At 46.3% G+C, this 144179-nt stretch overlaps 1 protein-coding gene and 1 long non-coding RNA gene across 2 annotated transcripts in view; both read right to left on the bottom strand.

The window, feature by feature from the left end:
* Positions 1-4034, bottom strand: part of LOC144180401 (uncharacterized) — a 4811-nt gene extending 777 nt beyond the window's left edge. Inside the window, exons 1-2 of the long non-coding RNA XR_013324401.1 lie at positions 3812-4034; positions 1314-1398 (exon numbers count right to left, since the gene is read on the bottom strand). This is a non-coding gene — a long non-coding RNA (uncharacterized LOC144180401). The remainder of the gene's footprint in view (positions 1-1313; positions 1399-3811) is intronic.
* A 62571-nt stretch (positions 4035-66605) lies between these two features.
* On the bottom strand, positions 66606-129493 carry LOC144179792 (neprilysin-1-like). The gene is made up of 8 exons (XM_077708228.1): positions 129484-129493; positions 129261-129380; positions 94056-94340; positions 93020-93220; positions 81886-82115; positions 73249-73392; positions 68111-68439; positions 66606-66726 (listed from the first exon to the last, which is right to left on the bottom strand). The coding sequence occupies exons 1-8, from the start codon at positions 129491-129493 to the stop codon at positions 66606-66608; spliced, it is 1440 nt and encodes a 479-aa protein (XP_077564354.1).
* Between the last annotated feature and the right edge of the window lie 14686 nt (positions 129494-144179).

Genomic DNA, 144179 nt, shown 5'->3' with positions numbered 1-144179 from the left:
GACACAGGAACAGAAATAAAAAACAACCCTAGAAAAACGTGGTGGATAGCACACTTGCACCCATCATTGCACGTGTGCCACGTGGTCACTCATCCCAACAGATGTACAGTGCACGGAGTGACCCCCACGCAGCGAAAGCTGGGCGTGGTCGCTCTGTACTTTGTGAAAATACAAGCTACTAGAAAGATTTGACAGATAGCACAAACAGTGCAGGTGCGCCAACTTTGCACCATGGCATGAATTTTTCAACGCACAACAGAAAACGCACCGGTATGTCAGTGACACCGTGGAGGAGAAATTCGAAGACAAACCAGGACATCAGCGACAGTGAAAGGGTTAAAGTGGTCGAATACAGCAAATTTAATTTCAGGGTTTATGCTTAAGAGCAATGAGGAAAGCTACCGCAGTAACTTGAGCTGACTACTCTGTAACGTGCACTCAAATGCTAAAAACACAAGCATTTTTGCATATGTTTGGACACAGAGCATTCATACTGTTCGGAAATAATGCAGGTTTTTTCTACTATAAACATCATAATATTGCCCCCAACCACGCCATTTGATTTGTTTACAAAATGTTTTGTTACAAGCACCTGGCCACACCCTGCAATCTTATCCTTTTTTAAGGGAACCGTCTTTTTCCCCTTTTTCCTTTGTATGCTGCACCAGCAGTCCTGTTTGATATGGAAAGGGTGTTGCTTTGCGATCCCTATCCTAGCTTTTCCTGTTTTTTATTGAAAATGTTCTCGATCTAAATGAATGAGTGCAAATGGCCAGTACGATGGCCAGTGAGACTCATTACACTACATGAAACACAGTGGCAAAAAGGCACGCAATACACCCTTTTCACTGCTAGGCACAAGTTGCATCTAGGGCATTGAAGTGAATTCACCTAAATTCTATTTCTGGGTGCATGGAATTGTTTCACTCATGTAATGTAATCCATAATATGACTTTTGAGTAGAAGTCTAAAGATCTAGTTCATCTGTAATAGGCGGTAGAAGAAAAATCCCCACACACTGTCTGTGGGCACCACGCAACTACCACAGTGAACAAGGGTGACAAAGTCGTTATTAATTGATTCATGGAGCAAGGACGCAGCCCTGATGCGACAAAAAAAAATAAGAAAGGTACCAGGAAGTTTCTCACCCTCATCGGTTCCTTATTTTTTGCCCCATCTCTGCAATGTTCTTATGTCTTAATATCACTAAGGTACCACAAGAATGCCACAATGGTTTTCTATGTTTTCATGTTCTCTCAGCCTTCAAAATCGAGATTTTCATGCATTTCACAGCCGTAATGAACTCAACTTACAGGTCGTGCAGGATAGATAGAAACAGGAGGCAGCCAATTCTTCTGGTAGCTCACAACGTACATCCTCCATGTCAAACACCTGGCCCTGTAAAAAATGGAAGTTCAAGTAGTAAACAAGCCGTAAATATGCGGTATAATTTACGGCTTGTTTGTAGGTGCAAAAAAGGCACCTTCAGTTCTTTCAAGCTAAAAAATAAGTACAGTGCTCACTGATTGAAACGCAACACTGCGAGCGTGTGGCCGCCAATACATGCAGCGCCGTCCATGGACGCCGCTGTCGCTGACAGCGCAACGCTGTCGCTGCGGGGAACCACTTCCCCGCTTATTGGCAACCGGAAGCAGCAAGCTTATGGTCAAAACACTCTCATCCTCGTGGTATACCACAATGCAACACCTAGCTTCCACGGGCGTCCACTGGCGGCGCTGCATGTAGCGCAGGCCACGCGCTTGCAGTGTCGCATTTCAATCCGTGAGCACTGTACATACATGACAATCCTTACAAGGCTTTCAGCCATACTTTAAAGGAACAGAAGCATCCTTACACTGAATTAATGTTAAACTAAGCCTATTAAATATCCCTAGGTGGTAGAAATCTGTGGCCCCAGATTTCCACTGTGCAAGCATATTCTCTGGTCCAGAGGGTGCGAAACGTGGTTACGGCTTTTAAAGGAGCCATGAAGAGAAAACACAAGTTTGGTTCATTCAAAGGATTCCGTTGCTAGAATCATGCTGACACCATTTTTAACATAAACTCCACTCAAATAAGCTACAAATTAGGAACAAAGGAAATGGCCATGCGACCCACTAGCTCATTTCCCGCAACAGAACCTATGTCATACCAGCCAGCTCTGCAGTTAGCGGAGGGCGGCAACAGCAAACGCGAAATAGGCAGAGGCTATAAGCTTGCCGAACGAACTATTTGCGCTTAAATGTAGGGCACATTCTTTTTACAGTAGTAAGAATGGTGGGACCAACAGTAAAGGTTAGGAAAGCACACGTAAGCATAGAAGTACCGATGCGTACTGCTGTTGGTACTGCGCGCACTATGCTTGGTTTAGCTGCACAGGACTGCGGGGCTTTGGGGTTGTCTCGGACAACAATGGCCGATTGACACAAGCAACGGTGTCTTACATGACCATATTTGTGGAGCGAGCACTATGTTTCACGAAACGATTATTTTCTCGCTGAACAAAAACAAGCCACGTTTAAATACGGTAAAAACAAAACAAAAGCAGAAAGCGGCTTGCCACGGTATGGTGGCACCATCTCGGTTAACTAACGGTAAAGAACGTTTCCCAATCGGCTACAGAGCGGTCGGTTCCTGTGATGTCATTGCAGACCCTGAAAATGCACGATTTAGCGGGAAAACCAAAATTTTAGCTTCAATTAATGAATTTCTCAGTGAATAAAGCATCGTTTGCATTTGGACAAGTGCTGGGGGCACCATACCACACGAAATCTTTCGAATAACACAAACTTGTATTTTGTCTTCATGGCGCCATTAAAATTCTCTCTGAGGCACATGGTGAACGTCTCAGCGTGCCAATACCTCCAAGGGGTAGGCAAGTTGAAATGCTGACGAAACGAAAAAAACAGGATGGCGAAGGAGCACGGTGGCAAGCCCACGCCCTGTTTAATCTTTTTCGCACCGTGATTGTATCCCCATCACATGCATATTTGTAAGAATCAACACGTTTAACCCATGCTCAACATGTTACGGTCAACACAATTTATGCAAGCCAGCTACAAATAATGTCACACCACACAAGAATTTCTGTCTGATCATGACGATGCTGGATGAGCTTAGGAAGGTGGAAAAATTTCTTGCATTAAAACAGTGAAAGCTGCCCTGTGACTGCACCAGCAATGCAGGCTGGAACAGCATGTTTTCAAGCTGCGACGTCTAAACAATTATCTGGTCAAATGTTCACTGCCTAAAGACCTTGTGCATGTGGTACTACTTATAAAGTTGCTAGCAATGCTTAAATGTTGAAAATTCAACGTATATGCAACTCTTACGTATTATAACTACAAATGTAATGCAGCCTCCTTGCATTTCTTTACCCGTAAACGAAAACTACCCGTTAGAACAATGCTAAGCTGCCTACGTCCTGTAAAAAAATATACTGTGGGTCAACTGCCTCCTAAAAAAAAAAATCGGGGAGTGGGCGTTTTGTTTTGCAACCATTAACGCAGTTTTCTTTTCTTTTTTTTTATGCAACAAGCTTTAGCGTCGAATCCACCAAAGCCAAGCGGCGGCCGCTGGGCCGTCAGCATATTTTCGTTGCCGGCAATGGCAAGGGGGTCGATCACTCACACAGCATACTGGCCGCCGCTCCTGGAAGCTCATTATGACCGCGCCGACGCAGCCGGTAATTTACAATAAAAGAAGCGCGGCGAGCCGAACACCAAGGAATATACCCAACACGTTTAACAACACAGCACTGCGGCAACGCGTAATAAAATTTTAACATGCACCACGATAAACAATCACTTACGGCAGAACACGCAGCATTTTTCACACGTCGCGTCGACGGACTGGAACTTGCAGTAGAGACTCTTGATTCACGTAGGCACGCACAACTTGTCAGGTATTTTGTCAAATGGCGACCTCGATGTGCGTTTGCTACAGCAGCGCAGTACGGCGACGACACAGACGCTTTGCCAGCACTCACGATGTTTCAGGTGGCACAAGAGCACTAACACGTAATATTACGGCAGGAGGAGGAGGAGGAGGAAGAAACTTTATTTGCACCAGTCAAAGGCACAGAGTAAGCTCAGTGCCCCCCCCCCCCCATCAGTCGGCCGGGATCCCTTGGGACACGGCGGCTTCTAAGGCGAGACCGATGACTTTTCGCTGAGTGCTTGAGGCCAGGCTGAGTAGCAGGACCTCCCAGGATGCAGTATTTCTATGAGGTTTGTTGTAAGAACGTAGCAATTCACGTAACACCAGCAAATCGAAAACAAACCACCAAAACCACGCACAACGAACCAGCCACGTCTTTTCTTGCGCACCTATAACAATGACTGCATATATGCTAGCCTAGACTAGACTTATTACTACAGTTTGCTATCTAGCAGTCATAGAGTTTTAGCAGTTACTTTCTTCCTTCATCATCACCCCTGAAGCAAACTAGGCAGACGCCATTATAGTATTTTGTTAAAGTTGATAATAGCAAACATATATATAATGGCAGTATATTTTCTTGATGCGAGCAACGTCTTTTGTTGTCGTAAGTTGTTGCTACTCAAAAGCGAATAAAAATGGATTAACAAACGAAGTTATTATCATCGTCATCTACATCTAGATTGACTGTTTTGTGTTTTGTTCAGCGTCCAAGCATTCACCATTCACTGTTTGTGGGCTTTTCACAAACAGAACGGCCGTATAAAAAAATTATTCCCCGCAGACATACGCAAACACACGCGCACACGCACACACACACACACACACACACACACACACACACACACACACACACACACACGCGCGCGCGCGAGCGCGCGAGCGAGCACACACACACACACGCACGCGCACGCACTCACGCACGCACGCACACAAAAGCACCGTGCGTCAAATCCACGCAGGCAAACAATTCACTCAAATGGAGGCTTAGCAAGACTATGTGAGCTCAAGTATTTAGACCTAGGTTTACGACCCGGCCGTGCAGTGTTTTGGTGGCTTGTAGGTTAAGTACTCGCCTACTAATTGAAAGGGCGGTGGTCTAAAAACCTGCTCAGGGACCTTTGTTTTTTTTTTTTTTAACCGTGTTTTAATTGAAGGTTTTCTGCCTTAGGTTATATTTTGACATTGTTGTTGCTCTTGTTGCTCTCGTCTGGCTGTGTCTCTTTTTTTTCTGTCGCAATATATTTCTACCGCAAGCTCTGCCCCAAAAAAACAGTACATCGCTTCAGCATTTAGTTGCAAGGATAAGCCATTTTACAACGACCCTGAAGGAAAACACAGACTAGGACAATCGGAAGGCACTTTTTAGGTTGTTTTTGTTTTCATTGCTTCGTTTTCTATTCGGCTTTTTGTGTACTTTTTGTGGTCTGTATATTCTTCTCCCTCCCACTTTTTTTTCGTAATGGGAGGGACGAGGCACTTTGAACAGCCTCGTTCAATATGTATCCTTCTTACGCCACTGTTTCATACAAACGTACCAGTTGGTAATATTAATTCTGCGAATTTATCAGACCTTACTAGCACGAAATAACGTATACAGTGCTGCAGAATTTCCACAAACCATCGGCATTGTTTCTTACCATCTCTAGCCAAGCCAAAAAACTTAACCTTTCGAGTATAATTAAGGCTTACATGTTCGACTTTATGTTCACTTGAGGAAGCACAATCTTCAGAAAAAGAATGTAAGGCAACAAATAGTTATCCTTCCTCCCAGTGTCCTAGAGGCAACACAAAAGACATAAGTCAGTCTTTTGACTTCATTTTGCCTTCAGTACATACATAAGCAACAGCATTACGGCACACAGAAGAATTAAGACAGCAAATTCAAGTTCTATCTTACAGCCTTTGTCCTAGAGGCAACACAGGGGAAACAGGCCAAAGTCTTTTGACTTCATTTTGCCTTGAGTACACACATGGGCAATAGCATTGCGGAACTCAGAAAGAGAAGAAAGCAAGTCATTTTTAAAGTTTTATACCTCTCATCCGAAATAAAATCTTCGTATAGAAATTTAAACTTTGTCTTTACCATAGTACATATAAAGGTAAAACATCATGGCTGTTTATCCGGCAGTCTATAAAAAGTACACAGCCTGCTTATGTCCTAGAGGTATGTCGCAAAATTCATGTCCCTCCTTGACGGGTTTTCTTGCCGCTCGCCATTTCTTGCCGCTCGCCGAGAGGAGCCGGACCGCGAAGCGAAGGAATGTTCTCGCCGCCATTGTCGCACCCGGGTCGGCTGGCCATGTGTTTCGGGGAGAGAGTTGGGCGAGAGTGCCGCGGCCTACTGAAGGCTGCGCCCCGGGAATTCTTCGAAGACGCGCGGCCCGGTGGACTGTGTGCGTGGTGCAGCGCGGGGTTTCCGGGGAGAATGGGCTGAGAACTGGTGGTGGCCGGACGTACGGCCGGGACGCGGCGTCGGCCTTGAGGGCTGTGCTGGGGAGGCCGAGCGACGACGGCGGTGAACTTCGGGCCCCCGAAGATTCCTCAAGGAGGCGACAGTGCGCGGCCGGAGTTCACCCAAATTGCGTCGCTGATCAGCGGCGCCCCACCACAGACGACCGACAGCCTCCGTCACCCCGGCGAGACCATCAGCCGGACCGCAGCTAAGATGTTCTCCCCTTCTCCACCTTTCCTCGGACTCTTCCTATTCATCTTCTGTGTTGTACTATTTCCCTAAGCGGACTGCACGGGCTTATCCGCCTCCTTCAGTGCACCACGCTGTATGTGTTTCTAGCGGGCCTATTGTTAGTAGTTGGGGGAAGCCTCCAACCCCGCCTATTGTATACTCTACTGTCCCCTTCATTTACTGTCATCTTCTCCTCGGGCTCGTAACGGCGTGTACCTTTTCTTTCATTGTGATTAATGTAATTCGTGTCGGTGTCTTGGCAGCTCTGACCCCAACGGGGTGTCAACTGCAGTGTGTATTAACTCGTCAACCCTCCTGTCTGTCTGTTTTGAATTTCCCGTGAATGTTAAGTAAATGCCCGTTGTTTTGAAACTGTTTTCCCGTGCCCCGTCTCGTGCCTCACGCCAGCGGCCAATCAGGCGTGGACCTATCGCCGGTTAGCAGGTCCGAACCACATTCTCGAATTCGCACGTAAGGGGGAGTTGTTTGTCGCTCCTCCCGTCCGAGACATCGGCCACTAAATTATTACCTCGCTCAATTCTGTGACAAGGTAACACAAAGGAAAAGTCAAAAGAAAGGCCACACAGTCAACATGCAGGAGACACAAAGTAAACAGAAAGGAAAAGCTCATTTTCATAAGGGGTTAATGACTCGTCGCTCAGAAGGAGAGACGCGATAAGACTTTTGCCGTATGGGCCGTGCTCTTCCAGTGTTAATTAAATGGTGGGTCCGTGTGTTCGGTACAGAAGAACGTTGATGTTGGCGGGCGAAATCAAACACACTTGAGTACCGCGTAAGCACTTGTACCAATGCGCGACGTTTTTCTGGGCCAAGGGATCCATTTACCATGCTCTCCAACTTGGAAGTGTTCACCGGGCAATTGTGAGAAGGGGAATCCAAGGTTTCTGTCAAAACCGCCACTGAAGAAGACGCAAATTCGGAGAATTTGGCAAGCTTCAGGCCACGGGGAAGCACGGCGGGCTCAGAAGAGTAGTTAACTGTCCACAATGCGGTGTATCCTTGGACAACTGAAACAACTGACCGTGGCACCAGAATGTCTTTTTTGGCACAATTCAGAGGAACTGGTTCGACCAATGCTTCAAAGCCGTCCACGTCAACTCCGGGGCAAACAACAGAAACAAATGCCGCTACCTCGCTGTTATGATTGTGTCAGCCAATACCCAGAAGGCATGGTTATCGGAAAAAGAGCCTTCCACAAGGGCAGGTAGCATGGTCCCATCCACGTAAATTTCTCCATTGCGACAGTCAACAGTGGCCCCGCACTGCTTTAAGAAATCCAGACCCAAAATAACATCGTGCGTAGATCGCGGAAGCACTGCAAATTCCGCTCTGAACGTGTGGCCACCAAACGAAACATTCACTGCGCAAACCCCAAGAGGGCACAGGCACTCACCACCAATACCCCGAAAAGTCACCATTCGGTCCCATGTAAACATAACTTTACGGCCAAGGCGGGCTTTTAAAGCTAAACTCATGGCAGACACTGTTGCTCCGGTATCAATCAAAGCCATGGTTCTGGTGTCATCTACCAATACTTCAACTGTGTTCTTTAGCATAGATACAGGCGAAGGTAGTTCCAATTGAGACTGTCCGGTAAGAGGCATACTACGGGATGATTGTGCTGCGGCCTCACCTCCATTGGCCGCGCCGGCTAGTTATCCGGCGGTGGCGACCGACGCCGGAAAGGTGAGGGTGAACGCCGCTGTCGTGTGCTGAGAGGTGTTATACACCGGTCAGATGCAGGCGAATCACGACGAGGCGGTGGCTGTTCCATAGGGCGCAGATACTGTGGCAGGGAAGTGTCGTAGCGGCCATTCCGAGTGTTGGGGCGGTTCCACATGGGCGGTTGCTCGTACCGTGGTGCTTGACGGCGACGGCGGCAGAAGCGAGAAATGTGTCCCTCCATACCACAATTGTAGCAGGTAGGGCCACGCTCACGGCGGTCAGGGAAGTATTCCTCGTACACGTCGTCAGAACAAGATTCTTCAAACGTTGGACGCCGAGGACGCTGGTAATACGTTGTACGTTGGGAACGCTGAGACAACCGTTCAACGTCGCGACTGTTGCGTGCTGACTGGTGGACATCAGAGCGCTGCGGACTGTGAGTGCGAGTCATAAAGCTCACATCGTGGAATGGAACACTCGACGGAGAAAGTGTGTTGGCCTGGACGTCCTGTAGGATGTAGCTGTCCCGGATGCGTACGCTGTCGGTATACTGCCGGGACTCTTGTTGTCGTAGCAGTTCCTCGCGGACAATGCGTCGTATCATTTCAGCAAAGTCGGCAGGCGGTTGCAGGTCAATGCTTGCCACAGTCGTAACATTAGCCAAACGGCCGAACTTAGGTGTAATGCGACGCTTCTTCAACGCCTCGAACGTGCGAATATGCTGGACAACGTCTGACGCCGATTCCAACTTTTCACGTCCTATTAAAAAGTTGTAGACGTCTTCAGCGATCCCTTTTAATAAGTGACCCACTTTATCATCTTCAGACATTTGCGGGTCGACGAGTCTGCAGAGCTTTAAGATCTCTTCGATGTAGGTGGTGCACGTCTCGCCTGGGACTTGGGCGCGATGGAGCAACGTCTGTTCAGCCAGCTTCTTCTTTCCGACGGAGTCGCCAAAGCGGGATGAAATTTCTTCGACGAAACGGTGCCAGGTTGTGAACTTGCTTTCATTATTATCAAACCAGGTCAGGGCAGTCTCATCTAGCGAGAACACGACGTTCGCGAGTTGTGCAGCGGAATCCCAGCGGTTGTATCGGCTCACCCGTCGATAATGCCTCAGCCATTCCTCAACGTCTTCATCGGCATTCCCCGTGAACATTCGGGGCTCTCGCGGGGGATGCCAGCCAGGCGTGGGGGCCGGCACAGTGTTCCCACCTTGAGGCATCGTAGGAGACAATGGTGGCAGACCCGCGACACGTCGGCTACGGCGAAAATCCTGGAGGTCCGGCGTGGCGTACCCCGCACCTTCACCAAACTGTTACGAGATGGATTTATTTACAGTGAGGTTGGACGGTGTAGGACTAGCGTAGATGGTAGAGCGGTCCGTGAATGATGGGGCCAAGCCGGAGTCAACCTCGTTCTCTTCTTTCTCCAACTCCGGTGATGATGCTGGCATGGTCGCAGCCCCTGGCGTGTAATATTGGCGTAACAATATTAATATTGTATTAGAATGTTCAGGAACACTAGTGCTATGCATGGGTGCCTATCAAAGAGCGCGCGGCATTGCGGACTTTCAGGGTGGAGTGAGGCACCGTGCGTTCGGAAAAGGGTATAAGACACTGGAAAGAGGCAGCATCCTAGAGACGACTATAAAGTGTGACTGTAACCTTGCGCCCTGCGTAGATGGCTATGCGTAGCTGTGTAACACTCAATATTGGAAAGCCAGCTTACAAAGCTCAAGCTTACAACCATTCCCCTAAAGCCGGCGTCACCTCGAAACAGAACCGCGTTGCCAAAACAAGTTTTCAGGGGCCAAATAGCCGCTTTATATTGAAATATGGTGGGCCTAGTACCTCCACACTTTCATGTGTTACTATGGAAGTCATATCCTAGGTACTGAATCCCGTGTAAAGCATTTACACCCCAGCGAAAATCTGGTGGTGAGAGACATGCAAACGTTTTGCTGTAAAGAGAACGCCCCAATATTTATCAGCAGTAGTAAATGAGGCATGGTAAACCTAACCCAAAAAACAGGCCGGTGGGAAATCATTGAAGGGGAGCCAGCCGCAATTCTTTATCTCCCTATCGGAAAAACAAGCGGCGCTCGAGCTTCGCTTCCAGCGTTTGCCTGATTACGAGACCTCCTAAGCCTGATACGCCGTACGCGGATACGCGTGGATCCGGCGTGCGCACGAGCGCAACGCTCGAACACGCCAGAGACCACGCCGTCTTCAGCGGATAGCGTGGCCGATGCTCGCGCTAGACTTTTTTCTTTTATAGCCGTGTAATTACAAACACCCGCGTTACTGTTAATAGTAAATACAAAAGTCCTTCCTTCATGGAAATTTAAGTAGCACCAGAAAATTTAGGCAGACTCATTTGGGCTCTTTTAAGCTGACTTCGCCATGCTAACTGCGTCGTTCCATCATTGCGTTCCGTCAATAATGCTCAATCGGTTCATGCAAGCAAATTTATTCTCCTGTATGCTATCATATATTCTCCCGGATGTCATCATTGGAAGGGTATTCTCGACATCTGACTAATCAGATAACGCGCTCCTGCCAGGTCGGCTGTAAAAGTCGTCAGATAAGCCTGTGAGCACTGCCTAAAATTGTAGCAGTCAGTAACGGAGGCGTACGCAGTGGATTACCGCTCTCCACGTCACCGCCGGCGCTCAGATGCGATGCGCTTTTGCCCCAACTTTGGAGCTTGCCTGGCTCATGCCTGTATCGTAACAACCGTGTTTGCACCAAGCCAAGGGTTTTCTTGTTCGGGGCTCGTCCCACTTCGCTCAAGCAGTCGGTCCTTATGGCAATAGTACGCCAACAACTCGCGAGCGGGTCAGTGTCAGTCTGTGCACGTTCTGCAAGCTGTTGAGGATCTTGTAGCGTGACCAGGACGGCGTTCGTTGATCCAGAGTTGGGGCAAACATTGGGGCCACGTAAGGCGAAGAAAGAAGCTTTATGTACAGATATTTACATTGCGTTTGACTGAGTGAACAGGGTTCTGCGCTCCTGCGCTCCTGCGCTCCTGCGCTCGAGATTAAATTACCAGGTTGGGTCCACCCCCTTTTCCCCTTTCTCTCGGCTGACGTCAGGACGCACGAATCCGTGGCACTGAAACTCAGGTCCACACACTCACAAAGAGAAGGTACTTTCCCTCTCACAGGTCAGTCGGTTGGTTTCGGTGGTGCAACAGCGGCGTCTTGAACCACAACAAAGCGGCCCCACGATGCTGGGCTCGCAGCTGAAGATTGCCGCTGGAGGAGCAACAAAGCACACCATTGTTCATCTCTGCCTGTACCATTCTCGCTCATGGTGCAAAATTACCTGCCAAAAGGTCGACATCTTTTCATTGGCTAAAAATGGGCTCTCCTCGTGAATCAACGTATATGGGCAAGGGCGCTGTGATTGCTATGGAGCAGTTGCTGGTTCTATTTCAATTCAATTCATTTTATTTTCTAGATAGATCTAGATGAATTCCAGGGCAAAAAAGCTGCTATTCACAGCTTTACTGAGGCCCAGTCAATATTCAATATTGCTTAAGTCGTCAGAGTGCACTGATGTATAGTTTGCGTCTTTGTGGCAACTAGACTCGTGGGTCATGAAGAAGCCAGCTGACCTCAGCACTCTGACACAGCCTGTGAAAGAATGCACAACAGACCGTACTATTTTTGAAGTAGGTTCACAATGTGTGGGATGGGCTTCAGACGTCTTGACTCGTGCCTTCCACATAACGCTAGAGAACAAAAAAGCAACATTGTTTGTTTGTACATACTGTTTTCTTTTTGGTGTCTGAAAATATGGCTCTTCAAGGGTTTGCATTTTCTGAAAACCACAGTGCGTGAAGTAATGGGACAAAGCATAATCCTGAGTACACTACTGCGAAACACAAAATGTTCAAAGCAGGCGAGACACGCAGGAAAGGTTTCTCTACACCAGCTGCAGCTTTTCCTCCTGCATTGCTATCTGAAAATGACATTATCATTAAAATGTAAAAATCACTACAGCGATAATTCTTCTGTATCTGTTTAGTGCATCAGCACTTTTCACACCTTAGAGACATTTAGCTGCGTAGTTACACTTTTGGCGCACGTGTACCCGTATGACCTGTACCTTTGTTAAAACAGAAATGCGCTGCGCTTATTCCGATAGAGAACTACGCCTTCAACGATTGAATGAGATTCCTAATATCAGAACTGGCAGCTTGACTCCCGCAAAAGATGTGCGAGTAAAACTTATTAAAGAAGCAACAGCCAATACTCGCCGCAGCCTTGTAAGCAAGCTTCTCAAAGCACTTTACACTGTAATCAGGACTGCCGAACATGTATGCAGCTCTCGGACAGTTTTACTGGACTGCGGACATACCCCAGAAAACTACGCAACAATTATTACCAGCGTAGGATTGAAATTGACGCCAATTACAACTTACGGCTGCCTAAAACCACCAACCAACACGAGATGCTCTCCCGTGCCAGATGCACTAAGCCCCATCAGCATGTTTTACAGTACAGCTTGTCAGGTCATTTCAGATTTTATTCGCCCTACCAAGCCTTGCCGCCGATAACTCGTGTGAGCGTGCAAAGCTCGTAAATATCGCGCTTGCAGCACACGCGTCGAGGGGAAAGTTTTAACCCTTAAAGTAAAGAAAGGAAAGCCAACTCACCTTCTCGAAAAGCACGACGTGTGTCTTGGAGCGACGTTTCAGTCACCGCGTCGCACAATTTGCAAGACATGGCTTAGTATTCGTGGAGAACGAAATCAGTTTCAACCAAGGCGTTGGTTCAATGCGCCCCGCGGCGCAGTACTTCAAAGCAAGCAATGAAATGACGCTTACCTACTGTCACGCTATCTGTCCATCGAGTGATCACTGCGAACGTGCGAAAGATATCAAGAAAACGCCGCAAACGCGCCGCGAACAAACACTTCTGCCGCCCACACCCATGCCAGAGCAAAAACAACACATCTCGTGTGCGATGCGATGGATGAATGCGGTGCCGTGTGCACAAAGAGCTCTAAAGAGCAACCAGTGACGATGTGCGGGAACCAGCACCACCGCGATTGCAGGCCACGTTCCAATTTTGTTTCAGCGACGCGTTGTAGACAAATCACACTGACGCCAACCATGTATTCCATTATTTCATTTATGTTTTGCTTTTAATGCCCGGCTGCTACAGGTTGTGTTATATGCGTCCGAAGACAAGCGCATGTTCTACTCTTTCTTTTGTCGCACGGGTTATCTCATTTGATACGGAGAATCTTTGCATGACTGCAGGTTACACAATTACGCCCTGCTAACATCTTATCTCAGTTAATCCAGATTCAACTCATTTTTCCTCACACTTTTTCTCGAATTACGGAAACTCGCTTCATTTTCTAAAATACGAAAACTGTTTACGTTTTTATATGGACAATCTCTACGTTTGTGCATGGTCCGAAGAATTAAACTCAAACAGGCGCTTACTTCCGCACCTGCACGCAAGAGATTTGATGAAAACATTCAGAAAATACCGTAACCGAAGGCAGTGCACCTGGTTTGGTGCTGTGCTCTTGTAAAGCAACCACTTTTATTTAGGACAAGCCGTTGCATACGACAGCCGGACGTTGAGGCTAGCCGAAGAGTACTATACTATAACCAAGCAGATGAGCCTGGGTCTAGTACGGTCCGTTCAAAGTTCGACCATATTTGCACGGTCCTCATTTCACTGTTGTAACAGTACACCACTTCACTGTTACAACAGTTCATTGTTTACCAATTAAGGCTTTCATTCGCCGGATTTCTTTATCTGACTGGGATGCCGCTTCCACTGCAGGAATATAATATTCTAAAGGCGAATCTTAAATGCCTCCTCTTAAGCGAAACAATTATTGTGACTGCCAAGTATCGTCTTCATGTTCCTACAGGGTGTGTCTTCATCATAACATCATTCTAAATCTTTTCTGGCATGCCATCATCATCATCGTGATTGGTGCTGTTCTCGCTGGGGCTCCGCTCACCGAATGTGTCATCCGCCAAGCTTCCTTGCATGCCTCTCAATATATGTATAAAAACGCTTGTAATACGATAAAGGCCGCGTTATTTAACCCGGTAAAATCTCAACCTAAACGCAGTACGGATTCCCGCACAAACCGTTATTCTGAGATTCGTCCGAGCGGGCAGCTATGCATATTTGAAAATTGAACGCAACACTGTACGAGGATTTCCTTGTCTAGAAAGAACTACGTGCTTTTCACAAATGACTACAAACACGGCTGCTTACCTGAAGAGCGGTAAAAGCTATCTGAGGCCGCGTGAGCACTCCGATGCGAACGTATACTGGGAAGCCGTAGTGCATGGACAGCTCCACCATGCGTTCAGCGACGCTGAACTTCAGTGGGACTGCCAGGTCGGATATATCGAGGCCGACCTTACGGGTGAACGCCTTTATTATGGACACCTGCAAGCACGAAAAAGTGCGCCCTGCTTCAGTGACCTAACGTAGCGAACGCTGGTGGTAACAGCGAAGCTGCTTGGCGTCCCCTAATGACAAGGCTAACATTCGTAGAGCTTCTGAAAGACCGCGGATTGATTCCGTTGTACCAATTCCATTGTGCTGTGTTCCACTGCTCACGCCCCACACTGGAACCTTTTTTTTACTTTTCAACTTTGAACACTGGCCTGAGGGGGCAGTGCGAGCTCTCTGTATATTTTGAGGTCAAACCATTTTTTCAAGGGGTATGTTTCATTTGCTATCGCAAAAATGGAGCAGGTATGCATTTTTTAATTAACAAAAAATTGGGGCAGCCTCGTACTACTGGCGCGAAGACTGCGCAGATAGCGAAACTGGCGGCTTAACCTAGCTTCTGCTTGGTTCAGCTAAGTTAATGCGTGGTTATGCTTCGAGACTAGGTCAAGTTTTGTGCGTGGTGTCGTCGTTTGTATCCCAAAGAACAATCGACACTAGGTCACTGAAGAATGTATAATGTACGCCTGCCTACCGTCCTTGCGGTGAAGCTCCATGAGTACTGGAGAGCGCAACGGGATGACCGTTGGTTCAAAAGTTTAGAAATCGTTCGGTGGCCACCGTTCCGCTTCTGTAGACTTGCGTGTGTGACGCTAATTAGGAAATTGAATAATGCTTTCGTTTATCATCCTTTTGGCTTCTTTCATTTTGGAATTACATTTTTTCTTTGAATCTTCAAAACTGCTCCATTCGCCGCAGTAAGCTCTAGAGCCAACGATCCCACGACACGTTTCCAAAGCCCTGCTGGTAGGAGTTGGGTCGTGCCTCTGACATGTGGTGAAACGAGCACCGTCCGACCACGACGCGGTAAAACTACCGTGAAGCGATGCCGGCACGCGCGATGACGCCATTCCTCAGTCAGGTTTTCCTATGCACATTCGCCGGCCCAGTTACCAGCGTGAACTCCATGGCTGTTGAAAATGCATTTCGGTGTGGTGGCACCGAAGAGCTTTCTTACTGACGTACAAAGTATTTGCAGCCGTATACCGCACGTTGACTCCCTCCGGATCCTCAGCCTCACCTACCTTATGCGGGCAGGTCTGCACCGACTCTGCCGATATAGAACAATCATATCACTCAATTTGCCCATCTTTTTCGCCATGGCGCCAACCAAAATGTTCGACTGAACAAACATCAGTGGCTCCGCATCATCGATGCTGTTATGCCACGTATACTATATACATTTCCGTATTTGCAACCCTCGCGGACTTTACCGCATCGCTGTGGGCCCTCGGGCGATAAAGCACTGTCACACAGTGGGCGCTCCGCCCTGGTAGCAGAGCTAACCTCACCTCATTGGCCCGTTTGAACGATTCCCGAACCCCAATCTCGCCGGGACGCGAACGCGCGCCCTGCACGGTGTCCGTTCGGGGAGATGCTTCCAGCACGCCGAAGGCGTTGGCCGAAGGTATGTGACGCTTTCTTTACCAGCCGGCTGCAACTCTGTTGCGCCGGCGAAAGCCCACCAGCCCTTCCGGCTGCGGCCCGTGCCTAAGGCTGCTCCTATTGCCCCTACGCTTGCATATAGTAAGGCCGTACCTACCACTCGACGATCACGCCGTGCGGTACGCGCCTGTGACCGAATGGGCCCCGTCTGCCTCGCTGCTGCGAGCCGACCTGGCCAGCATGGCGATGCGCGCGCGCACAACGCGTACCCCGGAATTTGCCCTGACCGAAGAGCCTACTGGCTTTGCGCCGACGACGCGCACACTTGCGCGTGGCGCCCCATCGCCTCTTTCACCTCAAGGGAAGTGCGTACTTGTACGGTAAATTATGTACCCCGGATGTTAATGTAACATAAACGTCTTCCCTCCATACGCTGGACATATTCCTTTGTCGCCCCTTTCTCCACCTGCCCAACAGATGCGCTGTTGATTTGGCGCGACGGCATTTCAGTATCGTGAGCGTGCTCAACTAGCTCGAACCCACGGGGGTTCCTAGCAGTGTGCATGAATGCCTGCCTTGTGCAATGCTAGGGTTATGCATATTGTGAGGTAGAGAGACCACAATACATACATACATACATACATACATACATACATACATACATACATACATACATACATACATACATACATACATACATACATAGATACATACATACATGCATGCATGCATACATACATACCAACATTTCCTACGCTCTCTGCGGCACAGCGTTCATGCTTCTATAACGTGATCTGTGGAGCGTATTTTGTGTATTTTTACTTTAGGTCCTGTCAGCAACGGGCCAAACGCCTCTGTGGACCATTGCCTTGGAGCCGCTCTTTTTTATATGAGGGGTTACTCTGTTTTGGGCCACCATAGAGAAAGTTTCTCAGCCCATTCGATTTCTCATGTAAGCAGGACAGAGTGCTTTTTCCTGTACCATCGCTGTTCTACTCGACACGCATTAAACAAGTTGGCATCGGTTCTTCATTGTCGGAGCGCAGAACAACTGCCATGGAAGCCGCTCGCCACTAGGCTACCACGGAATGACGGAAGTCGGTACTAGGACATTTTCACCCATGTAACAACGACAGAGCTCTTTAAGAGGGTGTTTTCTCTTGTTTTCACGAGGGTGTAAGGGTGCTACTTATAGTCAATTAACCTTTTAAAGGGCGCTTTTTTGTGTCCTTGCTCGGGTGTTATGGACAATGACGATTTCCCTTAAAAAGACCATAAAGGCTGGAAACTATTTGGCCTGTGTCGGTGGATTATGGTGCCGAGAATCTAAATACGTTATTCTGGCAACAATCAACTGTTTAAATAATACAGAGAATGCAAAAAAATGCGACAACAGGTGACGACGGCCGTATGCTCTTCGCTACTATGGTTTGTGAAATCACAAAGTAGTGAACAACGAGAAGTTATTGCAGTAGCATTCATAAATGTTTTTGTATTCAATTCAAAATCATCCATAAAAGGTTATTGCAAAGCATCCACGAACAAAAATTTCTGAAGTGGTTGAGCACGTGAAAAAATTTAGGTCCAACCTTCCGTGAGCTGATCTTGGTTAAAAAAATACATGTTACAGCTTTTATGCATCGCGAGACAGTCTGGTTCCCATGCTGCTTCCTCCGCGCTTCAGCCACCTATCGTGGTTTCGGTTTCGTTTTGGAAAGGCGTTGGTACGCAAATAGCGAAGTCACTAACCTATCACGGGGAACGCGTGAGCTTCTGCCAGTGATATGAAAGTAGCAAAAGGAAGATGCACTGCAGGTGGTTAAAGCGACCTCTGAGCTTTGTATCTTCCGTTTACCTCTCGCGGATGTTGCTATGCTATCAGTAAAGCATTACCGCGCCCGGTTCGAACCTTATCAGCCCTAAAAGATCCAGGGTAATTACTGCAGTGGTTATCCGACCACCCCGACCTTGCGCTATTCCCGTCGCCCCGAACCGCTGTTGATAAATCTTAAATGGTGCGTCGCGTGGCTCTACCATATTTATGTTTGGTACCAGGCGACCAGGTCCAACCTTCACCACGGGGACTACTCGGCACGGGTGCCGGAGAGAGAGTTGTTTCACGCTATGTTCGAGTAGGAAAGCAAAATAAGGCATGGTTGCGATCACCAGACGAAGCCCCGCGCCTGAGCGACGCCCTACCGGGCGACCGCGATTTCAGGATATTTGAAACGGTACTTCTCGCTTCTGAAGGGACTTTGCTCGCGGTCCGCTTGATGGGGTTTTGGTGTCCGATGTATGCAGGGGCGCCCTGGCTGCTTGAGAATTAAAAACATTTCTGTTTCCCTCCGCGCCAAATAATAAAAGTGCAAGCCAGTCCCCTCGGCCTGGAAAACGTTATCAAGACTCCAGGGTGGGCCATAGCTTGGAGACGTAAACGAGACCATTTTCAGTGTAAGTGCGTGTAGCGCCGCCTAGCGCTAACCGTTTGCACCCTGGTCTGCACCGGCGCCTCTCTCCTACGTTGTGACGCGATAACAACATCACGAAACGGAAGAGAGAAATTCCAGCTTTATTTAGTGCTCGGAAAACAACGCATCGTTGCTCGTCAAAAAAAAGCGGACGCAGATACGCAACGTATGATCTTCCGGTTAAAACAGAAATTTATTCTGCCTTTAGTGTTCCTCTAAACCATCCCTTGTTTCATTCTATAATATTTTTAATTGGAGACCTCCTTGCCTATTCGCCCCGCCTGGCCGGTTTCCTGTACAAGCAGTGGGCGTATATTGTTTGACAGGGTAGAAAAACATACCTCAGACCGGTTCGAGTGTGCAAGATCCACGCATGTGCGGAACAAGCCGGCTGCCTTCTGTGACGCGTCCTGACCTGTAGGCGGCACATCGATGCTGTACAGTGAGGCCATGCTGATGTTCATCAGGAAGGTCTCGAGCTGGACGATGGACGAGAAGCATAGAAATTGTTTCCAGGGGCTGTATTCCAGTATAAACTAGAGTAATTGACTAGTGTAACTCACGCCTATTGACACCATTAGGGCAGTGTGTCGAACCGAAAAAATTCCGGATCGGTTGCGCTTAGGGTTTAGCTGGATGCAGTCAATTCCGGTTCAGTTACGATTCAACGAAATCACGTACCCATCCCTCCGCGATCGGTTCCATGTGTTGAAAAATCAGATAAGTAAAAAATGTGTATGTTTAAAGCAGCTATAAAAAGGAAATACTAGGAAGAAAATAAAAGTACCGATAGTGCTTAAAAGTACCGATAGTACTTAAAAGTACCGATAGTACCGAAAAGTACTGATAGTGCAGTGGTGAAATTTTAAATACAACTACAAATTTGGCCAGACACAAGGAAAGATAGGGTAGTTAGCACCCTGACCTTGTGTCATCCCATACACTTGTTTTCACGAGAGAGGAGACAAAAGTGTCTAGTCGATATTGGAAGCGAAGTTCATAAAAAACTCTTTTTGCACACGGAATTACATATCTGAAGTTCGTTTGCTGGCAAAAACATGCTCTTTTTAAATAAATGAAATCATAAACTGAGCTCGAATCATAGGCGAGTTTAATGAATCTTGCGAAAGTCGAAACTTTTACCTCTGAAGGCATGAACTATTGCTGCCATCCCAGCAAACCTTTTTCTGAAGAGATTTCGCATACTCTTAAAGGAGCTACTGTATTTTTTTCTCTGTTCGTAGGAGAACCTATTTCCACAGAAAATGACAGAATTGCCGAATTGTTGGGTCTCGTTTTTCTGCTCCTAAAGATGGTATAATATTAGGTATAATTTTGTATGCTTCGTGCCAATATTACTTGATTAAGAAAAAATATTTCAATTTGAAGAGTATATTTTAATGCAGATAAGACTGAAATTTTGCTAAAAATGGAAAACCAATATAGAGAAAGTCCGTTTTGGACTTTCTCTATACGAAGCACGCAATATGACGTTGTTATATGTATTGCGGTAACAAACTATAGTTGTTTGTACCAAACTTCTGACGTCAACGTAAGAAGAGAAATGGACGGTACGACCTTGCCCGCTCTAAGTATCATGCGAAGCTAACGATTGTGTTTGGCAGGACGGCACTGTCCGTGCTTTAGAGAGAGAGAGAAAAAAAACTTCTTTATTTGGCAGAGCCTTGAAGTGAGGGTACGTTTAATAACGTAAAACATAGGGGAAAGGAAAAGAGGTCCAGAAAGAAACCTGCCACTAGCTTTTGCGCGTCTTCGACGGCTGAAGGCAGCAAAAGTAGGGGAGAGTGAGTAGAAACTTTTGACCACTTGTGAATATCGGCACGGAGACGTTTTCATTTTTCGTCTGCATCAGAAAAGCGCCCGGTGGGGGGCGGGTAAGAACATGCATTTTGAACCACTCTTGTGGGGAACACTTCTCATGCATTTATGTTTCCCTGGTGTGCTACCTTTTATAAGCAAATTATGATATGCAACAAGGAGGCGCAGTTAGGGTGGGAGCCTTCGCCGTTGCGCACTGCAGTAATCTTGCGGCCTGATTGATCTTATATAGTCGCGCCGAACAGAAGGCAAAGTAGATGTTTTATGTCCCTTGCTGAACGCCGGAAGTGCCTTGCACTCAGCTTGCGCGACCAGCAGCAACATGGCAATGCAACAGGGGTGTGCATACCTTCCCTTATATTCCGGCCACGCATAGACCGTTGGAAATGTTGATTGCTTTGCAGGAGGAAAATTGCGTGAGAAGCTACGACGTTGATGTTTTCGTGAAAGCGAAAAGCGCCGAATGATATTGACCACGTATTGACCACGACAAAGGATTGTCGAACCGTTTTTTCATGGACCTCAACCATTATTTTAGAGGCGAAGCCCCTCAGGGGCTGTGGCTGTTGGCGTTTCCCGTTGTCGTCGTAATCGTCGTCTAATGTAGTCACCGTACTAACACGCAGGACACTGGTTCACGCCTAACGCTGGAGCTTCGTAGCGCATACTAAAAAAGATCGGACACTCGTTTACGCCTCGCTCTGGAGAGCTACGTGTTTCAAAGACAAGAGACTTTTACAGCAAAGCTGTATACCTGTTTCCCCCAACTATTTCATCTCCATTGGGAAAAACGCCAAGGAGCCAAGAATACACTTATGCACTGCATTCTTCAGTCCTCGGCAGGTTTTTGTTAGTGGAGATGGCCCAGGATTTTTTTTCAGTCGAGTTACCGTTCAGTTGATCAATTATGGGATTTAATGCGCCGACGCTTCACAGGCGAGGAGGCATGCCATAGTGGAGGACTCCGGATTAAGTTTGACCACCTGGGAATCTAACGCGTGCCGAAATCTCGAAAAGACGGGCGTTCTCGTTTTTCGCCAGTTCCCGGTCGGGTTCAGCGGGCTCCAGAAATGACAGTTCAGGTTCAATTCACGAAAAAATTCCATTTAGGTTACGGTTTTAGGTTCGCTTTCAAATCTACACCCTGCCTTTAAGGGAGAGAGAGGGAACGACAAGCGCGTATTATCTGAAAAGACTATCTAGAACTTCGTCCTTGCCGGTCCAAGGTGGTGGGTCTCCTCAGTCCTGGAAACCTCTTGCGGTGGGTGCCGTCTTCGCATGATTCACCAGATTCTTCTGGTTCTCCATTACTCGTCCACGAACGGTGCCTCAGACTTTCCAGCAATGTCTTGTTGACCGGTTGTATGGGCACTTGAGTTATCTTGTGGTTCGGCTGTCACTGCTGTTCTCGAGGCTTCGCCACTTATCGCCCTTTTTCTGATTTTGTTATTCTTTGATTTTTCAAAATACTGTTCCATCAATTACCGCCATTTAGGCTAGTTTAGCGATTTCAGGTGGACCTTCCGCCAAAAGCGCATTTTTGTGGTAATGTAGGGCATTCAACTGTACGCCACTTTTCGCTATTTTTCTATTTTTCTTATTGCTTGTTTTATAAAACTGCTGTTCGACCATTTATGTCCATTCCTGGTAATAGCAATTACAAGTGGAACTTCCGCCAAATCTGCCTTTTTGTGGAAATGCAGGGCGTTACACGGTTCGGCCCTTTTCCCTACTCTTTGTTCGGATTGTTGGGTTTTTCAAAATTCGGTTCGACCAATTATCTCCATTTCCGTTGTTAAGCTGTTACAGGTGGAACTTCATCCAAATCTGAATTTTTGTGTAAATTCAGGGCGTTACACGGTTCGGCTCTTTTCGCTATTTTTTTTCAGATTGTAGGGTTTTTCAAAATTCGGTTGGACAAAAGAGTTTCATACAAACAAATACAGAGGGAAATCTGGCGCCACTGTCTAGGGGAGCCGCGCTTCAACGAGCGTGCCATCATGTACCCGGCAGGTACGTTCCGCCTGTCCTTGGCATGGCTCATGAACAGGCTGAAACGTTGGCTATAGCTGCAAAAAGCAACAATGTTAACGTAGATGGTTCATGAAATTTGTTTGGTTATTATCATATGGCACCTCCAAAATGTCAGTAGTTTTTTAGAAGCTTAATGTACGATGAACAAAAAATATGTTACTCTTTTTGTTGATTTTGGCTTTGAGAAGAAAAAGAAGCCGTATAACTAGCTAAGTTAAGCAGGCGAGGAAATGGCGCCGCCCACGGCAGCCCGAGACTGCAGCGACAGATTTTCCTCTAGTATATATTAGTATGAAACTGTATGGGTTGGACCAATTATCTCAATTTCCATTGTTAAGAGATTACAGGTGGAACTTAAGCCAAGTCTGCATTTTTGGGGAAGTACGGGCGTTACATGGTTTGCCACTTCTCGCTTGTTTGTCAATATTTCTTATTTTTTATTATTTTTTGGTTTTTTTTTAATCTTTTCGACCAATTATCTCCATTACCCCTATTATAACGACAACACGGGGAACTTCCGCAAAATCTGCAGTCTTGTTAAACGCAGGGCATCACACTATTCAGCACTTTTCGCTATATTTTTATTTTGTTGGGTTTTTCAGAATTCTGTTCCACAAACTATATCCTTTTCCGCTATTATAACGATTACAGCTGGAGCTTCGCCAGATCTGCGTTTTTGTGGAAATGGTTATACGGTTCTCAGCGTTCGCATTTTTTCAACATTTATTTTTTGTTTTGTTTTTTAAAATTCTGTTTGAGGAATTATCTCCATTTGCATCCGGGTTTTGTGGAAATGCAGGGCGTTGGACGGCTCGCCACATTTTGCTATTTTCGTTTTTCTTATTTTTTTGGCTTTTCAAAATTCTGTACGACGAATCATTTCTATTTCCGCTTTTATAACGATTGCGGGTGAAACAAGTGAAAGTGAGACAAGTGAAATGAACTAAACCACACCCTTTATTACTCCAAAAAGATATTTTTTGCTAAAGTGAAATCAATTCACGACTCATCAATGGTGGTTGAGTTTTATTGCTAAAGCGCATGAGTGGAGACACCTTTTTTAGAAAGTGAAAGGAAGCTCAAACTCGGTGTTACGCGGTCTCTTTTCTCCTCCGCCTTTTCCGCCGGCCCCGGAGGCAACGAGTTCGGTGGCACAGACGGAGGATAAGGGACATGACATGCATTGGTGTAAGGTTCCATTAATTTTTACTAACGCTTAGCGCATACGCAAGAAGCACACACGAGTGCTACACGCGCCGTGGACGGAGTGCGCAGCGGCGTGAGAGGTTACGTGAAGCTATCACATCGCATTCAGCGAGAATGCAGGGGATAAACCCGCCGATGTGCTCGGTGAGTGCACCGTCTGCCTCTGCATTTAGCGCGGGCTCGTAGCCCAATTGGAAAGAAGGAACGGTCGTACCCCACGCAGCTGCGTTCGGGACGCCGCCCCCGCGAATTCCAGGTAACGACTGGCAGAATTTCTGGTTTCACTTTTTCTGGAGCCACGTGTGTGAATTCAAGTGACGTCGCTTGGGCAATTGTTGTGGGTGTCGTTTAAAGCTTTGCTTTCTAACCACCTTCACAGCGTGGATTGGAGCCAATTCTTTTTAGTTACCTATACATCACAAGCGTGGACACTCAGTGGCTAGGAAACACTAGAATGATAAGAATGAAATATAAAAAAACAGCGCAGAAACAAAGACAGTCAAGGCAGCCAAAAACGCAGAAAAACAGATATAACCAACTAAGTGCAAAGAAAGAACTGACAATTAAACATGGTTAGAAATGTGCAGTGAAGATAAATTGGACAGCAGAAAGGAAATATTATATGATATTTGTAAGGACAGTACTTTAAAATGAGGATAGATCCGGTCACTTGAGAACTGAGAACTCTGTGGGGAGGTATGCACAATCTGACCGGTATATATTCGTGGTATGCGAAAATGACCGGTATATATTCGTGGTATGCGTGGTATATTCGTGATATGCGGAACATAGTACGTGTTCGAATGCGAGTGTATCCATTTAAAGCTATATGAGGGAAATTTTTGGCTTTCCGAAGCCCTAGGAATAAGGGTAGCACAGAGGGAGTAAATGTTTAGGCGGCCGCGCTGCCTAACAGCAAACTAGAATGCTGGTGAAGAAGAACAGACAGGAAGTGAATATTGCCTTGTACAGGTACAAGATGTAACAGAAAAATTTAGTTTCAGCCTGTCGTAAGAGCAGCACTAGAATTAAACCAAGAGAACTGCATGGATACATTATATTTTGGTTGTATGACAAGTCATCACCCAGTTGCAAATGAGATCTCTTTAACAATAATGATCAAATCCATCATCACCATCAGCAGCAGCATCACCAAGGAACTGGCCAAGTGGATGAAAAGGCTAAAAACTATACACAGACAGCGTAAGCTACGCATAGAGAATATCACGAAGCAAGCGCAAGAATATGCGCAAAATTTTACGCAACAGACGTGGAACGTTTTGTGAAAGACTCAAAGGCACCTTGAGTACGTCAGAAACATTGTCCTTTAGAGTATAATTGACTCGAAGAATACAAAAAGGGCCGCAAATCACTCCTACGCCGAAATGCCTAAAGATTCCCTGGGAAGCATGCCGACATTCTCGAAGCACTCCGGCAAACCAAGGGTCAACAGATTCTGCAATAACACGAATCATGGTTACAAGGGTATGCACCCGAAATATTGGACACAGACATCACACCAGAAGACGTTATTTTCCTCCATAATATCCATAAAAACAGCGTACAGGAGACAATGGCATCACGTACACCAAGCTCAGAAACCTAGAAGACAACCAATGTCGTTGCCCTTACTGGATACCTAAACGACGAACTATGGCTTAAAGATTTGATCCTAAAAGAATGCAAGCATTCCAAAATAGTCCTCCTCCCCAATACAGGGTAACCATGGAGTATAGGAAATCTGAGTTCGTTTTCAGTGACAACATGTTTGGGGAAAATGTATGAACGAGTTATAACAAATGGGCTAATCAACTACACAGAGGACAGCCACATTTTTCCGGAAGGTACGATTGCCTTAGTTCAGATGTAAAATTCATACACAGGATGATTCATCCAAATCAAAATATCCATATCCAACCCTAGACCCAAACGCCCCAGGTGTAAACATCCTTGAGTTGAATCTAGAAGGAGCATTCGACAACGTCACTCAGTCAGCAATACTAGAAGGCCTTGCCACATGGATTGTGGGAGGAGAAATTTCCACTTCGTTATAGCCTTCCTCAGGAAGAGAACGGCTACTGTTGGCTGGAAGATTTGAGAACCCAGCATTGCACGCGAGTGAACCTAGGAACTCCGAAACGCTCCATCATCTCCCCCTTTACGCTGCAGCATCATAATGATGAAGATAGCGCGCAAGCTCTCTGAACTACCCAACATAGGACACATATCTATTCTCAAAACATCACGATATGGACGGACACGGGCTCACTTCAAAGCGAAACTACGCACCTCCGGAGCACCGTTCATTCGGTAACGAAACTCGCATAGAAAAACGACCCCAAAGGTGCACCTGAAAAACCTGAAAGGATAAAAGTACACTGAACAAGCAAAACAGCAGAGAAAACTCGGATTCGGCTCACCGCAGGCACGGAACCAGCAGTCGACAAACTCCACATACGCACACTTGGTTGGAATGGTAATCCAACGTAACAACCGAGGAGACGAAACAATACCCGTAATATAGAAAACTACGCTCCTGCTGGCTAAAATTACTCGCCGCCTCACGGAAAAACATAATGGCGTGAAGTAAGAAGACGCAATACGACTGGGGAAAGTATTGATTGTGAGGCGGATAGACTACAGGCTTCTTCATTTCTATTTTAAGAAATCGGATGAAGAAGTCGGCATCCTTATCCGAACCACTGACAAGGTGGCTATAAATCTCCCACGTTTCACGGCAAATAAGATATTGCAAAAGTGGGGATTTACAACTCCATCGCCGAAATCAGAAATTCCACTCTGCCGGCCCAAAATGAACGCTTGAAAAAAACTAAAAACGCAGTACCCATATTACGGCCTGCACATGACCTGCCGGAGCGGAAGATCCTAGAGAGGGAGCACGGCCGCACCCCTGAACAAAGGGGTCGCATCAAATTCCTACTTCTCCCGAAAGACCTGCGCCCCATTATACACAATGAAACACGAAAATCACGGGTCAACTTTCTTCGCTGAAAGTTCAGCCACCATGAAAATGTGTATGTCGATGCAGCCAACTACGCTGACGCAACCATCGTCTCGGTGGTAACTACCAAGCAAGGTGAAATACTCAGACGGCCTCACTGAGAAAAACACCCGGATAAACCACGCTGAAATCGGAGCCCTACTACTTACCATACCGGTTGTGAGAAATAGCACGCAAGCTTGAACATTATAACAGACTCCCAAGATGCAATACGACTCATCGCAGCAGGGAAAATTGAAGAAAACACTACGGAACATACTTCCCGATCAACCTGAGGACACCTACAACATCCCGTGGACCCCTGGTCATGAAGGTCTAGAAGAAAACGAGGCAGCGAACTCGGCGGTGTGAGGTCTCTCCTACTACACTACAAAGCAGATCTCCCCACGCTTCTTCAGACCAGAAACACGCAGAGAGACACTCCTCGTGTCTCGACAGTCAAAAACGTTCTACCCACCTCCCAGCACACAACTTACGGTCCAGGAGGCATATCTCATGCGGAAAATGCTCATCCACCAATCCAGGTGGGCGAAGAACCTGTTTCACAAGCACGAGGAATTGACGGAAGACTGCGAGGAGTCCGCATAAACTGCAACGCTTTTTCATGCAGGTTGGGCATGCCCACGGATTTAAGGGGTCAGACCAAGGCCCCAACCGTTCCCCATAACCTGCCCCGCTTGAGTCATAGAAAGCCACCCTGTGACCAGCGACCAGCTAGACCTGCTAGAGCGAGCCAAGTCATAACCCATCGCTACCGGAGCTCTGGACCTAATGCTCTACTTTTGACCCAACTTTTCTCCACGACCCTCTCCCTGGCCGTCCCCGATTTTTTCATGAATAAGTATTCATTCACAACCTGCGCCCAGATGCAAAGGGGTAACTTGTTATTATCATCACCAGTACGTGGCTTGTACCCACAGGGGAACTGAATGTCGCGTTGGTGTTGCCAGGGAATCATGCAGCGGCGCTTCCTTATTGGCGCATTCTTGTCTCCGATGATCTAATAACCCTGACAGAGGAGCACTTTCAATGGGTATTGAGTCAATCCATTTCAAGCGCTATCCGGATCGGGTGCTGCGACTAGCCTACTGTCAATCACGATCGAGCCCCATCCGCTAGAACTTAATCGTTGTTTTCCAAGCACGACTGAGGTTTTCAAGCGGAATCAGTAGGGGACGGTGATATTCATGTCCCAGCCGAGTAATGTACTAGAATGTAATATATTTAAATAACGCTTCATACTGTATCAAAACATTTGACTCAGAAATGTGCAATAATACTTGTGTAGTTAAGTATATGTATTTTCACAAAATTATAGTTACGCACTCAACACCTCGGGCAATCAAACAAATAAAAATCAAAACGAAATTAAAACCAACAATGAAAGCAAATTTCGCATTGCACGGCTTCCGACGGCAGTATAGAGTACGGCAGTTTTCGCTAGTTCTTCCTGCAGTACTGTCGCTGTGAGGGCGAATATGAAGAGTGTACCCGGGGTAAGGCAGCTGTCCTCGCAAAAGAAGGGCTGACGCACAAACAGAACCCATTTACCAACAACCACGCTACAACGAATGGCCTCTGCAAGGCAAGCGAATTCGGCTGATACCGACTATACACGGCTTCGCAGGGTTGCCCCACGTCAGCCGAAAATTACCTTTTTTTTGACGCCACCTGGCATACGTGAGTGCAATTTTTTAGTCAGGATACAAACATGCCGCGTAGCAGAGACGACGCATCGAATGCGTCGGAACAGTCAATTTCGCTTCTCTTCTATCTCAATTGGAAGTACCCGTGCTAACAGGGATATCATAACCTGTCTCGTAGAAGCGCCACTTATTTCCTCTTTTTCTTTAGCTTGGACGCATACCCACAGAGGAGGGTAATACGATTCTGTGGGTGCCACGCAGGCTTTTGACCACCCCCTGAAACAACGCATGGCGTACTCTCTTCACGATCCATCAACTACCAAAGCCAATGAATTCCATTCAACAAAATTACCCTCTGATCCCTCGTTTATACAACGCGCAATGCGCACTCATCGCCTGGTTTAGGAGGTGTCCCTGCGGCGAAGTCCACAATACAACCAGGTTGCTACGCTCACCGGATAGCGCTCTCGCTTGGTAAGCCTTTGACTCTGGGGTACTAACTCACGATGGTAGCCCAGTGGGTAAGACGACCGACTCTAACTCCATTGATCTATCAGACACAGGTTCGAACACTGACGGAGCCGGTGATTTTTTTAAGTGCGAATGCACTTCTTAAGCGACCCTGAATCACGCGTCCACCGCCGTCCGTCCGTCCGCACCACATACCCACTTAGGGCGATTGGCCAAGAAGAGTTCCTAATTTCATTACCACATACCCACTTAGGGCGATTGGCCAAGAATCGGGCGTGAGAAGGGCTAATGCACCCGCTTAAAGGAGTACTGACACGAAATTTCAAAGCTGAGATCCGCTCTAGCAATCAAGTACAACGACAACACAAATAGGTATCTGTGCATGGCACATACCCACGTGGGGGATTGGCCAGGAATCGGGCATGAGAAGGGCTAATGCACCCGCTTAAAGGAGTACTGACACATTACCGAACCGCGCAAATTCAACTCCTGCATTCGCACTTTCACATTCTTCCCCTCGGGGAAATGCGGTGAAATTTTTTAACGTACGCCGGGATAACCCTACCCTACGGTGGCTTTGACACCTGCATCTGACAAACTGAAGCAGCTGTACGAATCAAACGCGTGAAACAGTGCTCAGAAGAGCAATGCCTCATGCCAGTACAGAATGTTGTCGGGCTACTTGGAGCTTCATCTTTAAAGTAGAGAAACTTCGCGTAAATAGCAGGGCTAAAACGAAGATGACAGCACGGGCGCCCGTCCTGTCTCCGTCTTGTCTCCTTAGTCTTAGCCCTGTCTTTACCCCTCAGTTTTTGTACTTAAAGACGCCTCAACTCGTCAATCATTGCGGCAGATTGCGCACTAATTTATGCCATGGGATGCCGGGCGTCCCAATCATATAATAGCGGCTTGATGTGTATCACGAGAATTTCAGGAAATACAGCGCCTAAAAAATTACGGCCTTCCAGACTACCGATTCTACAAGTACAGCTACCGCTAATCATCATCGTTAGCCTGGTCGTGTCCACTGCAGGACGAATGCCTGTCCCAAAGATCTCCAACCATGTTTATCGAGTGCTAGCTGAGTCCATCCTTTTTCGCCAAGCTCATTCTTTCATCGAGTACTTCGTAAGCCCCTATTGCGTTTACGGCTTATTGGGAGCCACGCCGTTAAACGGATAGTTCACTTTTCCCTCATACGCTTGAAGTGTCCCGCCCATGCCCAATTTCTTCGCTTAATTTGAGCTACAGTGTCCTCCACTCGAGTCCTCCAGACACCTACCGCTACTATAGAATGTAATGCACCACCCATTTTAAAAGCACACTGAAGTTATTGCAAACATTGTGGAATTACTCCTGCAACTTGAATTCTAGAGTCCTAGGCCATGTTTTGACCACTCTGGGTGCGTTTACGCCAATTTATTTAGGAAAAGAATTGAATAGAAAGGGCTGTCCTCTTCTCTGAATTCTCCTGGCCAATTTTCTATGGTGTTTCATGTGACGATTAGTCGAGCGGGCTCGGCTTGACTGGGCGGCTTGCCGACCTTTCGACAAATTCAGTTTGCGGGCCTCCGGCTGGTCGTCGTAATTCGTTCGCTCATTTAACACTAAGTCACGAAAGGTTTGTCCCCGCAAGGATGTGGCTTTCACGTGTTAGTTTGCGGACGGTACCAAGCTTAATAAAATTGTTCGTCATGGCCGCTGCAGACAAGCGCACATGCGACGCTTCGCTGACTTGGCATCACTGCAGCTGTAACCTGCATATGCCCGTGTGACTGGTACGCTGGTAGAACATCTAACGTCAATTATAGACGGGAGAGGAGCACTAGAAGGTAATTTCAGTAATAATGAAATAAAATCAACTTAAGAATTTATTGTAAAGCGTAAACGAAGATATGCGAAGCACTTTTTGCGCTTGGTCAACTAGCACTGCGGTAAGCACCTCGACCAGACATTTGCTATCGCCGCTAATACCCAAGGAACGCAGTCGTTAGTGATAAGATATTTGTGTGGACACGGGGAACGTTTATTGCACAAGCTTCATTCAAGAAATGCTTATCTGTGCTTCTCGGAATGCAGAAACCAAAAAAACTGTGCTTGATCCCTCTTTCATAGGAATCGGCAAAACACGAAAGTGAAAGGTGCCTACACAGGAGCGGTTGAATGTTAAAAGCACCTCCTTTATGTGCGAAGTGTTCGCGAGCCTGACACCGCGAAACGAAGTAACGCCGGTAGGCAAGAAACAAAAGATAGCCGGTTTACTCCGAGACAACAAAAACAAAAATTACATGCACAGAACCAGCAGCTTGAAACACAACGGTCATGGGAACAACGCCAGCCAAGAGGATGCTTCAGTTCACACGCGCTTCCCGTACACGAAGACGGTGGCATCGAGATGCCAACTGTCGACGTTCATCAGCGTGATGCGCTACTTCGCTTCGCCTCTCCTAGACGGCAGCACCATCTGAATGAGTCATAGGGAAGGACATAAGGCGCGTTCGTAGAGCTGCTCACGTCTCTGCTTATATAGTGCAGTGGGTAGAGCTCCACGAACTTCCCGTTGCGGTGAGAGGGCTTAAATCCGGGCGCCACTGCTTCAATGACACCTTTCCTGGTGGCGTCACTTCCGTGACGGAAATGATGTCCGTGAGATTTTAGTGTACCCGGGCATAAAACACTTTCATGTTAAAATAAGAAGCCTATACATCATCCGCTTCATCTTTTCTCTCTGGCAACTGTGGTAGTATGGCCGAGTGGTCTAAAGACGTGGGTAGATTGCGTCGGCGTGAACAGGTTCGAACCCCTAATGAACTTTGGTTTCTTTTCTTCTGGAGTTGATATTTTAAACAGGTAACGCTTTCTACACTGCAATCGCCATTTTGAACTGTTACCCTCTGCTCCAAGAGAGAGTGGGCAGGCTACGTGAAACTGCCGTGCTGACGAGATCACGTTTGCTTTGTGTTAACATAAGCATCGAAAGGTTGTGGGCAGACTGCCGAATCAGCAACTGTCCGCCTGGTGCGCGCACGACTTTTACGACACAGGGACAGTCCAAGCATGCTCAGAAAAGTGGGGTGAAGCGCTTCGAATTTAAGTGTTTTCGATGACGCGGAGGGCATCAGCGCCTGCGTACGGCTCCGCTAAGCGGCGCTGGCAGCCTTATCAGACGCAATCAACAGCCAACAACATGCCAGAAGCGCGGTGCTACGATTCATGAGGCATCGAGGGTGACCAACCAACAGTAACATCGGACGCGAAGCAAGTTTTTGCATGAAACCGAAACCAAAACTACTTTTCACTCTATTTTATCATTGTCCAATCATATCGCAATTCGAGTACGCGTCATTTGGTTGTAGCTTTAGCGGACGCCGCAGACTGCACATAGTATTAATGTGTACCACACTTTTCCGAGCAACCCCATAGCCAGGACCGTGCAACGCCCTGCATTTCCATAAAAATGCAGATATCGTGGTAGTCCAACTTGTGATTGCTCTAATGGCATAAATTGAGACAACTGGTTGCACAAAATTTAAAATAATAAAGAATAAGAAAAGTGCAAAATATTACGAAAAAAGGTGAAGCGTGTAATGCCCTGCATTTCCGAAGTAATGCAGATTTAGCGAAAGTTCCACCTGTAATCGGTATAATATCGTAAACGGAGACCATAGGTTGAACGAAATTTGGACATTCTAAAAAGTAGAAAAGTATCGTAAACGGAGATCATTGGTTAAACGAAATTATGACAATGCAAAAAATAAGAAAAATACAAATCAATTACGATAACTGGCTATTCGTGTAACGCCCTTCATTTTGACAATATTTCAGATTTTGGGAAAGTTCCAGATGTAATCAATAGAACAGCGTTAATAGAGATAATTGGTCGGACAAAATTTTGAAAAACTAAAAAATATCAAAATTATAAAAAATGTGGGAAATGGCGCAACGTATAACGCATGGCATTTCCACCATAATGCAGTTTTCGCAAAAGTTTCACTTGTAATCGTTGTAATAGCGTAAACGGAGATAATTGGCTGAACGAAAATTAGAAAAATGAGCAAAATAAGAAAAATGTAAAATAATTCCGGAAACTGGCGAACCATGTAACGCCCTGCTTCCCACAATAATGCAGATTTCGGGAAACTTTCAAATGTAACCTTTATAATACTGCTAATGAAGATAACTGGTGCGACGACCCTTTGAAAAACTAAAAAAGGAAAAAAATCATAAAAATACGGGAAATGGTAAAACTTATAACCCATGGCATTCCCTCAATAATGCCCATTTCGTGAAAGTTTCACCTGTAATCATTTAAATAGCGTAAATCAAGATAATTGGTCGAATGAAATTTTTGAACACTGAAAAATTAAGAAAAATATAAAATAATTACAGAAACTAGGGAACGGCGTAACGCCCTCCATTCCCACAATAATTCAGATTTCGGGAAACTTTCAAATGTAAGCTTTATAATAACGTAAATTGTGATAACTGGTCCCTTTCGAAATTTTGAGAAACTTAAAATAAGAAAAATAAAAAATTTCGGATAATGGAAAAGCGTATACTGCACGGCATTTCCACAATAATACAGATTTCGCGATAGCTCCCCCTACAATCATTGTATTTGCGTAAATAGGATGATTGATCGAAAGAAATTTCGAAACACATAAAAATAACAATATAAAAATTACGGCACATTGCGAACCGCGTGACGGCCAGCATTTCCACAGTAATGCAGATTTCGCAAAAGGTCCAAGTGTAATCGTTGTAAAAGTGTAAATAAAGATGATTGAATGGAACAAAGTTTGAATGGAACAAAACTTTGAAAATATAAAAAGTAAAAAAATATAAGCAATTACGAAAAATGTCAAACCGTATAACACCCTGCATTTCCACAATAATGCAGATTTTGCTACGGTTCCACCTCTGATCGTTATAACAGCGCAAATGGAGATAATTTTTCGTCCGACAGGATTTTTAAAAACCAAAAATATGAGTGTAAAAAACTGGGACTCAAGACAAGCGGCATAAGATAGCTACTCATTGGTAGGCAATTCTCGGAATTTCTGCAGAATTTTTGCTATTGTTTCAGGCTTTATAAGCGAAATAATACTTTATCCACCGGAAAAACGATGATGATGATCATCAGCCCATTCAGGTGCAGTGCAGGATGAAGGCCTAACCCAATGACCACCAACGCCTTCGGTAGTGCACTGCTGGAGTCCACAGTTTGCCACCGAATATCTTTATTCATCCCTCCAATCGTTTTATTGGCCTCCCCCTTTTTCTAGACGCATCTCTCGGTATCCACTCTCTCACCCTTATTGTCCACCGGTTGTCGGTTCGTCTTACTACATTGCCAGCCAAGGCCGATACCTTTCCTTTATTTAAACTATAATATCTTGTACTCTAGGTTGTTCTCTGACCAAGATAGCTCGTTTCTGTCCCTGAGTGTTATTTATAAAACTATGCGTTCTATGACCCGAAGAACTTGAGCCGACCTAAGTTTGCTTTGTAGTTGTTTACCAAGGCGCCAAGTTTCCGCTCCGTGAAAAACGAAGAAAAATTTCCTTATTTGAGCGTCTACACGATTCAAACACAAACGGAAGTTTGGTAGATTAACCTCAGTGTTCCTTTAATACAATGTATACTGAGCATACGCGTTCCACTAAATTTCAGCTATCTTTGTTTCTGAACACTGCTCAAGACTGGAATGACTTTCCTGCTGAAACCACCATGATCATCGATCAGCGATATACTAGGCACACCACTGCAGTACCCCTATGATGTTTCGCAACATCATAGGGGCATGCCGTATGCCGTATGTGCATCCTACGTATGTACATATGCCGTATGTACATCCTCCCCTTATGCGCTTCCCAAATGCGGTGCCTTCGAGAATAAATAAATAAATATATAAATAAATAAATAAATAAATAAATAAATAAATACTCACTCCTCGCGCAACACTCTCGCCAGAAACTTTGTAAGTGGAGCACACGTAGTTGAAGAAGTCCTCGCATGGGTCGAATGAAGAATTGAGCGCCGTCTTAAACAGGTCTCGGATTACCAGGCAGTCGGTCGAGACACTGGTGTCGCAACCAGAAAGTCGACTGGCGTCACGGGACTGAGTAATGGACCCGGATACCGTGGTCATAGGTGGACTGGTCAGATTTGGGGCGGTGAATGATGCACCTGAGGAAGTGTTCACGGGAGGAAGTGTCGTCTGGGTGGCCTGGGTGTACGAATTAAGTTTCCAATCCAGATTAGATACACTCCATCGGCAAAAGGTTGTTTAAATAAACAAACAAGGGGCAACAAAATAGTTCTCGTCAACTCGGTCATCAAAGAGATAAGCAGCGTTTCAGATTTTTCTCCTATAACTTTCATTAAAACATTTGGTCTCTGCACAAATATATTGGCCTGTACAAACAAGATAGTGTCTACGCGACCAGATTTGTACAGTGCTTTGTGAGTTGATTCAAAGTTTGAATGGAACTTACGAAAGGATCGCAGTGCTTAAATGTACCTTAAACTAATTTCCCAACTTGTAACAGGGTGGAGAAAAATACAGATCACGCATGCTTTTCTAATTTCATGGCCGAGGGGCAGCCGAGGTCAACTGGTGCCAAGTCACTCCAAGATCAATATATGATACCTTTTATATAATATATTGGTGGCGTGTATGTAAAGCGGTCAAACGTGAATAAAACTACGCCCACCTCCCCTCGCGGGAACCCTGGTGTGATGCGACGCTGAAGGGGGTTCCATTACGGCAAGAGAGCAAGCGCAAGCGCAAGCGCGGACGACCGTCGACTGAGAGACCGGCCGGAGCGCGGCACTCCACTTCTATGCGCAGCGCGCCCGAAGGAGAGGAGACCGCGGAGAGAGAGAGAGTACTGCACATGCGCACAGTGCGCAGGCGCGCGCAGCGTGACCGCAGATGTTGGGAGAGAGTGTTGGCTATCGGAGAGAGGAGAGGAGGCGAGCGGAGGAGAGACGCAGCTGTGCGGACGCGGACGACGGACGCACGCAGGACAGGGCCGCCGGCAAGAGATGCTCCTCTCAGCATCGCATCTAATATATAGGTGTGTAAATTCCTAATCGAAGACATGAGGATAGCAAAATATGCCTCAAAATGGCAATGGTACATTGTTACGGCAGTAATTAAATTCCAGCTATGCCTTCTGGTCTTCCTAGTGGTAGTGGCAGTCGTAGCGCATATGTGGGAAACATTTGTATAACCATCGATAGTTACTAGAACTTTGGTTACTCACAGTATGATGTGAGTGGTGTTACGAATCGGCCAACGCCGCCGTATTTTCCCGCATCAGCCTCCACGTGTTTTCTCGCATCAGCCTCCACGTATTTTCCCGCATCAGCCTCCACGTGTTTTCTCGCATCAGCCTCCACGTGTTTTCTCGCATCAGCCTCCACGTATTTTCCCGCATCAGCCTCCACGTGTTTTCTCGCATCAGCCTCCACGTGCGAAGCCACCGCGTTCGCCACTGCCGTCAGGCGCCAGCGTGGCGGTGAGTTACGCCTCGACATGCCCGGCTCAGACGTTTCGCTATCGGCGCGATCAACATTCGATAGCGCCGCCCCGGCACCTTTCAAGGACACTCTCTCCCCTCTCTCGGACTCCACGTGCGCCGAGGTTATGAATGACTCACGAACTGTGGAAAGAGCATTGTGTGTGTCTGTGATGTTCGTGGCGTGTGGCTACTTGTTCGCGTTTTACCATTGTTGCTTTTGAGTATAAATAGAAGCAGCCCCAAACGCTAAAAATCATTCCTGTCTGAGCAGTGAATCCATGCGGTCGCTCTGCTCGAGTCCTGTATTTGTAACCTGGCCCGTCGGGGCATTGTATGTTTCTTTGGCTTCGGCTCACCTCTCGCTATGAAGTAAACAGTTACGTTGGCCTATCAGCTCTGGACATCTTCCCGGTTGCGGCTCGGCCCGCCCGGTTGCAACAGTGGGCATTTCAGAATAGTACGACTCCGAGGTAGATAAAGTGAAACCCCTTTTTTTCATAACTTCACCAGCTGAAATGATTAGCAACGTATTGAAACCATGGCTGTTACCGTACTTATAAATCAGACAGCCCTGCGACGCAACTGTCACTCCTGTCTCGTCATCCCACCACTCGCGCACTTTCCTTTCCTTACCGTGATTCAAAGCAGGAATATAATAGAGTTTTGCTCAATCCTTTTGAAGACTATACTCCTTCTTGAGGTACTTAAACGCAGAAATTTTGGTCTGTCTGTCTGTGACTCACTTCAGCCACCCGGCCAAAGAGAAACAAAAGCTGCGCAATAGTCCTACATCGAAGTCCGGTGTTAGGGTTCATACTTTTCAAAACTGTTGAACAAGAACAAGACATTAAGAAAACATAAGGCAGCAAATCAATGCGTAAGTGATATTTGCAATGTTCCTTTATAAATTTACGGATGCTAGGTTTTTGCGATCTCAAATGAAATACTACCTCAACGGCAGAAAGCCTTTGCCGGCTGTTGCCAGCGCTTCCTCCTGATGGCATTTAAGAACTCAAACGGCAATAGCAATGAAAGGCTCCACTAGATGCGATCCACATACCGCTTGGAACGCTCGTGGAGTAGGGCAACATGGTTCTATAAACGTTGTAGTAGGGTGCCTCAATTCACGCGCGTCTCCGCGGTACCGCAGCGCTAGCATCGAGACACCCGACTTGGAGCAGTGGAACGCGGTAAACAGGGTTACCAGATGTCCCAACCAGAAACCGCTCAGTCGTCATGTCAAACTCGCCCAATTCTCGCCCACCATATAAAAATCCAGGAAAATTTGGACAAGTCGCCCAAATTTTTGAAAATACACTAAAAAGTTCATTTAGGCTCAAACTTTTCAGGAATGAACGAAAGTCATCTCATAGTTACGTAACGGGAAGCGATCCAGAAAATTCAAACACCTGGGCTATGCGGCACGCCGTAGCGGAGGGCTCATAAGCGCGTACAAAAAAATAGCCGCAGCTGGATCGGACTCACCTTCACCATGACACTTTAGAAAACACAGTATACACGAGAGGGCAAAAATGGCGTTCCGGCAAAAATCAAAAACAGCATAGGTCATGGTAAGTACATCACTCAGAGACACCACTTGGTCCATACAGCACAAAATGCTTGAAGCGGGAAGAAAACTCTTCACTTGGTTCAAAACTTTTACAATATTCTGCGGTTCTTGCCTAAGCAAACTTAACATGAAAAATACTATCCTACTGTTTTGTCTGGCGTACGGTTTCTCAGGTAACTTTTTGTCAAAGACACTAGACTGAAAACACGTTCCACGGTGGGATTTGATATCGGCAAAGAAAAAGAGGGAGAGGGTCAGCTCTGAGAGAAGAGGGAACATCAAATTTTCTGCCCTGTTTCTGTCACTTTTTCCTGAGCTAAACAGGCCGACATTGAGCAGCTTCGCGTGGGCCCTGGAGAGCAGTTCTGCGCATGCGTGAGGAGCAGTGACGTCACACGGGGCGCAGAACGCTGCTCTTTGGCCGACGTCTTTCACACACACCCCACGCGCCCAGCGTCTTCGTCGACCTCCGTTCCGCACGTAGTGGCCCGGTCCACTTGATGATCATGCGAGGGGTGGCCGTGTGTGGAACCAATGGCTCGTCAGTCGCAGCATCGCAGCAACACCGGCGCGCGCCTGTGGAACCAGCTTAGCTCTGGGGCGATTGGTGACGCTGGGCCGGAGCCACTAGATAAATTTGCATGTGTTACATAATGCGTATACCGTGCGCGTGTCATTGAAGCAGCAGTAAGTATGATAATCAAGCTAATCCTAGACAACCAGGAAAGCTAAGAATAAGCAGCTGAACCTTACCTCATGCTACGTGTATCGTGGCATAGCCGAGGTAAGCCACTGCTAATTCCTATTTCCAGAATTTCATCACGCCTATGTCCGACAGGCTATCAACATTTCATAGCAAATGGTGATATTCAGACTCGAGCGCAGGAATAGATGCTGACTCTACAAAACTTTCAAACGACCAACGAAAGGTGTCCAAAGAATGTCTTGTAATTGTTTTGGAGTCCAGCAGGCACAGATTGCTTGAAATCTCCAGATTCCTTGGCAGTCGCTTTAACAAACATCTGACACAGTCAACGAGAAATCGGCGGCACCTCTCCGAGAGTGGAGTTTTGTCGTCCTAATTGAGAGATGACAGCTTGCTGCAATTGCTACAGAAATACAGCGAGGGCATCGCACGTGCTTTGGGATGCTGAAATGACCCGCACAAAATAACTCAGTCAACAAAGCCAGCGTCGTGAAATAGGCTTCATGCGTACACCACCGAGATGCTGTTGTGAGATTATAATTCCCAGTTGCAGTGATCCAAGATATCAACGCGGAATCGATGCACCGAATATCTGTACGGGACGCCACAAACGCGATCAGACATCTCGCTTGTGCTTGAAATATTGCCTGAATTTGATGCCCGTGCCAAAACCTAAAACTCGCCCAAAACTCGCCCAACCGCAGAAAATTTTTTTTTCTAGCCAGAGAAGAGAAAGCAGCCTACTTTAGCGCTTTATCGACAAATCTGGTAACCCGGGCGGTAAATGGTAAATTTAAATTGACTTGAACAAACCTCTAGCGTGTTATCTTGGGAGGAACTAGACGGGAGAGCAGGCGGCGAGTATAGCTAATTGTGTATGATTTCACGGGGAACTACCTAGTTTTGACAAGTAATGAGTAACTAGACGTGTTCTACCTATTTTTATAAGGACACACCCGGGCATCGCAGGGTATGCTAGCGCTAGTGCTCAGATAACTATCTATTATATACTGAAGCAGCCCCTGGTGCTTGCCGCGTATTTTGCAAAAGGACACGTACTTTGGTGTTGATTGAGGTATACAGAGAGTAGGTGAGGACGATTCCACCTATCGCACCGGGAATCAGTCCAAAGATCCACGCTATAATGATCACGATGAACCTCACGCGCCTCTCCCTGTGCCGTGAAATGGCTGTGGCAGGTGGGGGTTCTGTGCGACCCGTGGCGGCCTGCGAAAAAGAAAACCGCTTAAGCCTGTGATAATAGGTCCTTTCAAAGACCTAAAGGCCTCGGACACAAGTGTCCACCGAGCAGCGCATTCACTTCGTATTAGGCACACTTGTAAGTCATCGTGCAACTGTTACCTGAAGATACAAGAGGCATTAAAGGTATCCCATCCTTCTATCTTTGCCTTGACCACCCCCCGAGATATCATTCTCTCATTCCTAAGAGGTGAGCATATCTAATGTCATTGTAAGGACGGGGGGGGGGGTAAATAAACGAATTGGCATACCACTTTTCACGCCACACCCAGGAGGGACGAATATGCTAGCTTTTTGCACCGATAAAATTCTTCGCAATGCCGAGATGCCAAATAGTTGTCTCTTGTAACGTCCGTGTGGTGCCCACTGTCCTCTCGAAATGCATTGCGATATGCTCGCGAGTTCTATCACTCACACAAAATACGATATTCGCGAAACAAGAGAATCTCATACAGGTCCAATAAATGTTTGGGAAGTGCCTAGCGCAGATCTTACAGTATTGGAAGTGAGGGAGGACTGCGGCCTATTTCCTTCCTTTGAAGTGATTCTCTGTACCATGACACTAAAAAAAAAGCATTTACGGTATTGCCGATGGCACCTGCTTACAGCGAATTCTGCCGGAGAGAGGTTTTTTTGTAAGTTTTGGATGCGTGGATTTACGCGACATAGACGTGATTTGCAAACAAAATTAGGTTCCTCATGCACTGGGGTGGCAGACGAGATAGCATTTCTATGTCACGGGATCTGGAATTTCCCCTGAGATCATAATGGCCTTACTAAAGATAACAGCTCAGGCTAAGTCTCAAAAACACCGACTAGAAACTCGAGATTAAGGAAATAACATGTCGGGACCACTGTGCTAACAAAATAGCGTTCATCGAGGGAACTCAGACTTTACGCAGACACGCGCTCCAGTTTCACGGCACTTTTTAATGAAGAAAATATTCAAAGTCGCAACATTTTAGTACATCGAAATAAAAAAGTACCTGGGTATTGCTTGGCTGTGGGTCAGTCAACGTTCCGGGCTGACTGTAGGGAGCATTTCCAGCAGTAGAGGTACCGTACGTCTGCGTTTGGTTAAACGTCCGTGTTATCGTAAATATTCAGTAGAGTCTCCACAAGTGTATTTGGCCCACAATACTCCCATCCCTTTGCTCCTCTTTGTCCAGAACCATGGTATCAGCAGAACCATGAAAAGTTACGGGGGCACCTGTAGCGCTCCGTTTACGCTGTCGGATTGCGTGGATATCACTCCTCGTTGAATCGTGCAAGCATATATCTATTGGTGGTTATGTTGACGACACTGAAAATGAGCATTTGGGAATAGACATGAACTTCAGACGGCTGCTGTCATCGCCACGGGTTCAGGGGTTTGTATGCGGGTACGTGGACGCCACAGTGAAATAAAAGTTGGTGAAACAGCCGTAGGTGAGTTTCTGGCGACTGCTATGTGCATGTTGGTCTTGGAGATAATCTGAGATGCAGATCAAGACAAACCTCAAAGCTGACACAGAGGAGTCGCACGGATGTTCCGAAAGAAATACCAGCGAGGGTGCCACAACTTCTGGTAAACGACGCAGAAGAGAGGGACAATTAAAACAATAATGCGAAGAAGCGGTGGGGCGCCAACCACTATTGGCTTGTATGCTCCTACCATGAGTCCTTCGCGGATCTTGATACGAAGCCACGTGTAAATCGTGGACTCACTAGGTTGTCGGCTTGTAACGGCTGTGGCTACCGTCCGCGGACATTGTGGGTGGCTGTTAGCCATCGCACGCTATGGGGATTTTGATTTTGGATTTCGGGCCAAATACATCCAGTAGGAGTTTTGATGAACGCTTTAGCAGTCAAAGTTAATTTAGTCGACAGCACCCGGCTCTGGGGATCTGAGCTTTATCGCGCAATGAGGCACGTAACTGCAAGTGATACTCTTACATTAATAATACGCGACGTGAGTTGGCCTCCAAAGAGGAGCTCACAAAGAAACAAGATAACCCAAGCACACAGGCCTCAGTTCAAATCGCCTGTAATGGCGCCGTACGAAAACAAACGAAAGAAAGCAAATAAATGCAAATCCGACGTAGCTTTCGAGGTGTGAATAAATATTTCTACGCTTTCGCCTTGAAAGAACGCAAGCAGACTTAAGTGCCCCGAGGATTTTTTTTATTACTGATTTCTTGGATCCTCGTTTGAATACCATTGCGAAATAAATCGAACCAATAATAAAATTAGCATTCAGTGAAATAGACAGGGAAGGGAAGCAGAACCCATCTTTTCTCCTAGAATGTTACATATCCTAGCACCTATCAGCTGTGCTGTTCACCGTTCTGGCCACGATTACAGAGGACCTTCCGTTATGAAGAAACATTGCCCGTTGGTCACAACTACCTTTAATGCACCGCGCCAGACACAAACCACTCCGTCCGAGATCAGAACGAAGGTACGCGGTGCTAACCAGAGAGTATATTCTTTAAACTGGAATGCGATTTTTAAAAAAGATAGGATGTGCAGAAATGACAGCACATTCGGCAGCGTGTTATACAAGTTTGTTACAATGCTAAGCAATGTTGACGTCAAACCCCATTCAATCAGTTGGAGCAGGGGTTTCTGTACCGGCTAGGTGTTGTGATGTCACATGATATTCGGTAACATGCGGTAGGACATCTTTACTTTCCATAAATTCAATAAAGCTTACTTTACAGCCCATTCGTTAGCATGGAGACCGAGTTTCTACACGGGTAATGTTGACCGCACAGCACATTGGGTATAACCTAGCTGTTACTTGAACGCAAGAGCCCTGACGATAAGAGGGTAGGGAGCTAGTTTTTTAACATGACCCTAAAGTATTTAAGTACCCCTCAGCTGCAAGTTAGCATCAAGAATTTTGTTGACAAAAATACGTTGTACGAAATTGTAAAAAACATCCCCACGAAGAACGATTCCCAGTATGGGTGCGCCTATGAGCGATAGCACCTATCTCGCATGAGTAATGTAGTGTAACTATTGACCCAAGCAACTGGTAACGAACAGCCTGTCCAATTCTTCAGCGGCATCTTCTGTACGTTTTGTCACATATCTGTCAGTCCGGCATTAACTGAGAATGAAATAACAACATTTTTATGGACGTCTATTTTTAGTTTAAATAATGCTACTGCTGCCAATTATGTACAGGAGGGGACTTAATATTCCGGACCACGGGAGCGCGTGGCAAAAACCACCGATGCGCACTCTGGAGGCCTGGCACCTGTTGTAGAGACCGGCACGGCACGCATGCGCGTGCTTTTGTACTCGCGGGCACTTTGAGATTCTCGCTTCCTACAGTGGTGCTGCGATGGTCACTGAAGCACCGTAGAGCGACGCCTTTGTAGTATTTCTTTCATCCCGACAGAACATTTGCGGCCTATTATGACGATTGCGCCGGCTTTCTCGCAAGTGCTCCTCGAGTCCTGATAAATGTTTGCGGGGATTGTATTGTTTGGTGTGTTTCTTTTTGTTCTTTATTTTGTATGCACGATGAGACTAGCGGCTTGCAAACAGCGTCGTCAAATGAACCGTGTGTGAAGTACAATCACAGGGTGCTGCTGCGCTATCGACAACAAAATGGCAGCAAAATGAATCACGAATTCGCAAGATGAATCACGAGATAAATCATTCAGTTAATTATGCATACTACTCGACCACTGAACTTGTATTTCAGCTTACTTTCCGCTGTCGATAAAGCAGGCAATTTTCAAGTATATTAAAACAAATTATCTAGGTTTCGTTTTTTGCTGTTTACTTCCTTACTTAAAAATGATCCGAAGACACACTCATTTATTTGTCGGTTCGCCCTGCACATCAGCATTCGTCTACATGTCACCTCGGGTTCAATCGCAGAACGCAGAAAGACCCGCTGGTGTGTGCCAAATAAATAAGGGATGCCCTAAGCGGATAATCTAAGGCGTTTTTTTATTGGAACCCGAGGGGGCATTTTGAAAAATACCGAAGGACGGAGCGAACAGAAAATATACAGGGGTATACTTCTTTGGAACAATTGTAAGGAAAGAACTATACAAGAAAAAAAAATTGCGCCCACCTCCCCGCGAGGGGAACCCTGTGTAGATGCGACGCATCGTGGGGTTCACTCGGTGTTTCCGTTGGATTGATTCTGAAATCGCGTGAAACTTGTGGGGAACTGGTATGATTATTATATTTTATGATTATTATTATGTTTTATTGGCCAATCTTGTTCAATCTCTCTAAGTGGTATGCTTGGGGCTTCGCTGTCGCAACGACCTTTACTCCACCATTGTTGCTGTAAGTGGGAGCTTCTTTTTTTTTATTGCAAGTGTTAATCATTGCCCCATCATGCGTTGTATCAGTAGCATCTTGACGTAGTTTGAATGAGTCAAGGATATAAGGCGCGTTCCTAGCATTTCATTCTGTCTCGGTTTTGTGGCGCAGTGGGAAGAGCACCGTGTACCTCGCGTTCCGCCCACAGGGTCGTGGGATCGAAACTGGGCGCCGCTAACTATTTTTTTATATTGTAGGGGGAGGGGTGTGGACGGACAACAACGCCGTATGGAGGAACAAGGGGAGTGAATGAGATGCAGTCGCATCTAAAACTTCTTTTACAAACCTTGCAAAACGCCTACCTTAGGGGTAGCGGAAAGCGTTCTGAAAGAAAAGTTCAGTGGTCAAGTAGCATACAACATAAAGACAATGAATGACGGCTCGATATTCATCTGGCCGACCTTTCGTTGTCAACAGCAGGGCACCCTGTGACTCTGTTTCATACACGCTTCATTCGGCGACGCTGTTCGGAAGCCGCTGGTTTCATGCTGTAAAAACGATAAAGCAAAAAAAAAAATCAAACAAAACATTCCGCGTAAGTATTTATCAGGACGAGGCGAGCAATACCGCCAAAACCGGCGCATCGCCACATTAGGCTGCAACTGTGTCATCGGGATGAAAGGAAGCCACAAAGGCGTCGCTATGCGGTGCTTCAGTGACCATCGCAGCCCCGCTGCAGGAAGCGAGAAAATCACCGTGCCTTCGAGTAAAAAAGGAGGCGTCTCGACAACAGGCGCCGGGCCTCCAGAGCGCGCATCAGTGGCTTTTGCCACGCGCTCGCGTCGTCCGGCATATTTATTGTCTGCTTCGAATATGGCTCATGTTTTCTTTTTTAAGTGTGAATACACTTTATAAGTGACCCCAAACCATCCACCGCCGGCGTCGGCGGCGTCCGCAGTGCTCCTCTATAAAGAAAAACAGCATCCGGCGCCAGGTTTCGATCCGCGGACTTTGCGGCCGCAGCGCGACGCTCTACCGATCAAGCCACGGACGCGACGGTGATATCAGTGTTGACGCGCCTTATATCTTTAACGCATTCAAACTACGTCGTCAGCGGCGTGCGTTGGCGACTCAGCGGCGTTATAGCGGCTTGATAACTGCGTGGTGTACACGTGATACTACAAACCCGATGGAAGAGATGGAAGAGAAGGCGGCGAGGCGGTGGGCTGCGGGGGCCGAGCGCAAGCGCCGCAAGCGGGCCGACAACCGTGCATTCGCACTTTCACATTCTCCCCCTCGGGGAAATGCGGGGGAATTTTCTGAACCATACTGATATGTATGATGCGCACCAGCAGCTTCAGAAGTATGGAACACTTTTACACACACACCCACGCATACACACACACAGTGGGAAAAGCACGTTCTACGTGTCCCGCGGTGGTCGAGGGGCGGCGCTAGTTGACCGGCCTGTGAGCAGTCCTAAATATAAATCCCCTCTCTAAAGTCGAGAGGGAAGCCGTGACGGAATAGCACAATTGGTGGTGCACCGCACGCGTTATGTGGAGGTTGTGGGTTGCAGTCCCGCTTCCAGAAAACTGGCGGATTTTTCTCGACTTGTATTTTCAATTATTTATACCTGTGTCAAAAAAAGAAGCGCAATCATACCCAATTCGGCCTTATAAAAACATTGGCAAAGCGCCAAAGAAGGACTGCAACATTGATGTGTGTTTACTGAATCTCTTGTCCCGTACGTGTATATATATATATATATATATATATATATATAAAGGATTTGGAAAGACAGACAGAAAGTTAAAAAAATGCCCACCGGGTGGGATGCGACCCCACGACCTCCACAATACGCGTCTGGTAGGATGACCACTACACTGCCGGCAGGGCTATTTTACCCTCTACTTTCTGGGGTATTTATGTTAAGGTATTTTTGTTTCCTGCGCTTAGGGGTAGTAGCCAGCATTACTCGGAGTACTCGGGATGAAGGGGACCCTCTTTTTAACCCCCGGGCCGTGACTCTAGTGTCTACGAGATGTCGAGAGTGGTCGACCAGCGTTGAAACCTCCTAAGCTCCCCATGGCACCAAGACCGCCAGAACAGAGGCCCTCGCTATGCAGGTAGCGAATAACAATAAGAAATGAGGGGCTCGTTGGATTAAGACAGAAAAAAAGGGTTGGCAGTCAAGAAAACCTCGGAAAGCAAACGGTAGAATGTCGTAGGTCATGGAAACAGATAAAAGGTTTGGAAAGACAGAAAGTGGAGAAAAAATGGCCGGCGGGTGGGATCCGACACCACGACCTACCACAATCTCCCCTTTCCTGTCCGAGGTTTTCTTGAAAATACTTGAAAATTGTATACGACAGATCTATAGGAGCTCTCGAAGGCTACTACAATACCACCGGGAGGAAGGTAACCTGCCACCGGAAAGGAATAACACAGAAATGGTACTCTTCCGAAACCGGGCAAAACATTGTAAATAATCAACACCAGGCCAATATCGTAAACCTCCTGTGTAGGTAAGGTAATGAAATATGTAGTCTTGTATAGACTGCGGAAATAAAGGGAGAGTAATGGTCTATTCCCTACCACAACATAATGTTTCAGGCAAAAGTTATCAACACAGGACATTTTACTGCAAATAAAGGAACAGGTTTTAGATGCAGCATCTTGTTTAAATAGAACGGTAATCATGGCCCTTGATTTAAAAAGCGTTTTCGACAATACCGCGCACCAAACAGTTTTATCGATCTTAACTACCTAAACTGCGACGTTAGAATATTTACCTATCTGCGTTCTTTCTTAGAGTACAGGACGGCCACGGTAGTAATTGGGTAAATACGCACACGAACACACGAAGCACCGAATAAAGGTACACCACACGGCTCGGTGATATCTTCAATGCTCTTCAACGTAGCAATTCACAAGCTTTTAGAAACACTAAACAAACTCCCCAGTATCTAACTCGCCATATACGCCAATAGTATAAACATACGGACAACCATGAGGTCAGACGGAGAAAAGGAAGCAGCCACACAAACAGCAGCAACTGTCGTGCAAATGCATGCCTCCCAGAGTTAACTACAATTCTCAGTGGAAAAATCAGAGTTACTCGAAATCCTAAAAAGAACCCAGGGAAAAACATATGCACCACCCACTTCGATTGCAATCAACCTAGACGGGAAAGCTATCCCAATAGTAGACACTAAACAGGACTGGGGCTGAGGGTACAGCAGTACAATGTGCGCAACCGCCTTAAACCATTTAATGGAATGAATAGAAAAACACTTCGAATGATTAACCGAGTAACGAACAGATGGAACGGGAAGAGAAGGGGACATTGTAAAAATTGTCAATGCTCTCATAATTAGACGAGTAGCATGCTGAGCCTCATTTCTGTGTTTGACAGCCAGTAACATCACATAGAAAGGCAAACAAAACGGTGCTAGGATTACCCCAATGGACGTCGACACCGAAATTATATGAACTGGGAATCAGCAGTACAGTTGAAGAAATACCCGAGGCACATAAAATGGGCCAGTTTGAAGGTTAAAAACATACTGCAGGTGTAAACCCAAAAGCGACTGGGCTACCGAACACATGACACCATGCACCCACGAGATTCCTGATTGCATATCCAGGACACTGAAAGTAGCACCCATTCCTAAAAACATGAACCCGACACTCCACCACTGCAGAAGGTTACACATATGCCGCAATATCGAAATGTACGCGAATTCACCGTACACGTGATACATAGATGGTTACAATACGAATATGGGTGACATAGCCGCCATAGCGCGCAACCCAATACTGCAACGTACCAGAACTGCTAGCATACGGACGTCCCCTCTCAAAACAGAAGAAGCGGCAATCGCTCTATCATTTCAGGTAAACAGTATTCACGAATGCGCATTGCTTCTGACTCCCACAATACCTGCATGCAATGGGCGAGAGGGCTCATTGGCAAAAGAGCCCACAGAACAGCGGTCGGCTACAAATCAAATAATCTAATCGAAGTCGTATAGCCCCCTGGCCGCGAAAATCTAGATGGCAAATGAACAGACACATGCCTGGGAACGTGCCTCCGCGCTTCCCTTCCCCAAGCTGACAGTTCCCAAGCAGAGTTCCCTCTTCCTGTTATGCCCGTATATACGTAAATTATAAGATACTACAAAGCTACCCTAATTAAATTATCACATCCTCATTCCAAGCTGCAAAGACAGGATAAAACAGCCCTCCACTGAATCCAAAGGAAAACCTTTCCCCACCTCTCCCGACTGCACAAACTTTATCCAGCCCAATACCCCAAGCTGTGCCCCAGGTGCAAGCAAGTGGCCACCCTTTATCATACCACACCGGGGTGCCACAAAATTCACAAACACCCTCTAAAAGGAGAGCAGTGGGGTGAGGCACTGTCTAGCATCGACTACCACGAGCAGTGCCGAATGATGGCCACAGCAGCCACCGGCGCCCTGGAGACTGGAGCGCTGGATTACGGGCACCCACCACGTCGCAATACCCAATGAACATAATAAATTTATTTCTTCCGGTCCGCTTTTTGGCGCAGAGAAATACTACGAAAAGCCCTTTGTTTGGGACGATTTGAAAGGACTTGCAATTGAAGTTTCGGGTTACATCAATGCCAGATCTGCGTGGGAAAGGTCAGTTTTTGTGCTCTTGGAAGAGGGCCAGCGGAGGACATGTTATGCAGCTCTGCTAGTCTATAGCATAGAAGCGAGAACAAAGGCGACATTACATAGAGATGCATCTGTAATTAAAAAAGGTATGAATTTGATAGTTTGAACCCCATGAAGCTATATAATGATGATAATTTCATACATGTAGCAAACTAAACCCTCCTTGGTCTTGACTGCGCCAAATTATCCGCGCTTTACCACGTTTTTTGAGCTCCACCATGGCTCGCGAACTGAGTAAACATTCTGCATGAAGTTTTCAGACTTCATGTAAGTCGTGTTAGGACATTCCCAGTTTACTTTTCAAATACTGTTGCCGATTTCATATATCCATCCTGTATTGTCAAACTGCCCCGGGCCGTGAATGGCGCCCATTTTTGTTGTTGGGTCATGATGTCTAATGCTGATCTATATATCTAGTTTTCTTTCCTATTCTACTTACGCTTAGCGCGTAATTTTTATGTGCACCTTTCCCGCATTACCTGTTCACACGATACAACTAGTACTCATGCCTTTCTTATCCTCCCTTACTCAATGCCAGACCCAAGGGCTTGTAAGATTGTACTTGTAAATACATAAAATTAATTTTACGGTGTGTACCGTGGTGGTAGATCTTCCTTCAGTCGTCGTCCGGGTGGCGGTCGACGTCGACATCCCTCTGCCTGTCGTGCTGTAAAACTGCATTGAATAATCAAAGAAAAACATATGTTCATCAACACAACAGCAGCGACCGCTTATTTAGGGAGGCAAATTGGGGTTATGCGTTCTCGTTTGTGGAATTTCATATCTTTTCAACCAGCCCTCCATCTGCTGAGACTTGTTTTAGAAAAGAGGGAAGAAACGCAATATATAGTTGTCTTAACAACCAGCCGACTACAAGCTGCAATTATTTATATAAAAAGAACCCCAGCGATCGCCATACTTCCTAATGCGAAATTTGTGCGCAGCGCCAACTGCCATCTTCTCGGTCACGCAGCATATCGCCTGCACCACAGGAACGGAATCAGCGAATGCACGGCGGCGCGCACTATTCTGCCGTTATATGGTACAGCGCCACCGCAGCCGTTTTTGCAAGTCGTGTTTGATGTTCCCGCGCAAATGTCACGTGGTTCAGATAAGCCGCAAATGGAGGAGGAATCTGGCGAAAGTGTGACGAAGAAGGCGCTTCACGATGGCGACGCATGGTGGAAGTGTGAGGGGGAGAGAGTGAGAGAGATGTCACCGCAAATGGAGGAGGAAACTGGCGAAAGTGTGAGGAAGAGGGTGCTTCACGATGGCGATGCATGGCGAAAGTGTGAGGGGGAGAGAGTGAGAGAGATGCGGGCCTCCTTTACTCTCACACTTTGCCAGTATCTGCTTAATATTCTTCCTTCGGTGCCTCGTTCGTTTGCCCGGTTACCTGGGTATTGACGCCGCCACCACCAAAGCACGGTACCGGGCACCACCAAAGTGCTGCGCACCAAAATTTTAGTGCCCATCCGCGCTTCGAAGGATGGCCAGCGAAGCTGTTTGGCTAATGTTGGAGTAGTCTGACCGGCTAATTGTCATATAACTTGTTTCGAGGTAGTTCCTCAAGAGCAAAAGTTACAGCCGTTTTTCCTAGGGGAACATCTATTAAACTCCCTCCGAAGGTGGGCATGTATTGACAGGAGGGAGAAGTTCTTTGACGTTTATTGCATCCCTGTGAACTAATTTTGACAAGTTTAATGAAACTCAGCGTAAGGATATGACGTCTTAGCGGCTAATATTTATATACTTTTCCGCAATAATTTAGATAACACAAGAATTAGACCGATTTTCTGTAGGCTTATGTCCTCCGTTCATGGATATACTTGCCTGTGCAACACCGACTCCACGAAGCCAGCTTACGAAACCCAATCCCACACCCTTTGCCTACCGTCTCCTTGACCTCAAAACGCAAATGCATTGCTCAGAAGCTGCACCGAATTCTCGGCACACGGGCGTTTTCGGTTTTCTCTACTTCAGAAAAACTGTCGCCTCAGCCGGGATTGAACCCATATCCACACAGTCGCCTTATAATGCGTAGCATTATTTGACGAGTGCCCCCACAGCCAGGATGGTGTAACGCCCTGCATTTCCACAAAAATGCAAATATCGCGGAAGTTCCAACTGTAATGGCTATAATGGCGTCAATAGGGATAACTTGTCCAACAAAATTTTACAAAATTCAAAAATATGAAAACTGTAAAAAAAATTACGAAAATGGCGAAACGTGCGACGCCCTGCATTTGCCCAATAATGCAGATTTCGCGAAGGTTCCACCTGTAACTGGTACAATAGCGCAAATTGAGATAATTGGCCGAACTATATCTTGAGAAACTAAAAAAAGGAAAAATATAAAATAATTACAAAAAACGCACTGCATTTCCACAATGATGCATATTTCAGGAACGTTCCAAGTGTAATTGTTATAATAACGTAAATGGAGATACTTGGGTGAAAAAACTTTTGAAAAACTAAAAAATTCAAAAAATAATAATGAATTACGGAAAATATCAAAATGTATAACGCGTGGCATTTCCACAAAAATGCAGATATCTTTAAAGTTTCACCTGTAATCGCTACAATAGCGTTAATGAAGATCATTGGTGGAACGCAATTTTGAAAAACTAAAAGAATAAGCAAAATATAAAATACGAAAACTGCCCAACCGTGTAACACCCTGCATTTCCACAACCATCAAGATTTCGGGAAGTACAAAACACGCAAAGTAAATAATAACGTAAATGGACATAATTGTTCGGACAAAACATTGAAAATTAAACAATCAAAAAATGTTCAGAAATTACGTAAAATGTCAGAAAGTACAGTGCATGGCATTTCCACAATAAAGCAGGTAACGCGAACCTGTATAATACCGTAAACAGAGAGAATTGTTAGAACGATTTTCAAAAACTCGACAAGAAAGAAAAACTTAAGTAATTACGAAAAGTGCCCATCCCTGTAACGCCCTGCATTTCCCCAATAATGCCCATTTGGGGAAAGTTCCAAGTGCAATCGTTATAATAATGTAAATGGAAATTGGTGGACTGGTCAAGCTGCCTGTGAGCAGCTTTTTTCCCGTCGCCATCCCGTCTACCGTGTATAATTGCAAATAAATATGATTTCATTTGAATTGTCCGAACGAAATTTTGAAAAACTAAACAATAAGCACAATAGTAAAAATTGCGGGAAATGTCGAAACGTATAACGCATGGAATTTCCACAAAATGCAGATTTTCCGAAATTTCAACTGTAATTGCCGCAATAACATAAATGCAGATAATTGGCCGAACGAAATTCTGAAAAACTAAATATTAAGAAAGGTATAAAATATTCCCGGAAAGTGGCGAACCGTGCACCACTCTGAATTCTCGCAATATTGCAGATTCGGGAAATTTCCACCTGTAGTCTTTGTAATAGCGTAAATGAGAATAATTGGTCAAACGAACTTCTGAAAAAATCATAAATAACAAAAATAGGAAAAAATACGGAAAATTGCAAGCCGTGTAGGTACCACAATAATGCAGATTTTGTGGAAGTTACACCTATAATCGCGATATTACCGTAAATTATGTATTTGGTAGAAAAAAACTTTGAAGCAATAATAAATAGGAAAAATATAAAAAATACGGTAAATGGCTAATCGTCCAAAGGTCTGCATTTCCACAATAATGAAGGCTTTCCAAAAGGTGCAAATGTAGTCGCCATACAGCGTAGATGGAGATAATTGGGGAAACTAAAATTTGAAAAGCTAAAAAATAGGAAAAATATTAAGCAATTACCGAAAATGGCAATGCGTATAAAGCCCTGCATTTTCACAATAATGCAGATTTCGCCCTGCATTTTCAGAGTAATGCAGATTTTGCGAATGTTCCTCCTCGAATGGTTATAATAGCGTAAATGGAAAGAATTGGTTGAACAGGATTTAGAAAAACCAAAAACTTATGTAAAAACTCACACTCAAGAAAAATTGTATAAGAATGCTACGCATTAGTAAACAGATCTCTCAATTTCTGCAGAATTTTTTCACCAACACTGACGGAGATAGCGTTAAAGTACCGTATTCTCGACTAGAAATCTTGTCGCTATTTTTAGTGTGTCTTGATGTAGCCAAAGGTTTAGGCCGATAGCACGAATATCATAATTTAAACTCTGTTCATTGCAAGTTCAATAAAAAAAATTCGGCGATTCCATGCATCGGTGGAAATCCCCGTAACGGGAAGATTTCATCTTCGCATGCATAAATTAAAATGAGCTGTCGTGCGGCGATTTTAAAAGTACTTGCGCTTGACGTATTTGCTGATTTTTGTTAACGGTGAGTAGTGGCGATTACACGAAGAAAGAGGACACGAAGTCAGAAACATTCTACGCTCGATACTCCGGCTCCAAGTAACAAATTGCGAAAGACGCATAAACTGAGGACTACGAAGCCGCCTCCCCCTGCCTCACCCCCCCCCCCCCCCCCCCTGCAGGATGGCTGCTACGCCGGCCGACTCCTTGGTGGCAGTAGTATGAGGCCAGGGTTACCTTGAGTAACTTCCCCACGCACGTCTTACTCCAATCTCACGAGTACCTTTCGGTGCTCGATGGACGCGATACGCGAAGGCCCGTTCAGTCTACTCTGTTGTAAGATTAAAGCAAGCGCTTCTCCCAGCCAAAAAGGCAGCAGCAGCAGCAGCAAACAAACAGCAGCAGAAGCAGCCAGCGTAAAAGAAGGAATGGGCCAAACAAAACTTCATGTTAATGCGAATGTAAGAGCCCATCTGATGCTCGAGCTAGTGAATGAATTCATGGAGGCTAACGCCGATAATGTCGTGACTGCAAGTTCTTGACACTCGTTACGCCGGCGCCAAAATAACGCGGCATGCGCGTCAGTGCATTGCTTACTTAAGATTGCGCAACCCACTGCCCCCAAGGATGCTGTCCGTCTGTCGCCGCCATGGTTGGGCCCGCAAGAGTGGTTTCGGAGAATGTCTGCTACCGTGGGGGCGAACCGTGGTAATGGCGACCGGTCTACCCAAACTTCTTCATCTAATCATTATATTTTCGTTGTTCCTTCTTCACTGAAGGCACATATACACGTGGCGGATTGGCCAAGAAACGAGTTTGCTTTTCGGGTCTAACACACCTACCTCACATCCCTATAAAGTCAGCCTGTAGAATTGAATTGGGCAAACGGCCACATATTTGCCCGCTTGAATTGCATAATAATTAAAGATTGATTTTATTTAAATGAGAATAGGCGAAAAACAAATTTTCGAACGAGTTAACACGACAAGCGTCAGAGATATACGCGTGAATTGCCGCACCTCGGCCATTTACGCGTATTCCGGTGATCGGCAGCCACAGAACGCTGCACTAAACACTGACTTTGCCTTCCGTAGCTGACGCTTCCTTCGAGTGACCAGTGCTGTGCGTGTCCGGGACAAAAGTTGAGGCGGTGGTGCTACCGGCACTACCGCTGCGCATTCCTGGGCGTGGTTGCCATCGAGTGACAGCACAAGAATCAACGGCGCTATTCGGATCCAGCTGCCCAGACCACGTGGAGAAACGTCATCTTCTCACACGGCGCCCTGCTATAAAAGGCCCGCCACGGACTGGATCGCTGGAATTTGCAGCCACAGAACGCTGCACTAAAGACTGCCCTTGCCTTTCGTAGGTGTGTGTGTTCCATTAGTATTGTTAAGGTTCTATTGGTCTTCTGCCGGAAACCCCACATGTGCATTGTCTGGTGTGCTGTTGTGTAATCCTTAAGGGGAGTCATTGTGTAATCTTGAAGCCATTTTGTAATCCTTTGTGTAATCTGAAGGGAAGTCACAGGCTGATGTCGTTGTTTTCTGTTTAGGGTGTGTCTTCGTGTCAGTTTGGTACTCGTGTTGTTTTGTCATGCATGACTTTTGGTTTGTTGCGGTGATGTGACAATCAACCCCCGGCCCTGGCAAACTGGGCATAATGATTAGTTCCCTGAAGGATGTACCAACGTCACGTGATGCCTTCCAAAAAAGAAATGACATATCTACAGGAATCACAGATCTAAAAAGTGTGATTGAAAGGTTGAGGAAAGTTGGCTTGCACTGAGTAAAAATGGCGACACCAAAACCACCATGCGAGGCTCATTTATTGAAATGTTTTTTTTTTTATTTCGAAAGTTTGCTCTGCGGCATAATAGATGTAGGCGCTTACAGAAACACGACACAAGTTAGTTTCGTGTATAAAGTTGAGGAGTTGTGGAGACACGGTCCATGCACCCAGCGTTGGAGGTCAGGAGGGCGGCGTGGGTGGAGACCGGTTGCACGAAGGTGCCGCAGGCGAACTTTATGCAATCCCGGACAGGCCCAGAACACGTGCTGCACCTTCACGTCCCCAATGGCAGTGGCACAGAATGGACAGGTGGATCCGTATGGGCCGCGGTATTCCGATGGCCAGGAGGCAGTCACGGACGGCGTAAAGGCCAACCCAACGGCTATAGTCCCCGCAGCGTAACCTCCTCTCGGCGAGTTAAGTCGCCAGGGAGATTTGAACCACACGGTGGTATGAGTGCTCGAGTGGTGCGCCGAAGATTTTCTTTTTGTCGTTCCAGGTGCCCGCGAGCGTCTTCGGGGAAAGGTAGTAGTGGCCGCACGATGGTACTCGGGCGGCTAGCTGATTCTGCCTCCGTATTGCCAGGCACAAATGAAAGGGGCACCCATTTGATGCGTATCCGCAGCACCGTGCTTCTTGCCAAGCGATGAATGGCATCTGAGAAGGACGTCGATTGTGCCACGTGACGAATGTCATGTATGGCTTGCGTTGAGTCAGTCCGGATGATTATTCGGGAGTATGGCCCCGCCCTGACAACCGGTAGTAATAAGGCCAGTGCATGATGTATCGCAGCTAATTCCGTAAGATATACGGGTGCCAGTGGATTGGCTGCATATGAACAGGTTTGGTCAACCTCCACTAGCTGGGGACAAACCAGTGCGGTGTGTACTATGCCATTTTTAGCGCTGGCATCTACATACGCAATGACTGCGTTTGTGTCTGTACAATCAAGACCAGAGAGCTTTGCCGTGGCCTTGCGAGGGACTGGGCGACGGAGACGACCGATGGGTTAATTTTCTGTTTGCTGTACTCGCTGCCAAGGAGGGAGGTCCGACTCTTTCACGGTTGTATCTGCTACAACAAAGCCCATGTAACGGACTAGTGCAGCAGTTGCACCGATGTTAGAGAGCTTACAGGCGCGGGCAGGACGGCGTTGCTGTACCAGCTCATCGACAGTGTTGAGCTGGGCCTCGGCCGGCAGAGTTGATACCGGGGTCATTCGGGGCACACCAGTAACAGCCCGCATGGCATCTCGGTTCATTTCTTCGAGGCGATCCCAGTCGCCCATCGTGAGATGGTGGAATTGGGGCTGATACACGAGTCGGGGTGTTAAGACAGACTGCACAAGGAGGCGAGCAATGCTAGTTCGCGACCCGCCAGCCTTCGTTGCTATTCGGCGTATCAGGTGGATTGGGCGTGCAGCACTTTCATTTGTCCCCTTCACCCATGGAGCCGCAGATCCTGACAAGGCAACGTCGATACCAAGCACCCGTAGACGTAAAACTTCTTGTAGTGGTTGCTGATCAATAAACAGCCGGAAAGGCCGGTTCCCAAGGCGGCGGCGCCCGTTGTTATTAGCCACTATGATAAATGCCGTTTTTTCTTTTGAAAGTTGAAATTTCAAGCCCTACCTTGGTGCACCAGGAGTTGGTTGTGTTTAACGCCGTTTTTAGTGCTCTTTCTTGTACATCAATGTCAGGGTGCAGGGTGCAGGGTGTACATCAATGTCAGGGTGTACAATAATGACATCGGCGTACATATGTACTTTGCATTCGTGTTAAATTGCGCCAAGTAGACAGACGAAAGGACACTAACGGACAGGGACGAGGCGCAAACTTGCAACTGTTTATTTAAAAAGACGACAGAAACGGGGGACACCGAAATATACACACATGGGCGGCACTTTTCGGTTGGCCAGTAAATCCGATAAAACCTATACTGACATAAATGCCGTTTTTTCTATTGAAAGTTGAAAGTTCAAGCCCTACCTTGGTGCACCAGGAGTTGGTTGTGTTTAACGCCGTTTGTAGTGCTCCTTCTTGTACATCAATGTCAGGGTGCACAGAGTATACAGTAATGACATCGGCGTACCTTATGTACGTTGCGTTCGTGTTAAATTGCGCTAAGTAGACAGACGAAAGGACACTAACGGACAGGGACGAGGCGCAAACTTGCAACTATTTATTTAAAAAGGCGACAGAAACGGGTGACACCGAAATCCCACACATGGGCGGCACTTTTGGGTTGGGCAGTAAATCCGATAAAACCTAAAACCGATAAAATCTAAAACCAAAACATGAAGGTGCAGAAACATATCTACTCAGCCAACAACAATGCTCGAGAACACTGGCAGGAAAATGTGGGAGTGATTGCTTGCCGTATCCTATCTTTCTTATCATGGTCTTATCTTCTTTTCTCTCTGAATGGATCTTCGCTTGTCACCAGTAAGCAGTATTGACGGAGCGCAAACGAAGATTCATTGAGAGAGAGCCACCATGACAAGAAAGATAGGATAGGACAAGCAAGTGCGTAATAGGTTTTTTGTGCATGCCCTGAAAACAACGCTAGTATGAAAGGAAGAGTATGAAAATAGACATATCAGTTTTTTTTTCGTTAGATGAAAGGACATCTCCCCGCTACAAAGGGGACACCAATAGCAATCATCATCATCTGGGAAGGAGTTACGTAGCAGGGAAGGCAGAAGACTTTGCCTTTCGACGACATTTCCAGGGAAGGAAGCAGAAACACGGCCAATTTTTTGACAGACCGGCACGAAAAATTCCCCCGCATTTCCCCGAGGGGGAGAATGTGAAAGTGCGAATGCACGGTTGTCGGCCCGCTTGCGGCGCTTGCGCTCGGCCCCCGCAGCCCACCGCCTCGCCGCCTTCTCTTCCATCTCTTCCATCGGGTTTGTAGTATCACGTGTACACCACGCAGTTATCAAGCCGCTATAACGCCGCTGAGTCGCCAACGCACGCCGCTGACGACGTAGTTTGAATGCGTTAAAGATATAAGGCGCGTCACTAACGCTGATATCACGTCGCGTCCGTGGCTTGGTCGGTAGAGCGTCGCGCTGCGGCCGCAAAGTCCGCGGATCGAAACCTGGCGCCGGATGCTGTTTCTTTATAGAGGAGCACTGCGGACGCCGACGCCGCCGCCTCCGACGCCGGCGGTGGATGGTTTGGGGTCGCTTATAAAGTGCATTCGCACTTAAAAATCCTGTCATTCTCTCTGTAACAGCTTCGTCGCAAAACCCACTGCCGCGCGGAAAGCACAAATGAAGGTATTAAAATCTGTACCGCCAAGAATTCGTCTCGCTCTTCGTGGCCTATCCACCAATCCGCATGCAATGTCGTTAGTTGCGGGGACCGGAGCCAGGACAGCACGTGCAGAAATTGTACGTAAGGACTCCGTTGCGTTCCGCGCTCTCAGAGTTTCGTTCGTGTACGTCTGCACCGGAAGAGCGGCTGACAGACACGTGGTGCTTCCTGGCTCGTGCGCACTGCGTACTTTGCGCGTCTCGTTTGTCATCGCTGGAATGACCTGCACGCGGGCGATGTAGCTCGTCGATTGGCCCGGTGTCAGAGCAGCGTGTGTTCGTTATCTCACCAGAAATGCACTGAGCATCGCTTGCGTTTTTGTAATCGTGGCGATTTCCTGGGAGAGGCCCGGTGAGCAGGCAATCCGCATGCATCGTCTCGTTCGTGTGCGTGCCGTCGTGCATGCTGCCTGTGTCCGGATGTCGCGCCGCCCAGGCACAGTGGGAAGCGTCTGGGCGACTCTCGCCAGTTGTCTCAGAAAACTTTCTCGTTCTTCACGCAGCATCCTCCTCACAAACAGCGCCGCTAGCAAGTTCCTCTGCCGTTTGTCGTCGTAAGCAGCTTGGAGTGTCGTTGGCACGGTCATTTGTTTGGAGAGTGGGCAACGTTGCTCGTTGGCCACAAGAAGTCGGGAGACGATGTCGTCCGTACGGTCAGAGCAAGGCATCCCTCGTAATCGTAGTGCGCTCACGAACTGCTGTTTCTTCGTTAAAAATAGGACCTAGCGTTCCGTTGAAGTCAGCAGTAGGTCGACCATCGTTGACGTGGAGTCCGTCGGTGCCCCACGTCTACGTGCCGCACTCTCGTAGTCGTGGTGTGGTTCGTCCGTGTCGTTCATCTGTTCGTCCATTCGTCATCCCGTGGTCTCAAATCCTGATCCTGTCGACTGCGCCATGTTAGCTATGTCATGGCTGAAATGAAAGGCTAAACAGGAAATATTTAAAATGTATAACTAATTAGAAATACTGAGGTTACATATACATTAGGACAAAGGAGCACGGGAATAAAACGTCTTACAAGGTGCATTGTCGTAGGGCGACGCACTGCGCGAAGGCGCGTACACGGGAGAGAGTGAAACGGAACGTAAGCACTCGCGTTGCATCTGGTACCTCCTGGTGTTCTCAGGAATAAAGCAACAGAGTCTGGGGGCATCGTGCTCTTGTGGGGCTCGGGGCTTCTCTGCGTTACCATGGGCGTAAATTGCAGTTTTTTGCGTGTCTTCTGGCGGCAGCTTTTCTTTTCCATTTTCGTTTCTCGGTGCGGTGAAATTCTCCTAATCATTGCAGCTTACTGACAATGCTCACTTCTACTCAATCTGTACTCACCTGTATTTCCTTCTACACCATCTCCACTAACATTTGATCGTATTCAACCATTCGTATTCAATGCTTCATTGGCTGAGAGAATGTGCTCGTATTTGCTAAAAGTATTTGAAAATGCTCGACATCGTGTATTTTCTGAATGGCGTAATTACAGCAACAAAAAGGAAAAACATTTTAAAAATGTGCCATAGAGCAGCGCAAGGCTTCAACATGATGTTCACAAAAAATGGTGGCCATTGTAAGAGAAGTTACTTTTGCATGAATTCTTTCACAGACGTAAGTTCGCTTTAAACCCTGGAGATAAAAGGGCCGCTAGAAACAGAACGAATTTTTTTTGGACAAAAACACTTTCAGGGAGCATTGTGGGCCATGCGAGGATGACCACAATTTTTACTGAGCAAATCCGTGATGGCCGATTTTACGGCTGGGACGTTCGGCATGGAATGACCCAATTGCAAATTTTTCAGCCCACCAAAAAATTTTTCTGAAGGACCATGATAGCAAACGAGCTGAGACACGCTCTGAAGCAGCGCCGGCTCCAACTGCAGTGTCAATAAATCACCCGCCGTCGAGGGTCGTTAGCCGGCATCGTTTTCCACCACTGCATAGACAAGGTCTCTGTCACAAAATCAAATTTATATTTCGTTTGTACTGCGAAAAACAACTGAATATCAAATCAAAACGCCACTAGTAGCAAACATTTTTCTTAAAGCTCGTGTGATTTCCACGCACTTGAAGCAAGCGTCTAACTGAAGTTTGAAATTTTTCCTTTTTTATTATTCCTGTACCCATTTATCCTTATGCAAATAGCTGTATATAAACTCTTCGTTTCCTTTCATCAAATACAAACGTATCAACTTTATCAATTTGGTCGCCATCTCCGAGAACTTCAACACCGTCGCCCTGTGAGCCTCCTGCCAAATCAACCGGAGCCCGGGCGATTGGGTTCCTGGTCGACACCGGACTTTGCGGAAACGAACATGAACAATCTTTACTGCTGTGTAGCATGCGCAATCATGCGAATGGCAATTAAACTTCGCAGTTCGATATGTCGGTGTACGGATGCGCTAGAAGAATTCTGCCAAATGAGACTGCATAGGAAAAACATTGCGTGTAAATTTTTAATAAAAAATTGCCCGCTTACTGCAGCCCCTAAAAAGTTAATTATTCAATTTTAGCCAATTAGGCAACCGAAATCAATATTTACCACCTAATCATGTGTCCCTCTGGGCGCATATCCTCACTGTAAAGGTGGGTTTCACGTAAATTTAAGCACCCAATTATAAAAAAATCTGTCGGCTTAGTTTCGATCACCCTGTAGATAACGAATGGTTCCTGTAAACGAAAGAGAATGCGGCTGCCGCCTCCGTTTTGTGTTTTTGAAAGTCCGATAAGGGTACACTATCAGCTTTCCAGATTGTTTTCATGTGTGAAAAAAACCTCGAACTAGAACCAGAGTCACAATTAGCTAAGCTAATGTAGATGCAATTTCAAAAAGATGCCCAGAACCTATGATGCTGCGTTACAGCAGCACGGGTAAGACAGGCAAACTTGGCCATAGGGCTGCAAAATTTAAATTGGAATAGAACTAGGATGTTTTCATGAATAGTATGCCGCAGGCGTAAACTGCTGGGGGAAAGTGCTAAAATTGATAAGGCAAACAGCAAGAAACCCTATCTTTGGCACGATAAGCTCCGTATCGATGACGACACGTTCATGTGGGATGACAGCACCAATTTCCGCGTAACAGTTCCAACCATTACCCGTCTAAGTTCATCACCGGCACTTAAGCCCCCGGAAAATGCCTGACAAATCTCTCCTCCACGTAATCAAACCCTGCGTCTTCTTAATATCAATGCGCGAAGCATTATAAACAAAGTCGTTGAACTAGAGAGCACATTGTTAGCATACTCTCCGCACATCACGGTCTTGACTGAAACTTGGCTCCACGAAGGTGTCAGTGATGCTGAAATTGTTCCTCGCAACTTTAAAGTGTATAGAAGGGACAGACCGTCGCGTGGCGGAGGTGTCGCCGTTATTTTGAGCACTCATGGGATGGTTACGCCAATGAAACAAATGGACGACCATGAAAGCTTATGTTTGAAACTAAACGTGTTTGGAAATTCCATTATTTTAGTAGCGGCCTACCGCTCTCTGAATTCAGATGACAATTTTTTGTCCAAAATCTATGATTTCTGTGTAGAATATTCTGGAAGCCGCCTAATACGAACAGGGGATTTTAATTTACCTAATATTAATTGGTCCAAATTAAGCTCTCCCTCCTCAAGTGATCAGGTTGTTTTTGATTTAATGCTGGCATGCGATCTTGGACAAGCTGCGAATGTGCCGACAACGGTGCAGGATCACACATCGTCGAATTAGACCTCGTGTTTCATAGCAAATGCCTTTCTGACGTACATGTATCGGTTGATGATGGCCTATCTGATCACAAATTGGTTCTCTTTACATGCCGTCTTGGTAATCAATCTGACAATATGCACGGGAAACAAAAAGTGTTTAAAATTTTTTTAGAGCCCATGACGAGATAATTCTAGATTACCTTGATGTAGCCTTCGATCGCTTTTCTGGTGATGATGTAAACTATCTTTGGAATATCTTCCGGTCACTCTGTGGCTATTGCCTCAACAATTTTATCCCAAACAAAACTAAAAAGCAACATTCCAAAAATCCATGGATAACTAGAGAAATCATTCAAATTGCACGAAAAAGGAAGCGTATGAGAAAGCACAACTCAAAGGGATTGCCATTTCAGAAATTAAAGAGAACGCTTTCAGAAAAAATACGGTACAGCAAAAACGTATTTTATTCTGTTAAATTACCCCAATTCCTTAAGAGTGATCCAGCCAAGTTTTGCCGCCACATAAAAGTTAATCAACAGAAAACTGCAGATTGCAGTGTGCTTGGCGATCAAAATATTCAAGATGAGAACCAAATGGCCACAGAGTTTAACCGTTACTTTCACTCTGTTTTTTCCAATCCATGCTCATTTAATAGTGCCATTGGTAGTAATTCTGTAGAAATTGATCCTGACTTCATAACATTTGAAGTTGTCTTTTCCATGCTTCTGAACCTTAAAACAAAATCTTCTTGTGGTCCGGACAACCTGCCAAATGCTTTTTTACGTCGTTACGCCGAGTCGCTTTCCGTTTCCTTGTAGTAATCTTTCGCTTATCGTTATCCCAAGGCATTGTTCCCTCCGACTGGCGCATTGCTCGAGTAATTCCCGTTCTTAAAAAAGGAAATACCACTTTTTTGTCTAACTACAGACCAATATCCCTAACTAGCACTTGTTGTAAACTTCTAGAGCACATAATTTCTAACTATATGATTACTTTTCTAGACGAGCGCAACTTACTATCACCATTTCAGCACGGTTTTCGTAAAGGTCTATCCACTACAACCCAATTAGTTTCCTGTATACATTCTTTCTCCTCAGTCCTAGATAAATCCGGTCAAACTGACATTATCTTCCTTGACTTCAGCAAGGCATTTGATAAAATACCCGATTCCAAATTAATTCACAAACTTAACTTGCTTGGTTTTCCCTCGACCATTGTTAAATGGGTAACATTGTATCTGTCTTCTCGCACACGGTTTGTTGATATAAATGGTACCTACTCCAATCCTCTTCCTGTTAACTCCGGAGTTCCCCAGGGTAGCGTCCAGGGACCACTACTCTTTTTAATATACATCAATGATATTACATCCTGTGCCAAACATTATGTTGAAATGCGACTATTTGCCGATGATTGCCTTCTGTTTCGTTCAGTCAAATCCACAGATGACCAAGTGTTATTGAACCAAAGTATTGATGCAGTTAATAACTGGTGTGAGTGCTGAAACATGCACATAAACCCCGAGAAAACTGTATCTATGCGCATTACTAACAAAAAGTAACCACTAATTTACGCGTACAGTATAAAAGAAACTCCCATTTTACTTACACAAAGTAATAAATATCTTGTCGTCACAATCACCAGCAATTTAACTTGGTCCTGCCACATTGAAAAGATTTGCTCATCTGCCCGTAGAAAATTAGGGTTACTAAGGCACACCCTCAAAAGCTCTCCCGCTAAAACTAAACTCCTCGCATTTAACACAATAGTCCGGCCTTGTTTAGAGTACGTGTCTGATGTCTGGGATCCGCACACTAAAAAGATTAACAATCTTGATAGAGTCCAAAGATTAGCTGTTCGGTTTATTTAAAATCGCTTCCGCCAGTCTGACTCCCCGACAGGACTAATAATTAATAACAAAATTCGAACTTTAGAATCCCGAAGGAAACTAGCGAGACTTAAATTTCTTTTTCAACTATCCAGAAAAAACAGCATCATGGACCTTTCGCACGTCCTCACTCCGTTATCTTCACGTCCTACCAGAGGATACCATTCTTACAAATTCACACCTATCTTTGCACGCACTAGCAACTTCAAGTACTCTTTTTTCCCTCGCACAATAACAGACTGGAACGAACTGCCGCACCATATTTTTGAGTCTGGAAATGTACTAAAATCTCTGGAAAATTACTTTGAAGTGTGATTTATGTTACACGTGAATATTTTGTATACCTGTCTGTTCTTTCCGTTTTTTTTTCTTTTTTTCTCTACACCTGTACGACTGTGTAATTGGTCATATCATTATCGTTGTACCACCTCCCACTCCTTCTTGGGCCGTTTTTATGGCCTGCAGTATTTCATAAATAAATAAATAAATAGATGCGCCCGTTCGTCCGTCCATTCGTCCGTCCATTCGTCCGTCCATTCGTCCGTCCGTCTGTCCATCAATCCAGCCATCCAGGTAGGTTTACCTGTGCATCTGTCTGACGATGCCAAATGTAGAAGGGAAAATCAGAAAAGGTATATCCAAAAGAGATAGAAGTTTATAAGGTATATCCGGGAGAGATTGAATTTGACATTTTTACCTGGAAGTCCTATCAAACATGTCCACTTCCTATTGCAGAAGTGTTTGAAATTTGCAGAAATGTATGACAGGAAATGTTTTATTTTTCCGCAGGATTTTTCGATAAATGTGCTGCTGTGTTTATAAATGTATTAACTTTCCAGGTGCATCGTTATTGCTTTTCTGTAATTCAATCGAGCATCACTTTCATGTCTGTGTGTGGGTGTGGAAGGCACGGCTTCAGGGACCTAAAAGTGAGTTGTTTACAGTATTCTTAGTACGCAAGCACTCTAGGGACCAGGCAGCTGAACGTGTGGCGCCATGTCTCGGCGCTCCACTGGATAATGGAATGGACCGGCACATTAAACTACGCAGCCTGCCTTCGTCTTTTTTTTTTCGTGTTTGCTTCGATATTTAGGCGTTCGGTTGAGGTCTAGGTGGTGTTGTGAGCGGATATGTGGGGTGAAACGAAGGTTAGGCCATTGTGTTATGTCCTTAGGTGCGCTAACGACTAATTCGTCGGACACTTCTAGGTTTGGGTATGGGCCGCATTGATATGGGCACTTTTTGACGCGCTGTACGACTGCCTCCACCAAATTTCAGTACGAATAAAATTGTTAGCATTAGTATTAATTTCTACCAGTCTAAATTCTTTTCACGAGTTTCTAGGACTATTTAAGTAGGAATAAAATTGTTAGCATTAATAATTTCTGCCAGTTTAAATTCTTTTCACCAGTTTCTATGACTACGGTTTCCACACCAACCTTCACAGCGGAGTACCTCGGTAAATGTGTTTTGAAGACAATGTCGCTGAAGTGTACGGGTTGGATTATCCTTTGGCCGTGGAAACGTCACCGCAGTTTACAATTTTCTTCCGTAACCGTTAGCTTTGTCCCTTATCCTTCGATGAATGACAGCAGGGAAGCTTGAGAGCTAAAGTGGAACTCCCGCGTTTGTTCTGGAAATTTTTCGAAAGACAAAGCAAGTCAACTACCAAACAGCCCAAGCTACAAACACTCCCCCTCCCCATTTCACCACCTGTTTGAAATAAAGGCTCACCGATAGAAGGCCAAGGCGTCAAAAAATGTGGCGAAGTGTTAACGTCAGCCTCTGTTTTTTAATGCGGAAGCATCCTTTGCAGAGTAACTCAGCGCAAACCATGTAATGACTTTGCAGCACATGTATCGTTACAATGGTAAATGTAAATCACTGAGAGAAAAAAACAAATATCGTCAAACGAAACAAAAGTCACCCAATTTGGATTGTGACAGTCGAGTCTGCCAAATCTGGCAACTTTCGTCCGTTGCAGAAAACGCACGAAAATCAAAATACATCAAAACCTAATTAGCCACAGTTCTACGTAATCGTGCGGTTTCATGCGTGTCTTAGAACAAAATAAAAAAGAGAGTTGGACACAAATTGACAAAATCAAACTTTATTCCGTAATTAGGTGTCCGGGTTTAGTCATTATTTGTCTCCAAGAAAACGCAAGGTAAGTGAAACAGAAAAACTGCATACTAATCTTTACGCACCAAAAGATAGTTCTCAAATTCTCTGCATTTTTTTATTTGTGGGCTTTGTTTGAACCTTAACCTTGGATAAAAACCATTTGAGTGTAGCGCAAGCGACACATTTTCTGCTTATTCAAGCGCAGGTGGCAGCTTGAGGTAACATGTGAATGAAGCATCTACTTGTGACACTGGGGACAGGTTTTTGTTGCTGTTCTGTCTCAGGTCCTTAACCACGCTTTAATTGTTTTTTGGAAAACTATTAACCAACTTACCAACCACCAAGACTTATTACAGGCGTAAAACAAAGCTTCTCCGCGTCAAAAATAACTTTTTAAGAGGCGGTATTCATTCTGGAAACAATTCCTGATGGTTGGTGTAAGCGTATTTTTGTGAAACTAACCAAGATTCTACTGTAAATAATGAAATTCGGAGCGTCATCCCTTAGCATATTTTTTGGTGGGCAAATCTTAGAAAGCACTTCCAACTTTGTCTTTCGCTCGTGCACGAAGCCGTTTCTTCATCATCTGCCAAAGACGAGCGCCACAGCCCACTTGCATCGGCTGCTCACGCCGGCCTTAATTGCAGGAGCATCTAGCTGGACTATGTTCTTCGATGCGCCAAACTGTACGCCGGCAACAACACTGCATGAAAAATTTGCACAAAGGAACGGACAATTGCACTTCCAGCTCGACTTCTAGCTTGGGGCATTGAGTCTCTGTGGGATTTCCTATTACTTATTATGGGCCTAAATTCTCCACATGGCATGCTTCGTAAATGTCGCCTCCACTTTCAAGATTTAGCGATTCGAAAAAGCGCTTGCGGTTATGTGCGGTTGACAAGCTCCACCGCAGTAGAACGACAGAAAGCCATGCATAAGCACGGCGCGCTGACCGCCACCGGCATTCCACGTACGACCGGTTCGCCACAGGTGACGCTGGTCAGTGAAATGACAATGGTGCCATACAATGGCCGCCCAGTAAATTTAGGTAGGTCAGCCATAAGAAATACGTGCGCCAACTCTGAAGCCTGTGCTAAGCCCGCGCGTGTGTTTTAGACAACGCGTTGCAAACAGGAAGTCCTGTGGAGTGTGGTGCCCACCTCAGGGACAAGAGGAAACTTCCAAATTTAGAACCGTTTGTTTGCGCACATAAACCATATCTGAATTTTCTGCTCCAATAGGAGGAACCCCGATCAGATCGTCGGAAGATTGTTTTTTTCATGCACCTGCATAGTGCAGATAACTTAGATAATCCATTACTTGACTCTTCAGCGGAAGTCTGGAACTCTAGTTTATTGCGATAGGGGTCAGAAAAGGAAATACGTGGGGCATTTGCTGACACCGCAGGAACTCGCACAGTGACGTCACACTGCATTGCTGTGATTTTAATGCCACTTGGAAAGTGTTTGGATTTCGGCCCTTCTAATGATCACGATGTTTTTTGGTTTGGTCATTCAGCGGTGATGCAACGGAAACATGCATGTAGCCTGCCAAATTTAGCCCCGTTAACATCAGTTAATTGGCACGGAAGGCCGTGCCAGGGAAGCAGCAGATGCTAACGCACTTTTCTGGTTAAAAATGTCCCTAAATGGGCCTCTAAAACACAGGAAATTGCATACGAGCTCTACTATTTCTTCTGGGAAAGTAGCTACAAGCGTCTACATCTCTTCTGACAATGTTTGTGCCACTCGCCTTCAGTCCGGTGTTGAAGAGTCGACGGGATCTCGCCGCGCACTTAGCCGCTACCGCGACAGCACTGTCTGACACGCATAATTGCGCGCACACAGATGCATACACACGCATACACACACGGATGACGACACCGCTTCAGTACGTGCTGAATTCATTATTCAAAAACAATTGTTATAAAAATAGGAGGCCCGATAGAAGCTACGGGGCACTGGTTTCTCTGAATGCAGTCATCGCTTGTACAGGCCAGCGCCAGTTGCTCGTTCTTCCGCACTCCTCGGTGGAGGGGGAGTGCCGACTTTACCGTTAAGCTTCAGCGTTATTCAAAGAAGGAGCACCTTGTGGCGGGGTTCATCTTGCTGCCCTTTGGGCACGAGAAGGCCCTGGCGAACTCTGGCATGTGTCGCAAGGGCACGACGCAGCGCGACCGGGTGGCCCAGTAGTTACCACCTTTACTGCGCTTCGTCTCGCTTCCACACGACTTGTAGCATTGCGCGATGAAGAAGAGCTTCTCAGCGTCCAGCGACAGCCCGGGAACGGTGGCATCACGCTCGGCGGGAGGAAGGGACCGGAAGGCCCCGTACGCCAGTTGCACGCCCGTCCAGTCCGCGAAGCCTTCCGAGTCGGTTTTGGGGTCGAGACCGGGGAATTGCCGCTCCTTTTCAACCTGCAACCACGCATGCAAGGACGCTGGGTGCGTTAGGTTATGTGGGTCCTCAGCCGGTGAGCAAGGAAACAGACAGGATTAAATAATGAAAACGTGCGAAAGGAGCCTGGGGGTGCACAGGCGTGTGAGAGATGAAGAAAAATAGCACCTTTGTTTGTTTGTAATTAAGAACATACGCGTACTAAAGAAATATTAGTCTAAATTAAGAAGAAATGGGATTGGGTGAAATATGGAGGTGGGCATGTAATGCAAAGGCAAATAACAGCTGGTCATCAAGGGTAACAGAGTGGATCCCTAGATAGGGCAAGCGTGGCGGGGGGCTGCAGAAAGTTACATGGCCAGATGAGATCAACACGTTTGCGTGGATACATTGGTCGCAGTTAGCACCGAGATAATTGGGGATTTATGGGAGACGCCTCTGCCCTGCAGTGGGCGTAGACCGGCTGATGATGTCGTTCTTGTATGCGCGTGTGCTAAGCTACTTAATACACTCCCACGGATGGGCTTCGGGAGTACCCGAATGAAAAAATAGGGGCAATGGAACTATTGCCAGGGAGAAAGGAAATGATCGGTTGAAAGCAAACGCTTGGCTGTGAGAGGGTGTACAGTTTTAATGTGAACACGTGAGTGTGTGTATTTGGGTGTTCCAGTAAGAAAGGGGTGTACATCCCAGCGACACTAGAGCCCAACTGAGGGCAAGAACACTGCTGCGCTCGATTGGAACGGGGAACCAAACCATCCCCAGCCGTATACACTGCCAACTTGCCTACAAGAAAAAGGCGTGTGCTAAAATAACCGATAGGGGGTCATTGAGGCTTTACGTAAATGGCGTTACGTAGCTGGCATTACGTAAAGTCAATTTACACGTGATACAACTATGCAGACGTCATGCAACGCAGCTCCCACGCAGGAGAGAAAATTAATAACGCGTGAAGAGGACTTAGTTATTCCTTTTGAGGTTCTCCAGGCGATGTCACCTGACAGCATGGATTCTGCGATGCTCAGATCTGGGCTCTCTCAAAATTTGTAATAAAAGATATTGTAAAAAAGTGGTAAAATAAAGAAATAACCTCGTATCTACTTACTTCAGTGGAAATGTCACCGAAAGACGATAGCCTTCTGCCGCCCTTCACACCTAAATGCCTCTCTTCTCTCCCCCGCTCATCTCTGACGCTTATCCCCTGCCGTTTCGGTCCCCTTACAATACCACCATGGAGCTTTGCTTTAGTTAATTCAATTTTACCGCGTTCAATTGTTATCGCTCGATCACCTCGAAGCTTTCGTACTGCGGGTTCTTCTGGAATGCCCAGACGCGAGAAACTTTTTGTTGTTGTGGGTCAAAACTTTGTTTTCAACGGGTATTTGAATTTCGCAGCGGAAAAGTCAAGAAGCTATGTACATTCAAATAAAACAACAATGCTAGTGCCACTTTGCATTGGTAATTTGCCCCATGTTTTCTTTGTGTAATGTTTTCTTTTGTCTGTATGATGTGTGTTTATAGATTTCATGGTTTGGAGAAGTTTTGCTTATACAGTAAAAGTCTCGTAATTCGACAATGGTGGGATCGGGAAAACATATTCGAATTATCCGATTATTGAAATATCGAAGGATCAACAAAAACGCGAAATTATCCCCAGCATGATGTACCTTTATTTGCGAAAGAATTTTGTAATATTCGCCTGTTTATTGGGGCTATTTTGAACGGCAACAATAGCTCTGACAGCTGCCTGATGCTCTGTGGCAAATGAATCATGCTGAATGTGCTCGCGCCAAGGCGAGAATTGCAGATACCTGCGACATGACTGCACCAAGAGGACAAAAGCAACAAAGCACACAGGTTTCGACCGCTGCAGCAGCCACCAACATCGCTTTCCTCGTGGATGGATGGATGGATGGTAATGGCCTAACTCTTGGCATCGGGCGGCAGCTTGCGCCAGCGAGCCTATAAGTCTACCCGTTTTGGATCATGCTGATGACCATGGTGTTGGCCTATACGACATTTCTTTTTATGTTTCAGCTGTACAGTAGCGGTGGTTTAGGCACAGCTTTTTAGATGCGGAGCATCTCATGCTCGGCGCTGTGTCCCTCCCTTTCTTGTCGTTGTCGTTGTCCGCCGTCCGCACCCCCACCGCGCATGCTTGGCCAGACACCGCTGATGATGATTTTGGCAGGATGTCCCTAAGGATTTGCCAACCAAAGAATCCATCACGAGATAGCTTCGCGTTCAAGGACCGTCGTCATCTTCCCGTAAGGAAACCGCCGAAGGAGAAGAAGAAAAAGCTGCGAAGAGGAGGGCGTGTACGTTGCTCTCAGCCGGTGCACCAAAGTCAACAACCTTTACCCTTTACCTCACCAACGCTGACGGAGACTACCAATGCTACCAGAGAGACGGCAACATCGACAAGAACATCATGGACAAGTTTCGGCGCCTCGAGAACCACCGCCTACTCACCGTCACACAACAGTACTTGCGTGCCTTTGCCACCGATGTGGACCCGGACACGGAATTCACTCTGGCACTACTAAACACCAGATCCCTCAACATAACGGCAATACAATGGAACCAAACGGAACCCCCATGATGCTTCGCATCCTCATCGGGGTTCCCCACGGGAAGATGGTGTAATTTTTTTTTTGAGGGCGGGGGGGGGGGGGGGGGGGTTGCTCTCTGCACATCGACTAGGCGATCTCGCAGGCTGCGACGCTAGGTCAAATTAGCCGGTGGGCGTTAGAATTTTGCCGAAATAACGACAGAGAGAAAGAGAGAGAAACTTTATAGCGATACTTAGTTAGGAGGGGGCAGTGACCGGTAGTCGAGCTTGCCGGTGACCAAGGCAGCCCCATTCTTGGTCACCGCCAAAAAAATGGTTCTGCGCTTTTGCAGTCGTCCTTTTTCATGGGGGTGATTTCCCGTACAAGCCGAGTGAACTTCCAAACTGTTGTAGTCCCACACAAGGGCCGAGCGCCAGTCCGGGGAGTCGCTTGTACCAATTTTACGGGTAGGTGCCCGGGCCACTAAGGCACGCGACTGCACATGGTGCCTTCCACAGCCACGGTGGAGGCTCAACTTGTAACCGCCTGTGCAATTTTTTTTTACTCTGAGCTGGATGTAGATGCCCAGTTGGCAACATTTCGACAATGTTGAATGAATCGCATAACCCAAGTCGTGGCTAGGAGAATACACAGCAGATTGGAATACCGCGTAAAGTCCAAGATGGAATTCACAGTCCTCACAAAGCAAACTTGCACACATCTTTCCTTTTCTTCGTCGACGTTTTTGAACCCGATTGCTGAGTCTTCCGTAGGCCAATGTGTAGGGTGTTTCAGTAACCACGTGGGTCCATGGCAGTATCGTACATCGTTTTCAGAATTTGCAATAATACTCCGCGAGTGAGGTGATCGGAAGGATTGCAATTTCTAAAACAATGCCGCCGCTGTGTCTTCGCCGTGAATCTTTAATTTCAGTAACTCGATTTTTCACAAATTCCTTATATTGTGACACATTACCCGTCATGCAGTGTGGAGTGATGTGGGAGTCAGTCCAAAATATAGTTGACATTACATTGTAGTCTGGTAAAACATGCTTCCAATAAGTTTTGCATATACGGGCCCCGAGGGCGGCGCCGACATGTTCGAGTCGCGGCAATGTCAAGGTCTTCATAGGAGCGATTCTTCACTTGGCCACCACCAGTTCTGTTTTGACGTAATGGCCGTTGTCTTGAAGCCTTGATTAAGCGCATGCTCCGTATGACTCTGGGCTCGCATCACAAAATATGTGAAGTTGAGCTACCACACTCTCCTTAGAAAAATTTACCCAGTGACGTATTGTAACGCTGCCAAGTTCATCGTGCTCCGTGCGATTTCGCAGATTTCACAGAGTTCGATCGCTATTCGTTATAATTGCGTAAATGAGAATAATTCGTGGAACAGAATTTTGAAATACCAAAACCTACGAAAAATACAAGAGCAGCGAAAATGGCGAGCAGGGTAACGCGCTTCATTTGCACGAAAATGTGTATTTGGCGGAAGTAACACCTGTAATCACAATAGCGTACATGGACATAACTGGTCGGACAGATTTTAAAATACCAACAATCTTGGCTGTAAGGAGTTCACACTCTAGACAAGCCGCATAAGGTTGCTACGCATTAGTAAACAATTCTATGGATATTTAGCAGATTTTTGTCATTTGATCGATATAAGCTTGGGTAATGACTAACATACTAGGTTTCTCACTCGGTATACAACTTTCAAGCTATCTATTTACTTTCGTGCATTGCCTTGGTAATTAAAAAAAACATGTATACTTCACTATGCTCGGCTTCCTTAAGAAGCATAACGTGTTATCACCAAGACAGTACGGTTTCATTACAGGGTGGGGCACTCAGTTGGCATTCGAAGATCTGTTCGATCACTCGAAGAATACAACTGATAGCAACAAGTTTGCCTGAGGTTTATTTTGAGAAGGTTCTAAAAGAATTCGGTTCTATCAGTCGTAAAGTGTTCCTTTGTAAACTGTGTGCCTATTGCTTTCGTGGTACTTTCGTGGACCAGCAGGAAATGTGAGTTTTTTTTATTTTCCTTGTGTTTTTTCTTGGTTAACAAAACGGTATTCTTGACGGAGTGTAGCTAAGTGAGTTACCACAAGTCCCTTCTCTTCAAACTGAATGAAGGTGTGTTTTCTTTTCGTAGCCCTTATCAGAGACGAAAACGTAGGCTGTTTGCACGTACACGGAAACACTGGCATGAACAATTGCGAGATCATCAAGGCGCCGGTGCAGGAGCGGAAGAAAAGACAGCAGTACTAACCTCCTCGTAGGACGAGCGTAAACACAACACCTTCTTCGTATAGTCCGCCACCGACGAAGGGTGCTTCGGATATTTCACAGCCCCCCGGGTGGTGTATCCGATTCCTTTCATATCAAAGCCGTGCATGATTTCGTGGCCAACGATCTGCATGAGGCGGGGAAAGGCGCGTTATCACTCTTAACCCCGATGAAGCTTCGGAAAATAACACTGCGACAAGTACTGGTGGTGGCACTTCTCGGTTTGCCTGGGTGCCTACTTATAGCGCCGCCTTCTTGGCGAGTGCCAGCAGAGCCAGGAGGCTGTAACGTCCTGCATTTGCATAAAAATGCATTAGTGTTACGGTCAACACATTTAATCGTTACAATAGCTAGCGTAAATAAGCATGGGCCATAACCGAAGCTAGGTAGAACAAAATTTTGAAAACCAAGTAATACAAAGAACAGGAAAAGAAATTCTGAAATACAAATTGCGAAATCAAGAATATGCGTTTTGTGCGTCTCCGATACTGACCAAAAAAAAAAATAGGCCGGAAAAGAACACGGAAACACAATAAAAACATCGTGAGGAGGGAAATACTGCGTAGCGCCCTGCAGTTGCAAAAAAATGATTATTCAGTGTAATTAACAATTATAACCGTTGTAATAGCGTAAATAGAGATATTTGGTTTAAGGCAATTACAAGAAACAGAACAAAAATACTACTGGGGGAGAAGTGAGAAACAAAAGCGAACTTCAGAAATAAAAAGTCTACATCTAATACATTTGCGCCGCGAATTGGAAATAAAAGAAAAGAAAAGGGTAATGAAAGAACGACGAAAACATAAGTGAAAATTCGCGAAAATGGACCAACCTTGCAGCGCCCGGAATTGGCACAAAACCGCATAAGTGGTGCAGCTATTTAACTTCGCAAGTTATTTTGGCGGTGGCTCAATGCCTAAGGCTTGTGCTGCTGCGCCCACGTTCACGGGTTCGATCTTCGCCCCAGTGTCTGCTTTTCTGATGAAGGTGAAACACGAAAACGCCGGTATTTCCAGATTTCGAGCGCAATTCAAAGGGACAGGCAACGGGTTTTCGTGGAGCGCATGTCAGCTAGCTCATCAGAGCCAGCATTTTATATAGAGAGGAAAGCACAATAAATTTATAAATAAATCGGCGGAAACATTTTAGTGCGTGAGCGTGATCCTACAGTACGTATGCAAACAACGCCGTTGATTTCAATGCGGGATTCTTAAACTGCATTAAGTATAGAAAGAGGACATTTTAATATTTCTGTAACTGGGGGCCAGTTTTTTTGTTTCATGTAGAGTTAAAAGTAATGTTGCTGCGAGGGTCACTTTCATAGTTGCCACCATTCCATTTGGCTGCATACTTGAGGCTGATAGATATTAAAATTCCGCTTTCAAACGTTCCGGAGCCCTGTCAGGCAAACCGTTGCGGTTCACAGTGATTTAAGTGATGCCTTGTCGGATGGCAACGAGGTCATTTACTGCGCAAAAATTGCCTTTCTGCGAGGTTATAGTTACCAGGTTGTCAAAATTAATCCAGAACCCTGCACAACGCCGCGCCCAATATCCCAGTGGTACATTGGCGACTTAACTACATCAATCACATTTAGTCGTCATAATACCGTAAATGTAAGTATTGATAGAAGGAAAACTTTGAAGAATAAAAAGATAGCAACTTGAGAAAAAAAATTCAGTGAGCGAGCGAACACAAAAATACGTGTTTTATGCACACCTCTCACGCGAAGACGAAAAAAAAAATCGCAGAAAGAATCACAGAAACACGAAAAATATTGGGAGAATGTGCGAACCATCCACTGCACCTTGCATCTGTGCATACACATATATTCTGGGTTCATTTTTCTCACCTCATAAAACATATGCAAAACAAACTGTTGGGCCATAGCTGAAGCTAGTTTTGGCTCAATAAATACATATCAAATACAGCAACAAACCCACAGGACAGTCGGAAGATTCTAAACTCACACAGTGCAGAATGACCAAACAAATTACGCGATACTCGATAGAATAAAAAACAAAGTTTCATGCGATGTTGCATAAGCATTCCCTATTTAAGTAAATAAAATTTAATACCGATTTTTCTTTTTATAGGCAAAGTATTCCAAAACTTTTCTCCGTAATACTGCAGTATGTGGCTGTTGCCTATAGACATTTCTCGTTATACGTACGTTTGATCGGTAAAATGGGTAGGTGTGATGGCGAAGTTATCGTTAAAATTGTCATTGCTAGCATTTCTAGTGTTCCTGGAACGCCACATTGAAAGGATGATAATCAACATTATTTTGTTAACATGGATAGAAATCTCCACGTCTCGAGACACGAGCAAGCAAGAGTGGGATTGTCTGGACCTCAGATATAAATAAATGGCTGGGAACACACAAGTTAGGAAATGTCATATTAGATCGCGCTTGTTTGAACGCGTGTGATAGGGTTTCAAAAGGTTTTGTATGCAAATGCCCACGATTCACAACAATATGTCAAGTAAAAATAAAGAAGTCAGTAGGACAACCTTCAGGATTACGATAATAAAATACATAATACTTCTTTAGAGGGAAAAGAATACCATGTGAACTAGGAGGTTATTATTATGCAAGCATTTTCCAGCTGATATTGCAATACAGAGTCGCCCAAAAAAGTTTAATTGAAAGAACTTGTGAAAAGAAGCAATGATTAAAATGTATGTATCAGAGGTCAGCGTCAAATCACTTATGGAGAACGAAGAAGAATATACTTTTTCCTTAACAGTTTCATGTCCATTTACGACCTTTGATACAGATTTATAACTGCAAGGACTGATTATTTATTTATTTATTTATTTTTATTTATTTATTTATTTATCTATTTATTTATTTATTTATTTATTTATTTATTTATTTATTTATTTATTTATTTATTTATACGTACTGCAGGCCCATTGAAGGGCCCAAGCAGGAGGGGCATAACATCAAAGTGTACATGAAAACACATATCAGCAAACAGTTTGTTGGATGGCATCAAGGTTTTCAACGTTTGAGGATGAAAGCTGGGTCCACTCTGTTATGGTTCGAGGGAAAAAAAATAGTATTCAAAAATGTTAGTTCTGGCGTAGTAGGGGGTCAGTGATTGGAGGTGCCTATTTCTTGACAACCGGGCTGTGGATGGCTTGATGTAAGAATCAGGTCGCAGGGATAATTTTTTTGTTTTTTAGTAGAAACAGAAATTTTAGCCGTAACATTTTTCTACGAGCTTGCAGAGAAGGAATTCCATGTTTCTTCAACAAGTTGGTAGGAGAGTCAGTTGCACGATACTAAGAAAATATAAATCGGAAAGCTTTACGTTGGATCGTTTCAAGGGCATCGATATTCATTTTTGTGTATGGCTCCCATACTGAACACGCATACTCTAGTTTTGGCCTTATTATGGAAGTATAGGGGAGGAGCTTAACGTTAGCAGGAGCATGGCGCAGTTTATGTCTCAAGAAACATAGTTTAAGAAAGGCGGATGAGCAAATGTTTTTAACGTGTTTATTCCAAATAAGGTTATTGGTTAAAGTTACACCTAAGTATTTATATTCGTTAACTCTTGAAAGTGGACGAGCAGGAAGATGGTACGGGAAGGAAAGGCTCAGTACTCAGTACTCAGTACGCCTCAGTACTGAGTACTCAGCACTCCGTACTGAGTACTCAGTAGTACTCAGTACGCCTTGTACTGATTTTTTTGCAGACAATGACTGCTGTATCGTGCGCATACATTATGACCCTGGTTGATTTCAATACTATGAAGCGTCATTAACGTACAAAGATGTTACATCCGACCAAGGCACTAACCTTGGGAAATATCTGTAGGGACAGGCGATGTTCAAGAACTTAAACGCAATAACAGTGTAAATGTAAATGACTTGCGAAACGAACAAAGAAAGACGACAAAAATGATAACCTAGCTGTCCGGTTACATATAGAATAGAGAGGAATAATTTATTAAAGCGGACGGCGCGAGGCCTAGGTGAGCAGGTGAGGCGATGAGGTGTTAAGTTTGGCTCACTGTGGAAGCCTCGTAGGCGAACGCCCAGGGTGAGCTGTCTGTTTGAACCCGCAGCGGTGTCTCAGTTCTAAGGCGCTGTGCTGCTCAGCCCAAGGTTGCGGGCTTGATCCCCCACCTTGGCGGCCGCTTTTGCGATGAAGGCAAAAAGCAAAAATGCCCTGAGTGTTCGAAATTTTGGCGCACATTAAAGATCCCCAGGGGGTCATAATTAAGCCGGAGCGCTCCACTACGGTGCGGCTCATAACCTGTGTAGTTACGGCGCGTAAAACCTCACAACCAATCCATCAAGTGTCTGTTTGGCATGAATTTGGAACCGTATCCAGGGTTCGTCGATAACCAGCGACACTGCCCGATTCTGGTCACGGATCGATTTGACAACCTCGGACTGACACGAATCTCACAAAGAAGGCAAACGCCGTAACTATGCTGCGCATTAGCACACAATTAACTGAATTTCGGCGCATCTTTTAAAGCAGTTTTCTACGTCTACCAGCCAACGGTTATTTCGCGGCGTGCGGGACAATAAACTCCCACCGCGGTAAGGCGGCGGCGGGGGAGACAGGGGGTAGAGAGGTTCACCCACAAAGCAAACTGTAGATGGTTCGGCGAATATTGCCAGCGTTCTCTGCGCGGAGGAGCCTGCTCGCCGTCGGGCGCGTCGGTGATACGGCTTTGCCGTCTGCTTTAGCGACGCTTATTTGGGGCCTGTTTCGGTGCAGCTTCGCGCCCATCGCGCGCTTCCTTCGTACGGCTTGATTAACGTGTTCGACATCACCTCCTGGGTATCGTGGACCCGACAAAATTAAGTGGACGTACGTCAAAGATACGTTAAGGATTGCCTTCCAGGGCGAGAAAACAAAATGTAGAGACCACATACGGGCAACTGGCCGCAAGAGAAACGGTACCCTTTACGCACTGCTTCCCAGGAATGGGACTCTGTTTTTTAAATTGGGGGATACCAATTCGGTTCTGTTTTAAGATGTATTATAAAAGGCGAAAAGAGCAACTGGTTCTGATAAATAGCGATTTTAAAAGTTCCCTCACCTTTCTCGCAATTCTCAAACTTCCCAATCTAACTAGTTTAAATCGGTATAAATGGGAATCACTAAGCTCACATGCCGAATCGTTTCGGTGTCTGCGCTTGTGTCGCGCGGTGGTGTAGGCCTAAGCTAGCACATCAGGATGGCTAGGTTCCGCTGTCTCACCCTTTGAAAGGCCCTCCTCTCCGTTTTCTCTGACTTGCGAATCACCGCCTCGGCTACAGCGGCGGCGTCCGCCGCTCTAGGCTGGCCGTGGCCGACACTGCTGGTGCGTTTGGGACGCCTACCCCGCGAATTCCAGGTAACGGCTGGTAGAATCTCTGGTTTCACTCTTTGTAGAGCCACGTGAGTAAGCTCAAGTGACGCCGCATGGGAAATTGTTGTGGGCGTCGTTTAAAGCTTTACTTTCCAATCACCTTCACAGCGTGGACTGCAGCCAATTGTTTCTCATGAAATTGTAGTGGACGTGGCCTTTCATGGCCAGAACCCCTTTACGGTGCATGTTTTTGGGCTCCAGCAGTATACCCATAACTCTGACCGACTGCTTTCTTCCCCCTGAGGCAGCGATGGCGTTCACAGAAGCACAGAACACGGCACCATCGGTGGCTCCGGCGAGAGCCGCGCTCACCACAGCGCACAGAAGTATTGTTTCTTGGAAGAATCTGAACCTGGCCATTCCATTTAAAATTAGTGGCACCTGAATCTCGGCCTGCACCACCTACCGTAGTAGGGCTAGCTGAAAGCTGGGCTGGAGAAGCGCGGGCTTGTTATGCCTCCAGTTAACGCGCAAGCCTTAGGTGTCTCATCAAACGCGAAAAGTGACCGCAGTCGTCGGCGGTGGCTGTGGCAAAATAAAATGCATCAAATCGGCCGACCAGTCAAGAGAAAACAAATTTGCTTATTCGGGCATTTGAAGCGGCATCGCCAGAGGAGCAGCGGAGTGCTTTGATCGCAACGCTAACCCCGCACCCTGCCAGAATCAAAGTAGACTAATACGTGTGCCGTGACAGCTGCACTTGGCTGCACGGTGCGTAGCACGGCTGCACGCGGAGTCCTCTAGCTGCAGAAAGGCTGCAGCTAGAAGTGCAGCCAGTGTGCCTGTTGGAGGGGTTCGCGTCAAAAGGCGAAGGAAAAGATACGCCAGAGAATGTGGCGGTAAACAACTCTTTGAGAACGGCGAGGCTATTACTTTTAAACAATGCGAGGAACGTTAGGTGCTTTTTGGGCCATAGCGGAGAATAACTTAGCAGTATATATCCCCCGACAACACGGATGGGGTATGCCAAATTGATTTCTGTAATATCACGTCTGGGAACGGTTACCTGGTTGACCCGGCCCCTTGTACATTAGCATAAAAACTTTCTGTTGGAGGAAATCGCCTTCTTTCAACACTGCCTAGCACCGTTTTCCAACGTGGCCACTCGCGTACCTTCCCAGGTGGGCAAAATTAATCCGGAGCCCTCCACTACGGCGCGCCTTATCGCTTCTCTAGCGTTGGCGCATCAGGCTCGGTTACTTGACCCCGACTGGCCTAAAGTGTACAAAAGAGTATTTTGAGCCAAGGAAACCCCCATTTATAGCGAAGTCCTAGGGTCGTGAAGCTGAGTTCTTTAAAACTGATACTTCGTTAAACGCGGGTAGAACTTGATCTCAGTGTACTGCCGTGGGAAATATGAAACGCTTTGCATTAAGCGAGATTTTGAATAAAGCGATTCGTTATAACGATAGCTAACTGTAGTTTATATGAGTGATCCGCGTTGCTAACATCACCACTCAAGGGCGTGCACGCTCTTGGTGAACTGCTGCTGTTTGGACGCGTGACGTTCGTGGGTGACAATTGCTGCTAGTGAAGGCTGCGTATCTAGGACATAACGGTTGGTACGACGACAATTGGGACACTATAGAATTTTTTCCTGAGCTAACCGTTGCTTGTTTCGCCCTCAAACTTCACACGAAGGTCGCATTTTGTGGTCTATTTTGTTTGACGCTGGGAAAATCGACGGTACTTACCGGTTTATTCTTAAAATAACTAAAAAAGGTTTTCGCCCATGGGAAAATAGCGGCCGAATTTACCGTGAGAGCTAATGCATGCTGATGCTGGAAAGCCGGCGCCACCTGGGGTATGCAGAGCGAAAGGGACGATGGGGATTCATGGTTAGAAGTAGCCAAATGTGGTAGCAGACGATCAGAAAATGTCTCGTCTATAGTTTACAATGATCACAAATAGTTGCATAAGAGCTGATACAATGCACAATAAAATATTCCCACTGTTCATCGTCGCGAAGTCATTTGCTGCCTCACCTGCTTTCACATTTTCTGCAGAGCTCTTCGAAGTAACTGATTTTCTGATCGTCTGCTACACCATTCTGCTCCATCCTGCCGCGGAAGGAGCGTAAATCCCCATCGTCTGTTTCGCTCTGCATACCACAGGTGGCGCAGTCGTTCCGAGATCCGCTTGCAGTGGTTTGCACGTCCTAATCAGCCGCCATTCTTCCTTAGGCGAAAATTGTTTTTATTTATTTTCAGAATAAACAGCTATTTACTGTCGTTATTCCTGGTGTCAAACAAAATAGACTACAAAATGCGAGATTTGTGGGATGTTTGAGCACGAACACAGAGGTGGTTCGCTGAGGAAAAAAGTTTAAACTGACCTTGCAACACGTTCGATAAACGCTTTCACTCTTTCCTTTGCATGTGGAAGCACAGCGAAAGCTAGTTATCGCCAGTACGGAGCGGCACTGCGTGGTTTGCTCGTCGCACCAGATACGCCTTCCGTTTCTGCTTTGTTTTTGTGGCTTTATTTTTGAAGTTGCTATCGAAAAGGATAAGCACTCATTGCTGCAACTGAACAAAAACTGGCCAACAGCTGCTACATGGCCTCAGTGACGTAATTTGGGCATCCGTCGAAGAACGTCAAGACCGGGAAACAGAGGAAAATTTTTGAGCGAGTTTCCAAGATATCTGATGGCATAAACTTTGCGACCACCTAATCTAAGTACTGTGTTGGGTGAATACGTTCTGCAAGCATTAAATATTTCAAAAATAATTGAAGAAAGTGTTCCAGGGTCTATTCAGGGTCTTCCAATTATCGGCTTACCGCCCTACCCTGTATAGTCGAAGAAACACTTAGCTTTCAGGCAGAACTCGGCGCAAGTGCCTGTGCCGGCTTCTTGCGTGTGCATGCGCTTCTATTTGTGTTTCTTCCTGTGTTCTTTTTTAAAGTTTATATGGCTTGTTAGGAAAGTAAAGGTCATCTCTCGATCCATCGCATATACGATCAGAAGTTAAAAAAACTTTACTGCAAAAAATAGGCTCTGTCCTCTTACAGATTCACGTAGATATGTGTACATGTCTTATGCGATCGTCTGGTTCGACAAGAGCTTTTTTTGACAGTATTGCCCACAAGTTCTCGGTTCATATTATACAATTTTCTCATAACATCAGGGTAATGCTATAATATGAGCATTATCAACATAACGCGTGCTTGTTGTTACGATAAAAACGCGACGATTGATGCAACTAGAAACCGCATTCTTTTTCCATGCCGGTATGTACCTCTCCCAGGGCACCGAAGTTCACTGCGGGGACCCCGTTTTGGTAGAATATCGGCGGTAGTAGCATGCCAGCCTGGATTGTAACGGTGTTCGTGAGGGAATAGTAGAAAGCATTCACACTGCTCGTAGGATAGTTGTCGAAAATAGGATCCGTGAAGATAAGCTTGGTCACCAGCGAATGCGCCTCCACGTAGGCATCGAAGAAGGTCGAGCCAATGACTGGGAACGCCGCTGCATTCGATAAGAAAGACAGGTCTAAATACACTATGCATGCTGCTCTTCAAACAGTAAAGTCAACTACAATAATCTAAATTGGCTATGAAGGCAATACACAAGTCTATTTTACTCGAAAGATTTGGTGTTTCATAGAGCCCTTAGCACTTGTACCACAAGAAACGATGATAAGCTAAACTTTCATTTCTCCCGCTAAATTGTGTGTTTTGTGACGTCAGGGAAGGGACCTAAAAATTACTACGATAGTGCTGCGAGCGCGGAAGGCGTATTTTGCGCCTTCTGCTCTCTTTACCTTCATAGGTGGCGCCACAATACCATTCATAGGCATCTCAGTGCTTGCTCGGTTTTTTACCGGATTTGTACCTGGCTAACTTTGTTATTGTTCATAGTAACAGTAACATATTAATATTGGGTATCCTGGACAAACAATGATCACGTAAGGGGCGACGTTGCTTATGCATTGTATGATTATGCAATGCATTTTATGCTTATGCAATGTTGCTTATGTATTGCGAGTGACCTTCAGACAGGCCGTACGCGCCTGACGTGCGCACAGCTTCGGCTAGCATACAGCCTGCCGTACGCACTGGTGCTTCAATGTTTACATGCTCGTTCGTAACTTCTATTGTTTACGCCGCCATTGCTACTGCGATAAAAAATATGCATTAAACTTAAGCGCGAATAGCTTGTTCTAGAAGCTTATATGCCTTGCTCAACTCGCTCTTGCTTTTGCTTTCCTGAGCCAATGGCACACCTTTTCATAATATGTCACAGGTTCTAGTGCGGGACAAATGGCCGTTCTTTTTTTCCTGATTACATAGCGTATTTGAGCGGAGTTCGCGTTAAAAGTGGTGTCATTGTTATTTTAATGAGGCAACCTTTCAAATGAACCGAACATGTATTTCTTCTGCATAGCCCGTTCAAGTATTTTGCTCAATTATGCACGGGGGGGGGGGGGGGGGGGGCATAGTAGAGGCGCGTACAAGATGCTCATAACACTCGTGTGTCGAAATGCTGTACAGCAGCTTATACTCTTTCATAGCGTGAGAGCGTTCATCACGCTTCTGATGATGATGATTGTTGGGTGTTTTTGGCGCAAGGCCAGCTAGGGCAAAGAGCGCCAAACAAAACTGGTCACCACAAAAAATGGGTGTTAAAATATGTAAGCCACACGAATGGTTAATTAAACGCAATGGTGATGGCTTGTGTATAGAGCGAGTTTTGATTACCGTACTTACCCGATTTTAACGCGCCCCCGATTCTAACGCGCACCCGATTTTCCTGGCAAAAGAACAAAAAAAACTTGCACCTCCGATTGTAACGCGCACGGAACTTTATAACCCAGACAAACGAATGCGGGAGAAATGGGCGATTCATTTCCCGAAGTAATCTCCCTCATCTCACTCCTCGTCGCTTTCCGCTGACCCCAACATCTCGTCCTCGGGGCCGCCAAGAATGTTCGCGATGCCACACTTCTGAAGGAATGTTCAACCATGGTCGATGGGATCGTGGCCCATGCTTCGCGCGCCCATCCCGCGAGCTTCTCCAAAGCCGCACGCTTCAGCTGACCGCTCGTTTTGAACGCGTGAGAGCCGCTGCTGCCATTGCTGTTATCAAGTGCGCAAGTGGAACGATTTGACGATTTCTGTGAACACCCATAGAAAACCATGGGCGCTTATGCTTCCTCCGTTCGAAAAATTGTTGCTAAACATGGAGGAAGTCTTCCTCCATGTTGCTAAAGGCTTTGGAGCCATCTTGAGATGGCGATGGCGATGGGTGGGACGAAATTTCCGCTGCTTCAGCAGTTTCGGTTTCGCATCCGATTCTAACACGCATGCGATTTTTCGGCCTATTTTTCCGGAAAAAAGGTGCGCGTTAGAATCGGGTAATTACGGTATGCATGATAGGAAATGAGGTTTAAAAACTTAAGATCTGACAAATACTTAAAAGCAAATTTCACAGAAACCATGGCATCATCACCCAAAAACAATGGGTGTAGCGGAATGTGTTGTCTGTAGAGTTTTTTGAAGTGTTTGTGTCGTGTGGTGTTGAGTGCCTCGCATGTGATTAGGATGTGAATTACGGATAGGCCCTCCCCACACTTGCTACACACGGGTCTTGGAGACCCAGTGAGCATGTGTGAGTGCGTCGCATGTGTGTGGTATATCCGTAACCTGGCCAAGGCGACTTCCGTGGGTCTGTTTCCTGTGTCCATGGTGTGTGACCCCAAGTGTGGTTTTATTAATAATAACTTGTTGTCTGTCTCGGTATTCCAGTCTGCTTGCCATGTAATGTGAAGGTGCTTTCTAATGTGTAGCTTGAGGTCAGTGTAGGGTACTGTTGGTATGTGCAGTGTATTTGTAAGTACAGCAGGAGCAGCCATCTGATCCGCGGTCTCATTACCGGCTATCCCATAGTGTCCAGGCGCCCAACACACAGTTTAAGGTTCGAGGCATACCCAGGAAGAATGGTCTTTAGGACGATATTTATGACAGTTTTTGGATTACTTTGTGGATGACAATGCTTGCACCACACTCAACGAGTCGGTATAAATAACAGACTTAGAGGCATTATGTTCAATTAGATGGCTTGCAACAAGAAAAATGGCATACGCGTCCGCCGTATAGATACTAGTGTTTATATTCTTGGTTCTACATACAGTAAAATTGTTACCGTGCGCAGCACATAACACGGTGGAGAATGTTTTGGATGCGTTGCTGTAAAATTCTGCCCAGTGATATTTATCCGGTAAAAACAAGAAGTGCCGCCGAACTCCGCTTCTTGGAACTCGATTTCTTTCCATTTTTACAAATGACACGTCGAAAAGCACACGGCGACCTAGCCATGGGTGTAAAAGCGTGCTACAGTACGTTTTACAGGTATCTGAAAGGGAAACAGCTAGTTCAGACACCTGCCCTTTGACTCTGAGTGAGAAAGGTGCAGAGATGGTTGGGAGATTGAAAAACAACTGGGATGTGGAGGCATCATTAAAAACAGGTTTAAAAGGATGGTTATCCATTGATGGAACTTTAAAAGCGTATAAGATGTCAACATAGGTTCGCTGGTGCGATAAGCATCATTTGTCACACTCTGGATAAAGACTCTGGTCAGGGCGAGTACGGAATGCTCCACACGAAAGGCGAAGTCCCATGTGCAGTACTGGGCCGAGCTTTCTGAGTGTTGTTTTTGTTGCGGTCCCATAGACCAGACTCCCATAGCGCAAGCAGGATCCCAGCAAACTGGAAAAAACGCACAAAAGTTGTTTTTCCACACCATGGGACTGGTGTGAGAGGGTTTTAATAATGTTCATTGTTCTCGGGCATTTATGTTTGAGATGTTTGATGTGGGGAATGAATGTGTTTTTTATCGAGAACTACACCTCAAACATATGTTCCGTTTTTACGGGAATCGAGTTTCCTTAAGGGTTAATGTCAGGATCCGCGTGGATCCTGAGCCTCTTTGAAAATAGGACGCAGGTACTTTTTGTAGGATTCAGTTTAAATCCATTTTGATCTGCCGAGCGAGCCAGTTTATTCACGGCAAACTGGACTTGGCGTTCGCAAATGGACAGATTACAGGATTTGAAAGATATCTGCACATCGTCTACATGCATAGAGTAAGAGGTTGTCCGAGGCAGTGCTACGCCTAGCGAGTTCATCTTCACAATAAACAATGTCCAGCTCAATACTCCACCCTGAGGCACACCATTTTCTTGTGCATGAACTGTGGAAAGCGCAGAACCTACCCTTACCCGGAATGTTCTGTTGACAAGCGGCTTTCAAGAGTTTTGAGTATGTTGCCGAATATTCCAAAAGATTTCAAGTCAATGAGAATGCCATATCGCTATGCCGTGTCATGCTTTTTCCATGTCAAAAATATGGTCATTCATTATTGTTTGTGAACAAAGGCATGTTTTATATGACTCTAAGGTCACAAGTTGATCATTCGTGGATCCGCCAACGATGAAGCTTGCCTGGCAGCTCTAGAGAAGGCCATTGTACTCCAAACAGAACATTATCGTTCTATTAATCATCATCTCAAGAAGCTTGCCCAGGCAGCTTGTCGATGGGACGATAACTTGCGGGCCACGTGGAATCCTTTCCCTCTAAGAAAGGCAACCACTATCGCTTCCCTGCAAGACATGGGAAGGCGCCCCGAAAGCCATATCTTCTATAAGTGGAGAAGTGTTTCAAGTGTGTCTGCTTGTATGTGTTGCACCATGGTGTATGTAATGTCTGCACACGCAGCTGAAGGCTTACATTGGCTCAGGGCAGCCCTTAACTCATGAAGTGTAAATTCACATTTGTAAGCAGATTTTGATTGTCTTTGTCATGTAAGGGCTTCTTTTCTGCAGATGTTTTGTGTTTCGTGAGAGTATTTGTGTAGTGTGCAGAACTGGAGACGTGTTGGAAGTGTTGTCGAGTGCGTTAGCCTGGTCTTCGAGTGTGCCCCCTGTTGTGCTGACAAGGGGTAGGCTGTGTGTCTGTTATCCGTTAAGTTTGCGTATTCGTGCCCATACCATTTGTGTGTCTGTATATGAGTTTATGGATGTGAAGAACGCGAGCCAACTCTGCCTTTTCGTGTCACGGTGCAGATGCTTCCCAAGTGCTTTTGCCTGTTTAAATTAGATGAGGTTCTGCGACGTGGGGTACCGACGGAGAATACCCCACGCCTTGTTCTGGTCCTCTCGTACCCGCCTACGGTCCTCATACCACCCCGGCCTCCACTGGTTGCGCGGGGCACCGGAGGCGTGGGGAATGGACCTTTCGGCGGCATTGACGATGTGTGCGCCGTGATGAGTTTGGCAGCTTCCTCCGCGTGTGGGTGTTTTATGGATGTGTGGTGTAGTTTAGATGTTTCTGTGAATGTACTCTAGTTTGCTTTTGATTTATTAAACCTGCTGTGGGAAGATAGACTGCTTAGGCCTTTACGTATATACGCTATTGAAGTGGGGAAGGGATCACTACCTAATGGGTCCATGCCAACACTGCACTCAAGACATAGAAAGAGAACTGCAGAACCAATAGCCAAGTAAGGATGTGAGTATGTATTGTGTTGTATGTTATGGTATGTAGGCTGCTTTTTGTTTAAAAGGCGTGTTTTAGACGATGTTAGAAGCTTCTCTATCTGGCTACCTCGGGCATCCGTGTGGGAGGAGTCCCAAAAAGAGCTGTGCGCATTGAGGTCCCCTATGAGGATGCATGGTTCGGGTAGCTGGTCAACCAGTGCCTCGAAATCAGATCTCCGAAGTGCAGAATCCGGAGGGATGTAAATACAACATACCGTTATGAACCTACTAAATATAATCGTACGGCTTGCTACAGCCTCAAGGACAGTGTTTAAAGAGAGAGGGTGCATGCTAATGATCTTCGGGCGACAACGGCCACACTGCCCAAATAGTGTGCGCACCCAATCCTGTCCTTTCTGAATATCATATACCTATTTAAGAAATTTATTTGCTTGGAATTGAGGTGAGTTTCTTGGAGACACATGATATACTTCGCTGATTGTCATGCAGCAGCTCATACACATCGTCAAGATTTTTGAGGTGGCCTCTGCCGTTCAATTGAATGATGTTTTCCGTTCCCCATCACATTTCTAACGCAGAGTATCTCTCAGTGAAACACTTTGCAGTGCGGCACAATCATGCACAAACGAAGAAAAAACACTTTCCCTAACGCAGTTGGTTTTTTGCAGGGATAAGCAGTCTACTTCCTTTGACTATTCCTAGCTCCTAAGTTTCCCGCATTGTACTACGATTTGCATCGATTATACTTCGAGGTTCACATTTCGGCATCACATAAGGATCTCTTGTTCACTCGTTCGCTTCTATTTCTCATCTTTAGGTTGTTTCAGTCAGCAAATACAACGCGTTCAATGCAATGACCATTCTGACAATCAATGCTGAAGGTTTTCACTGTGTGTTTTTCTTACGGCTTTTCTTATATACCGTTCCCAGGGCACGTTGGTATTAAGTATAACCGTGAGACATTCAAAGGTGTATTTATGTTATCAGTTATAATCTTGATAACTTTCTAAGTAATTCCCTGCTGGGACAAAATATAGGGTACTTGTTTTTGTCGTTATTAGACGTTAACTTGTTATCAAGAACTCATTGGAAATATTTCTTTCTGTGTTTGCTTTTCATTGTAATTCAAAAGCATTTTAGACTGTGCATATTACGGACGTATTGTATGCATACACAATTTCGGAAGGGTCTATAACATGCGACCTAATAAGAGATTTGTGGCACACCCGGTGTTTATACATAGCGGTCTGGATATAGTATTGTTCACTCTGAGCTCCGGCTGTCGGTTTTAACCTAGCGAGAAACCAAATAGTCGACATCCTTATGTAGGCCATAGTGATTTAATTTCGGCGAAAGAATGAAACCATTTATCGTACCCAACGCTTTTCGTAAGTGTAACAGTACAGCTTCGCTATCTGGTTCTTTAAGGCCGAATTGACGAATTCAGGCAGTGGAAACGACATGGATGACGTAAAGTCCATAGACCAGAACCCATGTTTTTGAGGACACAGTACCTTGGACTTGTGTAAATTTAGTATCACGATTAACCTGCCGCTTTTCAAAAATGTTATTTACAACGGTAACAAGACATACCGGTGCGTCGCTAGATGTTTCAGAATGATCGCTGTGTTTTATAAACGTTAGTGTCCCAATTTTTAGGAAGCATGGATAAATGACGTCTTGTATAGAATGACTAAAAATGTTTTGTCTGATGATGCTTAAAATATCTAATTTTTTCTTAAATAGTCGGGCTGTGATGTTTTGAAATAAACTATACGCGTAAATTAGAAGTTTTTGGATTAGAAATGACCTCTGTAGCTTCACCCTGATATACCGCAAACGTGTTGACAGCTGTTCTTGATGCGGGGTACCTGTCTATGGAACGCGAAATTTTTTCTGCAAGGCATTATCCAATACCATAAAAGAAGGTGTTAAACGATTCCTCAGTGGTTTTAGACGATATCATGAAAAACGCATTGTGATAAACGCCAGTAACTTCGTTTACGATACCTGATATTCTTGTTATAGCGCCAGATGCTGCTTGAATGCGGCGTGAGTTGTACTGTTTCTTGAAGGAGTAGTGTAGTCCTAATAAAAGCAACGCGTTTGGTCTGGCATCGTTTTTACTGCCCAAATAATAATTGTTTTTTTAGTTTCTATTTTTTTGTAGGAGCAGTTATTTTTTAATACTCGCAAAATCTATGTATTCGTCTATTGGCAGGGCGGTAAGGCGCAGGTATCACGTGATATCACCTGATATCAAGGCGCAGGTTTTACGTGACTGCACTAGTTAGGATGCACTACGCGCCCACATCCAGCCTCGACAATCAACTAGTTGAACGCTTCTCTGAAGATGTGGAATTGGCAATGGCTAAGGTAAAAGCACAGTATACCGTAGTTATGGGTGACTAAGGAATACTACAATGCTACACTAGGCAAGAATCAGGCTGAAGACAAGGCAGTCGCAAACTGTGGTCTCGGTTGTAGGAATAGCAGGGGGGATCTACTAGTCGAGTTCACAGAACGGAATAACCTACGCATCATGCGAGAGAGCCGGAAGTGGACCTGGAGGAGCCCGAATGGGGAGCATAAAAACGAAATAGACTTCATAATATGCGATAACCCTGTCGTCGTGCAGGATGTGGAAGTGCTCGGAAGATAAGGTATAGTGACCACCGCATGATAAGATTTCAAATTGCGCTAGATTTGAGGAGGGTCTGTAACAGGCTAGTACAAAAGCGGATCAATGAGCTAACAGTAAGACGTAAAGCAGAATAATTCAGGATCGCCCTGCAACAGCGATATTCAGCTCTTACCCAGGAAGCAGAGTTTACGACACAGGAAGCCATCGACAATCTTACACGGATTGTCACGGAGTGTACAGTAGAATTCCGGAGCACAACGGCTAGACAAGATAGACGTAAACGTTCCCAGGAGACGAAAGATCTAATTAGGAAATGGCAAACTAGGACAATCGCCACCCCAGATGACAGAATAGAACTAGCGGAGCTTTCGAAGTTAATCAATAAGCAAAAGACAGCTGACATACGGCAGTATAACATGGAGAGGGTCGAGTAGGCTGTTAAGAACAGAGGCAGCCTGAAAGCAGTGAAGCGGCGTCTTGGCGTGGGGAAAAATCAGATGTATGCCCTTAAAGACAAGCAAGGCAATGTTGTCACAAACAGGGATACAATAGTCATAGTAGCCGAGGAATTCTATAGAGCCCTGTACAGAAACCGGGACATCCAGGATAATGCAGGTCAAGAAAGTAGTTCAGAGGAGATAGACATCCCACCAGTAACGACAGAAGAAGTAAGGAAGGCTTTGAAAGAAATGAAAAAGGGAAACGCACCTTGTGAGGCTCAGATAACAGCCATCTCTAAGGATGGCGGGGAAAGTGTACTTGAAAAATTTGCAAACCTGTATATGCAATGCCTAATGACCGCGAGTGCACCACAATCTTGGAAGAGCGCGGATATCGTTCTATTCAAAAAGAAAGGTGACATGAAGGACTTGAAAAATTACAGGCCGATCAGCTTACTGTCAGTCGTCTGAAAGGTACTTACCAAGGTAATCGCTAACAGAATTTCTGCCACCTTATATTTCAGTACCCAAAAGAAGAAGCAAGGTTCCGTGAAGGCTATTCAACAATGGACCATATTCACACCATCAACCAGGGGATAGAGAAGTGCGCTGAGTAAACTCAATTCCTATATATAGCCTTCATAGATTATGAGAAAGCATTTGACTGGGTCGAAACCTCAGCAGACATTCAGGCATTACGGAACCAAGGAGTAGATGAGTATTATGTAAGAATACTAGAGGATATTTACAATGGGTTCACAGCTCCCATCATCCACCTATAAGGAAGGGCGTCAGACAAGGAGACACAATCTCTCCAATGTTATTCACAGCGTGTTTACAAGAAGTATTCAGATCATTGGATTGGGAACAGGGGGGAGTAAGGCTTAACAGAGAATACCTCAGTAACCTCAGATTTGCTGATGACGTTGGCTTGCTAAGAAACTCGGGGGACCAATTGCACAGCATACTTTCCGCACTGGACAAACAATGTAGAACCGTGGGCCTGAAAATTAATATGCAGAATACTAAAGTAATGAACCCTAATCTCGGGACAGGGCAGCGGTTTGAGATAGGTGGCGAGGCAGTGGAAATGTTAAGCTAATATATCTACTTAGGCCAAGATGTGATCCCGGATCTCAACCGTGAGGCAGAGATAATTAGAAGGATAAGAATGGGGTGAATTGCATACGGGGTGGGATCCTCAAATAATGAATGGCAGCCTACCATTGTCCCTGAAAAAGAAAGTCTAAGACAGCTGCATCTTACCGGTACTCACCTACGGGGCGGAAACTTGGAGGCTCACTAAGAGGGTTCAACTGAAATTGAGGACGACTCAGCGAGCAATGGAAGGGAAGATCATAGGCGTAACATAAAGGGACAGGAAGAGAGCAGAGTGGATCAGGGAGAAAACGCGTGTTAAGGACATATTAGCAGAAATTAAGAAGAAATGGACGTGGGCAGGGCATGTAATGCGAAGGCAAGATAACCGTTGGTCATTGAGGGTAACAGAATGGATCCCTAGAGAATGCAAGCATTGCAGGGGGCGGCAGAAAGTTAGATGGGCAGATGAGATCACGACGTTGGCGGAGATAAATTGGTCGCAGTTAGTGCAGGACCGGGGCAATTGGAGATTAATTGGAGGGGCCTTTGCCCTGCAGTGGGCGTAGAGAGGCTGGTGATGATGATGACTAGTTAGGCACGTTTATAAGAATTGATGATGATGATGATGATGATGATGACTAGTTAGGTACGTTTATAAGAATTGCTATCAGCTTCGATATTTGAGGTGTAACATTATTGTCATCAATACTGGGGTAACTCATTGACAAAAGCCTCTGACTGAGCATCGTGTAATCTGCCTTGGTACTACGTCTGAAAGGTACAATAAAGATTGGAAGATGACCCGGAATGCGTTAACTAAACACTGCAGTGTTTATGTGGCAATTTATATGTGTTAATGCGTGGTATACATTGAGTAACAAAGGTAATTGTTACACGGGTGGGACCCTGCTAGATCATCTCGGAAGGAGAGTAACTGCAACAAACGCTCCTATTAAACAATACATTTGTAGCCTGCTATATCCATTGACGTGACCATACCCTCAACGCAAAGCAGATCAAGTTTTACAATTCTCAGCCTTCGCAATAATTTATTCTCTCACACAGTTGTTCAGTGACACGCCATGTCTTCCGAAATTGCAACTGCTATAGATGCCGTTACATAAAACCTTTTTATCTGTGTGTGCCTCTTCGCAGGTTCCGGTTTTATTACTTGTGTATGTGCGCAAGACCTCTTTATATTTGAGTTGCATTATAAAGCGCATTGTGCTCATTGTAGTTCATTGCAGTTGTTAATAGCTGTGTACCCCTACCCTACATGATACTCTTCCAGTTTTTATTTACAGGGGCTGTTTGAATTCATGAATTGACAAATACATGCATAAATAAAAAAATACCTGAACCGTTGAACTAAATAAATTAATACCGGCTAAGGCCTTATCGCTTCTGCTACAGAAGCTTTGCACATGCCCTACTATCACTGTGTGGATCAAGGAATTTACCCTGTCATCCGGCATTTCTCCATATCTTGGTAGCACAGTGTACCTTCAACACCCCATCCGTTCTGAACTCGCTTAGTCTTATGACAACCCCATTAAGGATTTAAAGCTCGTCTAGTAGCATGTCTAAGGTACCCGCCCTACTGAAAGTGGAGAAAGAAAGAAAAATTGACCATATTTTGACCTGAATTTTACTATCTCTAGCGCAGGAGTCGCCACCCACTACTCACAGAAGAACGCTTCGATGGCTCCAGGAACACGAAAGTACGGCGGGTAGACAACGACAACTCCCATGTTTGCCACCTTATCCATCGCCTGGCTTCGCATGTCTCCCTGCATCCAAACCGTCCCATTTTCGAGCTTGGTTTTTAGCTGATCGAGCACTAGCTTTGCCATTCCCGTGGCCTTCTGTAGCGCCGATTCAGGAGCGTCTGCGAGGACAGCAAAAAACGGTCAATCCAATCACAGGCACAAAGTGACTAATGGTACATGCTGGAGAGAAGTCTAAATAAAGGGATAACGTTACTAGGCTTCTTTAGATTTAACGCGATAGCGTCTGCTACTACTCGCTAGTAAAATGCACATGAAAAGTAAAACTGAACTTTCCTTCTCAGTTACTAGGAAGGTAACATAGGGTTCCGGCTACATTTAAGCAATAATTATATATCTTCAGTACTGTAGCAATCACGAATTTCATAGGCAGGTACCCATTCCGCTCAGCAAGTACAAACTCTATATCACTTATAAAGCACCTCGATCAGAAAGTAATGCATTACCGATATTATCAATTACGTATAAAGACGTATTGAGAACAGTCGCATGAAATTGGAGACTTTGTGCGCATATAAAATTGATAGAGCACAGTGCTGTAGAGGTGTAGCTTAGACTCGCTGAGTTGTAAGGTTTCCTTTGCCGACATTTAGGTGCTTTCTTCCTTGCTTTGTTTCTTTGTATGAGCAAATATTGTTGCAAAAAAATATACTGTCAAGGACAGCCTGAGATGAAAAAACGAAGCGCTGGCCTTGAGATTCTTCAGTAACTGGGCAGTAAAATAAGATGCAAAAAAATTAACCTGCGAAAATGTATTCCTTCGGGTATGGAAAGCATTAATTATCGCTCATCTTTTTGGCGCACTTAACAAGGTATCTCGGTCGTGGTTCGGGATTTTTAGCTCAGAGTGCTCATGAATAACATTCATTGTCTTTCTTCACACTTCTCTGTGCGTTCCATGCTGCAGGATACAATGAAGACTGTGTGTACACGTACACTTGTCCAAAAAGAGTTTCAGAACGCCCGGCTCCATCACCCCGCTCACGGTTTTGAAGCAAAGCTCTTCAATTTTTGGCGCGTAGAACAAGGTCATGAGACGGCCGCTGGCAAAATGCATGAGCCGTCGCAGAAGACTCCATCCCATGAGGAGGCGAGAGTCCTTAGGACCGATGCCATTGCTGTCAATCATGTGCTCCATCAGGAGTGGGGCATAGTCCGAGAAGCGCACTCGGTGCGACGCACTGTAGTTTACGTACTTCAAGATAATCCGCTTCCAGTCGTCTGAGAAAAAGAGGAAGCAAGCTAGAATCAGATTGCATCAGAGATATGCAGGGTTCTGAAATTTAGGAATTTAAGATTTCGATGCACTTTACGCCGGCTGTGAAGTCCACACCAAAAACAATACAAATGGGCGACGTGGTAGGGCTCCTAAATTCACGAATAAGGCTTCGAAGCAACTGAAGATGATGGTTTGTATATTGGGTTGGCTACCCAATCAACTAAGCCAGAACTAATATTTTCTGTTTCTCGTAAGCCCTAATTATTTGTGAATTTCGTGAAGATCAAGAAATAGAAAATCCCTCGACCCTGCGGGTCGAGGGATCGTAATCAGGCGCCGGATAGTATTTTTTTTTCTATAGTGTAGGGGGAGGGGTGCCGACTACGACTACGGACGTCAACGCGGGTGACATCGTGAGTTACTGAAATGCTCTGCATTTAAAAAAATACTATCCGGCGCCTGGTTGCGATCCCTCGACCCTGCGGGCGGAACGCAATGTACATGGTGCTCTACCCACTGCGCCACAAAGCCGACACAGAATGGAAGGCTACGAACGCGCCTTATGTGCTTGACTCATTCAAACTGCGTCAAGAAGCTGCTGATACAACGCATTCACTACCACCAAACAACAAAAAAAGTGGCAGTGCAACGCCAGCATGCGCGGGAGGGAAAACAAGCACAAAAAGAACAGAACTCCAGCTGCCGCAGTTTCAGGCAGGGGGCGCGCCAGCACTGCGAAGGCGGGAAATTTGAAATGCGTCGGGTGGTAGCAGTGAGCGGATAACGGCGCTACAGCCCATTATGGCGAATCAGTGCTCTGCATTTTCGACAGTTTTCACGTAGAGTGGAACGGCTGTAACTTTTTTTCTCCACCGTTTTCTCCCTGCCCTCGCTCGCTGTGCTAGGCCACCATGCCGGGGATGGGGCCGTTGTCGTCGCCGTCGCCACTGCAAAACCACAGTACTGGCCGCCAAAGTGCTTGCGCAATAGAAATTTGGCTGGCGAGTACGATACTCTCTACTGTGATAGTTGTGCGCAGTAGCATTACCATGAGGCAGCACTCACTCGCGAGTTCTCTCGACCGCAGCGATGATGAACCTCTGCGCCGGCGGCGCGAAGTGTGTCTTAAGTGAACTCGCACCATAGTCGCCCGCACACCCCCTTCACGTTTTCGCCAAGTGTCGTGCCGTCAAGCGCCTCGTGCGGGCACAGCATGCTGCCCCCTCCTCTCCGCCACGGCACATTTTCGGAGGGCGCTGGCTCGCGCCGCCACGGTCGCCCTGCCCTCCAAATTTCGCGACACTTTCCTCCTTTGCTTTCTTTCATCGTTCGCTTTTTCTTTCACTCTTTCGTCCAGCCATCGTTCGCTGGGTCCCGACGACGGCGACGGGGGTCAGACCACGAACGGCCGACAAAGGGATACGCTCTAAAAAATCGCAGGCAAAGATGGACTCGGGGAGCACAGGACAGGAGCGGTTGTAGGTTAATGGGATAGGCCTTCTTCGTGGAGCGGACCTAAATGGGCTGCTGCTGCTGAAGATGAGGACTTGGGTTCATATTAGTAGAATGTTATTGCTTGTGCGATCTCACGGACAGTGAGTTTCGCCGCAGGCCTTACGTGTATCTCATTCATTCATTGGAAATTAGACTGCTAATGTTCCTGGGTAAATAAATATTGAAATATCTTTCCAAAAACCCAGGGCTCTACATGGCAGTGCACGCTGAAATTTTTATTTTGAAAGACGAATGTTATCCTACCTAATGAAATTTACTGGAGCGAAATTGTGCTCCGAAATCTATACATATAAAGGGAAGTGTCCGACTGAGTGACCGACGGATTGACTCCTCAACGCCCAGCCAAAGCTGGTAGAACTAGAGACTTGAAATTTCGCGAGTGCATTTGCGTAATAGCTTAGGTGCTCGCTAAAGCGGAATTTTCTGATATTGCACTCGTAAACGAGGAAAAGGGCCAAATTGTGTTTTCGTAAACTCATAATTATCTCGGTCACCCGTTTACATATTGAAGCGCTTTTTGGTGATATGTATAGCCTTTAAGAATATCTGAAAAGTAGTTTTAGGAATTCGTTCTAACCAACACGATCGAGGTGATTTCAAAATTTTGGAATAAAATGGGGGTTCCTAAAGATTCTCCAATAAATCTTTCACTGCTTCATTCATTCAATTGATTTTTGCTAACACATGTCACTCAATAAAACGCCTAAAACCGAGTTTAAGGATTTCGCCCTGTGACGCTGGTTCTTTACAATCAATACCCCTAAAGAGCCGAAAAGGCCTAAAAGGTGATGTCCACGCCTAGCCAAGCGGCTGGTTCAAATGACTTCACATTTCATGAGCACATTTTGATTACGGTGATGCTGCTCAATATTGCGGAAAACTTCAAAAATTACGCCAACGAGAGATTAAAAAGAGGTGAAAAAAATTTTCATATAATAATTTTTTTCTGGCTCGCCGTGTGAGATATTGTACTGGCATTGTGATATAGGTAACCTACTCAGGTATCTACCCACTGTTCTAGAACAATTTTTTATGACACCAACCTAATAGAACCAATCAGGATTTCGGGAAAACGGTGTGTTTTTACACATTCATCAAAATCACACAGCTTGTTGATATATCCTTTTCTTTTTGGGAGGCTCGCTCGTGTGTCGCTCGCTAGTTAGAAGGCGCTACACCGAGCTCTGCAATCTATGCTCATCGCTCCAGGCCACCGACTCTGGGACCTGAACCACCCGGTCTACTCTATTCGGCAAGTCTCCAGGATCATTCTCATCGATCATTTGTCGCATTTGACCGCATACACGTTGGGAACCACGTCTCCGAAGGCGTAGTCATGCCTGGGACTCGCCAAGCCAAACCAAGGAGTTCGAATTCGGTGCCATGGCAACGGCGCGATCGACGCTGTCGCCACGTGCCGCCGATGCATCTTCAGCTGAAGCACGCGCTCTCACCACCGAAGAAACCCCTCGTGCCACCAAAGAAGCTCAACTTCGGTGCATCGGCACGCCCACGCAAGGAGCAAGCTCGCCCAGCCACAGCTTGCCTCAAGACAGCCTGCCGTTAACAACGACATTCGTGCCACCTGAGGTACGCCACCAAGTGACGCGACACCGCCGAACCATCGCCATCCACTGTGCACGCTGCCTAGAGCCGGGTGCAGAGTTTACATGTCTGGGGTTGAGATCAGAAAGAATGCGTCCCTATCGGTGACCTTGAGCTGTTTGCCTGCAGCTTTAGAGGGACCGTGCTTAAGGGTTTTAGCCGGGATAAAGTTCTCACTGGCTAAATATATCGCAGATTTATTCATGTGGCATCGCGGGTGTTTTTGCTGAAGGTGAGGTCCGGTGTGGTGATTGTGTTGGCACACATACCCTGTGTGGGGCGGAAAACGGGGTCTGTTACGAGGGCAAGCTGGAGTTGTTGGGCGTACTGCCCAAGCTGCCTTCCTTGCCCTAGGCCCTTTTTGTAACCCCAAGAATGGCGAGCCAAATTAAAGTTGCCTACGATAACTAGTCCGTTTTCTGTGCTGTGTTAACTGCTTTGCGAAAAAGGGTCACCAAGCGTTGTTTTCGACGGGAAGTACTGTAGACGTTCAGTATAAAAAAGTGACTTTCTCCGCGCTTCCTCAGCGAAATAATTTCAGTGAGAACATGGTGCTGTCGGAATATCGATGTCGCGCCGTATGGCCCGGACATTATGCTTCACGGTAATTGGAACTGGCCATTTTGACGTCAGGTGAGGTGTCTTTGTAGTATGATTTGTATCCTGGTATTTTGGCTTCGCCTCCCTATGCTTGAAGAAAAATGACGTCCGGTGGCTATTGGATGGTAAGGGTATCGAGTAAGTGGCGCAGGTTTCCTGGCTGCCGTTAAAACCCGCCATTTTCCCCTGTAGCGCCACCATCATCATCTTCACCAGCGGCACGATCATCATCAGCTGGGTGGCCAGCGGGGCACGGAGGACACGCAGCACTCAACACTCAGCACCCGGCACACCTCGGGAACGGCACCTTAGTTCTACGCGCCTCGTCGTGTCCATGGCGCAGCCAACGCAACCCTAATAAACGTGGGCTCGGCCGCTCCGCCTCACCGGCCGCCTCCAATTTGGTGACCCGGCAAGCGGCTTCGCCATAGCTTCTCAACGCTGCTTCCCCAGACACAACGCGGACGACGGCACGCGAAGAACGTTCCCCGCCCTACCCGACCTTCCCTTGCTGATTCCGTTTGACGCCATCTCAAACCACGCTGCATGGTTCGTCATCTTGGAGAGCCATTTTTATGTAAATGACATCTGCTCCCCGGAAATCAGGCACCACGTCACACTACAGCAGCTACCTGCTGACCTCATTGAGCAGATCCAGCTGCCGACCCCAGGACCCGGTGCGTATGACGACTTGAAGGCCGCTGTCCTAAACCAGCACGGTATAGCAACGGCTTTGTCCACACCACCACGCCTTCCAACGGCATCCGTGGATTACACGTCGCCGGCAGCTCCACCCTCGCCTGACCAACAAGCGCGAACCCCGACTACGACTTGCGGCGCTTCCGAGTTGGCGTTTCACTTAGCCAACTCGAAGCCACACCATGGCGCAGACCCACACGTTGTGGCGTCGGCTGCAGAAACCCACCCAGGTGTCGACTGTTTTGCCGCTAACAACTGGGAAACTTCACCGCCTTCGCCGCACGGCACGGGTGAGAAGGTTCTTTCAGACCCTTTTCCTCCCCGCACACGCGAGACCTCATCCCCGTCACCGGTGGAACAGCTTCCAGCAGTAAACAGCTCGAGATCCTCGGATGTGCAACTGACACTCGAAGCTGGTCAGACTGCCCCCGACAATCCTGACACCCTGGCTATGATGAAGACACCGGATAAACAATTGCGGGACAAACGTGCCAACAAACGTCGCCGAAAGAACATCCTGTTCCTATGCAGTCAGACGCGCCATGAAATGGTCACCCCACCTCGACCGATTTCCTGCTACAGGAGCGTATTCGGTTTACGGTGTCCCAGGCGCGCTGCTCTCCGACACTGGATGAAACCAGCGCGAGTGCACTGCACGTCAGGAACCCGACACACCGGTGGTTCGAGAGACGCTTGTCGTTGGCGCCCTCCGCTGTTCCGTATCTCACGGCGCGTGCGCAAGTTGCGCAGACAGCGACACATCCCCAGAGCTCACACCACAGCACAATCAAGCCACTCCGGTCGCCATTCTGCCGCACCACGCTTCACCTTGTTGCTGTCCATCCAGTTACGCCTGCCGTTCGCGCCACCATCAATTGCAGCAGCCGCTTCGCACCCCGCAATGAGTCCGCGGCCGCACTCCCAGCCTCGCCCACCAGAGGTTTCCCCACATCCCGGACGCTACCTCGCCGACGACCAGGACCGTGCCGTTAGCCAACCAACTTGACCACTGACTGCCCAAGGACTCTTCCTGACTACGGACAAATTGTACATACCTGTACATAGTGCATAGTGTATTTTCCTGCATTGTTATTTACATTTCTCACTTTACCGCGCTTCACGCTAGGAAGGGAGCCCTGTAGCGCCACCATCATCATCTTCACCAGCGGCACGATCATCATCAGCAGGGTGGCCAGCGGGGCACGGAGGACACGGAGCACTCAACACTCGGCACCCGGCACACCTCGGGAACAGCACCCTAGTTCTACGCGCCTCGTCGTGTCCATGGCGCAGCCAACGCAACCCTAATAAACGTGGGCTCGGCCGCTCGGCCTCACCGGCCGCCTACACCCCCTTTTCAGATAACGTACGATTGGGCATTACTAGTACGGAGCATGCTGTCCGTTGTAGGTATCCGTGGTTCTGACACTGCCCGTCGCGTGACGTCTCGAATAAGGTTTTATTTATGCTGCCTCGTATCAGACCTTCTTGCTCTAGGGGTGCTGAGCTTTGAAAGGTGAAAACCCGTACGCCTGTCATATTTGCAGCTTTGATGAGTCTGCGAAGCTAGACAGCAGGCCTTTTTTCTCTAAGCTCGCTTCCATCATGCCCCTGGGCTCTGGTAGTAGTTTCTTTCAGTGCGAAACCCGTTAGGGGATGGGGCTGTTGGCGTCTCTTGTCGTCATAATCGTCGTTTAATGTATTCACAGCCATAAAATACCACGAAATTGATTTGAGCTTTGCGCTAGAACGTAACGCGTCCCAAAAAACACCAAGACACTCGTTTACGTCTCGCGCGTGAGCGTTTCGTAACGCGTACTAAAAAACACCGGGACACTTGTTTACGCTTCCCGCTTAGAAAGCTTAGTTCTTCAAAGAGAAGACACTTTTATGGCAAAGATGTATATCTATACCCCCCCCCCCCAGTTTCATCTCCGTTGGCAAAAACGCCAAGGCATCAAGAATACACTTATACACTGCATGGTTCGCCCCTCCCCAGGTTTCACGTTAGTAAGGATGGCCCCGGAATTTTTTATTGTTTTGTCGGAGAAGCGTTCGGCCTTGCTTTTTTCAAGGGCCATTTCGACTTCTGAGTCAGGGAGCATGTCGCTCGCAGAAGTTGGGGCAATCGCTGCTAAAGTTGACCTGGTTTCAGTATTTTCTATTTGAGCTGACGTTGACGGGAGGGCGTCTAGCTGTCCATTGAGCCTGGCGTTTTCTGGTCTTAGATGCTGATTTTCTTTAATGACCAAGTGAAGCATTTATTTTGTCTGTGGTAGTTCAGCCATGGTAACTGGGAGGGGACCTGCATATGAAGAGTATTCCTGAGGTTTTTGTTAGCGAGCAGAAAAGACCGTACTAGCCCAGCTCATCGTTTTTGGGCCGGCCGGTGACTTCCCCGTCGAGTTGATCGTTGAGGGAAAGTCTGATGAGTCGCGGGCGGCTTCCTTGCGCCGGGTCTTGCATCAAGAGCCGCGATGCGTCACGAAGGTCTTTGCCCTGATTCTTAGACCGAGAGCATCGTCGTTGACCGGCTCTTTCGTCCAGTTCTCCCTGTATTGTTCTATTGGGAGGGAAGTCTACCTATTCCGATCGCTGGCGCTTGCCGGTGTACGAGTCATTCCACTGGGACCAGATTTCAGTATGGCCAGGATACCCATCCAACTGGCTGATCGATAAGTAATGAGTCCGTGGTCACTGCATCTCGTTGTTGTTTTTTTCGATGCCGGTTAAGGTCAAAAGGGGCGCGGAAGGGCTGTGATCATTTTTGTCACCAGTTACGTGTCATTTACCACAAAGGACACACTTAGGCTCACAGGGATCGACTTTGGTAGAACTGGGCATGTTGGACTAGCTACAGTGGGGTTTCTACAGCTGGGGGCCGACGTCGACTCGATGTCGGAGGTGTGTGAGCGCCGGGCGGAATTCCTGTTTCTTTTTGTGCAAGAAACATGGGTACTCGCCCCCCCCCCCTTCTTGTAATACACCTAATAGGGAACATCGCGGCATTAGAACACCATGATTGCGGAGTTCGTTTTGCTCACCAATGGGATTTGTAGTGCCGTTGGCTTTCTCTTGTTCACAATGCTGCTGGTGGTATCGTCCGCAGTGTAGCAGAACGGTATGTTGCGGATGACCCCCCTCGTGGTGTTCACGTACTCTGCGGGAGACATAGGCACGAGTCTTGTATGTGACATCTCAGAATTGGAGTGCCTGCACTTGTAAGGTGTTTTTCACCATGCGCCATCTTCGGGTTCCTGTCAGGTATATTTTGCTTCGGGACTGACTGGAGTAGGTCGACCTCGTCACGCTGTCGCGGGGCACACCGTCGTGGAGCTGGACATCGCTAAGTCTTGCAACGTCGATCCCGTTCCTCGCTATGAGGACGATTATCACGTCTTCCTTTGGCAGCCACGGTTTTCGCTGCAGCTGCGCTCGTCGCTCACGTTGTTTTTCGCGAAACGTATGCTTCCAAGGAGCACTGCTGCTTCTGTCGTACTTACTTTAGTCTCTGATATTCCAGCTTTCGCGCAAGCGCTCGGACGCTGCGTTCCCTATGACTAGTCAGCCAGCCGGCTTTATTCGCATATTCGTCGGCGTTCACCCTCTACTTCGACAGGTTGCATTTGCGGTGGTGAAGTGGGAGGAGCGTCACCCCCTCACCTCGTTCTGGTCTGAGTACCAGATGGCGCAGGGCGCCGAGGTGACGGCGTCCTGATGCGCCGGTTAGGCGTATCTGCGTATGGCGTCTCCAAATATGCATCCATGGTTGCTAGAGCTTGAGGAGTGGGCTCCTCGTAGAGCAGATGACCTCCGGAAGTCCATGGTGTGGTTAGTTGAGGTGAAATTTAAAGAATTTTTTCAAAGTGAGATTGAATACGCGGACCCCATGCGAAGCACGTTTTCTCCGTTTAGAATCCCACGCTCCCTACCCTGTCATATAAAATAGTACCCGTATTGTCCCCCCCTGACTTTCCCCCGTATATGCGTACGTACCGAGGTGCGTGGAATACATGTCTTCATGGAACGGCTTTAATGTTTTGTCGCGTACACTGTAAAAACAATCCATAATTTTACGGACAAATTACGGACCAGATGGCCGTAATAAAACAGAGCCGTGTACCGTTTGAAGGAGAAATAAACAAAACACCCGTAATTTAATGGAAGTGCGCTCCGTCCCTCAGTATACGGATGCTTTCTCCGTTACACGTCAAACGGAATCTTTTTCTGCTTTGCAAAATACGGGTGTTTCCTCTGTATTATGCGGAACAAGAAGAGATCAGTTAATAATGACTGCAAGAAATATATTGTCGTGTCGATCGTCGGGATTCGATCGAGAAGCGAAAACTGCGCCCCGACAACATTTCTGGCGTAATGAATGCGGCTCTGTTTTGTTAGTGTCTAAAATGTAGTAAACTTAGTGAGGACGCTGGCTCCCTACGGAAGGGTCAGCGCCGTTTCCAGAGAGCGTTGGAGAGTTCAAGGCGTCCAGGACAAGGGCTCAACGACGCGGTCCGTGACCCTAAAGCTCAAAGCGGGACTGAGGGCCGAGGACTTGCCGCACCAAATCCGTGTGGCAGGCGAGCTGGCACTTGTGGTCGTGCCTGGCAGGCCCCCGCAGTGCCTTCGCTGCCAAGGTTCGGGGCATATGTGTCGCGACTGCAAGGTGCCGCGGTGCACTGTCTGCCGGTGGTTCGGACACGAAGCGACACAGTGCATGCGAACATATGCTGCTGTCACCGCACCTGTGGGAGGGGACGATTTGTCTGACCTCGTCATGGACGCTGAGGAAACTGAGGAACTGGCCGCCGGTATGCACTTAAGCCTCGCGAGACGCCGGAGCCGCGCGACAAGGAACCTAATAAGTCAGCACCTCTCATGGATGAATTGAAGCCGTTTCCGGGTGCGGAGACTCGCCAGAATGATGACACAGGTCCGCACGCCAATCCCGAAAAGGAGGACGCTATAGCCCCATCAAGTGAAGCACCAGGCGACTGGAACGTCGAGACCCCCGTCAGTGCAACTGCAGAAGCTGACGTGGAGGATGGAACGGCAACAAAGCGACCGCGACAAGAACGCGAACAGCAGCTGAATGACGAAGTGCCGGGTGACCGAAAAGGGGTCGCGAAAAGACGTGTGGCGCGGCGTCCGTGCTCTAAACTGACATGGAGCTCCTCGCCATGCGACAGAGGGGCGGCAGCGGCGAAGCCCCCGTGAAAGCGAGATCGTTGTTCAGAGGTATATGTTTTCCTTCACGACGTCTGTATTGATGAAATGGTTTAAGAGGACTGCCCTTTTTTCTACATCTCCACAAATTCATGTTGCAACTGATTGGACTGAGATTGTGCCTGTTGCTTGTAGCACGTGATTGTAATGGCCAAACGGAAGAAGCTCTTTCTCTCTTTTTTGTTATATTATTATCGCGTTTTGACGCAAGGTAATCAATTTCATCGTCGGATGAGTCTTGTCCAAAAGAAACAAACAAAAAATGAAACATTTCCAAAAACCTGTACGAATCGCCACCCTAAATGTTCGTGGGCTTTCTGAGAGAAGAAGACAAGTTCAAGTTAAACGGCGAATCGCTGAGAAAGAACTTGACATAGTGGCGATACAGGAAACTAAGATTGAAGGGGAAGACTCGACTCAGAAAATGGTGAAATTGTTTGCTGCACATTATAATGTTTGCATTAGCCATGCGGTAGGCTTATCCGCTGAATGCATGCTTTTAATTAAACATAGTCTTAGGGCACTCATACAGAACATTGTAAGTTGTTCGAAAGGTCGATTCATTGTTTGCGACATTAACTACTTGTCAATCGATTGGCGTATAATAGCCATATATGCACCAACGAGAGTCGAAGAACGAAAAGTGGTTTTTCAGGAGGTTTGTTCTTGGCTGCAAACTGAACGATTTATTGTTTTTCTAGGGGATTTTAACTGTGGGCTATAAGCGCATGACAAATCAAGTAAAACGCCTTTCCGCGACGGCAGTACTGCTGTTGTCCAAGAGGCAATCGCAGAATCTTGTGTTAAGGATATCGGTGAAGTAAATGTGTGCGCACGACATGTACAATTCACGCATTTTCAGGGAGAGAGCCACGCCCGCTTGGCCCGCGTTTATGTCTCTGTTGATCTATTGCGGGAGTGTCATGATTATTGTGTCACACCACTGTCATTTATTGACCATTGTTTAGTATGTTTCTCTCTTGGTAGGGAGAAGCAAAACGTGAATTTTAATTGGAACCTCTGGACAATGAACAATAAGTATTGCAAGACGAAGATTTTGTGCTTGCTGTGAGTAAAAATATTAAGCAATCAGCAGGTATGACTAACTGCGCCCATAGTTGGGAACGTTTCAAACAAGAAATAAAAATGACTGCATTAGAAAGGTCGAGTGCTATGAAGCACTCAGAATGTATGAAAGAGGAACGTCTCCGTAGTACCCTTACATCGCTTATTAACGAAGAATGTCAGACACCTGGGGTAAACAAAGAGGAGATTAGAAAGCTGCAAGCGCAGCTCGAGGTAATCGATCAGGATAAGTACCACGGCGCCCTTTTAAGGGCGACAGCGGAAAGACTGCTGATAGGTGAGGCACCTACCAAGAGAGCCCTCGGCACTGAAAAGAGGTATGACCGTAGAAAAGAAATAACTGAAATCCAAAGTGACGGTGTGGTGTTAACCGATAGCGCTGAAATTGCACACGTGTTTAAAGAGCATTATGCCGCATTGTTTTCTTTTCATTCAAGTGATTTAGAAAATTTTAAACGCGAATTCATGGATTTGTTGCCCAGGCTAGATGATGAAATCAGGACTAATCTCGAAGCGCCTATTACCGTTGGTGATGTTAGTCAGGCCATTGAAGAATTAAGCCCTGGAAAGATGCCAGGTCCAGACGGCTTAGGAGCAGCCTTTTATAAAGCTTTTAAGTGTGAGCTGAGGCCAGTCTTGTGTCGCCTTTTCACTGAGGCGTACGAGAACGAGGTGCTTCCACCGTCCTTCACTCTTTCTCACACTGTACTCATTCCAAAAACTGATGATAGACTGAAACTCAGAAAGGTCACGTCGTATCGCCCCATTTGCCTCACTAACGTGGATTATAAAAGACTAATGAAAATCCTTGCATGACGATTGCAGTTAGTAGTTCAAGATATAGTTGGAACCCATCAAACGTGTGGCGTAAAGGGCCGTTCAATTACAACAAATATACATGTAGCCAGATGCATGTTAGACTGTTGTGATAAATTGGATCAAGCGGTGTCAATGGTACAGATAGATTTAGAGAAGGCCTTTGACAAGGTGTCACACGAAATAATGATGAAAATTCTTGAACACGTGAATGTAGGAAGAATAATTACCGAAGGAATGCGTATGGCGTACAAGCCGTGCAGCACAAGTATTATAGTGAACAAATCTGTCAGCACTCCCATTAGAGTGAGGCGCTCGGTTAGACAAGGCTGCCCCCTTTCATCTTTGCTCTTTTCCATTTACATTGAATCGTTTTGTGCCAACATCGTCCACAGCCGTAAATTTTGGGGCTTTGCTTTGCAAGCTTGCGAAGTACGCGTACTTGCTTACGCCGATGATATCGCTTTGTTCTGCACGGATACAAGTAGCATAAACGACAGTATTGATATTTTAAAAAGACTTTGTAAATATAGCGGTAGTAGCGTTAACTGGGATAAGTGGCTAGGTTTTTGGCATGGTGAATTGCAATAGAAGCCCAGCGTATTTGCACAAATAAACTGGGTAGTCACGCCCGCGAAATACTTGGGCGTTCCGCCTGAAAATTATCGGGATAGTGACCCGTACTGGCGAAGGCAAGCAATCGAGATGCGGGACAAGGCCGAAAAGTTGGGTGAAAGTAACTATCCGTTTCTGCACATGGTGCTGTTTGTAATTTGTTTTTCGTATACAAATTGTGGTACGTGATGCAAGTCTTACACGGCGGGCGTGCCAACGTACAAAGATTGCACCGTGTGTTTGCCGTGTTTTTATGGGATTCCACATGGGAGCGAACGAGTCGGACAAACCTGTTTCGTCGTGTCCGCTCCGGTGGACTTTCTTTGGTGCACTTATTCTTGCGCCAAGCAGTACCCCGTTTCGTTTTTCTGCGAGATATACGCGACCCTTTTTTGCGCAGAGTGTGTCAGGTTCGTTTGGGTGCAGCACTGCGCGAATTGGTTGTTTCCTGTTGTGTTTATGGTGCGGAATCCATGGCTGCCTACGTGAAGTTGTTAATGCCACAGGGTTTCTTTGTGCCCGCTTCACCTTGGAATATTTATCTCATGTGCCGAGGAAGAAATTGTATAAGGATCTCGTAGATACGGTGTTGCCGATCCCACTGTACAGGTCCCTATACCGTGTTGGGCCGGGACAAGATGTTCTTCGGCGTGTGAAAAGAATGCCAGCTGCTGGCTATGTTAAATCGTTTTTCTTTAAATTGCACGTGGGTGTACTACCTGTAAAAACCTGGATGATTGAGAAAGGTCGATTTGTGCCGTGGGGCCCTCATTGCTTCCCATGCAAAAAACCAGAGACCATTGAACACGTGTTCATAGATTATTGGGACGGGGTCTTCCTATGGGACGTGTTACAGCGTGCCTTAAAGAAAGAGATTTTCCTGTGGATAGTTATGGAATTCGGTTTTTAGCCATAGAAAATGAAGGGGGTGTTCCATACGACTTCATAATGTTACTGGCCCTACACGGTATATGGAAGGCTCGCATGGCCCGTCGGTACAATGATGTCGATGCGAGGCCAGGGAGGGAATATTTTTGTGAAAATGTCCGCTACATAGTAGAGGTGTTGAAAGACGAGCCTAGTCCACCCGAGTGGCTGACTGTGCTGGAGAGTGTGGCGAGACTGCAGCCTTTTTAAACCTGACACACTATACTCGGATACAAGTCAAGAAAAAAGGGGCGTTGCCTAATCTCCCACTTCCACCACCCCCTTCCAGCCAATAGTGTCGCTCTATCAAGGTGACGTCGTGGCCGACCGCACTGCACCTGCAGGCAGTGCTCGGAGCCACGCTTTCCTTAATGCGTCCGTGCCGAAAAGTAGTTCGTAAGGGCGCCTTCACTTTGAGCGGAGAAAAAAAACCATAGCTAAAATTCTTTATGTGCCCGTTTTAATGCAATGCGTGAAAGAATTTATCGTCAGCTGCAGTAGCGAGTTTCAATTATATTCCTGATGGTGAATTTCTGCTCTTCCGGGTTTTCCCTCAGCCGCTTGCTTCTGGCAGCTTCTGGTTTTATGCATTGCCGGCCCCATTTCCCGCCATGGATCCCGAAGAAGTCGCATCTGAATGTGCTTCATCGTTCTCGACTGAGAATTGTGGTGCGTTGCCATCTACGCCACGATGATGGTACAATAAAAACAAAAGCGGCCGTGTCATCTGCAGCTGCGGACGGGAGATGATCCGGAACGCGTACGTTCGTTTGCGGCATCTTCACCCAGAGCGCAGCGTTGAAGAAACGGCCGCGACCGTGAGCGATCTTCTTGGAGTCAGCGTGAGCTTGGTGATGGACGTGAAGAAGGAGATGAAAAATAACGACGGAAATGTTGCGACGCCCTCCCGAAAGCGCCCGCGAAGCGCCGGAAAGAGACGACGCACAGAAGTGTACGACGACTTCACGAAGAGCGCATTGCGGTCGTCCGTGCATCGTTTTTTTTGCAGCAATGAGATTCCGACAGTAAAGGCAATTGCTGCGGATTTCAACGCTAGCGGCGATGTTACTCCTCTCAAGCCATGGACTGTGCGCCGCCTGCTGAATGACATCGGGTTCAGGCAGGTTCAGGTATGAGAAGAGGGGCCGGAACTCGCTGCTGATCGAGCGGGACGACATTGTCGCGTGGCAGCAGAAGTACCTCTACGACGTCGCCAGGTACAGGATGGAAGGTCGAAAAATCTTCTACCTTGATGAAACCTGTGTGAATGCGGGACACACGCTATCGACTGTTTGGACGGACACGACGGTTGCTTCCCACCACGACGCCTTCATGCGTGGTCTGACGACAGGTTTGAAGCAGCCGTCAGGGAAAGGACAGCGCCTGATTGTAACGCACATCGGCAGCGAGGACGGCTTCGTCAGTGGTTGCCTGGATATCTTTCGGGGTACGAAGACCGGCGACTACCACGAGGAGATGGACGGCACCCGCTTTGAAAGGTGGTTTGGCGCCGTTTTGCCGCAACTGCCACAAGGTAGTGTAATTGTCATGGACAATGCCTCGTACCACTCGCGGCTGGAAGAAGCAGTGCCTACGACGTCTTCGCGCAAACGGGTTGTTCAGGACTGGCTGACGTCCAAAGGACGTGCTTGGGATGAAAAAATGCTTAAAAAGGAGCTCCTCAGCCTTGTGGCCTCTGTAAAGACACGGTACATCAAATATCGTACTGACGGTGCAGCTGAAAGGGCAGGATGTATTGTGCTTAGGCTCCCACCCTACCATTGTGAGCTCAATCCCATTGAGCTCATATGGGCGCAGATGAAACGAGGTGTCGCAGCCAGAAATGCCACATTTAAGCTGGCAGATGTAGAGGTGCTCCTGAGGGAAGAAGCTGCCAAGGTAACAGCTCAACACTGGGCAAACGCAGTTCAGCATGTGATCAGCATTGAAACAAAGTTCAGGGGAGACGGTGGAGCAAGTGCGCATGTTCAACCTAGTGCGCATGTTCAACCTATTATAATCCATCTGGATGAAGATGACATGGACTCCGACAGTGACCTATCTGGTATCGAGTCCTTTGAAGATGTGTAAGGCGGCCAGCTATTCGCCAGTGCCGCCTTTGCCCCTTTCAGTTAGTGTGGAGTGCACAATTTAGCTTAAGTAGGTGTGTTTCCATAGCTGCAGGAGCAAGAAACTCCATCAGACAGCAGAGAAGACCACACATGCTGTTTGTGTGCGTTATTAAGACTTATTTCTGGAGTTAACTGAGCAGCCTGTGTGTGCAGCGTAACTTGTTCATGGTTGATTGCTTTGATATGTAGCTATGAGAATCAGAAGATGCAATTGCAGTGTTTGGTTTTTATTTCATTTGCCATTACTGAATGTTGTATGCTGTGTTGTAGAGTCGACAGGGATTTTCCAGTATGACAGTGAGGGTGACAAGTTATTTCAACAATCGATGCATGATATCATTTGCTGTAGTGAACCGAGCAGTGTATTGTGTGGTGCTGGCTCAGGACTGGTTGCCTTGATATGTAGCTATGAGAATCAGAAAAGGCTGTTGCAGTGCTTGGTTTCTGATTTCATTTGTTGCAAGTGTGGTGCAGGAATTAGGCCGAATGAATGCAGTCCTGACAAGACACTGCGTGGCAGACGTATCCATAAAAGAAAATTGTACATCTCGAGCTAGAGGAAACCCACACTGTTCCAAACTATTTTCTGGAAGCAGGGCCACGCTTGCACTATGCGATAGTTTTCGCTGCACAGGGAGGATGGCTATTCGCATGTGTAGCATGAGGTGTGTGCAAGCAGAGTCAAGCGAGTTCGCAAATTCACTTCAAGCAGAATCATCTGCAGTGTGTGGCTCTACGGCTCCTTGTGCGACACTATATAAATGGCTATAAAGGCAAGTTTCACCTACAGGAAAAGACGCTAGCTCGAGTTTTCACCCCACGTTTTCTACTTTGTTTGGACACTTATGCGTGTATTGGATGCAGAAACAAAGTTCCAAATTAAATGCCTACGTGAAAGCATGTAACTGAACATTGTGTGTCCGTGTGGCTGGCTGAGCCAAGTTGTCTTCTTGTAGAACATTGAGAACAAATAAATCTGTTTAAGTGTCTTATTGTTCGTTTCATTTGCTATGCATAATTCAGCAGTGCGTCTGTTTAGCTGTCTGAGCCAAATCTGACAGGATACAGCAGTGAGGACAAGAAACGTTGCTTCGGTGTTTTATTTCTAATTTGATTCTATTTAGCTATCTGCTGTCTTACGCAGGACTTAGGATAAATAGGTTTTATCTGTTGCCTACTCCACTGGATAAAATGCAGAATCACAATGTTAAAAACAATCCCCAAAGCTTTGGGAAGGGGAAACAAGGTTGGTTTCAATCGATCCTCCCATGTATGGGAATCATTTCATGTAGTGCATATTCGGCGAGATTATAAATTTCCTCCTGAACATATGATCCGATTTTGCCTTTGCGCAGCAAGAAAAGTATGATATGCATTGACCAGTTTCAGTGCAGCGATGTGTACCATATGTGTGGTTCCATGCATCAACTCAACCGACATGTCATCAATCAGTGCAGATCACTACGTAACCCTTCAAACAGACTTCATTGCCTGTGTTATGAAGTGGGCATCAATTCATGTTCTGTCAATGTGATTAACACTCCTAATATATGTGTAGACATTGCACGAGTTGAGTTGCGAACAGTGCTGTGGCAAGCAGCAGCTTGCTATTTGACTTGGAGCAGCGAGCTTCTCGCTCCAGCGGCCACTTGTGACGCAACAGTGAGAATGGATGAAATGCTGAGCTGTTTTCTACCCTGAATGCTCTATTTTAAATTTAGAGCACGTGCATGCAGATGACCATTGCAGCAGCAGCTTCTTACTTAAGAGACAAACACAAGGCGGGCAGTGTCTATATAGCTTCAATAATGTACATCTCATGCAAGAATTTGATTTGGTGAACAATATGCATGCGCATGTGTAGAAAAAGCTGAAAGGTGGTTTATTTGATTTCAGTGCTGCGTTTCATGTCTTCACATGCATTGTTGCAGCTGGTCATACCGGTGAAATCTAGCTAATGCAATGTCACTATCGCGAACCACAGCTCATTCACAAAGCATAAACAAGACAATGAAATTGAACTTACAGTGGTAACACTCCTGTGGAATCTTAATTATCATAGACAATGCAAATTCAAAGCAGATGCCTATTCGTATTTAATTCACAAAGGTTTTTGTCCGAAACAACAACTTAAGGCACTCCAACAAAAAACAGGCGACAAAAACATACTTGTTGCAATTAACACATTTAACAATGGTATCTTAGCGTAACCGAGAAAAAAAATAGAAAAGGTGGCATATTAAATCCCATCACGTATCTAAGCTACAGCTCGTACGCATTCACGGTCAAAAAGTGCGAAAATTCTGCTTCTTGTATTTGGCAACTTGATCACAATTTGGGCGAATACGCTTGCGCCCGACATGGACTTGGGACACACGGCTCGACATATATGCTTTAACGAAATGCAGCGCGCGCCGTCGCGTGGCTTGCGTTTGGCGTTAATAACTTGCTGGCGTAATCTACGAGAAATAAACAAGGAGTTATCGCCCCCTGTCGCAGACACTGGTGCGATAACGTGGGTAGCACAGACACAGGAGGGACTAAACGGTAGAACGGTACTTCACGCTCAAGGCCCAACGCCCGCACAGGATGACGACGACAGCTTCGTATCATACAGCGTACTGCAGTAACTGCAGCGACGGCTGCTTACCGGCAACGCGAGCGCTCACAAAGCAGAAGAAAAAATACCGTAGCCATTGTTATTACCGAGCATGTTAAGAACACTGCACACAACACGCAAACAAGGAATACGACTGAACGGCACTAAAAATCGTCCTCAGAGAGCCCGACGACGCCGACGGTTTGACGCGAACAGCGGAGGCGGCCATTTTGGTAGAAGTCCGGAAGCGCGGAAGAACATTGTTTTGTGATTTCTTCCGTGAGCGCGGCGTGGAGGCGGTCTACCGCGACGTCACGTTGATACGGCGACACCATTGGCTGGAAGGGGGTCCTTTGATGAGGAAAAGCCGCACTTTTCTTGAGTTGTATCCGAGTATAGCAAAGTATGTGCTAGTGTTTTTTTCACGTGGTGTAATTTTGTTGATGTTTTGCGTGTATGTATTGACCCAAACCAGGCAAAAAAAATGCGGGGGTGCAGTGGTCTCGAGCTTCCTGCCCATTCGATCAACGTCGCGGGTTCGATCCCTCGTCGAAGTATTTTTTTTTCTTTTCTGAAGGTTCTATCAATTACGGAAAGACATGCTTTTTGAAACGGAGTGTTTGCTTTGTTGCGGCCTTTCTGTACTACGGAATGCCCGTTCGTAAAAATTTTTCCGTTTTCTAAATTACGGAAATGTGTCCGGCAACATTTTACCAGCAGCTTTCTCCGTAAAATTGGCCTTTTTTTACAGTGTAGGTAGTCCCGGATGACCAGAAGATATTTCGTCTTCCTCATCGAGTTTCTGAGGCGAGTTTCTGAGTTTCTGAGGCGGAATAAAGGTAAATTGCGCTTGAAAGCTTTTGGAATGACAACGTTTTGTCTATACGAAGAGGTAGATCGCGTGGCTGCGTTAAGGTGTCCATTACGATGCCCATAAAGATGCAGACGATCCCCAATGATACTTGTGTGAGATCAGAAAACGAAATCACCCGAGCTTTTGGAGCTCACACCATGAAGACATCGAACAATGAAGGTGGTCGTATTTTAAAACAACCACTACCGATGGTTGGCACCCCTTTTGAGAAAACCAATTGTTTGGATAGCTTCCTTAATTAACTGGTTCACAAATTGTGCATTGGGTTTATTCCATTTTATGAAACGCTAGAAAATGAGAGAATTTGAAATGTGTGCGCTTCAGAGACTAGGTGACAATAGTAAGACACGCAGGCATAGGAGGTCACGCTTCCATATGTTACATGGCAGCATGATGCGCCCGTGGAAGTTGAAAAGGGACATAAATTAACTGCAATGCTAATTTCATTTCGAACACTACGTTATAATGCGGGAGGATTCCAGCAATAGTATTTTGTTGCAGGCATCGAGTGGCTTCCTGTGCAGCTGCTATGATGAGTGAAGAGCAAGTAGTCATTATGCAATACCAACATGCCGATTGCAACCCAGTTTAATGGTCAAAACCACATATTGGTGAAATACGGCTGGCTCTCCTGTGAGCCACATGAGCATACTGCTTTTAAGCTGTTTTCGAACTATCCTGGCCCACAATGATGAAGTTCACTGGAATCATTCGGAGCTTTTTCTGTTCTATGTAGCCCTTTCAAAGTAATCTTTGATGCTCCTGATAACTTCTGTCTACGTATACGACAAAGACATGCTGCCTTATTCACATCGGCAACTTTAAACAGCCATCATATTTTTTTTTATTTGTCGTAGCACACTGAACCAGTCTCGCCTCTCCCCTCTGCCGTGTTTTGCGATGAATGTCGGGATACCAATATATTTTGCACGTATGTTTGGAAATTGCCTGCAAACCGATGTAGTATACTTTTATACTCAGTCGCTGAATGCCCGAAAGATCTTCAGTCAAATTTGATCTAATGGTACGACCTGAGAACTCACTCATAAAGCGTCATAAATAAAACTGCTATTTGTATTCGCTGCGGATATTCGTAGTCAAGAAAAACGCAGATAAGATATCTGATGCCCATTATCCGGTTCAATTGTTTAACTAGGAGTCGTGTTAGATTTGATTGTTTGGTCATTTGCTTCGCGTTCGATTCTGTACTAGAGCCACTTTTCGGAAACCTATCCTTATTCGAATCTGTTGCAAATATAATTCGCACAGCTTTACAATAAATGACGGAAATATCGCTTTTTTTTCTTTTATCAGTTTTTCGATTCTTTATCCTTTAAACCTTCAACGTTTTCCGCATTTCTCATTGAGGTACGTTGCTTACTAGTCCAGTTTTTGGGTCTGGCTCTCAGGTTCGGGCTCTTCTACTGCTTGATATGACATTACTATCGTTCAAATTCCAAGATAACCTTCGTCCGATTTTCGCTTAACCTACCTAAACCATTCCAGTAAATTTGCCGGTACCGGATGGGGCTTTAGCAGGATGAGTTGCTTTTTTGACAAACGTAGTCTTATTTGGGTCGTCATCAACCAGAAATCCCTGACTTCCGCTTCCCCTCGCACATAAATGCTTCTCTACAAATCTGGCTGAAAAAAAAACGAAAATGGTTAGCTTACCGCTGGTGATGGACTTAATGACGCTTCCAATAGAGCCTACCTTGTAAGTTCTGTAAACAAACGGTGGCATTCCAGCTTTGTCTAATTTTTCAATGTGACTTAGCACTGGGGAAGAAAACAAAAACAAGCAATCAGACACACCGCCGCAATGAGCGCTGAATATGGTGAAAATTGCGCGCATGTTTTCGATGGTTGGTAAAAAAACAGCGAGGAAGGGCACCAACTTTCTCACGATTTTAAGTGGTAACCAAAGAGTGCGACCCAAAGGGCAGTGTATAAGCTCTGTCTTTGCAACCGGCGCACACGCAGACGCCGTGACGTGCATTTTTTCGATCGTCACGGTCCATGACGTGCATTTTTTCGATCGTCCATTTTTCCGATCGTTGTGCGATCGTCAGTTACAGTTACATTTTCGCGGTGACAATGTTTCGACTTTGAATACGTGTCGTAGGTGACAAACCATTGTAGTGAGTATATCATTTCGTTCAGAAAATGGAGCGCTACCGAAGAGGAAACATGAGTGTTAAAAACAGCACGTAGATTACGAAGCGCTTCTAAGTACGAAATACTTGCCGGAAACATATGTGGCTGTAATCGAAATATATTGCCAAATGAAAGCAAAAATGAGGATTCTAGAACATAGCGCCACGCTCGCCCGCTTTCGAAGATTACACACACGGTTCCACGTAGCCGTTATTGGGGCAAGATGACGGCTACCAATTAAAATCCGTCTTGTCATGGTATACCGTGGTTTGTTACCTTTGTCCTCCGCCACATAACAGGCACTTTTTCCCGCACGTTGTGTTTGTTTTTTGATGCCAGATATGTTTCGGGAAAATAAACTCCTGTTAGCAGCACCTTGTTCTATGTGTGCACTTTTCAACCCCCCCCCCCCTTGTGTCGTGTTAAGTAGCATTTTATTTACTTCACAAGAAGAAAATACTCTATGCTGTTACGCCCACCGACCCAAGATGCGGTATATACCGATATTACTCTGTAAATGCATGCGATTACAACTGTGACTCTGAAGAAAAGAAATTCATTGTTTGAAAGAGGTAGGAACATGCAGCCTGCATCTTGTTATACATGAAAACAGGCACATGATATTGCACCTCACAGGCACATGATATTTGCACCTCACTTTGAGAAATGTTTTCAAAACCGCCGTAAAGAAATTTCAGGCGATTTAGGAATACGCGGTCGTCATGAATACTGGGGCCCAAGCTGCCCCCGGGCTGCGCTTCAGTTTTTTACCTAGGTAATGACAAGGCTAAGTCAACGTCTAAGTATATCCATACATGAATACATGAAGGAAAGAAACTCTGCCGCGTATCTGCTTGCTTCACTGCAAATGCCGTCGAAAGACCCATAGCTTTTGTCTAGAGAAAATTGCTGAAAAGTTTTCGGGCAGTTTATCGGTAATAGTTGTAAGCAAATATCATTCCCGTGTCACCACGGGAGTAAGAAGTACTGAGGAACGTGTAAAACACGTAACTTCCCCGGTTCTTGAACACAGATTAGCCGTATCATGGGATGCGTAGGTTGAAGCCCTCAACGTGGGTCTGAGGCACATGCGTGTGTTTTTAGAATAACACCGAAAATCCCTTCGATAGCTCTATGCACAGGCCAGAAAACAAGCCACTTGTGACAGCCCCCTTCATCAAGCTGAACTTTTCCGAAAGGTGTACTTTTACAAATCGAGCCTTATGGTCCTAAGCCACAAGAAAGTGTTCCCACAATTCTAATTCTCTAGGTCTACCAGCTTTCGCGGGGCTTCATTGGTCAGTAATCTAGTAGACATTTCTCTTTAGAGGCATTGAAGATGCATTTACGTACACTTGGTCTCGGCTGCATTAATCAGTTTCTCGTAGCTGGTGACATTAATAGTCCCATCGTAGTCACCCAGGTATTCATTGAAGAATCTACCCAGGGTTTGCTTTGCTTGCATTTTGGCTTTTGTCTCTTTCATCCATTTTATGTCTTCGTCGTTCCTCCTAAACTGTAAGAAGGCACAACAAGACGGTTAGTTGGCGTAGTGTTTCTATAACAGCCACAATGCTAACGTGACACTTCAAATCAGACGCGATAATATTAAGAATATAACAATATTAATATTAATGTTGCTTGAGAATATTAAAGAACACTAGTGCAACACATGGGGGCCGCGGCACTTGAGACTTTCAGGGTGGAGTGAGACGCCGCGCGTGGGGAAGGGGGTATACGACTCGAGAAAGAGGCAGCAGTGGTAGAGAGGGGTATCAAGTGTGGCTGTAATCATGCTCCCTGCGTAGATGGCTATGCGTAGCTGTGCAACAAATGGTACGAGACCAAGCCACCATCTGTTCACCTATAGTCGGTGTCACCTCGAAACACAAGCGCGTTGCCAAAAAAAGTTTCCAGGGGCAACATAGCCGTTTTATAATTGAAATATGAAGGACCTAGGACCACCACACCCCCAAGCCTTCCTATGGGAGTGTAATCCTAGGTACTGAGCCCCGTGTAAATCATTTACTCCACAGCGAAAATCTGGGGGGGAGATATACACACATTTTGCTGTAAAGAGGACGCCCTAATATGTATCAGCAGTAGTGAATAACCTAGCCCAAAAAACTGGCCGTTGGGAAATCATTGAAGCGGAGCTTGCCGCAATTCCTTATCTCCCTATCGGAAAAGCCAGCGGCACTCGAGCTCCGCTTCGAGCGTTGGCCTGATTATGAGACCGCTTAAGCCTGAAATACGCCGGACGCTGAAACGCTTGGATCCATGCTGTCCATGCATCCATGCTGGACACCATGCTGTCTCCAGCGGATAGTGTTGGGGATGCTCGCGGTAGGCTTTTTTTCTTTAATAGCCGTGTAATTACCAACCCGCACAGCTCTTAAGAGGAAATGCAGAAATCCTTCCTTCACGGAAACCTACGTAGTGCTCCAAAATTTAGCCAGAGTCGATTGGGCACGTTTAATCTGATTTCGTCCTACTAACTTGGTTGTTCCATCATTGCGTTCCGTCAATAACGCTCAATCGGCTCATGAAAGCAAATTTATTATCCCGGGTAGAAAAAGGAATATTAAACGAACATCGACAATTACCGTTCGAAAATTGATTCCTCATTTTCCTTAGGGCCATTAAAACACACGTAAACAAATATTTCGTGAACCTGTTTTAGTTAGAAAGGAAAACATGAGATAACGTGAGATAGTTGAAATGGAAAGTCAATCCTTAGCTGGATGCCTTGCCTTGGTAAACCTTGATTCGTTGGAATTCTATCGCGGGACAGGCATTTGATTGTGACGATGTATCTCCGGTCTTTCTTCCTAACGGCCGGGCTAGGACGAATGCGCGCGTTTTCTTTCTTTCTAGGTTTATCCTTTTTTTAAGATCCCTTGGTAAAGCAATGGGTTCACTGGCACCATTTTTTTCTTTTCCCACAGGTGGGGCACCGGCTTATCTGGTTTTAAAACTTATTTACACTAGTCAAGCTTGATTGGACACATGGTTCGCGTTAAAATAAAATGTTGCTGGCTAGAAAAAAATAAAACAACAGCAAGCAGATTGAGATAATGGGCTCTCAAAGACACCCAAAAATACATTGTCTGCAATAATAACACCCCGTCTTCGAAAAGCAGGTCTTGCTTGTCATTTACGCGCCCGTTTTGCCGACGGGCTACAATTATAGTCTGATTTTTTTTATCAAAGATTGTCCATGGTATAATATATGCAACTGCAACCTTAGGAATTTGTGAAGTTCTTTATGTACCATTTGTTTGGTTATCGGGCTACGCTTAGATGTCCCACCATTGCCGTGATTTGTGCTAAGTTGCGTTATTAAGCGAAAATTTGTAGCGAAGGTTTTTTCAAACGCGCCCGAATGGTAATAGCAGCAGTAAACAAAGTTTCATTACGACTGACGCTGGCAGTGAAATTGAACGATAGGATCGTCACTCGTACGCAGCATTCTTTCCGAGCAGCGCACGCTAAAACAGTGTGATTTTGCGGCACCGCACGGGCCACCGACACCAAGTTTCGGAGACCTGCGTCGATCGCAGCGCTGAAATACAACCAGTTGACCACGTAACCGGGGCGTGGAATTCCCGTGTCGAGCGCAGCAGCGGCGCCATGAGACCCTACTATCGCGTTCGTGCTATCCCCTTCGCTCTTGCTTTAGCAACACGATTGCGATTGCGATTGGTAACACGATTGCGATTGGCAAAGCGAAGGTGTCGTCAGACAAACCTAACCGATGAGAACGTGAAGTTGTAATCACGGGAGAAGCCTGACTAAGCCTCGGAGAGGTATGCGTTGCAGCAGAAATGCGTACGGCGTAATACTTTTGACCGAAACAAACGTGCAGCAGCTACAGCCATCCGATGACAGTGCCACAAGATACGAACGGCTTGAACACGCTGCTTATAAAGACTCGAATCCCTATCCTCGAGGGCAGTGCACCTTCACGTCGGCTTGAGGGACACTTCAAAAGTCTCCACATCCTTTTATCCAGGAAACGGGCCAGCAAAAATGCTTCCTTCAGCATGGCGACTGAAAGTGCTTGCAAATCGAAGAAACCTGCAGAACGTGGAACCGCGACGGTTTACCCTGCACAAGCTGTATAGGTTCGAGTTTCTAACCATAAGGCGAGGTACAAATTGATGGCATCAATGAAGCCGCAGCTGAAGTTAGCGCCCATTCTGACTTACGGGAAAATATCTTACTGCGACTCATCCCCGCGTGTGGTCAGCACGAAGAATCCTAGAAAGAACGGCAGAAGAAAGACGAAGTCTACACGAAAGGGAAGGCCGAAAAAAACAAAAAAAAAATGAACAGTTCGGACACCTGCTGGACACACATGGAAACTGACAAGACACCTCGCATACGATCTCCTCTGCGGCGGGAAGATGTTGGAACTTTCGTGGAAGAAGATAAAACTGGCACCCAGTTCAGCAGCCAGATAGGCGAAGAAGACGAAGAGACGACTAGCCGAAGCGACAAGATGACCGCTTTGAAGACGGTTCCCGGACATAGTGTAAATATACATATTGCCTTTTCCCGTACGGCGGCCTCCTCGCATGCCTCCCTGCACATTCTTCCACATGTGGGCCATATTAAATCTTAGGGTTGCTGAGTGACAACCTAAGCCGCTGGCACTGCTCCTCACGCCGGTCAGTGGGAACGGTAGAGCTGCAGCAAAGCCGCCGCCTCCAAATCCGTTTTCTTTTCTTGTTCAGTCTCTGGCGCTCCTTGCAACGAGCGTCGTCCTACCTCCGGAAGCGTGCTTCGCCGTTCGTACAACGGCAATTACTTCTGAGCAGTTCCTGGAAAGGATGATTTCTTTAGAGGCTGTACCTGGCTCATCGGCACGAAGAACAGCCAGTTGCCCATACAATGCCCTGCTAAAGTACCACCTTCGTTTGTAACGACAGTTTTGACACCTGCGTTCATTGCGTCCTAGCCATCAATAATGCAATATTTGCCACCGGAGTATACCACCTGGTTTGACGTCAGCGCCTCCAGTGGGAACGGGAGGGCAGCAGCAATGCAGCCGCCTCAAAATACGTTTTCTCTTCTGGTTCATGTTTGGCAGATACCCCTAGTGTCATTGTAATAAGTCGAGCAATACTTTCTTGCGGCGTTTCCTGTGCTCCGGTGCTGTTTTTACCATTACTTCGGGAAGTTTGTATCTTGTGAAAAAGTTGTTGCTTTGCGGCGAAGTGGAGCTCAACCACGGCCGTAATGATGTTAGTAATTATCTACCTGATGAGTTATTGAAAGTTGTCGAAACCATTCCTGCTTATGTAGAGTGGCGCCACGAAGAACTTCTAAAGGTTCATGATGAAGTTAAATTGAGCCCAGAGGAGGTCGAGCACACTGTGCTGGCGTAAAGCGATCACGACATCCTTTACTTTACTCACGATACCGCCGCCGCAGCAAAACAAGCAGCTTCTCCTTAAAGAATTCATCATTCATTCATCACTAGCCTATCTATGCCCACTGCAGGGCAAAGACCTCTCCATTTATTCTCCAATTACCCCGGTCCTGCGTTAACTGCGACCAATTTATCCCCGCAAATTTCTTGATCTCATGTGCCCATCTAAATTTCTGCCGCCCCCTTCCACGCTTGCCTTCTCTAGGGATCCACTCTGTTACCTTTAATGACCAACGGTTATCTTGCCTTCGCATTACATGCCGTGCCCACGTCCATTTCTCCTTCTTATATTTCTACTAATATGTCCTTAACACGCGTTTATTCCCTGACCCACTCCGCTCTCATCTCGTACCTTAATGTTGCACTTATCTTCCGTTCCATTGCTCGCTGAGTCGTCCTCAACTTAAGTTCAACGCTCTTAGTGAGCGCGCAAATTTCTGCCCCGTAGGTAAGTACAGGTAAGATGCAGCTGTCGTACACTTTCTTTTGCAGGGACAATGGTAGGCTGCCATTTATTATCTGAGTATGCCTGCCGAATGCATTCCACCCCATTCTTTTCCTTCTGATTATCTCTGTCTCATGGTTGGGATCCGGGGTCACAACTTGGCCTAAGTAGATATATTCGCTTACCACTTCCACAGTCTCGCCACCTATCTCAAACCGCAGTGCTGTCCCGAGGTTATTGATCATTACTTTAGTTTTATGCATATTAATTTCAGGCCAACGGTTCTACTCTGTTTATCAGTGCGGAAAACATGCTTTGTGATTCCTCCCCCAAGTTACTTAACAAGGCAACGTCATCAGCAAATCTGAGGTTACTGAGGCACTCTGCATTAACCCGCACTCCAACCTGTTCCCAATCCAAAGTTCTGAATACTTCTTGTAATCATGCTGTGAATAACATCGGAGAGATCGTGTCTCCTTGCCTAACACCCTTCCTTATAGCTATTTTACTGCTCTCCTTATGGAGGATAATGGTAGCTGTGGACCCATTGTAAATATCCTCTAGTATTCTTACATAATGCTCGTCTACACCCTGGTTCCGTAATACTTGAATGACTGCTGATGTTTCGACCGAGTCAAATGCTTTCTCATAGTGCATGAAGGCTATATATAGGGTTTCAGTTTACTCCGCGCACTTCTCTATCACCTAAATGATCGTGTGAATATGGTTCGTTGTTGAATAGCCTTTACGAAACCCTGCTTGCTCTTTAGGTTGACTGAAATCTAAGCTGGCATAAATTCTGTTAGCGATTAGCTTTGTAAGTGCCTTGTACACGACTGACAGTAGGCTGATCGGCCTGTAATTTTTCAAGTCCTTCATGTGACCTTTCTTATGGATTAGTATGATGTTCGCATTCTTCCAAGATTCCGGTACACTTACGGTCATTAGGCATTGCGTGTACAGGTTTGCCAGTTTTACCTAGTACAATGTGCCCGCCATCCTTAAAGAGGTCTGCTGTTATCTGATCTTCACCAGGTGTTTTGCATCCTTTCATTTCTTTCAAAGCCTTCCTTACTTCTTCTGTCATTAGTGGTGGGATGTCTCTCTCTTCTGAACTACTTTCTCTTTCAGCATGATCCTGAATTTCCCGGCTACTGTGCAGATCTCTATAGATCTCCTCGGCTACTTTTACTATTGTATCCCTATTTGTGATGGCATTGCCTTGCTTGTCTTTAAGTGCATACATCTGATTTCTCCGCATACCTAGACGCCTCTTCACTGCTTTCCGGCTACTTCCGTTCTTTACAGCATATTCGCTCCTCTCCATATTATCCTTCCGTATGTCAGCGATCTTACGCTTATTGATTGATTTCGAAAGCTCCGCTAGTTCAATTATGTCAGCTGGGGTGGAGATCGTCATGCTTGCGTTTCCTAATTAGATATTTCGTCTCCTCGGATAGTTTTCCAGTACCCTGTCTAGAGATCGTGTCGCTGGCTTCCTGTATCGTGAGCTCTGCTTCCTTGGTAAGAGCTGAATATCGGTTCAGCAGTGCGATCCTGAATTCTTCAACTTTACGCCTCACGGTTAGCTCATTGATCGGCTTCTTTTGTACTAGCTTTTTGCGGTCCCTCCACAAATCTAGCCTAATCCGAGATCTCACCATACGGTGCGCAGTACCGCTTACCCTAACGAGCCCTTCCACATCCTCGACGACGCCAGGGTTATCGCATAATATGAAGCCTTTCATTTTTATGCTCCCCATTCGGGCTCCTCCACGTCCACTTCCGGCTCTCCCGTTTGCAGAAGAAGGTATTCATGATACGTAGATTATTACGATCTGCGAACTGGACTAGTAAGTCCGCACTGCTATTTCTACAACCCAGACCATAGTTCCCAACTGCCTTGTCACCAGCCTGATTCTTGCCTGCTTTAGCATTGAAGTCTCCCATAACTACGGTATACTGGGGTTTTACTTTAGCCATTGCCGATTCCACATCTTCATAGAAGTATCGAAGTGTTCAGCTTGCGGGTCGTCATGGCTGGAAGTAGGCGAGTAGCCATGTAGCACCTTGATATTGGAACTCTTATGAAGCCTAATCACAAGACCCGCTACCCTTTCGTTATTGTTATAGTATTCATCTATGTTGCCAGCTATGCTTTTATTGGCAAGAAATCCCAATCCCAGTTGTCTTCTGCCCACTAGACCACGGTAACAAGGGACGCGGTCATTTTTTAGCACCGTAAGGGCTGGAAGTAGGCGAGTAGCCATGTAGCACCTTGATATTGGAACTCTTATGAAGCTAGCTAATCACAAGACCCGCTACCCTTTCGTTATTGTTATAGTATTCATCTATGTTGCCAGCTATGCTTTTATTGGCAAGAAATCCCAATCCCAGTTGTCTTCTGCCCACTAGACCACGGTAACAAGGGACGCGGTCATTTTTTAGCACCGTAAGGGCTGGGCTTCACCTGTCCTCCGAACCTCACTAAGCCCTATGACATCCCATTTAATGCCCTCTAATTCCTCGAACAACACCTCTAGACACGCCTTGCTAGATAAAGTGCTCGCGTTAAACGTTGCCAGGTTCAGATTCCAAGGGCGGCCTGTCCGGTTCCAGGGGTTCTTAGCACCCTCTGCTGCGTCATAGGTCTGACCGCCACCGTTGTCACTTGCTTCACAGCCACTGGAGACTGAGGGCCGTGGGTTAATTGGCATATTCATGCGAGGTTGTGGCCCTTACTACACCAGGGGGGCCAATCCTGCTCTGGTGAGGGAGTGCAATGGTTGCCGAAGTCAGGCCATACCCCAAGCCTCATTTTTGCAATTCCCTGAACACGCGGATTTTTTCTTTATCTGGTGGGAATTGTCTCGCACCGGCATTCGAACCACGGGCCTTCTGCGCGGGAGGCGGATGCTCTACACCACAGCTTAAAGAGTTAGGGATTATAAAAGTGCAGATGTAGCCTAAGTCAATATGGAAATGGGAAGCTTCACTGAATCCTAGCTGCGTAGCCTTTCTTTGCGCACTGTAGAAGAAACCTGGAGAGCATTCCAGAATGTGGTATAATCTATCAGAAGATTTTTCACACGGGCACAAATCGATTATCTTTCCGTTCTGCGTGGTTCACGTCTTCTCTCAACCGGATGCGCAGCAAAAAAAAAAAAAAACGCCTGTACCGTAGCTCAGTATTATCTAATCACACCGCAAGTTGCCAGACTATCCAAATGCAAACGCGGAAGATAAGCAGGAGCTTCTTGCAGCAACAGCCGACTTTTTCACTTAAACCTTGCCCCGTTTGCAACATACTAACTCTCGCGAAACGTGGTCGACAGTAACCGGTTCTAAGTAGGAAACAACCCAGTTGTTTGATCATGAAGGTAATCCGATACCACCGAATAAGTGTCTTGCCGTGCAAAATGCTTGTGTTCTTAGGTTTTGTAATCGATTGATTGATTGATTGTAGGGTTTAACGCAGGCGATGAAGCGCGCCGTAGTGGAGGGCTCCGGGTTAATTTTGACCATCTGGGGATCTTTAATGTCGCCGGAATCTCGTACACACGGGCGTTTTTGCTTCTCGCCTTCATCAGAAAAGCGGCCGCCGAGGCCGGGAATCGACCCGCGACCTCGTGCACAGCAGCGCAACGCCTTAGCCACGGAGCCACCGCAGCGGGTAGGTTTTGTGATCGCGTTTCTTTTCGTTACCCAAGGTTGAAAACGTTATTTCCCGCCCATGGACCCTGCTGTTGTTGATTGGGCTGGAATTAGTAAATTAATTCAAAATTCAAAGATATCCTTCCCCGTTGCTGATAAGGTCATTGCGCAACTCTTCAAGCTAACTAAATAAATTCCTCGCAAATATTGCCGAGCCTTTTTTAAGAATCTTCGCACTTTTCTGTGTTTCTGACCGACTGGAAGGCGGGAAGGGTAGTGCAATCTCTAAAGCAATGTGATATCTCAACTCTTTCAACTACAGGCCCATTACAGTCGAAAGCGTCCACTGCAAACTGCTTGAGCTCGTAATGTATTTCAATTTAAAACTTTGATCGGAGATAACATTTCTGGACAACCGCCAGCATAGTTTTAGAAGGTGTTTTGCATGTGAAAAGCAACTTAGTTTTTGTTAATGGTTTATTTTCCATAATAGACCGGGGTGCCATGGTCGACTCCATTTTTATGGATTTTGAAAAGCGTTCGACTCAGTTTCACACCAGCTTCTATTCTTAGAACTAAGTCTTCTTAACGTAGGCGGCAGCGCGAACAGTTGCGACTAACCCTTGGAACACGTAACATCTTGATAACAGCAAAATTCTGAGTTAGGTTTTTTAGTCTGCCTAATTTATATTAATGACCTTCTTAACCACATTTCTTCTAAAATTAAACTTTCCCCACATGAATGCGCGATTTGCCGTGAAACAACTAATCCAGAGTGTTACGACTCTCTTCTAGCCGATATTAACACCGTGTACTCATGGTGCAATAACTGGCTTATGCAACCTAACGTTATCAAATGAAAATAATGAGTTTCTCCTGGCGTAAAACACTACAACCCGCCTCCCTATTTTCGTACAAACTTAACGTGTAACAAACTTGATATCTTCTATCACTTTGTATAAGTACCTTAAGTGCACTGACATTCACAATAGTACTAATCGGCAATGGCATGAACATATCAATTGTTACTAATAATGCTGACCGCATGCTTGGCTTTTGACGTTATTATTTCGCTCAAGCTTAATTCTCTTTAAAGCTCTTCCTATATAACACCTTCGTTAGATCAATATTAGAATATGCACCATAAATTTGGGCCCCAATATGGTGGTATTGCCTGCATCTTTAGAAGGCATTAAGAAACGATATGCTTCATTCTTTGTCACAAATGATGATAATGATAGTTATCGTGATTGAATATTTACGGCTAATGCCGACTAAGGACAAACGGCGCTAAGGAAAAGCTGTTTTGTGAGGGTTATGTGACAGCAAATATAAATCATATAACTATGCGTTAAATCAAGCATTTATTAATGTAAAGCATTAGTAGAAAGGATTCATTATCAAACTTCTTGCGAACTGCTACCATCACGTCCAATAAACTGCTCTTAAACTCAGTGACCACGCTACAACAAGGACAATTGCATGCTTCTGCCCTTTTCATAAGCTTCACTTAAATAACCCTATTCTAAAACAATATCTCTTTCTGCTCCCTCCTAAAACTCGGCACGTAACGACTGCAGGTACAAGGTAGGGACTCCATAACTGCCGTGCCATCCTCTACTTTTACTCTTTCATTCCCAAGAACTGCGATGACTGGAACAACCTCCCCGCTTCCATCGCAAACCTTCCGCATCTTATGTCGTTCAAAGTGGCTGTAACTAATGCTGTGTATGTTGCCACCCACTACTCTTTTCAATGCCGCCGGGCTTTTCGGGTATTTTCCTAAATAAATAAATTGTAGTGGAAAAGATTCGTGCATTTAGAGTGTGCTAATAGACACTGCGAAGGACCCACTATGCTCCGTGTCGATATGCACTCATATGTGCCCATGGGCAATAATGGATATGCAGAGAATGGGGACTGAAGACGACGAGAAGATAGCACCAGTCTCGCTGAGAACGCGCACCGATCTTGGATAGCTCGTTGCATCGTGATCATCGCTCCGGCTAGTCCTCTCGGTGTCTACCTGAATACCATCACCTAATGCTACCATTCTCTGCCAATAAACACTTTTTCAAAATAAATAAATAAATAAATAAATAAATAAATAAATAAATAAATAAATAAATAAATAAATAAATAAATAAATAAATAAATAAATAAATAAATAAATAAATAAATAAATAAATAAATAAATAAATAAATAAATAAATAAAAATAGAATGAAACAAATAAAGTGCTACCGGCTGTGTGCCGGCCATGACGACCACCCCGACAAGACTCAGCTGTTGTCCTACCGGTTTGCTATTACTGCGACATCCTCCGAAACATCTACCGGTCCCTCGCAAGGGGCACCTTGAGTATTCTTGGTGACGGTATTTGTGACACCGCGGACCCCGAGCCCCCCAAACATAAACTGGAACCAACCGTGGCGATGTGTTGTAAGGTGAAGGGTACAAACCTCAAACGGCGGCCGTCGCAGCGTAGGTCAAGCTCTACCGGATGGGCTCGCTGTCTGTTTACCAGGCAGGGAGCTCCGAGACCTCTCAAGCTACCAGGGTAAGGTTGGAGAAGAAAGAACCCCCGTCCCCTGCTTTTATACTATAGCATTAGGTATTTTGTAAACCCCCCGAACCAAATGATCTGTCCCTCAAAAGGGCCCGCACCGATGTAACTTCCAAACCTCTTCTGAACATTGACCTCCGAAGCAATGATATCTTTCGTCGCTTCCTCATTAGGCAGTCTCTTGACAATGAAACCCCTGTAAGTAGAAAATCAGTCTTCCGTGTTGCAAAGTTTCTTGAAAGTGGTGCTGGAAAAACTACAAGGCGTAAAACGTACTCCTGGCGATCTGTTGATTGAAGTCAGGCCCAAAGACGAGGCAAATACGCTCCTTTAACAAACTAAAATCCATGGTCTAGAAATTACAATCACACCTCACAGAACCCTAAACTCTTCTCAAGGCGTCATCTCCGAACTCGATATAATCAACGAAACGGAAACCGACATCCTTGAAGGACTGCGTGACCAAGGGGTGACAGCAGTCCGGCGCGTCAAAATAAGACGAGATGGCAAAGAGATCAAACCAAAGCACGCAATTTTGACCTTTGACAGAACCACACTACCTTTATCCGTGACGGCAGGCTACCTGCGATGTCCCACGCCCCCGTACGTGCCAAACCCACGCCGCTGCTACAAATGCCAGCGGTATGGGCAGGGTACGAACTCTTGCAGGGGAGACCAAAATGTGCAAAGTGTGGGCAACCTGACCATCTTACAGACAACTGCGACGCGAGCACCTTTACCTGCCCTAACTGTCATAAACGTCACGCAGCATATTCACGATCGTGCGAAACGTCCTTACAAGAAAAACAAATCATCACATTGAAGGTCAATGAAAACATCAGGTTTACACTCTTTAGAGGTTTGCACCCTAGTTCCAGAAGGTACACCGACGCTGCTCACCGGGGGGCGGAGCAGCGGCTGGTTTCGGCGGCGACACAATACAGCTCAGCTGACTTGCTCCCAACGTTCTGAATACTTCTTGTAAGTATTCAGAACGTTGGATTGGGAACAGGTGGGAGTAAGGGTTAATGGAGAATACCTCAGTAACCTCAGATTTGCTGATGACGTTGCCTTGCTAAGTAACTCGGGGGACGAATTGCAAAGCATGCTTCCGCACTGGGCGAACAAAGTAGAACCGTGGGCCTGAAAATTAATATGGAGAAAACTAAAGTAATGATCAATAACCTCGGGACAGCACAGCAGTTTGAGATAGGTGGCGAGGCAGTGGAAGTGGTAAGCGAATATATCTACTTAGGGCAAGTTATGACCCCAGATCCCAACCATGAGGCAGAGATAATTAGAAGGATCAGAATGGGGTGGGGTGCATATGGCAGACATTCTCAGATAATGAATAGCAGCCTACCATTGTCGCTGAAGAAGAAAGTGTATGACAGCTGCATCTTACCGGTACTCACTTACGGGGCAGAAACTTGGAGGCTCACTAAGAGGATTCAACTTAAATTGAGAACGACTCAGCAGGCAATGGAACGAAAGATGATAGGTGTAACATTAAGGGACAAGAAGAGAGCGGAGTGGGTCAGGGAGCAAACTGGTGTTAAAGACATATTAGTAGAAATTAAGAAGAAGAAACGGACGTGGGCAGGGTATGTAATGCGAAGGCAAGATAACCGCTGGTCATTAAGGGTAACAGAGTGGATCCCTAGAGAAGACAAGCGCTGCAGGGGGCGACAGAAAGTTAGATGGGCAGATGAGATCAAGAAGTTTGCGGGGATAAATTGGTCACAGTTGGCACAGGACCGAGGTAATTGGAGAATAATGGGAGAGGCATTTGCCCTGCAGTGGGCGTAGACAGGCTGGTGGTGATGATGATGATGACTTGCTCCCGTCCCCGCCCGCCGCTAGGCTTCCTGTGGCAGCGGCACCTGTTACCACACCACTTGCTGGAGCGGGAGTTGTTGAGGTGGCTACGCACATGGATGGGAGCGGAGCCAGTCTAGTTCCTGCCTCACAGGTCTCGAGCGTACCCGAGAGCCTTGAGGAAATGGAGAAGGATGGAACCACACCCTCTCCAAACTTCGTCCCACCACTTATCTTGCCCGTGACGCCTACGACGCCCTCGGTAGTGATACCTGAAGAGAAGAGCACCCGAAAAGGTGCTACATACAGGTCCAGGGAGCCCAGTCTGTCGGGCACCCCAGGACATCTGGAGATGAGATGGACCTCGGGCAGTACCTGCCTGCATCGCAGCGCAAGGAATGGCCTCCGACGTCCAAGCAAACAGAAAGGTCCAAAAAGCCCCCTCCCAGAGTACAAGCCCCTAGAGACAAAAAAACTTCCACCTCCCCTCGCGGGAACCCCTGTGTAGATGCGACGCATAGGGGGTTCACGTTGCAGCGTTGGACAGCGGAGGAATGGCGCTGGAACGATGGAGCGGAGCGGCGCAGGCACCGCGTTTTATAGCGCGCATAACAGTGAGGGGATGCGCCGGCGCCAGTGCGTCTGCCGCGGCTATGACGCAACACAATCCAACGCAATCCACTTTAATCCAATCCAATCCAAATCGAATTCAATCCAAGCTAACCCAAGCCAAGCCAAGCCAATCCAAGCCAATCCAATCGAGTCCAATCCAATTCCCCTCGCGAGAGAGTGTTCGCTATCGGAGAGGAGAGGGGGTGAGTGGCGGAGAGCGCAGCTGGTGCGGCGAGGAGAATGGGAGAGGGGCGGACGCGGATGACAACGCCGACGACACCGGATGCAGGGACAAGGTGGGTGAATGAGATGCGGTCGCTTCTGAGATGAATACACACGCACACACACACACACACACACACACATACACACACACACACACATATTCCAATAGCTCTTCAATGGCTATAATGGGAAGACAAAATATCATCCAATAGGCGCTGCACAGGCCTCCATGCCAGCTAAACAAGTGTCATGTGCTTACAAGAGACACATTTAAACAGAAAACATACCAACTTCCTTAACAATTATCTTGTTTTTAGAGGGGACAGGGATGGGTGCCCAACTTCCTCTGGGAGTGTGGCCATAATGGCCCAAAAATCCTTAGCATGTCATCCAGTCCATGTGAGCACTGTCCTTCAGGCTGTTGCAATACGAACGATAATCTTTTGCAGGCTAGTAACAATGTGCTCCATATACATCCCTCCTGATTATAGGCTCACAAGTTCTGATTTCGAAACGCTAACAGATCGGTTACCTGAGTCTTATATACTATTAGGTGACCTAAATGCACACAACTCACTCTGGGGCTCTTCTCGCACAGATGCGCTGGGTCCCCTCATTGAAAGGTTCTTAACATCATCAGGAGCTAGTCTATTTAACATGAGACAGCCTACATACCATAACATAGCACACAACACTTACTCAACCTAGATTTAGCTATTGGATAAGCAGTTCTCTTCCATCTCTGGAATGGGAGGTCGACACGATCCCGTATGGTAGGGACCACGTCGGTACCTCACTATCATATATAGGCCGAAACAGTTCCCCTTCCCACAAAAAAATTAAATGAAGCAACAGCTAATTGGAATACATTCACAGAAACATCTCAACTACAGCACACATCCATAATACACCTACAAATACAAGGGGCAACCCAATTGGTCAGGGCGCACATTCTTGATGCGGCCGAAAAATCCATTCCCCAGGTCTGTGGTGCCCCGCGCAACCAAAGGAGGCCCTGGTGGAACCACGACTGTAGGCAGGCACGAGGGGCCAGAACAAGGCGTGGGGTACCCTTCGTCGATACCCCACTTCCACTTCAGATAACCTGATATCTTTCAAACGAGCGAAGGCCTGGGGGAAGAGCGGGCGCTGTGAGGAAAAGAGGGAGAGTTGGCACGCTTTTGTCACATACATAAACGCGTACAGCGGCATACCGAAAGTCTGGACACGAATACGTAAACTCAAAGGACATCAGACACACCGCCTGCCCCTCGTTACTACAACTGGGGACAGACTGGAAGACCAGGCTAACCCACCCGCACTACTCTTCCAACACGTGTCCAGTTCAGCACACTCCACCAACACATTCCTAAAACACAAAACATGCTGTGAGGAGAAGTCCTTGAAAGAAAATAATAAGTCGTCCGCCTTCTCTTATAACACCCCCTTTTCAGTTCATGAGCTGAAGGTCGCACTGAGTACTTGTAAACCTTCAGCTCCAGGGGCAGACAAGATTTTATGCACAACGATACAACACTTACACGCAGACACATTTGAAACAACACTTCACCGTCACAGTAAAATATTTCTTTCGGGGCGTCTTTCAGGTTCCCGGAGGGAGGCCATCGTATTGGCTTTTTTGAAGGAGGGGAAGGATCCTTCCTCAACCTCAAGTTATCGTCCGATCGCCCTGACATGCTGCCTGTGTAAGCTCATCGAGAAGATGACAAACAGGAGACACCTGTACTTCTTAGAGTACAACGGTCTTCTCGAGAGCTGCCAGTCAGGCTTTATTGCGGGACAACCTACGATCAACGCGTTGCATTAGAGTCTTTTAGGAAAGATGCTTTCCTCCACGAGCAATATTGTATGACGGTATTCTTTGATCTGGAAAAAGCTTACGATACCGCGTGGTGGTATGGCAACCTAAGCGACCTGAAGCCCGTTGGCATGTCGGGTAACATGCGAAACACGCTTGCCAGCTATATGTCTGAAAGACCCTTTCGTGGAAGAGTTGGAAGTGCACTCTCTCGGGTTCATGTGCCGAGAAATGGCGTACCGCAAGACGGAGGTTCGAGTTGAACTCTGTTTATTATAAAAATTATTTCACTCAAAAAGGCATTGTCACCATCAATTTCCTGCTCAATCTATGTAGACGACGTACAATTATCCTTTAAGTCTATAACCTGTCTATCTGCAAGCGCCATGTCCAGTTTGGTGTTAACAAGCTAGCTGTCTGGGCAGAGAGCAACGGTTTCAAATTTAATCCAGGAAGGTGTACTTGTGTTTTATTTTCGAAAATGCGTTGCATTTGGCCGGAACCAGACACCAAAGTCAATAGTGTCTCAATTGCAGTCAGAAGTGAACATGAAATTTTAGGTGTAGTCTTTGACGAAAGCTCACATTCATTCCACATATAAAACAAGTTAAACATAGTGGTTAAAGGCTATGACTATACTCAAGGTTCTCTCCCACATTTCATATGGTGCTGACAAACAACTTCTTTTACGTGCTCCTAATAGCCTGATAGGTTCACGATCGGACTATGGTAGTGTTGTTTATGGGTCAGCAAGTAAAACATCCCTCAAAATGCTGGACCCAGTGCTTCATCTGGGGCTTCGCCTGGCATGTGGCGCCTTCCGCACTAGCCCGGTCGAAAGCCTCTATGTGGAGTGTAATAAATGGAACCTACAACGTCAGCGAGCATACACAGATCTCCCTTACGCTTTTAAACTTCATCCATGCCTCACTATCTTTTCAAGTCAGTTTTTATGATACATTCATGACTGAATTTCTGCTAAATCGACCATCGTTCTCTGAGCCTGTCTCTTACAGAGTTAAAGACGAAGCTTAAGAGCTTGCTGTCTCCTTTTTAGATACCATCCAAACTTCTGTAACAGATTTTATAGCAGCATGGCATCTCCGCCCTGTATCATGCGACACATCTTTCATACATATAGATAAAAACCGAGCACCCAGATGTGCAATTCTGCAGCACTTCTTGTATATGCAGCAGAAGTATCAGTGTTCTGAATTTTATACGAACGCCTCTAAAACTGCGACCTGTGTGTCCGGCGCTGCGCATGGACCCGGCCTTAATGTCACTAAAACTATGAATAATATTACTAGTATCTTTTCGGCAGAGGCTTATGGTGTACTTCTAGTTGTTAATCTTATACTTCAAAGCCACAACCCCCAATCCATTATTTATACAGATTCCATCAGTGTTGTGCGGGCATTGCTGTCAACAAAGTCTTCCAAAAACCACGTTGTCAATCTGATCGTCAAGGGTATTATGTCTGTATATGCCCACAAATTTGAACTGGTCCTTTGCTGAGTCTCCGGCCACTGTGGTATAGCCGGGAACGAAGCCGCGGATAGAATGGCTGCCGCTGCTTTACCCTACACTGACGTGAAGCCACACATCCGACAGCAACTTCGCAAAACATGGCAAACACACTGGAGCGAACAAACAGACAACACCTTACACGTAATAAAACCACACTTGGGACCATACACCACCGACGCACGCAATCGATGCACAGAAGTCGGCTTGGCTAGATTATGGATAGGGTACACACATGCAACTCACTCGCACTTTCGCACTCGACCGCCAATACTTCTGTGCAGCAGGTACGGAGAGGCCCTATCCGTGATCCACATCCTCATATAATGCAAGGCACTAATAACGCGACATAAACACTTGTCACAACTATACAGACAACACATTCCAAATACACCCATCGTACTTTTTAGGGGACGTCCCCGTAATTACCCACAGGCGTATTTTTGAGTTTCTTAGCCAAGCCCAGTTTTTACACCCCATTACTTAACAACCACGATGATCCCTGGCTCTTTACACCAGTGATCTACATTGTCTTTTATGTCATTTCATGTAGATTTTTGTTAAATGGTTTACACTTACTATCACCTCGTCCTCATAAAACAACTTTTCATTGGCGCTCTATGCCCTTAGCCGGCCTTAAAAAAACAATCATCATCATCAACATCTACCGGTCCTGCTATCGGTGTCAACGGTACGAGTGACGTGGCTACAACACATACGACCGCGACAACTTCCGTTTTAGCTAAGGCTACCGACAAAAGAGTTATGCGTCGCCCACACGTCGTTCTCTCTCTCCACCTGACTCCGATGACCTCCCTTAAACGCCCCAACGAAAACGCCGTTCACCATCACACCACCGGCCTGTGTCACCTCTTCGACAGGTCTTGCATGCAGCCAACCACAGAGCGGAAAAATAGGTCCTGCAGTTTTGAGTGGCAAATCTGCATCACAAAGTAAAAATGTAAGACCCCCTGATTGGGCATGGAGCACTCACGGTCATCGTTGAGTTAATTCATGTCGATGCGTTACTATACACGGGCGCCAGCATCTCTGTCACCCGCGAAAGTTCGCGGTCTCGACTAAGATAGGTCAGGACCTCTTACTCTGGCCCAGGTGTAGGTGTGGCGATTGCGGTAATCATTCCACCTTCATGATAGCGTTCCGCCCATGTATTCATCCAAGACATTTGCCATCACAATCAGTTGGCGGTACTCTCTCCGTGAGCCCATCAACTGAGTCTTGGTTGGACATTTCCCGTTCCAGCGGCTGCTATCATCTCCTGTGGTCAACCAATGCTTTAAATTACAGCCACAGACCTTGCAGGTGTCGAAAAGATGTGAGAACTCCACTCGGTGGCATCTTCTGATTTTGCCCTGTCTCCTCGCCAAGAAACTGTGCTATCCGTGTCCCCTGAATTAACTGTTGACCGCGATATGTTCACTGCAGGAACCGGAAAAAATAAAATTCCTTGTTAAATCCCTCTTAGTACCACCATGCCTTCTCTGTTTTCTCAAGGATCTGCTTATCTCGTCGGTGTAAATACGACATCGGAAATCCTCTTGGTACCCAACATGCCAGTATTGCTTCTGTTCCTTGTGACAATGCCGCTCCAGTTCTTCTTCTTGACTATATAACAACAGTGGATAATTCTACCGATCTTAAATTTCCGTCTAATCCATTCTTCCAAATGGTGCGATCATTAACTCTGAGCTTTTCACGGAGAAAACAAAACCGCTGCTGACCCTACTGGAAAAGCTGAAATCTTTATTCTGCACTCACTTCTCTCTCCTGGGCCAGACGTATGCGGACACTCATCGCATTAAGGGACATAGAAGGAAATTTCTCAAGCTACTGTTTTTGCTTGCGCTGGGTAAAGTCACTCAAATAAACAAGCTTTTCATCGTTTATCCGGGTGATAAGGGGGTATTTATTTCACAAAGCCTGAAAGAAGAAAAACTACCATGCCCACTTTCATGCAGCCGCACCAACAAGCAGCAGATACGTCAGTAAAAGGTGTTACGTTTAATCCGGAGCCCTCCACTACGGCGCGCCTCATCGCCTGCGTTGCGTCGGCGCATTAAACCCTACAATCAATCAAAAGGTGCTACGTGATTGGACCACGATTAGAATTAAAATAAGTTTCGCTTTCGGTTCTGTGAAACAACATGCTTGGCATCAGATGTTATCATTGGATGGGCATGCTCGATACTTCAGTAATGGGCAGACGCGCTTCGGCCATGTCGGCTGTAAAAGGCGTCGGATAAGCCTACCAGCACGCCTTGGAATCGTAGCTGTCACTGGCGTGGAGGTGTACGCAGTGCATTATCGCCCTCCACGTCACCGCAGACAATCAAATGCGATGCGATTTTGCCCCATCTTTGGACCTTACCTGGCTCATGACTGTACAGTAAAAAGCGTGTTCACACCAAGCCAAGGGCTCGCTGATTTGTGGCTCGGCCCACTGCCCACAAGCAGTCGGCGCTTAAGGCAATAGCACGCCTACGAGAAGTCGCTAGCGCATCAGTGTCAGTCTGCGCACGTTTTGCAAGCTCACTCGTGGAGCAATGAACGCTACCACACAAAACTGGTATATTCAGTATAAAAAACGTCGACCAAAAACAAAAAAATCAGCTTAAAAAAGCATGAACTCTCGGGGATTCGAACATGCGTCTTGCTAAACAATATACCTAGCGCTCCAGAGCACTCGGCACTAGCCAGCATTGCCGATCAAGATAATATGAAGTATATAATGTATGCCCAGTTTACATTTCAATTCAGTTTCAGAATTTCAAGATGCCTAAATGACTATTTCTTGTTTAGCGCTCGTGCAGTAAGCGCCCCCAAATCCCAACAATATCTCATGTCTAGCGACGACATTTCTTGGACGGAAAAGCGTTCGCTGATTTCTGGTCGTGCTGCTGACCGCTGTGCTTGTTCACCAAGCGCAAAAAATGCTCCCTGCATCCTGGTTTTACGCGGTAAGGCAAAAGTCTCGTTTGATTTTGTTTCCTTGGTGCCTATATTAACTTCGACGACTCTTCTCCCGCCTTCAATTGGCCTTACATTTTCCACTAGCGTACCAGGCAGTGAAGAGTTGGCTTCTGTAAGGTTGACTAAGATCTTTATACAGTCTGCAAACTAACAAACTCAAAGCACATTCTGCCAGGTGGAAATCGCGCCGTGGCTTAGTTTCAACTGAGCGAGCAAACTGCGACGACCGGCTGGCGGCCAAACAATTAAATGCTGGGCCGACTGATTCTGTCCCCGACGGTCGGCAAGCCAGGCATTAGTACAGTCAAGCCAAGGCATCTTTCTGACGTCATGCGCAACGTCATAGAAATCGGGAGGGAGGATATAGAGAGGAGGGCAGCATTTTTCAATTGATTTTTCTTTTCAATAAAGTTGCATAAACGCAGCGAGAGTGGTGGAAACATGGCCTAGAGGCTCCGAACTACAATGTTCGCTAGTAAGCAAGCAATATTTACAAATCACTTCAGTGTCCCTTTAAAGCGGATGCTTTATATATCATCGGTCGACTCCCGTACGACGTTTCAACTAAAGGCCATAAAACGTATCCAAGAAAACGGGGACGATATGCTGAAGTGAAATATTCGCCCATCGGATAGCTCTTTCTCATCGCCTTTGGTGCTAGGTCAGTCGAGAGACGGTTCTGTGAGGTTTCTGGTGGATGATCGGGCCCTCAACAAAATCATTTGCAAGGATTTTTACCCTATGCCCCGCGCCGACGACGTCCTAGGCACCATCCAAGTCACAGAATATTTTCCTAGTCTCGATGTTCGATCCGGACTCTGGAAGATCTTTACGGATAAAGCCGACAAAGAGAAAACGGCTTTCACAACACCTGACGGACTTTATAAATTCGACGTAATGTCATTCGGGCTCTGTAATGCTCCGAGTTGACGGCGACTTTCCAAAAAAATGACAGGCAATGTCCCCTACGGCTTGAAATGAAAAACATGCCTCCACTGCCTTCCACTACCTGGATGACATTGTTACCTTTTGTTCCATAAATTCCCAAACACCTTACACGCCTCGATCAAGTATTAACTTGCCTCAGTAAGGCCGACCTGCCAATAGATGCAAGAAAATGTCACGTTTCCGCCAAATAAATCAATATATTGGGACAAGTTGTGAGTTGGGATGGCAGTCGTCCCGATGCCTACAAAACCAGGGCCGTAATAAATATGTCCCAATTCCTCCGTCAGAGAACACGTGGTAGTTTCCTTGGAGTGGATTTATGCTTCCCTCGCTTTAGTCGCAACCTTTCGGCAATAGCTTCACCCTTTAACAAACCCTTAGCCTCCAGTACACTGTTTGCATGATCGGAAGAAGGAAACTCCAACAAGCGCTTACTTCTGCACCCGAACGCAAGCCATTTAATTAAAACACTCCGAAAATACCTCCACCGACGCCAGTGAACCTGGTTTTGGTGCTGTGCTCTTGAAAAGCAACCCCTGTTGTTTAGGACAAGCCGTTGCATATGACAGCCGGAAGTTGACGCCAGCCGCTAAGAACTATACTATGACCAAGCAGATCATCCTGGCTCTAGTATGGTCCATTGAAAAGTTCGGTCATATTTGCATGGTCTTCACTTCACGATTGTAGCAGGCCACTTCACTGTTGCAATAGTTTACCACATTTCATGTTTACCGAATTAAGCCTTTCATTCGCCGAGTTTCTTTATCTGACTGCGACACCGCTTCTACTGCAGGAATCTAATAGTCTAAACGCGAATCTTAAATACCTCCTGCTACGGGAAACAATTATTGTGACTGGCAGGTATCGTTTTCATGTTCCTACAGGGTGTGTCTTCATCATAACATCATTCTCCATCTTTTCTGGCACGCCATCATCATAATCGTGATTGGTGCTGTTCTTGCTGGGGCTCCGCTCACCGAATAAGTGTCATCTGCCAAGCTTCCTTGCATGCCTCTCTATATATGTATACAAACGCTTGTAATACCATAAAGGCTGCGTTATTTAACCCGGTAAAATCTCAACCTAAATTCAGCGTGGATCCCCTTAGAAAACCTTTTTGCGAGATTTCCCCAAGCTGCAGCTATGCATATTTGGAAGTAGAGCGCAATACTGTACGAGCATTTTCTTGCGTACAAAGAACTAAGTTCTCAGAAATGACTGGAAAGGAAACAAGGCTGCTTACCTCAAGAGAAGTATAAGCTGCCTGAGGCTGCTTGAACGGTTCAAGGCGAACGTATACTGGGAAGCCGTACTGGATAGACAGCTGCACCATGCGTTCCTCGACGCTGAAATTCAGTGGGACTCCCAGGTCGGATATGTCGAGGTCGACGTTACGGGTGAAGGCCTTTACTAAGGACACCTGCAGAGAGTCAGAAGACAATGAACTTTATTGAAGGTCCTCAGGAGAACCGCCGCCATTACGGGCGGTAGCGCGGCGGGCCGCTTCCACGGTGGGCCCTCGCGGCGGGCCCATACCACGGCAAAGTTGGCGCGGCTCACTCAAACTCACTAACAATTTTTTTTTCGAATCACCACTCACTCAAACGCAGACTCAATGCTGAGCAGCCCACCTCCGCTCACTCAAACTCAAACTCAGTGATCGCAAAACTCAGTACTCACTCGGACTCAAAACTCAAAATATACAAACTCAAAATGTACTCAAAGCCCAAAATGTACTCAATACTCAAAATGTACTGAAACTCAAAATGTACTCAGTGCTCAAAATGTACTGAAACTCAAAATGTACTCAAAACTCGAAATGTACTGAAACTCAAATTGTACTTAGTACGCAAAATGTACTAAGTACTCAATGTGTACTCAAACTCAAAATGTACTCATTACTCAAGTTGTACTCAAACTCAAAATGTACTCAAAACTCAAAACGTACTCAAACTCAAAATGTACTCAAACTCGAAATGTACTCAAAACTCACAATGAACTCAAACTCAAAATGTACTCAAACTCAAAATGTACTCAAACTCAAAATGTACCTAATACTCAAAATGTACTCAAACTCAAACGTACTCAGTACTCAAATTGTACTCAAACTCAAAATGTACTCAAAACTCAGAATGTACTCAAACTCAAAATGTACTCAAACTCAAAATGTACTCAAAACTCAGTATGTACTCAAAATGTACCCAAAACTCAGAATGTACTTAAACTCAAAATGTACTCAAAACTCAGAATGTACTCAAAATGTACCCAAAACTCAGAATGTACTTAAACTCCAAATGTAGTCAGTACACAAAATGTACTCAAACTCAAAATGTACTCAAAACTCAAAATGTACTCAAACTCAAAATGGACTTCAAACTCATACTGCACTCAAAACTCAAATTGAACTCAGAACTAAAAATGAACTGAAAACTCAAAATGAATTCAGAACACTAATGACCTTATAACTCCCTCGTGTTAGGAATTTACTCGGGCTGAGATGGACTCTGATTTCATTAGCATTCAGAGTTTTAAAATTCGCGCGTGGTAAAAATATTATGGGTGCAAAATCGTGAGCTCAAACCCTTGCATTCGGTACGACATGACACCGCAACTCCTGTGAGGTCGGAAACAATTTTCGTGGCAGATTTAATACAGCTATACCTGCTGCAATGATGATTAGCACGGCTTGCAAGCAATTGTACGTATATATTGGATACGAATCTCTTGAAGTAGGCTCCGTGTTCATGTTCATGACAGAGGCGGTCCAGACTCGATGGCGTGCTGGGGCACTGGCGTGAAACAAACAAGATTGGGCGAGGTGTCGTGCGCTCACTCCTCAGTTCATTTACGTCGAAGCTGTTTAGGATTACGGTCCCGTGCATTCTTGCTCTGCATCCTGAAAAAACGCCTTGTGTCAACTCGAACCATCCCCGCGAATCTCTGAAGCGCGAGGCATTCATGGATGTGCCTTTGTTTTTTTATTGCGTTGCATTCTTACCCCCCTCCCTCTCCCGCGGTGAGGATCGTGTACGCTCTGTACGGAAATTCAACCTGTAATCCCTGTAATCATTATAGAAGTGTAAATATGGATAGTTGATCAAACGAAATTTTAAAAACTAAAGAAAAAAATATTAAGAAAACATAAAAAATGGCGAACCGTGTAACACGGGAGTCATAGATAGTCACAGATTTGGTTAAAATTTAGTGATGTGCCGCTAGGGCATGTGGGCTGTCAAATTGAAGGTCTCGAGGAGGGAAATTACGTGGGACAAACGAAAAATGTTTCGCGGTCATAATCATGGCTTAGTTATCATGAGTCATAGTAAATGTCGGACTTCATATAGATCATATAGGACTTCAAATGTCGGACTTCATATAGTAGGCGCATGGGGTCTCAAAATAAATGTTTCGATTAGGGAAATAACGTTGGACAAATAACAAATACATCCTGGTCGTAATAATGACCTAGTCATGGTAAATCATACAGTGGTTTAAAACTCATTTGGATGTCGCTAGTGTGTGTGTAGTATCTAATTGAAGATATCGGTGAGGGGATTCGCGTGGGACCAAAAATGCTTCCTGGTTATAATCGTGACACAGTCTTGGTGAGTCATAGATATGGTTAACATTCAAAGTGATGTACGCTAGGGCGTGTGGGGTGTCAAATTGAAGGTCTCAATGAGGGAAATCACGTGAGACAAAAAATTCATCCTGGTCATAATCATGACATAGTCATGGTGAGTCATCGATTGGGTTAAAACCAAAGTGATGTCGCCGCGAGGCAGGGGGTATCAAATCGAATGTCTTGATGAGGGGAATCACTCCGGTCAAATAAGAGATGCTTCCTCGTTATCCTCATGCGACAGCCATGGTAAGTCATAAATTAGGTTAAAATTCAAAAAAATTCCGCCAGAGTGTGTGGGGTAACAAATTAAAGGTTTTGATGAAAAAAATCATGTAAGGTAGATAAAAAGGGCACCCCGCTGATCAGTACTAGTTAGGAGTAAACTGCGCATATTCATCGCAGATGCTAAAACGGTAGCACAAAAGGAATTTTGGTGTCAAAGGGAAGGATTTGAGGGAGGCAGACCGGCCAATGACCGCATCGTAAGGTCATTATGGGCAGTCACTTCATAAGTAAAAAATCGGAGTTGTGTCGCAAGCTCATCTCATCGGGGCTGCACAATGATTGGTTTCCATGTCAGGATTCGCGTGTAGCTAAAGCGAACACGTGGTACTTAGTAATGGCAAGTTCGGTTTTGAAGGAGGGCAATACTGTAAGCGCAAAGCTCCGAAGCGTGAAAATTCATTTATTTCACTTCCACACGATCCCCATCATCAAACACTTCGGGAGCACTTCGTCTTCTTCTGGACTGATCATCGTCATCGTTGGTTCCTGGACTGGTGTTACGAGATGGCTGTCTCATAGTATAAACGTCCTACTTCACCAAGTACCGAAGGCCCGTACAATATTCAAAAACCCTCATCTGGCGCTTCAGAGCGATCAATCGTGCTTGGGGCATTTGACCAGTCTATCTAAAACGTGGCTTGACACCCTGTGGCTCGCAATCTCTGGAAAAAAAGCCCACATAGCATCCAAAACAATGCTGGTGAAAAGCCACAGGGGCAAGATGGAAATGGAAATCAGGAACGGTTTTAGGGGCGAAGCTCCTTAAGGCGTGGGTCTGTTCATCCTCAACGTATGTATGTAGCCACCTCTAGTTTAGTTCTTGGATTGTTTACTAGATGGCGTGGCTACCTCTAGTTTAGTTCTTGGATTGTTTACTAGATGGCGGTACTTGTATATGATGAAAAGATGCGCTTGGATTGTTTACTAGATGGCGTGGCTACCTTTAGTTTAGTTCTTGGATTGTTTACTAGATGGCGGGGAGCGTTGTAATAAAATCCGTTCGCTGTTGGCGCGCGCTCGGAGTCGCCCGATGGATAAGGCTGCAGATGTGCGAGCCCGCGAGGCAGAAGCGCTCCGTGAAGCTGCGCGACGCCGCCGCCAAGATCCTGTCGTACGAGAGCGGGAGGCCGAAGCGTGTCGTCTGGCTGCGCGACGACGCCGCCAAGATCTCAGCGTTCGAGAACGAGAGGCCCAAGCGTCACGGCAACGGCGCGAGGACCCTGCCGTACGCGAAGCGGCACGGCTGCGGCGCGAAGAGGATCTCCAAAACGTCAGAGAACGGGAAGCGGCGAGAAAGCGCGCGTATCGGCAGGCAGACCCCGATGCAGTGAGAGCTCGTGAGGCGTCTGCAAAACGCATCAGGCGAGCTCAGCCCCAAGGTGCCGACGCGCGGTTTAAGCGAGACTTTCTAGACGTTACGTTCGGACACAGATGTAGTGGGCGAACTTTCACTGAAGAGTCACGGTTTTACCGATGATTTCCCCTCAGGAGCTTCGCCCACTCATCATCATTCACCCCGTGGATATGCTGTGAATTTTTTTAATGCCGGGATGTGTCAACATCCGCAGCCAACCACTGCTCACTGTACCTGGCTTTTATAACTTGTATAGAGCAGACTTTTGCCGGTTAGGCCGTTTTCTAACGATCGAGGCACCACCTGGCGGTCATTTCTTGGGTACTGCGGGCGAGCAGACGACGTCGCAGTCCCACGCTGTTGCTCCGTTCCGCGCGTGGATATCAGACGTCCAGCTAGGTGGCATCAAAAATCGGTATTCGATACGTCAGCAGCACCAAGTTCAACAGTGCTTTAAAGAGAACGTTCAAAGCGTCCGAGAGCTGTCAGATTTGCCTATAAATTCTGTCCCCAACTCACTAAGGCGGCGGGCCAGCCCACAAGCGCTTTGTCTTGACGGGGGTTGCCTGTGAGGCTACGTTTAACCGTGCAAGCAGGACACCCGAGCTTTCATACCCAATTCATGTTTATTTTCTTAATTGGGGGCAAGTTGCCGTCATTGCCTTTACTTGGAATTGTGCAGGAGCTACTCGTCCGGGCGTGATTACGTCATTGTTTGCCGTACCAACAATCAGCGTTAGGGCAAAGGGCTCATGCAACAAAAATGAAGTGCACCATGACAAAAGAAGTGTCTGCCTGTGCGTAATATATTCGCCGCGCAAATTTCCTGCGCCCCTTGATTGCCGCCGCGAATTGGTCACCGTGGGGAATCGGAAAAACTTCGAACCAGTGAAATTTGTCAGAATACGTACGGTCGTACGCTGCTTCTGGAAGTACTGTTTATTCATCTTCATGTTCAATCCCTATCGCGCGTTTTTGTTCTCTGGAGGTATGTTCTGTTCATCTCATCGACAAAAACCGACAGAAATCATTCGGACACTTTGCTGCAGCTCGGGTGCGCGAAAAAGTTGAGCCGAAAGCGAAATAGAAGCGTCGCGCTGTCGGAGAACGCCCAGTCGTGTCATGAAAAAGCTGTTCGGAGTTCTCACGCGCCGCTGAAACGCTAAAGTTCTTCTAAGCAAGCAAAACGGCCGTGAAATATCGGTGTATCAAAAGGGTTGCCCATGCTTGGCAGCAGAAAATAGTCTTATGAGGCGGAAAATATTTTATTTTTATGAGCATGTATGTTTACGACCTGCAAAGTTACAATATTATTTCATGGCCTAGTTTAATAACCAACTCAGTACGAGGTAAGGGAGCGCGTAATTAATGTCAACACATTCGCGCGCCGACAGCAGCAAGCCATGCTTGGAAATTCGCACTATCGCGCGCGCGATCGGAGGCATTCGCTGAATGCGCCAACCCACTTACTTCTTAGCGTATACGTAGGAGGCATATCAGCCCAATAGTTCCTAAGCTGTTTCATTTGAACGCATGCTTGTTGACGGATGTTGAGTGCTGCAATGTGTCGAACGAACCACGCTTTCAAGATGGCGTGCCAACAATTAACGAGTACAATTATATCTATGGGGCGCTGAATAAAGACTTTTTTACTTAACTGGTCATTATTCAGTGCCATGATTTCC

Source organism: Haemaphysalis longicornis, unplaced genomic scaffold (genome assembly GCF_048455015.1).
Source record: "Haemaphysalis longicornis isolate Haplotype H1 unplaced genomic scaffold, Haemaphysalis longicornis Haplotype H1 scaffold_4, whole genome shotgun sequence".
NCBI classification, from domain to species: domain Eukaryota; kingdom Metazoa; phylum Arthropoda; class Arachnida; order Ixodida; family Ixodidae; genus Haemaphysalis; species Haemaphysalis longicornis.
The sequence above is the reverse complement of the archived record's forward strand: the minus strand, read 5'-3'. Positions and strand labels throughout refer to the sequence as shown.

Coding starts and splice junctions, on each gene's coding strand:
- LOC144179792 (XM_077708228.1), bottom strand. Junction 93,221..94,055: donor GAAACTCTTTTTGGACAAGT/GTACGTGTACAC, acceptor CTGTCCTCGCAG/ACGCTCCTGAATCGGCGCTA. Junction 68,440..73,248: donor TACGCTCGTCCTACGAGGAG/GTTAGTACTGCT, acceptor GCGTGGTTGCAG/GTTGAAAAGGAGCGGCAATT.